Source organism: Anomalospiza imberbis, chromosome 4 (genome assembly GCF_031753505.1).
Source record: "Anomalospiza imberbis isolate Cuckoo-Finch-1a 21T00152 chromosome 4, ASM3175350v1, whole genome shotgun sequence".
NCBI lineage: Eukaryota > Metazoa > Chordata > Aves > Passeriformes > Viduidae > Anomalospiza > Anomalospiza imberbis.
In genome coordinates, this window is record NC_089684.1 from 7,708,193 (window position 1) to 7,852,371 (window position 144,179).

At 34.6% G+C, this 144,179-nt stretch overlaps 2 long non-coding RNA genes across 3 annotated transcripts; both read right to left on the minus strand.

Annotated features, from left to right (window-relative positions):
- Positions 1-8,060: 8,060 nt before the first annotated feature.
- LOC137472183 (uncharacterized) lies at positions 8,061-12,519 on the minus strand. The gene is made up of 2 exons (XR_010998054.1): positions 12,348-12,519; positions 8,061-8,475 (listed from the first exon to the last, which is right to left on the minus strand). It is a non-coding gene; the product is annotated as an uncharacterized lncRNA (long non-coding RNA).
- Positions 12,520-15,219: 2,700 nt separating this feature from the next.
- LOC137472182 (uncharacterized) lies at positions 15,220-110,810 on the minus strand. 2 transcript variants are annotated; one of them, XR_010998052.1, is made up of 3 exons: positions 110,422-110,810; positions 59,892-60,008; positions 15,220-15,341 (listed from the first exon to the last, which is right to left on the minus strand). It is a non-coding gene; the product is annotated as an uncharacterized lncRNA (long non-coding RNA). The 2 variants fall into 2 exon arrangements; XR_010998053.1 differs by lacking the exon at positions 110,422-110,810 and adding an exon at positions 103,615-103,748.
- Between the last annotated feature and the right edge of the window lie 33,369 nt (positions 110,811-144,179).

Here is a 144,179-nt window from a genome sequence, read left to right on the forward strand (position 1 = left end):
ATAAACCCTGCTCAGCAGGAAAGAAAACTAGATTTTGGCAGTTGGAAGACTATGGCAAGTAGGAGGAAAGGTGAAATGAGCATCTGACTGTGATCAATGTCATAAAGATGTAAATTATACAGAAGAAATTATTTCTACAGTGCACCTAAGATTTTAATACTGACTGGAAGAATAACAAAGTAGTGAAACGTAAAACCACCAAAAATAATGTCCTGAACTAATATCTTCAGGAAAGAGCATAAAATCAGGGAATATCACAAGGACCACCAGAAGAAAAATATGGGAAAGACTCTTTAATGGACATATATAAAGTCTGTTTAAATCTTACCTAACCAGTGTTCTGCCTTTTTGTCATGGATTGAATTTGTACAACATTCTCTTTTTCTGTGATGGGACATCTCATTCTGTATTTCCTTTGTTCTGCCATGGTAATAATAAAAAAAATCTTTGCTGTCAATTTAGGGATTCTCTTGCTTCCTTAAGAACAACTGGTGAGTCATTTGAAAGCACTCCTCTGCCACCAGTGAGGACCAACTCAGTGATGAGTGATGGTTATCCTCACTTGGTGATTCACTTTGGCACCCTACTTGGCAAGAAAACTGAGTGGAATCTGATATACTGCGTAAAAAGATCTACTTCCAACTGAAATAGCGCCATATGCTAAGAGAAATTTGCTCATGTTAACTCTGAAACAAATGAAGACTATGAATGTGGCTAAAAAAAAAAGAATAAAGGAAAGAAGAAGCAGCCACAAAAAGCTTTGGGACATTTTCTGTACCAAAAGACCATACTGCAAACTAGAACAGAAAGAAGACTACTCACTGTTTTGAGGTTATAGCATTTATTTGTTTAATTTACAGTCTGGGTAAGGAATATCTTCTGATACACTCAGTTTAGCACAAGAACTTCAGAAGCCCTAATTAATTTGGGCATATGTTTCAGCTGGTAATAATGACTTTCTAAATATATTTACTTTCATGATTTGGTTATTATTTTGCTATTATTATTTTTACTAATTCAACTGAAGGAAATAAAAAGAATGCATGAAAACTGTTGAGAAACTCAACAGTCCTTCCTTACATCAAAGAGAAAAAAAAGTTTACTTCTGGAGAAAATGTATTATAGGTACTAATGAAAATATGAATGCCAATCAGGCTGAATGAAACTCTAAGAATGATCACTGAAAGATTTTAAGAATTTAGTAAAAGACTTTTACAAACATAGACATGGTAGGAATACACAAAAGATAAAGAACAATTGAGGAAGCAACCAATAGCCTACCAGTGAAAGGGACAGATGCAATTCTTATCAGAATGGGAGGGTGTCACACAAGCACAGAGACAGTAAGGAAAACTGAGTTATCTCCCATTAGTAAATTTCTCCCTGAATTAGTAAATAAGAAAGTGACTGAATTTGGGTGATTATGGAACACAACATATCTGCTTAATGAATTCATAATCAAAAAAGAAAATACTGACTATATTGTCAATGCAATCATTAAGAAAAAGTTCACAAAGGAATACTTCTAATGATTGAATGTTTTCAGTCATTATATTGGAAGCTCTCAAAGCACTAGACACCATTACTAATAGTAGTCAATTAGAAAGAATAAGGAACCAATGATTTGTTAATCTTAATTTTTCAGAGAAAAGTAGCATCCCATCTCTGTTTTGGTTAGATTTTTATACTCACAAATAATTTCATAGAGTTCTATAACATCATGCCATAACATAATCTTATAATTCTTTCTATTGATCTTTTAAACAGTTTGAACACTTTTGATAACTCTATTTCACTGTGGTGGTTTCAGGGTTCTACTGTGGTTTTGGTTCTATACCATATTCATAAATTGGATAACTGCTACAGCCTTTATATGGAATACACTGGATTGTTTTAGATAAGGTCTGTTAACTATGTGTTTCTTTTTCCGCAAGTTCAGAGCATGTTTTTATAATCTGTCCTTTTTGTTTTAGGTATTCAGACCAGTTTTTTTTAGGTATTCAGACCAGTTTTTTCAGATTGTTATATTTTCTAAGGTATCTCTAGGTATTTCTATAAGTGATACAGTTGCATTTTTTTTCTATTGAGTGTAATAATGTTTTTCTTCATGTTCTTTGTATTCCTTTAAATACTTTCAATTCTATGTTCCTCAGTAAGAAAGGTAACTTCCAAAAGAAGGAAGCTTCAGTGGCCTCTGGGCCTGTCACTGGGCATCCATGAAAAGAGATTTACTTTATCTTTTTTGAACCCTTCCTTTCAGATATTTACATACACCAATGAGACATCTGCTGAACCATCTCTTCTCTAGGTTAAATACTCCAAAGCAGAAGAAATGTGCAATATAAATAGTATAGGCAGGAAGAAGAATGTGTAATTATTATCCTTTAATAAAACAAGAGCATAGCATTAAGATGAGAAACATTAAAAGCAAGCAGTGTTTTAGAGGCCTTTGCAAAACTGCCACAATATGTTATGGATTTAAGAAGTATAAACAGCTTTACAAGCCTAACTGTACAGAAATTCATTATTTTAAAGCCTAAAACTTATCTTGCAGAGTATCTGTACTAGCTAGAGATTATACAGGGGTTTAAAATATCTATGTAAAAAATTACCCAGATATAAATAAGGGAAGTTTGACGTTTCCCATGAACATTTGACTATAAAATGTTGTAGTCTTTGCTATGGTTACATGATTAGATTGATGTAGCTTAGCCTAGACTTGGTAAATGTTCTAAGTAAAGTCAAGATAGTACATGGAAAAATGAGAAGAAAGATGAATATTGAGCTAATGGCTAGTGTATATACTTAACTAAGCTGTATTACAAGTCAAATGTAGGATGAGTATTTTGAAAAACTGAAGGAAATTAACTTTCTAAGAACTCCAAGATTCTCATCACCTGAGGGTGGATGAGCCAGACACAAAGAAATAATGTTGTTTCAGAGCAATTATCCATGTGACTTTGATCCTGGCAGTCTTGGTTGTGGTGATGTACTTTTTCAGTTACATCAGCCCTTTTACTGGACAATCTCTCAGAAATAAAAACCTTGACATCCTGGTTGGAAGTTACAAACTACCATGTATGTTGTATAGATAAATTCCAGCTCTGGAAATCCCTCACTGATGATGGTGGAAGTGGAAGGAGACACCACAAATAAAGCAATACCATTCTCAATAAAATATTTGTTAAGTGGCTGCATTTTTGACAACTGTCTGAGATAAACATACAGAATTTAGCTAATAGAAACATGAACTTAATTACATGTTTCTTTTATTCTTGCATTATATTCTCTCGTCTGTGACATACTTTAACTCTTACACAAATGCTCAATTTTTTTTTCCCAGTACTAAACATAAAAGTTAATAAATACTTTCATAAGCAGAAAAATATTTTACAGATCAGCCATAAAAAAGGGTGGTTTAAAGACTGCCTAGGATATCATGCTTATTGCTGACCATGTATGGCAAAGCTAAATTGTTTGATAAGCAGAAAGCATAAGTCTCCAGCAAGGTTTCAGTACATAAAAATTTTAACACTCCAATCCATTAAAAGTAAACTTGAAATTACCAAGTATTGATTGAAAAAAAGCCCTATGGAATGTAAGGAATATAAAAGAACAACTTCAAATTTTTCAGAAATTCTAGCAAAATATGCTACTAAATTCTAAGAAGATTAATAAGATACTAGTATGTCAATAAAGTTCTATCAAAAACAAGTCCTGCTGTTCTATCCACTTATGCTAGGACTGAAATTGGTCCACAGTGATTAATTTGAACTAAGTAGAGTATGTTCAGTATATGGTTCAGGTATTGACCCATAGCACTCTCAGGTCCCTCTGAGAATGGTAGGTCTAGTGGTTCCAGTGCTGATGTGTGAAATGTTATAACAAACCAGAAATCAATGCAGAGTGCACAGTAAACAGTCACAGTCAATGAGCTATTCATTACCTTTTGTAAACCCCCAGTATAATTGGCATGTGGTCAATTTACAAACTGTAATCAACAGAGGCTTTATTTAATCTCTAATAAAGAAAAAGAGCAAAAAGCTTCATGCTTTATGTAATTTTAAGAACATAAATCTGCAGAGGTACGTAATTAGAAATCTAAATGCATTTTCTATTAAAAAAAAAAATCACATGTTTGATTTCTATCAGAAGCTTTTTAGCAAACACCTCAGTACTGTACCCAGCAAAGACAGTTTTTGGGTGTGGCACTTTTATTAGATTTATTTTTTCTGATCAATAATTAAAACCTAAATCCCAGATGCATTTTTTTAAATAAATTGTTGTCTTCAGAAAAGCAATTTTTCCTACCAAAAGAGGGCACAGAGGAGGCACATATTTAATAATTAATGTTTTTCCTAATTTGCTATTTTTTAGAAACCTTTTTAATATAACACTTATGAAAGTTGGTAAATGACAAAGTTAACCTTTTCATTTCAAATTGAAACCAAAAACCAAACCCCATAATCACATTATGCGATACTAAATGCTTGGATAGCTCCTAAAAAGAATCAGACTCTAAATAATGACCGCATTCAGTAGAGAGCACCAATGTAGTATTTATTTCAAAATACTGAATATAAACAACAAGTAGCAAAATAGGGAAGTTTGTACTAGAAAATTTAGATGAAATTTATTTGTTTTACCATTCACCTATTCTTTCCCATAAGCAAATGGATTATAGGCATCTAGACAACTTGTCCCTCTTTTTTTCTTTGGTTCAGTTCACCATGCTTAGTGATGCCTAGGTAGCTTTTCAATTATGGAGTCCTACACAACACCTTTTCTCCCTTCAGCAAACTTTTGAGTTCTGCATGGTCGACAGATGTGAAGGATTTAAGTATCTTATAACATAGTTCATTTAAGGGAATGTTTACACAGTTTTTCTAGTGTGTTCATTCATACGCTGTGCCAAAGGAAACCACGGAGTGTTATCACATTGCAAAGCCTAAGATATCATACTTCATTTCATTGCTGGGTTAATTGCAGCCATCTGGTTTCATGGCTCAGTGCACAAGCAGAATGGACTTCTTTCTGCCTGAAAAATTAGACAAGTGGAGTTGAAAATGTCTGTGTGGGCATTGCCTTTAAGTGACAGCTTCTCCCCATGTAAGCTCACGGGAAAGAGTGAAATAGAGGAAACTAAATGTTGTGAAAGGTAAGCCAAAGAAGGCTGAGCAACTTACACACACACAAACCCATTAAGATCTTATCTGAATTATAAAGATAAAAAATATTTATACTATTTATACTTGATACCTATCTATCACTGTCCAGGTTGAGTAGTCATATTAGTGGAATATTTCTTTTGTTATTTGAGTTGAATACCATGTTCATTTGCTCTGACACTCTATAAGACTAATCAGAAAAGAAACATAATGGGAGATGAGAGTTACCTAAACCATAGTGTATGTACAGTAGCTCTAAATCACAGTTTAGAAAAACCAGCTGCGTACACAGTTACTCTCAAACTTTTATAACTTCATGATTTGTATCTCTACACAAAATTAATAATCAATATTTCATTAAAAAAAAAATTACTTCAGCTACTGCTGACATCACTTCAGAGTAAATGTATGATATGCCAGTGTAGACTGTTAACTATGTTATAAAACAAAGATCTAATTTAATTACTGGCTGTTACATTTGGAAAATTTGTTGATTACATTGCTATATTAAGTTAATAAATGGAGTAATCTGCCTGTTACAGTCATTCACTCTATGGTTACCTATTTGTCTATTAGCCCTGGTAATTGTTACTAGCTTTCTAATTTTTAAGAAATAAAGGAATTGGCTGCACTTCCAGGTTATACAAACTGCAAATTAACATCTTTGTCATAAATAAATACATAACACATTTTCTATTACAGCTTTATTAGTGTTTTGAGCAATATTTAGTTCAGCAGTTCTTAAGTAGGAAATAAAAAGTGTACTAAATGGTGGAATATCTTCTCTCAAAAAGATTTAGGATTCAACTAAAACATGAGTCTTGCTGAATCAGTCAAAGAAGCTTTTTTTTAAATTTATTCATCTAAATTGTTAATTTCTGAAAGTAATTAGAAGACTTGAATATAATTTCATTATTTGCTAGTATGTTCAGCAAAAATCAAAAAAGATACACATTTAAGACTGGCTGGATAGCCAGATCCAGGAAGTGCTGGTGAATGGTGCTGAATCTAGTTGCTATCTGGTCATTAGTGGTGTCCTCCAGGGCTCAGCCCTGTTAATATCTTTGTCAATGAACTGGATACGGGAATCGAGCACACCCTCAAGTAAATTTGCAGACAACACCAAGCTGGGTGGGAGTGTTGATCTGCTGGAGGGTAGAAAGGCTCTAAAGAGGGATCTGGACAGGCTGAACCAATGGAACAAGACCAACAAGGCCAAGTGCCAGGTCCTGCCCTTGGGTCACAACAACCTCATTCATCAGTACACCTTACTTTTCTTTCCTAACCATCTACTGTTGAAATAAAAACTCAACTTTGATGTACTGTCCACCCTAGATCTATCATTAAATAGCACACAAAATACTCCCTGATACCAGACACAGAAGTAAAACTGGGAATGTGTCCAACACAGGAGTACAGGAATAGACAGTAAGGGAGAGAACATGAGAGCAGCTGAAGACTCTGGCACTGCCCAAATCCTCTGAAACTATAGTACCTCTTTGAAAGAGTACAAAGATTTTTATTTTCTGATGAAGGCAAGTTCAGCTGATGAGATAACAATTTGAAAGTATATATATTTTACTCAATTTTTCTGGGACATGAATCAGGCTACAAGAAGTAGCCTAATAGTCTACCACTAAGTTAAGGAAAGCAGACAAAACAACATAAAATGAAAAAAGAATACCTATAATGAATGTAAATATTGAAAATGCCACGGTGTTACATAAAAGCAGAAAAGATAGGTTTGATGTAGCACACATGTACTGATATTGATATGGTACTACCTATGTCTTCAGAAGAATCAGATGGCTATCAATTATTATTCTGACTATCCAAACACAGCATTTTTGGAGAATACTATGTAGCTATTGCAAAAAGACCAGTATTTTACTAGATATATTATTAATATTATTACACCACCACTTTCATATTTATTCACTTACCTTTTTTTCAATAAAGCATGAATTTATCCTGTGTTTCAGTCTAACAGTTTTGTGGAAATGGTATCAAAATTATTTAAACAATGCTGAAAAATATGGATTATCAAACTTAGTGATGAAACTTGATCCTTATTTGATAATATAATTTACAGGATGAGGCATTTAAAAACAGAAGCATTGCTTGTTGAAACAAGATGTTTACAATCAGGCTATCTGACTAGGCTCCATTAATGCTGATTCTATCACTATCAGAAACCTTTCTGACTACAAGAAGAAAACAAACAAACAAACAAACAAAAAATGTTGGTTACACAAATGCTACATGGATAAACCATCTTCCAGGGGAGAAAAAAAAAAAGAAGAGGAAACTTTAATTTAAAAGTTTGGACACAAAAGATAACAGTACCTCCTGAAGGTTCACCTCACTATTACAAAGGGTGGGCGGTGCTGGCATTCCTACAGTAACAGATTAGTGGACGGTGGTGTAGGCAACTAAAGACTTAAAATTTAGTGCAGAAAGAAAGTGAAAAGAACTCAAATACATACAGAAGAGGTCATGGGAACAGAAGTGAAATAGATAGTACAAGAGGAGCTTAACAGAGACGCACAAAGACCAAGTAGAAGACCACTCATGCTAAAAAATATCAGATATATCAGAAACTGAAGCGACAAAGGAGACCTACATAAAGACTACCCAATACTGTTGAATGATGTACTTTATTGAAAATTACTTTGGGAGTCTTAATTACTCTAAATTACTTGACATCCTGTTGAAGTCTAGTTAAATGGAATGACTTTTGGTAGATTCTACATTTGTTTTGAGTATGAAATTATGTTAACACCATGGGAAACAATATCCTTTTGCTCAGAATTTATTTAACCTACTTGTCCTTGTGAAAAAGATGATTTTTAACTATAAGATCAAGGTTTATTAACCATTAGCTGAGACTGCTATAACTTTATTAATTGTAATTCTTAGAATGACCATTGATTCTGAAAGGAACAATGACAAGTATTACAATTACCAAAGAAAAGACTCAGTTACAGGTAGTGTAATAAACTAAGAAAACTGCATCATAAACTTAAGCTGAGGTATTTACATAAATTTACAGAATAACATTTTGTTTAGATTCTTGTTAATGAAGTTGGCTGATGATCACCTTCTTCAAAAACTTAAAGACATTCAGAAATTTAAACTGTTTAATGCTACTAGTTTTGAACTGGAGAATCTTCAGTATAGCTGGATAAATAACCAATTCCTTCACTAAATGTTACTTCCTTCACTGTTTGGTTATTATTTTGATTGAGGTGCTTTGAATTCCTGTTGAATTTCTTTGAAAAGCTTCATGTGGATATAAAACAGTTTTCTGAAGTATAAAAATATAATCATTATATTGGCCCTACTTTCAGTTTGAAATTTCGTCTAAGGTACAGATAAAGTATACTATTTTCACAGAAAAATACTTTCTGGCAAGCATCTATATCAAAGTTCTGTAAAACATTTCAGAAGAATAAAATAATGCAAGTCATAACTTCACAATGAAGTCATGTCAACAGACTTTCAAAAGTAAATGCTCTTTGAGCAAAGAAAAAAGTTGCTTTTTGAACAAAGCTATGGTCTTTGATGGCAAAATGCAGCTTGTGTGAAACAAAACAAAACTTCTATTGTGAGATCACCATATATCCAAAAGCATGAGCCTGGAAGATCTGTTGAAGATCTGAATTCATATCAGACAGAAGAAATAACTAGATGTATCTTTCAAGACCAACGATGCAGCTCTACAGAATTCATCCTGCTAGCATAATGTATTTATCCACCATACACGGCACACAAAAAATGGGTGTAACCTTGCTTAATACATGGAATTCACAAATTAAAGTGGTAAACAGGGATTTCTACAATGGGGAACTATGTACTTGTGACAATACTTCTTCAGAAATTCTGTGTGTTCCGTCTTTGGTTTCATAACCCTAAATTAGGTTTCCTTTATTTTCTTAGAAATAATATAATAAATCCATTTTATTTGTACATATTATCAAGCAGCTAACTAAAGTAGCATAATTGATTCTGTAAGTAGTTACACCAGTCTTAAAGGGAGGTTATAATTCTGCATCATATCCAAAAATAAAAACTCCTAAAACCTTGGTACTAGCATAGGCATATTAAAATGGGCTAGCAATATGAATCTATGTGCATACATACTCAAGGCATCATCCTTTAGAAATGTATTAAGGTCCAAAATTATTTTAAGTTTATGAAGCTGGATAAAATCCACATTATCTTCCCCATTGAACAGCATTAAAAATAGCTGTAATCTCTTAGAATTGATTTTAAGTTGCAAATATACATTCACTCAGTCTGCAATGAAATCTTGCTCTATAAATCCAGAACTTGAGAATTCATTTTATTGGTTTTCCAGTTTAATTGCAAACATCTTTTTATTTTCACACATATGTATGTACATATATGTGCATGTATAGATGGATGGATGTGTACGTTCTTGTTTCAGCATTGAGAAATTTGGCTTTACATAGTGACTCAAAACAACAGAAACCTAGAATTTCACATAAATAAATAATAAATTTATTCAAAACAGCCAGAAGTAGTTTGGCACAGAAGTTAATCTGTAACTGTATTATTTTCATAGCAAATGCCAAATAGACATCTGGATAGAAGATGTTCTTGAAGATGTTCAGTTATGAAAGAAAAGACGACAATTTCAATGAGAAAAATTGCAATATTTTCTGAAGTACCTAAGTGGTATGCAAACTACCGGCCCTAGACTCTGACCCTGTTCTGCAACCTGGAGCCCATTATCCATACTTGCTTGCATGCTGCAGCAGAAACTGTGGCCACTTATGTCCTACCTTGATAAGTACCCTGTATGCAACTTTTTGCCTTCAGTGAAGTGGAAAGTTGCACAGAGTTTTAGCCCATGTTGAAGCTGACAAGTGTTGTTAAAGGTATGATGGCTTTTGAGAAAAATACCACACAGGCTTAAGTACCACAAGTAAGGTTCCAGGCAGAAGGCTCAACTCCCCAGATACAGATGGCGAGCAGAAAACTGAGGGGGTGTGACTGGCATATACCCTCTGAGTACACTCTAGGTGCATACATACTTCAGAAATAAATGTTCTGATTAGCGTGAAGAGGAAAAACTGCGAAGTTTTGCTCGGATACCCCAGACTTTAACCAGAAAAGAATTTTATGCAGAAATTACAGAACTTACATAACTTTCAACCAAAGTTCAGTCTAGGTATCTGAGACAGATAAGACAGCTCACACAAGATGAGAGAAAGTTTAACTCTATACACTAATGACCAAGGAATGCCTCTGAACTCCAAGAAACCTAACTTAAAGGCTCATTTTTCATAATGTATCTCATCATATTATGTCTTATATTTTCTTCTATTCTCAAGCATAGAATCAAAGAATTGTAGATGGTTTGCACTGGAAGGGACCTTGAAGATCCTGTAGTTCCAACCTACCTGCTATGGGCAGGGACACCTTCACAGGTTGTTTAATACCTCTCCAGCCTGGCTTTGAACACTTCCAGGTACTGGGTGTGGGAATCTTTAAAATCAGAGGGTTTTGGGAAAGTTGCAAAAGGCAGGCCTCAGAGACAGATGCTTTAAGCAAGTAATAGGCAGATATATTCTAGTAAAGCTATGAAATGCAAAGCAGTTAATAAATGACACAGTTACAAAAGTTTCTTTTTAGTTGAACCAAGAGGGGGAACTGTGGGAATCCTTAAAATCAGAGGGTTTTGGGAAAGCTGCAAAAGGCAGGTGTCAGAGACAACAGAACTGTGATTAGAGCTAAGCAGTAGCCATCAGATTTGTCAGCAGAAAAGTTATATAAGCAGTAGAAAAGTAAGGACAAATAGAACAATGGTCGGGGTATTAACGCTTGGCTAGAAGAATTCCCTAAGCTACAGAAAAGTATCTCTAGAGAGATATTAGGAAGTTCTAAGCTTAATAATAGAGCTCTATGCATTGTGTTTTAAGGTTTACAAGCAGGTACTGTATTCAAAATAAGCAAGCATTGTTTTAACTGAAGGTACATGTGCTTATAGTGGTTGGATAGAACTACTGTCAAAATGCTTTTGCTTTGTGTGATTGGTCGAAAAGCTTTTAAAGTAAGTTGTAACATTAAGTTGTCTGTCTGCTGCCGGGGATGTAAGCTGCTGGCATCTTCCCATTGTCATAATCATGTAATGACACTGATGCTGGAAAATAAACAGCTCGAGGTGCATTCCTCAGCAGCCCCATCCCGTTCATGATTTATACACAGACCCCCGGCTGGCAATACTGGGCATCCACTTTCCTGACCAACTTATTCCAGTGCCTCGCCACCCTGACAGTTTAGAATTTCTTCCTAATTCAAACCCTTCTAATTCTAAACTTCTTTCAATTTCAAGCCATTCCTCCTTGTCCTGTCACAGAACCTCAGAATTATTAATTTGGAAAAGATTTGAAAAAGACCTCCAAGATCATCTAGTTCAACCTTGGCAACTGAATCACAGAACCAGATGTCATACCCAGTCATTTCTTGAACACCTCCAGGGATGGTGACTGCCATCACCTGGTGTAAATCAAGATATTCTGTTTTCTTCAGGACTGAAATGCTCGGTCCCAGCCTCAGCTGTCAATATGACCTCAGACTGCTACAGGTTGCAGTTCTCACTAGATTTTTTGATGTCTATATGTCTCTCCCAAACCCACACTTTTCACTAAGTAGAGAATTTCCTATAGATATAGATATTTCCTAACACAGAAACATGTAAAAAAGCTGAACCACAGAGGTGACAACAACTTCCGCTCTAGTATTTTCTAATTTTGGAGTGTTTGACTTGAAGGTTTGATATTCTTTTGACTTTTCTTGGTTTTTTTCCTCTAATAACTTAATTGCATCACAAAGACCAAAATGTTATCTATAAATTATTGACCAGAGTTTTGTAATGATTTTCATTATGGTATTACATGGCAAATTATAAATATGGCTCTATAAATCACCTAAATGATGAATGCATAATATGTCTTGATACTGTAACTTCAAGAAACCGTAAAATTAACACAAAAATAAACCTAAATGAAGTTGGCATATTTGGCTAAGTAAACTATTTTAAAACCTATTTATATCACACAAATAAGGATACTTGTAAAAGTTTCAGACTGTTTAGAATAATCAGCATGCTTTGTGTTTTCTTTGTGCTATTAAGTTAGAAGGTTTATTCACCATAACTTATATGCTTTTAATACAGTACCTGAAACAATCCACCTGTTTGGAAGTGTGAAGTCAGTCCTAAAGTTTTTCTGCTTTCTGTTGGAATAGGCTTTATATTTCAGAATCCCAGATTTCAAAACCAGATGTGCTTTTTTACTCTGTTTACCTAATGCAGTAGCATGAAAATTAACACTTGACTGTGAATTACAAAAAAAAAAAAAAAAAAAAAAAAAAAAAAAAAAAAAAAAAACCAACCACAAAAAAAACCAACTGCTTTGGTTTGGTTTCTACTAGATAACTTTCTGCAGGCATCTGGATGGAAATTGAGTTTCCAGAAATGTATCAGGTATATGATTCCTTTCACTGTAACATCTTTATAAATACTAACATGAATATACACTTGCAAAGCAATGCAGGTGTTAAGGAATTTTTACAACAAAATAAACGTAAAAATTAAGCACCATTAAGCAGTTGACTGATCTTTCAGTTCTCACCTGACATTTCTTCATATCAGTACAAGTGGTTAGAAGCAGAACAGAACAGATCTAGAGCAAGTACTCTATGTAAGTCAGACAAAGAAATAGCTTGAGCTGGAATAAAGCATGCACACACACACCCTCATGACTGAAGAGCCTGTGGCATTTTATAAAATGTTTTCATAGTTGCATCAGTGAAGAGAAGAAAATTAAGTTCGATGCCCCAGTGGTTCTCTAATGGCTAAAACCCACATAATATCCTTGCTAAAATACACACAGCACATGATTTTTTTTTTTTAAGTTTTGAATTTCAGGATAGATAAGTATTATTCATTGCCTTCATGAAGTAGATTTTTAGGTACTTTATATTCCACTGGCATTTATAGCCAGAATTTTCTAAAACAAGTGCAAGACAATTCATTAGAATGCTATGTTCTGATTGAAGTAATTAAAGGGAGATAGTGGTAAAGTCACTTACATGGAAACGCAAAACCAAGAAGTCACCATATTTTTAATGCAACCTCCCACTCATAGATGAAATAGAGTGTTTCATTTCTAGCCCAAGAAAGAAAATAAAGTTCAATATTTTTAATTCAAATCATATTCTTAGCTCAAAATTTAATATACAGATAGAGTTTCTAATTAATAAAAGCTGAAGTCTAGTGATCACTTTCCAGTAAATACAATGCAACATAGGGTACAGGGGGAAAAAATAATACCCTGGTCACAGTAAGATTTCTAAGATAATTTCCCAAACAGTTTCAAAAGACTGGCAAGGTCAAATGTGAGCTGCTCAAATTGTCCTAAAGCTCCTGAGTAAATTTCTGTGTTTTCCAGGAGAAAGCAGAAACTCCATTGCATGCAACTGTCCGCTGTTTTCAATTTTGAGACTTCTCGAGTTTCAGCACTGAACTACTGGCTTTTGAGAACTGAACTATCTACATGTGATCCTAGAACACTTAATGTTAGCCCAAATCATGTGCAAGACCCAAATGTATTAAAGAAAAGAAATACAATAAGGTCCTGGTGCCTGCCCACTAGGGAGCATTTCCAAATCTTTTACAAAAAACACTTCAAAACTCTTTCACAGTATTAGCTACCTGAACAAATGAATGATCAGTGATATGTTATGAGTTTTATCAGCAGGTGCCCATGAGTGAGAAAATGATTACCACCGCGCTCTACAGTCATCTCCTCATTAAAACAGCTTGTAGTAGTAGAGATTTATTAAGTACTATTATTTCTTTTATTACTTCCTATGTTCAGGGCATATACAGTGCATTTGGTAGCTGGAGCTTAAATTTCTGAGAAACTGCCATGCAACACGAGAGCAACTAGTGACAACAGAAGGTTCACTGTGAAAAATAAAGCCAAATATAAAGTTAGGTAACGTAAAAAAGCAAATGCTATACAGTTCAATTTCATTAACTAAATTTGGAGTACGGTTTTGCATTTAATTTCCCTGTTTCTCTGCTCTTTACTTGTGAAGTAGACTATCCCTTAGCCTCATAAGTAATGAGTTTATTAATTTTATGTTTATTACAGAGTTACTAATGTTCATTAAGTACTCCAGAACTATCATGACAACAGCCACACTTCTCCTATTAAGGAATTAACCGTTTTGTATTCAGAGCATTCTTTACATAATAAACAATAAATATGACATGTTGACACAGTGTAAGCAGTGTAGGAAAGCAAAATCTGAATAATGAATACTTTTTCCTGAAGTAATCTTTTTAATTTCATACATAAATAGTGCTGTGTACCAGTTAAAAAAATAGGAATTATATTTAAAAGCTGATCTAATGCACATGCACAGGGGAGCCAAAATAAAGGTATTCATAAATTTAATTCTAGACATTTCTCAGCCTGGCTTAATTTATTTCAATAAAGCAGTTTATAGAGAGGATAGTAATATTTCTGAAGGCGTCTTTGATAAGCAGGCAGCACATTCTAACTGTCAGAACAAACAGTGGTAAATCTTGGCAGAAACTGTTTCAGATTATGCTAAAATTAACAAATGTTACTCAGCTGTACAATATTGCACACATAAGGAAAGAAAGTCTTTAGAAATCTCTATGTGAATGTATAGTCACAGCTGTCACTTAGTAATTCAAATAATTTCTTACAATATTTAAAGAAATATCTAACATATCACATAATGGCAATCATCAATAAATACTGATTTTCTTCACATTAATGATTAAAAGGAGCAGTATGAGCGTTACTAAAGATATCAATATTAATCAGAGAAAATAAAATTTCAGAAGTTTGTAGGGGAAGGGATCTCCTCCAATTTCTGACTTTTGGAATGGAGATAGATCTCTCTCTTGCATAGCTGTGGTATTCTCCAGAGATAAATGGCCTAGCACTGGGGAATCCTACAGCAGAAAAAGCAGAAACACAAATTTTCTCAGCTCATTAATTATAATGTTGCCTTTTTGCTGCTTCTCATACTGCATTTGCTTGCTGTCGGTGGTCTTTCAACACTCTGGTTTTATAAATTCTAGCATTATTGTCAAAACTGTCTCTGTGGAAAAAAACCATGAATGGACCAAAACTTGGCCTTCTGCAAGAAGAGCATTTTGATTGCTCAGATTGCTAACAGTAATTAAGGACACCGATGTACTCAGGGTCGAAAATGTGGATGAAACACTGAGTAGTCTATCCTAAGGTCTACCTAATGGATTTGTTTCAGAGTCTCATTTCCTGAGATTCTTCATCCTGTGTGTACTAATCCTGTGGGACTGAACTACTAATGCCATGACAGGATAAATATTCAGTCCAATCAATATGGATGTACTGAGTGGGTTTTGTATGCATGTAAGTAACACTGCTTAAAAATAAGATGTAATTGAAAAAAAAAAAGATCCCTAGTCAAAACCAACACATGCACTCTATCTATTTCTGGTATAAAATATCTGTATCTGTCTACATTTCCTAGCATGGCAATTTTTCCACAAATGAAAAAAATTTGGCATTTCTTTTTTGAAATTTTTTTTTTAATTATGACAGGGAAAGGACTAACTTTAATTTTCACAGTGAAAATCTGGATAAGGTTTTAATGCAAAATATTATTTTCTCAGGACTCCATGTAAATTAATAATGCCCTTATTACTGCCATTGAAAAATGACAAGAGGTTTAATTATAAAAGGACGGACAGAGCAAAATCAAGCTGGTATTTAACTACATTCCAATGAATAAGTAATAAAAAATAGAAGTCTGCACTTTCTTGTTATTACTATTAAAACACACATTTTTCTTTCTTTTCTTTTAGCAATGATCACACTAACATCTTACATATTGTAATTACAGTGGTAGGGAGGTTTATTTCAAACAAGTGCTATGAGCTACTTATGATTTGTTTAGCTAAGTACTCCCAAACCTCTCTAATAGAAGAGAACATAAGCCACATCTCTCTGAGAAAGCAGTCAGTGAACTCTGAATAAACTTCCTTAATTATTATCTCCTAACCATAGTACAAGAACATTATAAACTAACGCTGAGAATAAAGAACATTTAAAAAGCTATAGAATCATACAAATTGAATAGCTGTGAAATAAAAAGACCTTAATCCCTTATACATATGATGATAATTTGATCTTTCTCATAATATTGTCATCCACATCTTTATACTTTTATAGATAAAGCTTTCATAGACCAAATTATGTAAAATTGCACAGAATAAAAATTCAAATATTTTATTCACTGTTTCATTGATCCCAACAATTATTTTCTATAAACACATATGCATATGTCTGTGCACTTGCTGTTTTACATTAAAGTGTATTCCTTCAGTAGTTCTAACATTTAGTAAACTTTCCAAAATTATGTGAATTTTAATTGTACTTTTATGCTATCTCTTCAACTGTGCTAATCATAAAGGTATTTTATTTAAATATTTATTCTTGTCTTTTATCTGTGTATGAGATATTTTGACTTAATGCAACATTATGAGATTAAAAATAAAATCAAATTCAATATTGGTAGCAAAAATTTTAAACTTCATATCAATCTAACTGCAAAGATGCAGTACACTAAAATTTTGACAAAATATTTTTATTTGTAATGAAATTAAACTGTCAAATATGAAAAACAGAATCATCATTTTAAAGCATACCTAAAGCAGTCTAGATAATTCAAGAGCTATATATCTTAGTTCTATGATATATAGCATATGACTATATAAGCTCTACAGTCACATGTCTTAAATATAGGGTACATAATCTAATACACAGGAGTAAAGTTCAGATATTCAAAAACAGATGGAGGGACTTGGGGAGGGATTGAGTAGTAACAAAATCACATATCAAGTTCTCCCTCAAGATTTTTTGTGATTCCTACTGCTAGCAACAAAATCTAGCAGTATTTCTGTAACTGACAACAGTCAATGAGATCAAAGGTAAAGAAAAAGTAAAAACACTTTTTTAGAAAGAAGAAACTAAAACTAATTAAAACTGTACTGTAAAATCATTTTACAATGAAAATCACAGAAAATTAATTCCCCATACATTGCATCACATCTCATACCCATGTGTGGATTCTCTGCTACTGCAGAATGTCTGAAATGAAAATAGATACCTAACTTCAAAGAGTTGAAGAAACTGGATTTCTTTGTTTCATTGACATCAGTAAAAAAAGGAACTACTGCCAAGTGACTGTTCACTCAGCCACTGCTCAGACTTTGGCTAATGCAGCTCATGCTGACATATGCTGGAAGCAGTGCCATTAGGTCAAACTGAGAGAACCATGTAGGCAGGACAGGTGGCCTGAAGGAGCTAAAAAGCCATAATGCAGCCATTATCACCTGCAGATTGCTGTCACCTGCAGCCATCATTTTTGCATATTTATTGTCCGACAGTTTCCTCAGAATCTACTAATTTACAGAAATTACATAGACCGAATTTCAAAGCTGAAAGGTATGAATAACTTACTCAAAAAAGTTTTTTATGGAACAGATCTAGCAGCAGCTGGACTGCTGAATATTTCCAGCCTCCCAGTGTGAGGAGGTGCCTGCATCGTGACAAAGGAGAATGAATCAGCACTCTTAGTGTTGGCTAGGTAACAAATTTTTCTTCACACGTGCATGAAGAGCTATGGGTTATAAGTTATGAAACCTCATGAATTAACTGATATGTGAATTCATGAGAGAGATTAGTCTGGGCCATTGTTTGCTCTTGTATTTCTTAATGAGCTCATAAAATAAATCCTAAATCACCGAGTACATTGTCCTGTAAATTAGAGAGATTCAGACAGACTCTGACACTATGGTTGCAGGATCACACCTCCCAAGTGGGTAAGTTAGCAGTATGCACCTCATCAGTGGACAACAGCACGTACAGCTGTACCCATGAAACACTGAAGAATTGGTAAGCACAACTTACTGTAAAGGTGCATTAAAGGAAGGGCCAGGTTCAGCAGTGGAAAGAATTAAGGGTAGGGGCCCCACAAAACTACAGGGAAAGTGTGCCATGCCTGTCCCACTGGGGGTGAACAGCCACTCATCTATCTTATTTGCTCATCATTAGCAGTCTACGCCCATGATGCAGTTTACCAGAATTAGGAGGGCATATGAAGGACATAAATAACAACAGAAAGATCCTACACATTTTCTATAAATAGCCCACAGGGGCTTATCTGACGCAGAGGAGAACACACCAGCTGTTAGGAGAACGTGAAGACGGCTGCAAGGTATGTCAATGACTATATCCACTGTGCACACTGTACAGCCAGGAGTACCTCTTTAGCCTCTAGCTGAAAAGAATTCTCATCTTTCTCCAATTCCAAAAGCCAACTTCCCTCAACAAAAAGTTCTCGGGGATGTATAAAACCTTCCTGTTCCAGGAAAATTAAATTTTCATTTCACTGTGCCACTGGAGCAGAGGCATATCTCACAGAAACAGGTTTACAAATTGGTAAGGTTTTTCCCCCCACTCACAAGTTTGGAGTAATGATACACAATGCAGGTTTTTCTAGAGAACATTCAAATAAACTCTGATCTTCACAGAGCTCAGAAGATAATCTCTCATTCATATAGCAATGTTACCACTATTGGTAAATATAGTGATATTTGTACTAAGACTAGACCCTTGGAGCCGTAATGTTACCAAAATTAGCTTTTCTTTAAAAATACTTGCTAGCATGCTTCAAGTGTACCTCTCCTTCTCAATAGCAGAAGGCAAATTAAAATTTCCGTAAGCCACTCTGTACCTCTCAGACACATAAATACAAATATATATGTATATAGTATACACCCACACCTATACATAATACACTAAATTTCAAGATTAAAATAATTTTAGAGTGCACTCATGATTTCTGAATGTTTCATACTGGTAACACTGTATTTTTCTTAGTGTTATCTTCATCTAATTTCTAGGATATATTCAGGAAGTACAGTTATTTTAGGTACTACCTTTTTTTTTCAAAATAGCTTACCAACAGTAACTCTGCCAAGAGTATCTGTTATGTATCATTTTGTCATGGTGTTTCTTACTGTTGTTATAACCTTTCAAAATTTAAAAAATTACAGATGATAAGTATTGCTGTAGGAAATATGCCTGTAACATGAAGACACAGAGGAATACCACTTGGTATTTTTAGAGGAACAGTGGCTATTAATGTAAGGTCTTTAAGAACAGAAGAGTAAAAATCTGATAATCCTTGAAAAAAGAAATAAAGCAGTATGAGATAAACAAATTTGAGGAGATGGGGAATAGATGATAATACAAAATAGTAATAATACAATCATATGTAAGCTTGAGACCTTCATAATAGACAAGATCATTAGATAACAGAAAAATTTTTTTGAAAGAACTCTATACTGAAACTTGTTATAAATTATTTAGGGAAAGAACATTACCTGACAGCTGTTTAAATGATTATGGTAAAATAGTTGCCAACATTTGACAATTATAGTGACACTGTGCTGGTAGTGTGAGAAAGGTATAGCTGGTTTTGTGTCCTGGTTTGGCTGGGACAGAAGTAATCTTCTTGGGAGAGAGTTGTGCTTTGAATTCAGTTTGAGCATAATGCTGGTAACACACCGGTTTTGGTTGTTACTAAGCAGTACTTACCTTAAGTCAAGGATTTTTCAGTGTCTCATCTTCTGCCAGCAAGGAGGCGCACAAGAAACTGGGAGGGAGCATAACCAGGACAGCTGATCTAAACTGCACAAAGGGATAATCCATACCGTAGAATGTCATGCTCCATATATAAACATGAGGGGTTACATGAAAACGGGGCTGACTGCAGCTCAGGGACACAGTGGATATTGGTCAATTGGTGTGTCCTGGCTGTGTCTCCTCCCAAGTCCTTGTGTACTTCCAGCCTCCTTACTCTGGGATGAGGTGAGAAGCAGAAAAGACCTTGATACTGTGCAAGTGTTGCTCAGCAATAACAAAAACGTGTCTATATTATTAACACTGTTTTCAGCACAAATCCAAAACACAGCCCCAAACTAGCCATTGTGAAGAAAATTAACTCTACCCCAGCCAAAAAGCAGCAAACTTTACAAGTGTGTTATCTTGACAACAGATTGTATTTCTTCAGATGAAAAATGGTGCCCTGATGTGATTTTCTTCCCCTGTATTCTAATAAAATATTTTCTGTAATCAATCAAATTCTATGCTGTGGGATCAGTGGAGGTTAGTGAATCTTCTGTGACAGTTATTATCTGCTTTTCTTCCTTGAAGGGGAAGAAACTATTTTGAATTTGCATAAATGTAACAACTTAAAATTTAGTCAAACTCCTATAATTCCTAGATTACATATGACTGGTATTAATAGTGAAGATAGCAAAGGGACACAACCACTAGAAACTCTTCAATTTGGCACATATATAATTCAATAGGTACCATGCCTACAAAATACAATCAAAATTAGTTAATCTTGGATATTTTTATGCCTCTGTGCAATGTTCACTAAGGATTTGAATGAAAATAATAACATCTTGTTCTTCTGCTTCTATATGTTGTTTCCTCACCGAGTGACAGAAATTGCTCTGGACAGAGAAAACTTCTATTATCCTCTCACATGTTGCCAATTATGATTCATCAAAACAAAACAATTCAGGTTGTAGTTCATCCCTGTTTCTGGAGTTTCATGAACAGCAGATTTTTTAATAGTTTTGCTCAGATAAAACAGAAAATCCAACACTTACCAAAACTTTTCAACCTTACAATGTGATCATAACAAACATAGTTTTAATACAAGAATTTTGAGGCTTGCATAAAAATCTGTGGGCATTTCAATAAAGGTTTTTTTCAGACTAAGTTTTAAGGAAGTTCAGTCATTTATCTCTTGGAATAAACTGTAAACTTAAAGGAATTCAATGTCATTTTTTCACTTACTTAGGAGAAGTAATTGCTTCTCCTAAGCAATAAATGAAGCTACCCTAATTGAAAAAGAATACAATCGAGCTAATTGCAAAATCTCAAATTTAAAGCAACATAGTGTGTTCAAACAATGCAAGTGGATTTTTGGAATAAGAATTGAACTATGTAGCTAAAAAAAAAAAAAAAAAAAAAAGTACTGGACTTAAAATCCATGAATACCAATCCATGAATATCAATCCATGAAATTAAAAGCTGCATCATGTCTTCTATTTCATTAAACAGTAAAAGCCACTAACATTTATTTTAATTATGACTTTATAGGTATCTAGTTCTGGTGTTTTAAAGCTTTTCTTAACAGCCATAGTATTGGTTTATGTCATCATGATATTGGTTTTGTCATCCGCTCCAAGAGTTAGGATAACTCTAATTGCCATAGGGGTCTGATTTACATTCACCTAATCAGATATTAATGATGGTGGCACTTTACTTTGTAATAATAGATCTGAAAATCTGTAAAGAACAAACAGAAATCAGATAAATCAAGAATATAAATGAGAAATGCTAGAAAATAATCCAGGCAGGCAAACATTTACTCCATTCACACTGAATATTCTAACGAATATCAATTTAGCATCCCAGCTGTGTGATTTCTTAAATGTTAAGCAAATAGCATGATAGCACATTTGAAATTCTTGCTCCATTTCTCATTAACTTGACAGGGGACCTTTGGTCAAGAGAGGTCAACTAATTTTGGAACTAAACTTAGAATTTTTTATATTTTCAAGTATCCATTCTGATCAATTCTTCTCCAAGTTTTTATCACTGTGTCAACACAGTTAAACTGTGTGGGATAGAATATTCATTTTAAAATATAGAACAACTTTCAACTTCTGCAATGCAAAATAAATTGCACACAGCTCAGTTATTCCTGTGTGGTATAAGTTATTCAACCCATTTCCCAATACAAAAATTCAAGAATACTGCTGGCCTATTCTATTCAATATTTTTGAGTAATAGCTGAAAAAAAAATCACAACACAAGAAAAACATCTTTTATGACATGTAAATCTTACACTCTGACAAACTATAGAAGCAAAAAAAAATTAGAAATGTTTTTATTGACTAACAAATCTGTAAATGCCTAGTGAATTGCTACGATGACAAGGTTTTGCATCTGTTTGCAAAAGTACCCAGGCAAATCCAGTTATTCACCGAGATTCTCATTTCAAAAGAATCCTTTTTTTCCCCTACCAGATGTGTTATAAATAGGTTTATATCCTCACTGGACAATCAAGAAAAGGGCAAAGGGGAGGGACAAATTTATTTATTAATATTACAGATTCCATAATCCAATATGGGCAATTTCCAAGGTAGACTGGGAATGAATGTATTAAAAAAATGGGGCAGAGCTAAGAAAACTAATGCAAAAGAAAGAAAAATCACATGAAAAGTAACAAACAACAGTTTTTAAGAGGAAGAGCAGCTTCAATAATAAGGTAAATATTCAAATTCTATTCAGTACTGTCTACAATTTTTATAGTGACCGTGTATAAACAAAGCAATAGCAATTTTAATAAACATACAGCAATGCAATTGTGTGTGCATTTTTTACATAAAAAGTATCTTTTTTCACCAAAATATTTTTTTTTTAATGTCCAATATGATATCACTTTTTTTTTTGCTTTTTTAGTTATGTCAAATTTTCCTGAGATATATTCTACAGAGTAGAAAAAGGGCTGGTTTCTAAGCCACAGAAGATACTAAGGAGAGAGACAATCAGCACGGAAGTTTCTCTGCCAGGAAACACGACAACAGTTTTGATAGAGTCTGGTGGAATAATCACATTCATTGTAAAGGAGTAATTATTAGAAAAAAGTTTTCAGAGTTGAAATAAAAAATTCTGTTTTTTTAACAAGATAATCACAACTTTCTTAATTATGACTAGAGAGAAAATTGTCACTGACAGTACTTGGGGTATGTATCACTATGTAAACCCTAAAGAGAATAAAAAAAAAATACAGAGCAATAAACTCGATTGCCTGATGTAAATTTACTTCTCTTAAATTTGTGGAGCTAATTGGCCAAAACTATTGCTGCTATTAAGCTAAGAAGGAAATTGAAACATTTCTTGACTGCTGGAGAGCATCTGGAGTTAGGAAACTGAGGTCAGTTGCCTGGCTACAACTAATAGTCTCTTTAGTCTCCCATAAAATAGCTAATTTTCTGTTTCAAGTATTTTATCCATGATCTGCCAAAACTGACAAATTGCTCTTGGTTAACTAAAAATAATAAAAAATAACAATAAAGAACTAGTAATTTATTCATATATCAAAATGATTACAGAAATTATTACCATCTTAGACCTTTCTAGGGCAAAATTTGTCACTTTATATGGAAAAAAACCCATTAAATCAACACTGCCAAATTTAACTTCTGGTACATATCTGTGGTCACTGTGATTCTAAACTCTGTCTTTGAAGAAAGAGTATATTAAAAAAGAAAATTAAAGGCTCACAATTCCCTTAAAATGCTTAAAATCAAGGTGGAATTCTATAGCTTTATGATGAAAATTAATAGAATTAGTGGCATGTTTTTCTTAGCAACCTGACAGAGAGAAGAGTCATAGAATCAGATTCATGGAGTGCTTTGGATTGGAAGGGACCTTTCAAGATCATTAAGTCCAATCCCCCTGCCATAGGCAGGGACATCTTTCTCTAGATCAGGATGCTCAAAGCTCCATCCTACCTGAACAGTTCCAGGGATGGGGCATCCACAACTTCTCTCAGCAACGTAAGAATTTGTGGCTGAAGAGAGACAACAAAATTTCCACGAAATTACAGAAGTAATTAATCTTTCTCTAGCAGGTGACATCCTCTCAAAAATAGTAAAAGTGGACACTGAGAAAGTTACTTGGACACTAGTGCTACTTTTAAGAGGCAAAGGGTATGAAAACAAAATACAGGAACATACCCTGATGTTTTTCAAGAGGATAGGACAGACACCTAGAGCAATCTGATATTGAAGGTTTAGCGACCTTAAGCTATAAAACCACTGGAATTTTAAGGACAACTCTGTAATTCAATGAAGCCCAGAAGCTCTTACAAAAATTGCTGAGGAATTTGTTAAAAATGTAACAACTTTAACTGAACCTTGGAAGAGCATCAAATAAAATTAATGTTAACTGACACATCAAGGATGTTTGTTTTTCTGATTCTGTTTTGATAAATAAAATAAGAGAAAATAGCTTGATGATGGCAGCATATAACTGGACAGGCCTGTGTAGTAGATGAAAAAAATAAATAATGTTTTAATACTTCCACTTGAAGCTAACAAGTAAAATATTTAATTGCTGACTATTGCATTGATGTAATATTTAAGTCATTAAGGAACTGGAAAAAAGCAACGAGAACGAGCAAAGAATAGATTCCAGATGAAATAAGAAAAGATGAAATATAATATTTAGAAAGCCACACTACAAGGCTTCCAAGATAAAGACAGAAACTTTAGCAGTTTGTTTCAGACTATAAAATCTGAAATTATATTTTATATAATTGACTATTTATATATAGTCAAATTATAAAATTTGGAGATGCTTGGAGACCAGAGGGGTGGAGGAACTAAAGACAATTGTTTTGAAAATAAATGTTCTAATAATACATTTTCTCAAATTAAATGATTTTTAGGATACTTCCAAAAATTTGAATTTTATTCTTGGATTATTTCTTTCACTGACTAGTTTTACAAAATGAGTTTTATAACAGCTTTCTTATCTTATATTGATATACAATATATTGGAAGTATGGAGGAAGAAAGAGTTTATATTTTTACAACTATTATTAATGTCTTCACTGTAGTCAGGATTCCCTACATGTCGAATTACAGAGGATTAAGCTAATTCTTGTATTCAAGTTACAACATTCAAGTCTAGATGTGTGGGCAGCCAAGTGTTACAACCCTGGCTGGATACTCAGACTCAAAGGGCGGTGCACGAGGCCAGGTCTGCTCAGAAGGCAGTAACGAGTGGCCTCCTATTGCCGGCACCTTCGCAGGACCTGTTCTGCTTCCCACCTTCCCAACTGGAGGTGGCAACGGAGGACCTGTGCAAAAAGCTTGCAGGTAACACCAAACTAGGGGTGTAATCACTATGCTCAAGGGAAAAGCTGCCACCCAGAGGGTTCTAACCAGGCTGGAAGGAAGGGTCTACTATGACACATGATGGGATCATCAAGGATTCCATGAAGATTTCTGAGCCAATAATTTTTTCTCCATAGTCTGGCTTCATGTGCCTCTCTCCATCTCTTATGGAGAAATGGGCCCAGTCAACTTTTAAAATTGTATTTTATTTCACCTGATAGTCTCTCTCTCTATGAAGGTTCAAACCACAAGGAAAATCAACTCTATCATTTTATTTCCCTGGGAGCAAGAACTCCTATTCCTCCCTCATGTCCTTGCTTTCAGCACTTAATAAAGATACCAAAAGCGCATAGTTTTCTGTATTTTGTGGGTGAAATACCTCAAAATGCATCAATAATTTTGAATTATTTAAAACATACAGATAGTGAAAATATAGAACTTGCTATTTAAAAAAAAATTATATATACATTACAAAATACAATGCAGACAAGTAATGAGGAAATAAAAGCAAATAAAGTACAAAATTTCATACAGAGGTGGAGTAGTAAACACATGATGATACAGATGTACTTGCATAGAACTATTTCACACACTTAATTAATGTGGCTGCCCCCCTCTGGCACGTTTTGTAACTTTGATTGCTCCCAATGACCTTTGCCGGTTTTGAATCACCCAAGTTGCAAACATACCGGAACAAATTTGTTTTCCTTGTGTTTCTGAAGCTACTATGCTAATATGCTAAATACAAATAAAATGCTTGACCCATGAAGGAATCATCAGGAAACCTGAAATGAAGGCATTAGCCAGCATTTCATGCTCCTTAGTGATGCCATTTTAAATATTTTAGACAGCCTATAAATAATTAAAACCTCACCACAGCAAATTATGTCCTATTATGCAAATAAATAGCCTCCTCCCTGGTTTCATTAAAGATTCTAAAAGGCAAGCTGAGCAGTTTAAACATAGCAAAATACTGCAGTCAGGCGAGAAATCTTTCAATTTTTTTTTTAATTGTTAGTGCTAAGTTTCATGTGGATTTTTACTCTAAAACTTTAATTTGCATGAGCAAATAAACTTTTAATAAACCTTTTGTAAGTGGTGAAAATGCATCATTTAATTATATTTGATTTGTTGTGAAACTATTGTGCCTCATGAATATTTAAGTTAAACAAACTCTATAGCAGAAAATGTACAATTCTATTTTTATAGAAAGTTCTATTTACGTACTGTTGTTTCTTTTAAATCTTTATTTGTTCACATACACTATATTTATTGACAACATCAAGTTTTTACATGTAACACTCTTAAACATCTGATTTTGGTTTCCCAGTAGAATCCAGATTTTATTTCAACTGAAATGTAATACAGCTACATTCCTAGATGCCTAGAGCAAGGAGAATTACAACGTTTAAAATACTTTGATATGGGATTATATTTTTGCAGCAGTATTTTTCCAGATATCTTCACTTTTCTAGTAAATCTAGTAAGTTTATCAAAACACATGAAATTATATATTTTTGTATACAGAAACATGTACTGACCAAAGTAAAAAACTATTTAATGAATTAAATAAAAAACCTAATCAAAAGTCCAGGATTAAAAGAAATGAAAGATTATTCCCTTACATATTTTTATCTCCAAATTTGAGATTCTAATCTCATTATACCCTTAAAATATTGTAGACAAGATAAACTGCGCACATACCAAAATATACATGGTATTTCAAAATTAAAATGAAAAATAATCTAAATGTAATCAGCTCAAGGCCTTTGAAAATTCTGTGCCAATAGGTTAACATGAATTAAGTAGAAATTGTAAAAAAACTGAAAAATTAATGTGTGGATATTTTTTATATTTTAAGACTAACCAGCTGCAACTTAAATGCCAGTTACAAGTCCAGTGCAAATAAAATGAGTTTTAGAATTATTTTGCAGTGCAACTGTGTAACCCTAAAATTCATTGAATTAATTCAGTTTTGCTCTGAGTAAAACCCATGTATCTTAACCTCCAGTTCTTCAATTAAGATTAAAAATATTCATTAACATATAATATTTATCATGAAATAAGCCAATGTTCAAATATTTCTGCAGTGGTGCTGATTTACTTGCACAATAACAAACCTTTCTGAAGTTCTCAAAAGAGCAGGTTTTGGATAACACCAAAATGACCAAAATCAAGAAGTTATGGTTAGAAAATATTCATTGCATTCACTGACTCGTTTAAGATCTGAGAGTTGATTTACTCCTGTCATATTTCTGCCTGTTCTCTGCTGCAATCCTGCTTCTGACTCCCTCCCTCATTAACTCCCTCGCATTACAAAGCTGGTTTTTATTGTTCTTCAATGCCTTCCAAATGCTCTCACTCTATTTTGCACATCAACTTCATGCCAGATTGCCATTTTTTGTTACGACCTTCTAAGGACATCAGTTATTTAAGGGAAAAAATACTTTGTCTGTCCTCTTCTACAAAAAACATTCTTTACAGTCACAGTTATTCTGTTACTTGTGTTCATTGTCAGATTTTGCATTACACTTAATGGTGCAACTAGATAATTTGTTCTCTGTCTTTCCAGCAGAGATACTGGGTGCATTATAAGGACATAAATCTCTTTGTTGCTTTCTCAGTGTATATTCAGGCATGTGTACTGAGCCAAACTACTCAGAATCAAGTGCATTTTAGAGGTTTGAATACCTAAACCTGTTTAACTGGATGTGTTTTACATGGACCCCTGTTCCCATGAACAACTGAAATCAACTCCAAAGTACTATCAAGCAGAATAAATGAACTATGCAGTGTTTGGGCAAAGAATATAAGGAATACAATGCCAATAGAGTCAGTCATGAAAAGAACAGCAAATTAAGCTGAATGATGTACCTAATCTTCCATTTGGAATCAAGCTTGCTTTTCTGAAGAATATTAGCAATAAGCTTGTTGGAAAAGAAAAATCTGACATCAAAAATAGAAGAAGTTGACTGCTTGCAGTTTGGGTTTTGGGTTTTGTTTTGTTCTGTTTGTTGTTTTTTGTTTTTTTTCCCCCCAGAGAAAAAACTGCTTTGAATAATTGTGCTACACAAAGCAGATGTAATACTGAAAATTAATATTAACTGAAGCATGGAAAATATCTGTATGACATTCAATAAAGAAAACACTTGATGCAATTATGTTATACAGGTAAATATTAAATCATGTAACTTCTGGTGAATTAAAATCTGTAATTGGAGATGATCTCCAAGGAGAAAAATTTAGATGAGCAGTATTTTGACTGCAATGCAGAACAACATCTACTGTATTTGCACCAAAAAATTAGGATAAGGAGGACATCCATTCAATGAAGAGAAGAAATTAAGCATTGAATGTTAAATATTAATATTTCTATTTTAAATTAATTTTTAATTATTTTTATCATAAAGCTATGAAAACTGTCAATACCATGATGAAGTAGTAGGTATATACGTATGGTAAAAATTTGAAATATTAAAAGAATCCTTTCTACATAAAGGAAATATAAATATGTAATTTTAAAAGTTTCATCTAACCAAAATGCTTAAATGTCCAATGTTTTTGGAAGTAAAAATTTCAAGTTGAAATTCTAAATGCAAATATATGAGAATTTTTGCACAGAAACTATCAGTTATAGTACAGTACTTGTTGCTTTCAGTTATTCCATTTACCCATCATTCACTCTCTAATCTCCTTTAAGCTCATGTTTCTCCATTCCATATACAATAGAAGGATTACATACATTTTACCTCTTAACTTTCTCCAGAGGATAAAAGATTTAATTACTCTTCTTCCTTCCATGCCAGCTTTCAAGTCAGCAAATTTTGTACAGCTCTGTAGCATAGTCTTTAATACAGAAGTCTTATGTGTCTGCATTGGGGTGATAGAAGCAAAGCACATGTTCTGTCTGCAGTGTTGAATATGAATCTATTTGAGACTTTTATTTCTCATAAATTAAATTTTAAAAATGCATGGAGCCTAACAGTTTTAAAATTCTGCTTTCTATATTGACTCTGATTAGCTTTTAAAATAAAAGAAAATTGAATGTAAGTCTATTTTTAAAGTGTTACATAGTAATAATAAGATACAGGAATAAAAACATAATGTAGTGCATATACTGAGCAGTTGTCCCAAAAGCATACTTTTCCTATGGACATCCCATGCTTTGTGACATGAAAATCCTCTGTACTATAAGACCTACTCCAGGAAAAGTTGTTGTGCAAAATCAATTTGTTTCTTCAACTAAAAATAGCACTAGTTTTTTTGTTCATAACAAGCTGCTTAGCCACAAAGACAGAGGAGCATTTTTCTCTTTAGTGTAGTTTCCCTTAACCTATTGATATATATATGAAAACAGCTTTAACTGCAGCTTAGTGAAAAAATTCTCTTTGATTTTACCTTTTTTTTTTTTTTTTTTTTTTGTCTGGAATGCTTTTAGTATAGGAAAATACTTTGAATGAGTCTCAAGAGATATAAACTATTGAAAGTTTAATGTAATTTCAGCTTTACCACAATTATTTGAAAATAAAAAGATCAAGGTAACACTTAAACATCATAAGAGAAGGTGAACGACAAAGAGAACGGTACATTTCAAATTCCTTTTGATACTGAGATTTTGTATCAAAAATACTCCAGTCCAAGAAATCAAACCCAAAGTTATGTTTTCATTCATCACCTAAGGAACTGAGAGCAACAAGTAAGAAATCAGATGCATAGCAATATACAGAAGGTGCAATTCACTGCTGACTGTAGAATATTCTAAGTTTATACTATTCAGAATGAAATAAGCTATTAGCAGTAAAAAGTGAATGATGAAAAACTACAGCATTCTTCAGGTACTACTAATTTTCTCCCTAAAATTCAGAAGTCGACAATATGGGTAAAAGAAAACAGAAAACAAACAAAATTAAAAAGAACCAATGGGAACCATGTAAACAAAGAGCATGTAATTTAGTAGATTTGTGGCTTCCTAAAACCTGAGCACTGACAGAGGAAGCAAACTTAGTTTTCAAGGTTGTAGATTCATATATCCATGCTCCAACAGTCATATGAGATTTCACACATCCTTTGCATTTAGATAAGGTGAATTATTCTATTGCATTCCATGTCCTTTGAAAGCAACATAAAGCACTATCATATACTGTAACTACTTCGAAAAAAAACAGGAATCACTGTTGCACACTGGTCAGCTTCTAGCAGAGATCACCGTACTAGGCTAAATTGCTTATCATCTAGAACCCAATACATACTGTGGAGGTTTTCCCAAAGGAGAAATAAAAATACAACTCTGTAGAACAGATTTGTAGCTAAATCATCAGATATGCTTAGCAGCCTAAAGTCCAATATTCCTGTAATTTTGAGCAGTGTCTTAATACCACGTAATAACAGCAGAAGTTATTTTATCAGAAAAAAAAAAAGCTAATTATATATTCAACTATGCCCATGAGAATAATAGTGATGAAGCTAATTGAATACAAGCTTTCAGTCACAAGATACATGTCTAGGAAAATTACAAAAGGAAACAGCATCTGTAATGAAAATGCAAAAAGTAGAGGGAGAACCCTGAAGACCTGCAGCTGGAAAGGTCAGCCTGGAGCTTTCACTTTTGTTGATGCACAAAATGTATACACAAAACATATATATGATAAAAAGAGCTGCATGATGTCCTCTGTAGCTTAAATAAGTAATTTAAACGAGTAGCTTAAATTTAAAAGACATAGGCACATTTTTAATTTTAAAAAGTATGTTAGGGATATTAAATTGACGGTACTTTTAAAATGCCTTTAAAAACAGCAGAGAGTATAGTAACTAAATAAAGCCCTGTGGATAAATACTTTTCGTAAAAACTTAAAAAAGGAAGCAAAAAGTACTTGCAATTTTATTGTATATCTTCCACTTGCTATCTATTTTGTATTTTCAGATGATGTGGATTTTACTTTTATTACTATCACTATAGGAAAATCTACAGTAAAATCACAGTTAATATCTGATTTTTATATAGCACATCTATTACAATGTGAAATTTTGTCCTCCACTTCATCTTCACCAAACATTCACAGATGAATTTGTTCCTTAAACAATTATGTCATACACCAAAAACTGAGAGTATGATACACCAATCATCTCAGCCTCCCTGTATACCTACATCTTACGTACAAAGAATTAATATACAGAAACATATGTCTAAAAATAATTTAGCCTGGGTTTGGCTTGGGGTTTATTTGCTTGTTTGTTTGCTTTCATTTAGCTACCTCAATATGCACATTGCAGGTCTCTGGAGTGTAGTTTAAAGCTTGATCTCATTGGCTAAGGATGCTGAACTGACTAAAGCTGCAAATATTGCTAAATATTTTGAGTAATCAGATGATACCTGGTTTTATATTTTCTACATTTTCTGAAAATATACCTTCCATGCGGAAAAAAACTCAAAGACACTATTTGTCTAATTTAGCTACAAATTCCTCAATCAACTCTGCTGTCAAGGAATTATGGTACCACATTGCAATTTGGATTAAGCCCTCAATAAGCAAACCAAGTTCTTCATGGAGTTTGAGTATGCAAAGACTTGAGTGTGAAACATTACTGATATTTAAGAAAAACAATTTTGAAGTTGTGTTTATGGTACAAAAACCCCATCAGATCATGAGACAAAAGTAATTTTTGAGAATTTTAATATCCTACATACAAGCATGTGTTATATAGTTGGCTTTTGAATGTTTTATTTGCAATTAATATTGATTTAACCTGCATAGTATGTGGTAAATAGAGGAAAATAGTATATAGGATTATAGCTGACCTCAATCAAATTAAGTTTTGTATTTCAGTGAAAGGATTCTGCTGACAGTATTATATGAACAATGTAAGTGCAATACAAACAGTTAGTGAAGGTCAACTCCACTGGGAGGGTAAAATGAAAAGTTTGCATTGAATTATCAGACTCTGAGATGCAATGTCTATGATAAACCTAGGCACTAACCACAAAAAACTACAAGGAAATTGTACTTTAAGTCTTTCAAAGTCACAACTGATTTTTCTTCTATTCCCAATTTAAAAACTCTTCTCTCTTACAAGATGATTATCTATTGCACATTTAGCAATTTTAGCTTTACTTTCCTTTACCAAATTTCTTGGTATATTTAGAAGAATATACAAATAGAATTCTATTTAAATTATGTAAGTAAACTATGACTTTATATAATAGAGGATTTTTCTATTTCAGTACATTTTTTTTCTTATTCAATTTCAATATCAAATAACTACATTATTTTATATTACTTAAATTGAAAACATGAAGTCCAGTCCCAAAGCCTTACAAGACAAATATTAAAAATTCCCCATAATTAAAACCTATATAGAGTCTCAAAATATAAATGAAGATTTGCATCAATGCATGAAGTACAAGTGTGCACTAAAAAATGTATGCAGATCCATAACTATGATGGCTAGATAAAATAAAATCTTCTATTCTGGACTTAGCTCTTTGTCAGACACCGCCCAGGGCTATGACATTTTGTGGGTTTGTGCTGTGAATCTTCACTGTTGCTTCTATAGCTTGTTTTTCTTCCCTAGCTGTATAACCTTTCTAAGTCTTCAAGAACTACAGATGATTTAAATGGCCTGACTATATCAGTATTTGCCCAACAGCAGGGAATGTCCTCTGCTAAAGTGACCCTGTTTGGTGTTTGTAACTTGCATACAGTTTTGGATCGTGGTGGGATGAAATGCAACATGAACTAAACACATATGGAACATATATGACCATAGGGAACAATATTCTTTGCTGTGCAAAATATTTCATTTCTTCAATTCTTTATTATGTTTTCCAGTCATCACATTCCTATTAAGCTAATAATTTCTTTAAATAACAATGTAAAGCAGGAAAAATGTTGCAAGGTTTTCTCAGAACCTTCTCCTAATGGGTTGCTACAGCAGGAAGGAAAAAGTCTTGCTGTGTGTAATTCCAAAGGACTACAAACACTTTCAGCTTTCTCAAGTACCAAGCTGCAAACCCTTGCATATATGAACTGGTAAGAGTGAATATAACGTCAAAAGCATATGACTGTCCGTATGTGTTAAAATTGCATACCTACATATTTTACCACAGAAAAAATATTCACCAGTAGGAAACATCTTTAATTTTTCAGAACTGTACTTATAAATTTTATATTTTTAGTACATTAGGATTTTTCCTATAATAAAAAAATTAAATATTTTGTGAATGAAGACAGTTAAAACCATTCTGGCTTGAAATGTCACATGACAGAAAGTTAATTTCAAATAATATTGCATAGCCAGAATAATGTTTGTTTGGTGTTCTTTCTCAGTGTGGTCCCTACACACTCATTCAATTTTTTTAAAAATAAAGAATCTGAATTACTTAGAGGCAAACCTATAATTTTAATAAATGTTCCATAAAATAACTCTTATTTTTAAACAAAAAAAAAATATCAAAAACCAGTTTACAGCAAAAGCCTTCCACATGGATTTTTCTCTTTCATATGAGTTACCTAAAGACACTTGAGTGACTGCTGTCTTATTCAAGTCCCAGTTATGTTGAAGCAAATCAAATCTCATAATACATGGGAAAAGTTTACAGTACTTACTATGCTTTACATATACTACTGTTAATGTTCTTGGAAATAAATTGCCTCATAGATGGATGAAAGAGACAGACTTTAGAACACCACGGTTTGCACCCAACTGGGGCCATTATCATCCATTACAGGGTGTGGGTTTTTTTTTTCCTTTCTTTGCTAAGTAGCAATACTTTTTTCTAAACAATTAAGGCTCCTGTGTATTTTTTGCTCTTTAAATTACTTTCAGCATTAAAGGTGTCACAGGATCATTTATCCTCTCTTGAGCAATATTAATTCAGTAACAGTTAGTGCAGAAGACACAGGGATGCCTTTTTCTGATTCCTTTCAATATGAAACTCCCCAGAAGGATGAGTAACTATTGCATTGTGTACATTCACCAGGCAGTGTTGGGCACCATTCCTGAAAAGGCCTCTGAAAAACGAAGCAGAGGAAAAGGTTTAACAACAGTGCAAAACGAGTACTTGCGGCCTTGTAGTAAATTTGGTGTTGCCATTGTTTGTCACAGACTTGTGGTTTGTTGTCTATCCCTTTATTCAACAATTTCTACTATTTATTTTGCTCTAGAAATTCAACACTCAAACAAGAAAAAAATCTAAAAAAAAATTCTAGGTAAGAAAAAATTTCTAAAACTTTCATGTTATAGAAACACCAGCTTAGGTATTTTTCTTTACAAGTGAAACAATACATAATTTTGTACAAACTCAAAACTACAAACAGAAATCTAAGATAACACTAATCAGAATATGGTAGGAATTATTCAGTGGAATATGATAGGCTTGTGCCACTGTTATGCATACACTTCTTTATGTGGACCCAGAGTTCTCAATTGGGTTCAAGCTTAGAAAGGTAATTTTCCTAGATAACCAGGGCACCATTCTCTTCTCTTGCACTACAATTTTGAGCTTTTCATAATGATAACATGTTTACTTTCCATTCAGGGAAGTAAATACATCTAATGTACAAGGTGTGAAAACGACTGTATCCACATGAATTTCATATAAAATTCCATTTTACAAATATAAATTTTAATAATCACACTCTTTTTTTTTTTTTTTTTTTCTGGAGGCTAACAAAACTGTAAAATATTTGTGGTATATTATATAATCACAGAAGAGTCAATACTTAAAATTATACATTGTGCACTTGAAAATACTTGTAGCTAATTTGTAAAAATCCTTTCTTCCTGAATTTATTAGTAACCACATCCAAGGGAGCAAGCCAAAAGAAGTATTGTAAAAATTATTCATTTAAGAAGTGATATAATATTATTTCCTCCTTGCAGCTCACATTAGTTTAGCTAGCTGAGCTGTAAAACCTTTTTGCAAAGGTCATATGCTGATGCTGCATAAGGAAAGAGGCCAACTCTCAGTGACCAAAAGCAGGAATAAAATGAAATGATAACTAAGTGGCAACATCACATGAAAGTTCACTAATAATAGTAGAGAAAGACAATATCCCCAGATTAAATATCTCAGGCAGTATGAATAAGCATTTAATGTTCCTGTGACATATCCAAGTGCATATATACATACTAAAAAATGCTGCTTCATCATCAAAGTCTTCCAAAGAAGGTCACCATTATCACAACCTGGACTGAAACAGTATTCTTAAAATTATAACTATCATGAAAACCATTACTATGACAAGTAATATTTTGCATGAGTAGTTATTCTCTTTGCTATATTTTCTTTAGTTTTTCTAGAATATCTTCAAAGTGTACTGTCTAGAGGGTGGTCTTTTTTAGGTCATTTTAACTTACAAATCCTGAAACCTACACATTTGGCAATGCAATATTAAGTAAGAGAAATAGGATATACTGAAATTTCATTAAAAAGGAATTCTAATGCATTCCAAAATGTACTTTCAAGGTTTTTACATTTATAATATATATATTGAATTTATTCTAATGTACTTTTCTAATAGTATCTCTCACAAGATTGACAGAAAAAACATGTGATTAAAAATCCATTTCGAGCTTTCTGCATTTTGATTCTATGTCACAGATGTATCAAAAAGGTAAAAGAGTTTCTATTTAATATGTTGTGTAAACAATATATCTGTTACCTTTTGACACTATAAAATTTAATTTTTAGAAGTTTTAATAATTAAATAAGCTGTGCCACATATTTCCCACTGGTTGGTCTGAGTGCATTAGGACCCACCTTCTGGCATTTGGGAGACCAACATGGACACACTGGTCCAGATGCAGCCTCACAAGTGATAAATCAATGAGAAAAATCACTTCCCTCCACCTTTTGGTTACAGTCTCCCAAAGGAGACTGGTATGGCACTGCCCAAAAAGGTGCACTGCTGACTCCCACTTTGTCCTCCAGGATTCTCAGGTCTATTTCTGCACATCTTTTACTCCAACCCCAGGCTGTGCTGCTGCAGAGACAGCTCATTTCTCCAGTTTGATGAGATTGCTTTGAATGGCAGTCCCCCACAGTTTGGTGTCATCTGTCACCACTGCTCTGGTTGTAGTCCATCCCATTTTTCTCATTGTTGATGAAGGTGTTAAATAACAATGGTTGCAGTAGAGAGCTCTGAGCAATACCTCAAGAAAACCACACACCTTGCACCAACACCTTGGCACAACCATTCCACTTCTTGTCCATTTGCCTAAAAGGGTACCACAGCTATGGGATATCATGTCAAGGGCCCTAGTTAAATCAAGAAAAATTACATCCATTGGTCCCTCCTCATTCACTCAATCATCTAATCAGAAAATTTCACGAAGATGAAATCTTTGCCCTTGCTGAATCTTTGCAAGTTGCTTCCAGTCATGTTCTTGTCTTTGACATTTCTGGAGATTTCTTCTAAGGGAATTTGTGAGCATCCTGGGAATTATTCATGATCTTCTTGGGAATCAAGGTGAGGCTGACCAGCCTATGCCTCTTCAATACCTTTCCTGCCCTTTAGGAGAATAGTCATGACATGTGCCTTTTTCTACTCACTGGGAAACTTTTAAAATTTGTTTCTGCTGATAAGTATTGACATCCTTCCCTTCCTTCTGTTTATCAAAAGCTATATTCATAACGATGATTTTAAAAAGTGTACTCAAGACACCTGGGAAGAAAGCTGCCTAAAAAATACTGATTTTTTAAAGACTTGCATTCTTCTTAATATTATATTGAAACTGAACATATGTTATCTAGTTGATCTCATGGGAGGTAACTTTCTTTTCACTATTATTTTATTGCTAGCTTAAGAAAACTGTGGTTTAGGATTGAATTTGATCATCTTTTCCCAGAACACCCTGAAGACCTTCAAACCTTTAATTACAGAAGAGATATGGAAATGATGTCTGAATTTGTTGTCTTACTGAGGAACATTGATCAAAGGAATACTGATAAAGATGGCTTTAGCTGAGAGGATTTGAGTACGAAATTACAGATTAACAAAACAGAATAAATATGATCATAGAAAAGTATGTCTAAAACAATTTTTTTTTAGAAATTTTATTTAGTAGATTTAGAATTTTCTCTAGTAAAAAATTAATCTTGTCCACACACCCAGTACTCAACTTATACTTTCTAACTCATTTAGCTCACTTCAAGGTTTATCTACATGAGATTTCTCAAAGTAAATAAAGAAAAAAGTATTTTTCCCTGCACAGATCAATGAGGATGTTACTTTGTATCCCCTGGAAGTGTGCACTTAGTAATTGGATAATTTGTCTTCCCTTTCACAATTAAAGTGAATAGAATTAGTACCCTTTCCATCGAGACCTACAGATAGGGAAACTGTCTGATTCAAACTATCAGAGCAATCACTATTTTCAGTATGCTACAGCCTGCAACAGAATTCTGATGTGAACCCTCTGTTGGGCCAACCAGTTGATTCCATTTCCTACACTCACATAGCAACACATGCATGGCCATGACTAACACTGTCGCACTACTAAATTGTGCTTTAGACATGCAGAAACAAAATGTACAAATTAAACCTCATGCTTCAGTTTTTCAAACCATTCCAACTTTGCAAGGAGATTCTGAGACTGTGACTTGGCTTCCAAGTCAGCAATTCTCCTTGTGCAGGGAAATCCCCATGGAGCTGAGTGCTAAACAGTGACTGTTGTTCCATACTACTGACCAACAATCTGAGTGATATAGAAAATCAATTCCTTTCTGTTATTGTTAAAGCCCTGGCTATTGCCAAATTAGCAGCCATCCTACAGATTCACAATAGCCACGAAAGCAGGTAGCAGTTCTCAGCAATTATGTCACTTCATAGCAATTTACCATCTCTGTTAGAAAACAGCTTGCCCTCAAGCTCAAAACAATATCTACTTTAATTTTCAAAAATCCTACGTTAATAATTAAAAAAAAAAAATCACCAAACCCCAATTTTCCCTTTTTATCATTTTGATACAGTACGTGCCTGTGTGATACATCTTCATTTCCAAAAGTCGTAAAGAAAATGAAAGCCAGTAAGTGACTTTCAATGCAAATCAATTATTTTTTCCAAGGACACGTGAGTGTATAATATTCACTTTGTTGCCACAGGTGCAGCATCTACTCTGATACCACAATATCTCAGATATAAAAAAACGTAATCACTGATTTTTCTCTCCCTCAGATGGCTAGCTTCCACCTCTTTGACATCTGCAAGAAATACCAAGATGAACTGTCATTAGGCATTGTCTTCATAATTTGGGTTTGGTTTTGTGACGAAAATATTACACACTTCCAGAAAATTGGAATTTCACTCACTTTGCCCAGTAGAAACACCACATCCATGAAACCTCCCTGCAGGGAATTTTTTTAGAGAACTTCAACATCCACGCATTCAAAATGACCAGACTAAATGGACATATGTTGTTTATTAATTGTAATGAGGCTCTTGGAGATACATTTGATCTTCTTCTCAGTGTTCAATATTCCCAATGAGTATAAGGAGTTCAATCTCTTCTAGGCTTACAGTATCTTGCTCACATTGGAGTACCTTAAAATTATATTACAAAATTCTTTTAACTACTACGCCCAAATCTTCTTTGTTAAGTATTTCCTCTCACCCCATAAACACTTAATTAGAAAAAAATTGATTTATTCTACCCAATTGAAAAAAAATATGGAAAACTGGAGCTTTCTATATTAAATGTCAAAACTACATAAATTTTAGTAAGTATATTTATCAACAAGACGAAAACTCTTGAGGATAACATGAAGAAACCTTGCTGAAATACACTGTTGATAAAAATATTTCCTTAAAAAATCATGTTTCAATGTTTTTTTTTTAAACAAATAAAATAAAAATGGCAAGATGGCATTTATAGGGAGGATAATCTCAGTATGGCTTGGGGATGGTGAAATTTTACCTTCCTCTTCTGGCTCATGTGAAGAAGGTAAGGAAAATGAGAAAAGGACAAAACGGTGCCTGCCACTACGCCCTTCTCCTAGTCACCCACCACAACATCTACAACACCTCGGCTGCCTTAACCTCATATACCAGCCCTGGTATATCTGTCCTGCTGTATTTACCGTTGAGACTTTAGTAATCCAGTAGGCTAACCCATAAACATGAAAAAGTTCTTAATTGTCTCGTTTTGTTATAAAACTTATGAATAAGAACATCAAGATAGGAAATTCTTGCAAGTATTAACCATGTATCATTTATCTTATTGACTTGGACTCAATATTTTGACTGACTTGATCTATCCCAATATGCAATATATCTGTTTTATCATTGCGTTCTTCCATAAAACTAAATGCTGGAATCTTAATGTTTAGAATCTGATGATTTAGAATCTATAGGATGTACAGCCTTTCAGTGTAATTTTTCGGTTTCCCAAATATTTTATAGATAAATATTTGAAAATAGTTTTCCCCTATGTTGTATTTTTTTTCAATAAAAGCTTAAAAATAAGGGCTGCAAGTGCCCCCTAGTTTAAGCTGTATAATTATTTAGAACACTTACAGTAAATTCTTTGAAGTTTTGTTAAAATCACACATGTAAGTTTGAAAAAATCATTATTCGTTCCTGATTCAAATATATTTTCAATTCAGTGTTGCCCAACTGTCTTTCTTACCTAGGGGTCTCAGGGTTAATCTAACTGTGGCTTAGTTTTTTGTCATCTAGACTGGTCTAGAACATCATAATCTCACAATTCTCAGGCTTTAATGACAGAAGGACCATCATTTCAGCAGGACTTTTATCTTCATCACAGAGCTAAAGAGAAGCAGGAATAACCTTTATGAATAGCTCAGGACTGTCCAATTACTTTTAAAAGTAAAAATTCAAAACTAAATTATATTGATGAATAATAGATTTTGTTCCTTAATTTTTGTTTCAAAATATATTTAATGCCAAGTTTCAACAAGTGCAACCATTATTGTCGCTCTGGAGGAAATTAGTAAGGAAAGAAAGTGAAAAACTAAACCATCAAGCATGGAATTTAATTATTACACTTTAGTAGAAACAGCAAATATCTGAAATTGGATTAAAATACTTTGTATTCCATACCAAATATTCATTAAAATCTTACAAACTAAGCAACAAAAATATCTTTATTTTCTTCAAAGCAATTTCCCAAAGACTAGAAGAAAAATGTGACATTTATTATGATGACATATGGTCAATTTTACATGAGTAAGACAGGTTATGCTTTACATCAGTGCCTCCAGGAATGCAGAGTACTAATACTTGGTTATTACCAAGCAATTTAAATCATGGTATAATTATACAGACAGATGGATTGCAAAAGCATTCTAGCTTCCTTTAAGCATTTAAAATGGAAAAAGGATAACTTGAGACATTTAAGTTATAAAATGCCTAAAAAGCAATAGATGAAACAACAAAATCTGCAAACTAAGCTTACCAGAGAGGGCTTAAGAAAATCAAATACAGTATTTTTTTCATGGTACAAGTTAGCCTTAGCATAACATTCACGGAAGTAATTAACACATTAAAAAATTGGGAGGAAAAAACGTGCTATCTTAAAGATATCACTTCATCTTTGTGGCTTGCCATTTATTTATTTACTTATTTTCATTTATTTGTTTGTTATTTTTATTTATTTACTACACATGTGTAAATACTATTTTCAAACACTGCAGGTTAATAAAACTCTTTTCCCTAAAACTTTATTTTTTACTTTCTGTAAAGTATAACACGTTCACAGAGTACTTGGAAACTACATTCTTGAAAATATACGTGGAGAAGGCTAGAGAATCCATAAGTGAAAAAAACCAACCCTTTAATTGTTCTTGGGTAGTATAAGGGAATTTCATTACAATCTGACCAGACAGTTGTTCTAGAACACCAACTAGAATACAGCTAAATTCAACACCTTAGTAAGAAGCAATTGCACAGTCAGCATTGTTTCCTTTCCTTTTTATGATGTGTCATTTCCATGACATTTGTTTTTTGCAAATATCTTCTTTTTGAAAAATATTTGTAACTAGGTCTAGCAAAAATGTTTTGTCTTTCTTTTGACTTGATACTTCTTAGAAAGGTTTGAGAGCCCGATTGCTCTGGCTATTTCCCTGGTTTTTGCTAGAGATCCCTTTTTACTCTCTGCTGAATTTCAAAAAAAATTGAAAGAAAGAAATTGCAAAGAGATTAAGTTTCTTGAAACTTTACAGGTCTGTGTTTAGCCTTTTGATGTCTAGATTTAATTTTACTAAGATATATTTTTCCCATTTCAATCAAAACTACAGACAGTTTATTAATTCATGTATACTTAACTGTTATTAGAAAATAGTTACTAAAATACATAGTCAAAATATTGTAGCTATATTCTCATGTACTGATAAAACAGTTCTGTGCTAACAGAACTTTACTGAACACACAAGAATCTTATGATCCTAATCTAAGCTATATCAGAGTGTTTCTCAGATCATTTTTCTGAACAAATCAGTAGTCACCTACTTGTAACATTCTGCATACTCCAATACTATTTCTGCAAGCTTTATATCCTCAAAACACCCTCCACAAGGCTTATGTCAAGTGATACAAATTTTTGGCAGCGCACCACGAAGAATGATATTGATAAACTATGGTGCAATCGGATGCGGTCAATACACTCTTGAGAATATTGAGCAGCATGGCTCACTTTTTCTTTCCTAAGGGCCAGAAGTCATCTGTGATGAAAAACTTACGCAATGTGCTTACAGCCCCATGCCAAGTTCTGTCTGCAGCAAACTTCACCACCTTGGTCCAAAACCAAACCTGCTGGGAGTGAGGCAGGTTTGGTTTTGGTGTGATGTCAGGGAAAGATCAAGAAAGGCAAAGAAAACGGTACACCCTCAGATCTTTGCACCAATATGGGACCGGGACCTTTCAACAGATGTACTCCAACATTCCTTAATGTTAATCTATGCGTAACTGCACGCAAATCGTGTCTAAATCCATAAGATGCAAGTGATTTTGTGCTTTTCTTCAAAGAGAAGCACACTACGCCTGGATGTGAAAATGCAAACATGGAAAAAAACTTTAGATACAGCCTGAGGACTAATCGCCTTAGGACTGTGACAACATGCAGAAAAGTTGATTTGTCTTGTTGATCTACAGATAAATGACTGTCTAGAACTGTAGCAGAAATCAGCACTGTCTCCATGGAAACATACTTGCATGAATAAATGAACAGGAAAATCTGTGTTGAATGTGTTTCAAAAAGTACTCACAACTCTTTTGGGAAAGAAAAAAAAGAAAGATAATCACATCCGTTTAAAAAAAAACACCTTGTAATGTGGCATAAAAGATTGAGATCTACAAGTCACCATGGCTGCAAAAGATCATGACTATATTATTGTATCTTGACAATAATTCAATATTGGGTCAAAGCTAAAGCATTCGCCTACTAGTAATGTATCTTAAAACCTGTTCCTCAACTCAGTAGCAATAGTCACTGCCACCAACAAATCAGCAAAGTTATGCCTCCACTAATCACTAAATCCACATTGACAAGAAATTTACAGATTTGGAAAGTCACATGCTTTATTTGACAAAATTGAAAGGTTAATTAGAAATTACTTCTTACACAAAAGCTTACAGTATATATACTCATTTGTACCTCTATTTTGAAACAAACAAGCTGGGAATCTGCATAAATAGGCCACCACACATTCCCTCATTTAGAGTTAATAAAAGCAGGAAAGACAGGTCAAAAGATTTAGAAATCATTTGATGACGGTATGATAATTTTCAGACTTATAGGAAAATATAATGAAAATAAAAATTTTCATTAAATATAATTTTCATTACATTTTAAAAAAAATTCATTAAATATAATGAAAATAAATTTTTCTAATGCTGATGTTTGACATTGCTTTCGAATGCCTGAAGGTATATACAATTCTCTTAAATATTAGTAGAATTTGAACATACAGAAGTAATTAACATCATAAAAATCTATTAATTTTTAAAAAGCATACTTTTCCTTTCTTTTTCACAGAATGTTAACTACGACAAATTTACTGCATGTTACACGCAGAATCAATACAATATCTAGAGTTCAATTTCACCAGTATTTTCCAAAATAAAATTTGAAAGTTTTTCAAACACTGCCTATAACTAAAACCAGGAAAGAACTTCTGCAATTCCTGCTTCTTCTGTACTGTGCAGTTGCCACAGAGTGTTCACAATAGCTAGAAAGAAAGGCCATATTCAAGTTCAGTCTTCTGCATGACAATAAGAAGACTGGGGCATCATCCCATAACAGATGAAACACTGACAGACAGAATGAACACACATAAAAAGTAAACCCGTGGCCACCCAGGATAGCAGGAAGTGAGCATGACTGACATGGCCAAAGAGACTACAGACGGTTTGGGAGACTGCCCTATGAACAGCTTACTCTATGAATTCCTGTGCTCCAGGCATCCTTTCCTTGTCACTTAGTACTCTGTCCTTTCCTTCAGATTGTGCACAAAGTACTCAGGGGTCCTTCATATCTTTTTGCTACCCCTGAATCTGTTTTTACTGCTTATGACTCACATCTCACTATACCCCAGGCCTTCAGTATCTCACACATGCAAGTAAATTGCCTCATAATAATCTAACACGTGAAACATGCATCCACACTGGCATTTTAATTTTGATTGGGAGAGGATTTTTGAAGTTTGCCGCCCTCTCATAGTTAATTCTTACACTTTGCTTTCCTTGACAGAAAAGTCTTGGTGCATTCAAATCCTTTAGGATGAAAATAAACTAGTAAGTGTGCTGGAGAAAAGCACTAAACACATTCCAAATGCTACCAGCCGTGTCCAGGCTGGTCTGAAGTAAAACTGGACTGTAGGTGTTGTGAATGCCAGATTCAGGTGTCCGGCCAAACTTTCTATTCAGCCATTAGTTTTCTGAAATCTAAAGGAACATAACAATTGCAAGAAATCTATTTCATTATGAGAGATTTTTGAACAGGTTCAAAAATTATTAGATGGAATGGGAAGAGCATTTGTTAAATCCCACTTCCTTAAAAATCAGTCTAAAATTCCTGGGGTTATGTATTTCTTGAAGGTTTACAAAAACAGATTCACTTGACCTTTTTGTTTTAACTCAAAACTGATGAGCTCAGGTTACTCCTTTCTCTCCTGCTGATGGCTGCTTTCCCACTCAGCTGTAAACTGTGGATGGTCATCAGCACCAGATAATCAAGCACAACTCCTAATAACGTCAGTTACTTCATTGTCATATGGTATTTATTAAGCATACAGGTATGACCCACCACCTTGGCTGGGACAGAATTTTGACCTCAACAAATGTCTGAAAGGACTGCAATAAGATTAGAATTTTAAGCAGTTTGAACCATCTAAATTCTTGAGCCACTCTGATAAAGAGATAATGAAAAGCCAAAATAACAGAACCACAAATAACATCAGATTCATGTACTAAATTTAAAAGAATTTTTATGAAAAAAATTAAATTACCTAGATAGCTTGAAATAGATTTGGGAATTAATTTTTAGCTAATCCACTTTTAAATTCAAATGTGTTTCCTATATATTTGAGCAAGTTTTTAAAAAGAAGAGAGGCACAGTAAGACTTTAAACATTATAGGAGTGGTTTATAAGTCTGATATGATGAATTATACTTAGAAAATTAATACTTTTCATTGATTGTTTCAGCATAAACCCCACAATTTTAATATCACAAGTGAAATCATCTGAAATGTGTAAAGCCAGGAAAGTATTTTAACAATGCTGAGAACAATTCAATATTAAAGAGAGACACAGCTTTTCCATATTCTTTGTGAGTGGAAATTTGTCAGCATATTCTGGATTACACGGCACTGTATCATGCAAAAGAAAGGTCAGAAGACTCAACATATATAAACCAGAAGGGAGGGTGCAAAGAGGACAGTCTCTCCTCAGTGGTGCTCAGTGGCAGGAGAAAAAAAAAAAGGCACAAATTAGAGCACAGGGGAGTTCCTCTGAACAAGAGCAAACGTTTCCACACTGTGAGGGTGATCAAGCACAGAAACAGGCTGCCCACAATCTCCATCCTTTGAGATATTCAAAAGTCATCTGGCCACATCCCTGGGTATCCAAGCTCTGTGGGCCTCTGCTTGAACAGGGGTGTTGGATCAGAAGACCTCAAAAAGGTCCCTCAACCCATTCTCAGCAAGTATCTAAAATTGAGAAACATGGTACCTAAAGGTAACATACTTCTATGTGACTAAAGCAAGTATTTGGCTAGAACTAAAAAACCCATAAAATTACCTAAAGAGATATGCTGATATAATTACTTTACTCAGTCCAACTAAAAATACACTATTAAAAATACTCTGAGTTATACCAAACTTCTGGAAATGAAGACCAAATATAAATATCCACTGATCCTTAGAATAGATTAGTTCACATTAATATTTGAGGATGATAGATACTTATTTAAAAATTTTTTGGCAACAGGTTTTTAGCTAGCTAAAATTTAGATTACCTCATTTTTATTATTTACTGTTTATCCTTGGAGCTACAGGAATTTTCTATCTTAAAAAATTATTTTTAAACCAGAACTTCAGTAATCATTACAAAATAAAATGTAGTTCTGAATTTTAATTATTATATGTAAAAATCTGGATAATTATGCAAATTTTAGGTATTCTTTGCATGTAATCATGTAGGGTTTTTTTTAATATAATCTGTATTTGCAACAGTAAAGCTTTATAATCCAGTATATGTACATAATTTATAAATGTATTAATGAGTCAACTGACTCAGGACCTTCATTTTCATGTTTCACATTTTTGAGGGGCACTTATGAGTCTCTCCTTGATGCATTTGGATTACTATTTAGATATTTCTGTGCACTAGAAAACTCATTTTTATTGGAAATACTAAATACAAAATACTAATTATAGATATGTATGCATATATATACATATATATTCTAAGAAGCTATTGGTTTAATATCCTGCAATGTTCACTATGAAGTATTGTTTGAAGCCAAGAACAGAATACACATGTTAAGTGTATCCATAATATTTTCTGTTCCAAGCACCATTTATTAAATTTTCCTGAGTATTAACTCTGAACAACTTTCATGGCACTACAATAAAAATGCGTTGTTAGCTCTTCTATTTTATAATTATTTTGGGCAATTAAAACCATTTATATATATATATACACACACATATAAACCAAAAGTAGTATTGAGATATCTCAGTTACCTTTAAACTTTCTTGAATTTAATTTCCTGAAATTAATCCATCTATTTTCTGGATATAGCTCCCTGGGCTAACTAACGGTACATTAGAAACACATTCTTTGACTAATAAAGAAAGGACTGAATTGCAGTCCGAATCTTCCAGGTGAAGAATAACTGCTACATGCTGAACCATGAAATGCAAAATCCTACCCTGCATCTAAGCATCAGGGAAAGTGTACATTCTTCCTGAGAATGAGCAGGAAAGCCCTCCAGCTACATGGGCAGTGGGGGTGGTCACTACTAAGACCTCAGAACTCTTGGTCATTCTATAACCAGCACTGCAAACTGCCATGTCCAGAGAGACAACCAGTGTTGGCAGCAGGTGCATAACCAGAGCATGAAAACGATCAGCAAACTTCCCTCTGCCTACAAAAGATGCACTGGGGTTTTGATGGTCAACCACATGAATGTTGCTGTGCACTCCTTAAAGCTCCACATTCCAAGAATTATTATTCCAAGTGGAGTAACATCTGTTTCCATCCTAGCCACAGGTATTATTTACGGAATAGCTGCAAGATGTGGCATTAGGTTAAATTAGCTTATACTTAGTTATATTTTGTTTTAAGATTACAGATTCATAATGGTAGGAAATACAAAAATATACATGAAAAACTGTATTTATACTAAAACTTACAGTTTTAAAAACAAGAAACCAATACACAATTTCTTTAGAGACCAGATGAGAGGTCAACTCCCCTGATCAAGCAACCGAGGCTCAGCAAAGATGCATGTAGGCCAGCCAGCATATCTAAAAGATCCTTTAGTAGCTAATTTCCTAATTACTTACGCCTAGTGAGGTCAACTATGGTTCTGCTTTTTAAGCAGCAGTGTCTAGACTTTAAAATCGTATTTCTCATTCTGCCTGTGGAAAACAGGCAGACATCCAATTATACAAACTGCCTATGCACCTACAAATCATATGTAATTATAATGTGCTTTGCATGATTAAAATGGCATCCACTGAATAAAAATACTTGTTTTAAGATGCTAAAATTCTGCTCTTTTGCCTCTTGTTTAATTAACCCCTAATAGTATAGACAAAAAGTTATGAACATTCTCACATTTTATTTCTCTACTCTATCAGCTTGTAAACAAGCATAACCAATGTTTACTTAAGATATTAGATAAATACATAATAAGAAAAAAATTCTCTTTTTTTCATCTCAGAAGTTCAAAAGAATGATTTTTTTTTATTGAACATAGTATCAAAGACTGGGTCACCTCACTTGAAAGTCACACAAGCTCTAAGAAAAAAGGTGCTGGAGAATTTTTCTTTGATTATTCAAGTATCAAACATGTTCTTCAAGAAACTCGTTCAAAAATAGAGTAACAGCACGGCACCTAAACTGTCATCATTTAATATGAAGTGACAAGAAAGTGACAGATAATAAAGAACAGCCTGAAGATGGAATTGCTTGTCATTAATCCTTTATTTCCTCCTCAGGCACACTGAGCAGATCACAAGACTCCATTGTGCTGGAAGAAGTTCCCTAAAGAGTTACCTGAACTTATTCACATAAGGAGACGTGATATATTTCAACTAGAAAATGAAGTCTGAGCAATCAAGTAACAGAAGCTCCCTTTAGAAGATGGGCAGGGTTTAAGGAGGTGTGTTGACTTTCTCAGGAAGGGTAATGCACTTTATTTTATTTTCCCTTAATTCCTGTATTGAGGATCATCAAGGATGGGCCACAGAATCTGACTTCTAAGTACCACATCATCAGAAATAAAGTATCAGTTATAGGAAAGTCTATAAATTCTAACAGTGTTAAAAACATTTCCTGCAGGTGGTAGTTAACCATCAACATACAGATTCAAAACTATCATGATGTTCCTAATTTTGAAATTAGAAATATCTGGGTTCCTTATAATAGACTAGTAGTTAGGACTGACTTTAACTACTGCCTCTTCCAGCCACTGTCTGTTCTACTAAACTAATGTGCATCATGATTGCAATGACTCACATCCCAAACAAATATTTTAATGCATGCTGCTTGCAAACATAGGAAAATTCAAATCTTTCAATATAGGTACTTACAGGGAAAGTTTTTGAAAAGGACAAACTTCTTGGTCTATACCAAGCATTTAATTTTTTCTTTTTCCTGCTTAATTCTAGAGGCGCTTCCAATTTTCTCCAAAGAGTAGACTCCTTGGTTTAACCCTGCCAGTTTAGAAAATATAACCTATTTCAGCCCATTGTGTCTTCAAGGCTAGCTTTATGGAAGTATAATGAAAAATTTTATTTTATGAAATTTTGCTAACACTTGTAATCTGATTCATTTAGTATCTCATTCTCAAAGTATCTGAAATATCTGAAATATTATTCTTAGTAATAAATTATTTTCAGCATTTAAATGAAGACATCCAGGTTTGTTTTTTTGGTTTTTTTTTTTTTTTTTTTTTATTTTAACTCTTTGTTCAAAGAAAATTTAATGTTAGGCAGAAAATAGAAAGGAAGTATTTGAAAAACTCAAGAAAGGAAACAAACTAGAAATTTCAGCTCAGGGAAAAATAAAAATGGTAAATCTGGTAAATAAAATTTGACTTTAGTTCTATTATCTGCAAGCAGACAAAAACCAATAGGCCAACCACTGCTATTATCACACTCTTGGTCTTGTATACCAAAATGTCCTGCCTGATGATTAATTTGTAAAACTCTGATTCCACACACACTGTGGGATTTTCGATAAATCTGAATCCTTAAGATGTCAGGAAAATAAATTACAAAATCTATGTATTATTTTACACATTTTAACTAGGGTTAATTTCTGTCAAAAAGGAATCACTGTAAATAATTGATAACGTCCCTTTTTACCTGAAATTTTCTAAGGGCTACAAGCACAGAAACTGGGTTTTCAGATCTGTTCTGTTAACATTCATTGCAGCTCTGAGTGCGGGCAAGGCTGTGTTTGACTTATTTTGACAAAATATGAGCAAGAAAAATGTGAAATCTTTTAACTATGCTAAAGGAGTAGAAATTCATTACATGGAAGTTAAAATTATATATAGTTCTTCCAATCTCCTACTTTGAAAAGTTGCATCTGTGTTACCAGATTAATAATTAATGCTGACAAATGAACAGATATCACTTGCTATTACTAAAATACCTTACAATTAATATCAAAGCAAAATAAATTTTTGAAAGTATTTGAGTAAGTGGTGTTTGAATACAATTGTTAAACCATTGAATTAATCACTTCCAGTAGGATCTTAGCACGTGCTTACCCCTTATAAACATTCTAATCCTATTACTCTTCAGGTTATAACATTACCAAACCATTAAGACAAAAAACCCTGTTTCTAAGAGGTCCAATAGGACCTTGAAATTCCTGTTATTTTTGATTTGATTCATATATCCTGTGTAATAATATATATAATATAAAGTTAATTTCATTGCAACAGCATTTATTCCCTAATAAAATGCAAATGCTTGATCCATCTATATTAAATTCAACCATTTTTAAAATCAGAAAGTACCACTTAGTTGCAAAAATCTAAAACTTAACGGTTATATTATTGCCTGAAAAGAATATGAAAAATGAACCATAGAAAATAAGCCTAGAGGGAATCTCAGTAATTAATTTGGTCCATTCTCCTGCCCACACAATCATCAAGCAGAAAAGAAAGCTACATTCTGGTAGGGCATCACTAGCCAGAGAATTCTGCAGTGCAACTGCAGTGAAGTTTTTATATTTAAATAAAATTGGTAACTGTTCAAAGATTCTGCATTTATTTGACATTTTCTGTTACAATTTATAATATGTAGCATTTGGAGGCATATTAACAATTTAATAATTTAGATTTCTAAAGAAGAATAGCTTTAGATTAAATCCTTCAAAATAATGGAAAAAACCTAAAATTCAAAGTGCATAGCAAAGAGAGCAGAAAAAAAGAACTAAGAAACCACTGTCTATAAGTGGTAAATTTTGGCATGGACTTCAAGATCAGTTTTTCCAAGTGTTTTACTCAAGGGAAAACAATGAAAGTGATGTAGACTGGAATCTTTAAACACACCATTGTAGAGTAACAGAACTTATAAAAATTTTATGGATGTGCTAAGGCAAATGGAATGAGTAGTTGTATTGTTATCTCCCTTAATGATCTAATGTGTGATATATGTTGCATAGCTCTGTTATTGGATTATTGTTCAAGAGAACAGTCCTACTGAATTCTAAGAAAATGTTATGTAATCATGTACATATAAAGCAGTTACATTTTCAAGTGAACAGGTCCTAATGAAATTAGAATTACATTTTAATTAGATTTGGTAAAAAAATTTAGTAAAATAAAAAACCAAACAGATACAATAAAAACATTATTCCACCAGTAATCTCATTATTAGCTGGAGATGTAACAATTTTGTATTTGTGTGTTCTTTCTCTTCTCTATTTATGTTTTAAACATAAAAACATAAAAAACATAAATGGTATCTACATGTACATGTCTTCATATCCACACTATCATATCTCACTGTGTGTATACATATATGTGTGTGCATATGTTCATCCTTACTGAGGTCACCAGAAAGTAACGTGAATATGATAATTATCCTTCTAGAGAGACAGACAGGACTAGGCCAAGGGATTGCTTAGGTCCTTTATTAAAAATCTTAGCATTAACATAAGATGACAGCTTCCATCTTGCTGCAATAAACTGAAAAAATTGCTTGAGAAGATGGGAAGTGTCAGAGTTATCAAAGTAGCTTACAAAAACCAGCTATGATCCAAGACAAAATAAAAAATATTCATAGTTTCCACATTGATACATGCTTGTGGGACTGAAGCTAAGTTTAATGAAGATGACAGGCAGAGGATGTAGAAATGTAGAAAAAAGTAGCCAAGATGTTTTTATTTAATGTGAAATTTTGAATAATTATTTTTCAAATTTTTTTATCTTCCAGAAATCAAAACAAATACAGATGCTTGTCTGGTTGAATTATTCTTGGGTTATTTGTTATAACAGTAATGCAACTCCCTACCTCATTATTTTCTTGCATGATTGTGTTATTTCCTACTCACAAAACAAATCTCAACACAGAGAAGTTAATTTTAAATCTATATAGACACACAAACATGCATATGCACAGTATGAAACCTATATTTATGTTAGTGTTTAATATAGAGCACACTAAAAAAAATGCCTTATCCAGTTTAAAATCTGTAAAATTTCATGGTCTTAACAGCTTCTGTATGTTTGGTTACTCTATAAACTTCAAGTTATTAGTTCTTATTCTTATGGTCTTGCTTCTTTTACACAAAATATGTTTCAACTCGGCCAAAAAATAATTTTGCTCTTAAGATCAGTTATGAAAATGTTACTCCTTTTATCCGGCTTTCCGTCTTGTTGTGGTTTAACCCCAGCCAGCAACCAAGTTCTCACCCCCCAGCAGCCCTCACTCACACCCCAGCAGCGGGATTGCGGAGGGAATCGGAGGGTAAAGGCAAGAAAACTTGGGTGGAGATAAAGACAGATTAATAGGAAAATCAGGAAAAGGTGCTGTTGGTTAAATATAGAATCAAATCCTCTCAAAATAAGAGATAAGCCTGTTTTCTTCAGTCAAATACGATAGAAATATATCTACTAAAAATGAAATGCCTATCAGCAAGACCAGGTAAAACACTCACTCCAGACGCTTGTGAACCTAAAACTGCTTTTCCTTAGAGAGGTTATGCAATTTCTTTCACGTTGCAACAAGTAGAAAAAAATTTATTCCTTTCAGAAATTAAAATGTCCTATTTTTTATTTTGATCTGAGATACCTTTTGTCCTTCTTGTCTAACTCTCAAATTAATTTCAAAAAACTAAAACACTATGTATTTATTAAACATAGCTTGGTCTGGTGCAGCTGATAAGAAGGGGAAAATGCAATGTATTTTGGGCTACAGTGCAAGCACTTCCATTGCAATGGAGGAAGAATGAAGGAAACCTAGTGCAGGTTTATCACTCAAATATATTGATAAAATGCAATTGTGAAGTGAAAAACGTGATTAAAGTTCACCAGAAAATGAAGGTAGGTAATAAAACTCAGTTACTAATGATGTGTGCATACAAAACAATGAAAATGATGTGTATAGAGATACATATAAAAGAATGCAAAATATATACATCTATATATTTAATTCTATTTCAAGATATTTTTAGAGAACTAGTATTTACATTTGTTTTACTACTACCAAGTGATGCATCTCATCTAGATTTGCTAGATATTAAATACACACTTGCTAGTACAGCATTCCTATGCCAGTTTTTTTCATCTTTTCATTTCCTAATTTCCATTCCTTTCAGGTGAAAATCGCTTCAGTAAAACAGATAATTGCTTCTGCTTTGCAATGTCAAACAGTTTCCCTCAGGTTATGGCAGTGTCTGAAATTAAGATGGGAAAGAAAGTTCTCATTATCTTTCTCCGTTTCGAGCAACCTTTCATCTCATCCTCTTCACTGCTGTCCAAAGTCACACTCTCCCTATTGTTTATTCTTTTCTACTTTTTTCTTGCATTTATTTACAATTTTAGTTCTTCTCTTCCCCACAATTGTTCACCTTCAGTCTCAGTTATGAATGTCAACATTTTACAATGGCTAAAGAGGAAACCTAGAATACGTGCAATCCAGTTGCTCAGTCCACACCATTTTCAGTACTACTCATAAATCTTCATGTCTCTCTACTTAATTGTTATGCTAAAAATTCTTCCACGTCTTGAAACAGAAAAACAAAAGACTCCTTTAAGACTGTTTATATATACGCACTCTATTCTTGAAATCTTGAAAAGTCTTAAGATAAACTGTCACTCATTTCCATATGCGTATTTTTTCATAGTCTTGCCTTAACTGTCATCTCTTGGCAATGAAGTTCTAAAACTGTGTCCTGATTGTTAAAAAGACAAAGTACAGACTGACAAATGTGAGGCAATGATAACATACAGTGGCTCCTGCTGCTGGGCTAACAAATATTAAAAACACCAGTGAAGGAACCAATCATTGAGTCTCCTTCCATTGTTACCATGAAACTATGGTTTTATTTTGGAAGGACAGAAGAACAGTTTTCAATTTTCTATTCTAGGAAAACTAGAGCATGGTGCTGATAATGCCAAGGTTGTGGGTTTGATCCCTGTATGGGCCATTCACTTAAAGCTGGACTAGATGATCCATGTGGGTCCCTCCCAGCTCAGATTTTTTGGTGGTTCTGCTGTGTATCCTTCAGCTGGATAGCATGGTATGACTGGGATCTTTTGCTGAATATGTATTTGTGGGTTTTTTCAGTTTAACCCAAAAAACTTGATTTTAAAGCCCCAATAAGACATTATGTTTGAGCTTATCCTTACATAGATTTCTATTTTCTGTATTTGTGGAATTTAGCAATATTTAAAGTAAAAAAAAAAAAGTTATCTGATGTTACAGGTTGCCTAAATATATGCTTTCCTTTTCCCAGATGAGCACTAACAGTCTTTATTTTGACACCAGTTGTGAAGAATGACTTTTTGGTCCAGTCAGAATGTTCTCTTACAAGTGAAATTCCAAATGGTTTCTGTAAAAGCTGTAGAGACCAAGCCTCAAGGAATGGGCTCAGAAGACTTTTTTTAACAAATCCACATGCATCTTGTTTGCAGATGTTCAGTTATCCCAAAATATTACTTGTTTTAAAATACTTCCACTAGAATTCTTCACAAATTTAATTGTCTGATTACTTGAAATAGGTATTAATGAAATATTATTACATCATGGGTTTATATTTTAATTTTGTACTCCCCTGGCACAGTTACACAGCAGAACTCAGCTCATACAACTGTCATTCAATATAATTTAAACATATTATTCAGTTCTAATAAGTTCTAATATTATTCAGTTCTAAAAAAAAGAAATAGCTGAAATAGTTGGACAAGAATCTTAACACTTCTTTATTACATTCTGTAAAGGGATTTATTTGAGTAAAAGACAAACAACAACTAAGCGATTTCAACCCTCTTGCAATTAGTAAAGTCATAAATTCCAATAAATACAACTGACAAAAGTATTAGATTTAAAATTATATTTCTATTTATAGATTGCCACTCAGATTTAACTGATATATAAAGAAATAATGCTAGCGATATCTAATGCTAATCTCAGTCAAAAATTATTCAAGTACCCTAGTAGAAGTACTAGAAGCAAATTGAAGTGCATGTAGACAAGTGGAAGAGAAGCAAATTGATTTGAAAATGCAATGACAGTGCAATAAAACTCTCAACATATACACATGTATTTTCAAATTAGTTTTCAGTGATATGGATTTTCTTTGGTGAGTTGACATAGTATGTAATGAAAAATGCATCATTCCTCAGCAGTTTACATAGATGTCATTGTACTAAATTTATTATTTATTTTAGTCTAAACAGAAGTAATGAGACCATGAAACACATTTCAGTATGCTTTCTTATTAGTTAAAAAAAGTTTGGTGAGACATTTCAAAGTAATTTTTTCAAACTACTGGAAGCAATTACATTATACAGTACATTTTTAACCTGTAGTTGTTTTCCTAAATGTAAAAATGTATTACAAATTAATTTATATATTGCATATTTAGTCAACATTTACAAGACTACATACACTGTGTATAATTTGCATATATTTAGGGACTATATTTATATAAAGTCTACAATCATATATGCATATTAAATGTATTCTTAAAGCTAGTGAATAACTTGTAAGCCTTGGCTCATCATATAAGTGCAGTTATCAGAAACACCATAAAAGACCCACTTCTAGTGATTTAAATCCATCATATAGAAGCATACTGGATCATATAGAACTAACCTCAGAGGAACAGATAGAATTTAATTTCAGATGTAGTAATCTCTGATCTCAGTTACTTTGCTTGGCAACATGGAAGCTCTAAAGGGTTGAAGAAAAAAAGGCTGGCTTGGTTCTTATACTTTTGGATATAAAATGTTCAAACAGATACAATTTTAGGAGATTTCTATAGAACACATATTGCTGTCTTTGTTTTTTTTAAGACACAGCACACAGCCCAGTTTTGTTATCTGTCATGTGAGGGTACATGTTAGATGTTTTCACTTTTTTCGAAATGCTTCAGAGATTGGTTCAACGAGATAGTCAAGACAGTTTTTAAAATTCTTGTGGCATCTGACATAAGAGGGATTATTACACAGCTGAGAACAGAAGAAGCAAAGAAAAGGGAGCAAAGCTTAAACCAGGAAAAGAATAGAAAGCTCTTCTTTTAATATAAATGTTTGCAACTCTGTGTTGAAAAGAGAAGGAGATAAATGCCAGCAATAGTTTTAAGCCCTTCATCATTTAATGAATATAGGTTAACAGGATCATAATGCATTTCATAGACTTAAGAACTCCTCCTTACTTCCAAATTCTGGCTATATGAGAAGTCTGTTGCAGTCATGGGTCATTGCTTAAATTCTCTCATAAAATGTATTTACTCTCCTTTCCCCACTGAGATGATATTCACATTTGACATTCTTGAAACCGAGCTGTTTGACGTGAACATACACCAATATCTATCTACATGAAGAAAATAATCTAGATTTAATTGGTGACAGCAAGAACTAAGAACAAAAAGTACAAAAGACTAAACTTTAGCTATTCCTATAAGAACTCAGGAAAGAGAGGGAGATTATTGCCTAATTCAAGACAAAGCAATAAAGAAACAAATTAGCAAGCACAGTAGCCTGGGAACAATAAATATGTCCACTAAGTTAGACACAATGCATATGTGGCCAATAATTTAACACCATGAAAGGGGATTACAAATCTGCAGTGGTGCAGTGAAACACTGAATTCCAAAAAGATTTAGTGCAAGGAACACAAGGTAGCATTAAACAGCTGACAAAAGATAACAAGGAAAAAGCACACATAATGTCAGAGATTTCATAATACTAAAAGACATAAGGCCATCTAAACACGTAGACATTGCATCACTCTTAGTGTTGGCTTAATCTCTACCCTTTCAAGCAGCAGCTTGGCTGGCAGCTAGAAAAAAATATTCATTAGGGACAGGCTATCTCAAAAAATAAAAAGCTTTAAAGTAAGCTTTGACAATTTGAGAGATCAATTCATGTGGCTAGATGCATACTTTAAAGAAATATAAATCCCTAACCTAATCTATTACAAAGTAGGATTAGAAATAAATCAAGTGGTTTTGATAGTTTCTTGAACTACTTTAATGCTTATCTCTGTTGAAAAGTTGTATTATTGTGAATCTCACACAGATTAATATTTTATACTTCCAGGAGTAGTATTTCAGGCTAGGACTGAGACAAATAGCCTGGAAATGAAATCATAAGATGTCCTAAAACTATTTTCTATTGCTAACCATGTTTCATTACCTACTTCTGGTCTTTTTCCTTTAAAATGACAAATCTGAAAGACTAGAGTTTTCTATTTTATCATAGGAGAAGAAAAAGCAAGAAAACAACAATTAAAACTAATCTGATAAAGTCAGAAAATATACACAGTACTGAAATTTATCACATAATGATTCAACAAATATTTACAAAATAACATTTTAAAATAAGTGTGTTGATGAAAGGCCACGTTCATAGATTTTCCATTGTTATAATACTGAGTGAATTTTCTTAAGTACTTCAAATTGCAATTTTCTAAATTCCAAAATGTTCTACTACCTACCTAGACTTTCTCAATAAAAATCAAACAAAAACCCAAACTTCCAGACTATAACATAGTGGCAATAAAGCTTCATAAGAACTAAGTTATTTAAATAGCATTATCTGCTATTTATCTTATTCTATATTGCCATTTTTTCCCCACTGAGTGCTAATAAGTGCTTGCTGTTAAGAGGTTTACATTTAACATCTGTCAGTTGTATCCAGAAGTAGCACCTACAGGGAACTGTCTAATAGATTGCTATTCTCCTCTGTAGCACCAGCAAATCTGTCTCACATCATTTACATACAGATAGTTATGTGCATTCATCATTTCATTATGCTGACTGCCTCACTATTCTAATGTATAATGTCTCTTTAATGAGCCTCAAAAATACAATATTCCTTGATTTATGACTGCTTAACTGAAAAATTATACAGATTGACAAAAACTCATCATAAAGCTTTTTTTTTTTGTGTTCCTGCTACCTGCACTTTAAATTTAACAATTACTCTCGAGTAAATCTCATTATTTGCTTCTTTGACAAAAGAAAATATCAAATTTTAGTATACTAGGCTTCACAGTCATTGCTGTTTTAATAAATATACTTTCACTTCCATGAGAAAGAAGTACAGAATTCGACAAATTAAAATTGATCAGTTTTTGTCGAAGAAATACAATGTATTGGGCAATCTGTTTCAATATTTTTACATGCCGATTACTGTATACTTCCTAAATTATCATGTGAAATACTGCTGTACTAGCCATGCAAGAGTGACTCATAAATGAGCCAATTTACATGTTCAAGTAAATTGAAATATGGTGAATAGTATGAACTTCAATTATTTTATAAACAAATGCTTAGCACTGAAAAACAACTCTTCCATTAAAAGCACACTGAAGTAATACAAACATACCTAAAACACCAAGCAGAAAGCTGAGAACAAGAGGGAAACACTTCGTTCATTTGACTGCACCCAGGCATTTCAGCTCCCACAACTGCATCTCCCTATGTTTATAGATATGGCAGCATTCCTCTGGTTTTGAATACCGAAACTGAAAAGGTTTACAAACTGCTCATGGTGGCCATTAGAAGCACCAATTTCCATGAAGTATGAGAAACCATATTATACTTTGTCTCTGATATGTCTACAACTTACAATGTTTTTAGCTTGTGAGAAAGTGTTGAGCTATGACAGAAGTTTCTCCCATAACAGAGATAGCTGCAATTTTTACTCCCTCATCTACTACAGTTTAAGCTTACCCTATAGACAGCCAGTCAGTTTACAACTCCCTCCCCTCTGCTCAGCCTTTCTTTTCTATAGAAGTTTTAGAAACACCATAGTGAGAACCTTTCCCTTATCAAATGCCACTCCTTACAGAGGGCTCAAATGTAATGAGTGCAGATAAACAAGTGGGCACTAATGTAACCTTGTACTGCCTTATCTCAAAGCATCACTTCCTATTTCCAAATCAAGAAACCAGGCAACAAAGGCTATCCATTGAACGCAGAAGAGATGTACAAATATTTAAGCAACAGATGGCAAGCTACATTCCCTAGATCCCTGCAAAAAAGTCAACTTTAAGTGAAAAACCACACAAACCAACACAATACTACTAAATATTCAAGAGCTGTTTCAGTCGATGCAAATATGTTATGATACAACAGAAAATAAAGTGCACAAATGACACTGATATGTTTGACAATGACAAGTTAAATGCTCAATATAGTAAAATTTTTTTTTCATCATTTTGGATCTCTATTTTAGTTCCTTTGAACTGAATATTCCAGTAACATCAACATCTGAATTTCAGAGTCAACTTCTAAAGAATTCTGGTATGTCATAGGAATACAGGTATATCATTCCCTAATCAGCACCATGTCTTTTTATCATCTAGGAAAATTCACATATCTACACATTTCAACAATATAAAATGGCAGTCTATCAAATAAGGCAATATAACATTTTTTTAGAATTTTTAAAAAAATGAATAAATAATTCCAAAATGTATTGCATTTTATAACTTATAACTCTGAATCCAGAAAACTGGTATGTCAATCTAAACACCTGTTTCAATAGAAGGCCTTAATTTATAAAACTGAATGTTTCATGTATTCAAAATATCTCAAAATATCCATTCTTTCCCATAACAATAAAGAGATTTATATCTCAGCTTGTAGTAGTGATAAAATCCAATTTAAGAAACAGTCAATATTTACTAGTCACAACGTATCCTTAGACTGTCATTTTGACGATCTCAGAACTAAATTTCTGTGTCCCTTGACAATAACCATGAGGCACAGAGCCAAGGGCGGCCATGGACAATGTTGATGCTGTCTGTTAGTGTTCACAGTGTGTATCTCTAGCTGGAAGAGACTATGACGACTCGTTAGCTTAGTGACACACAGAGAAGTTGATAAGATCAAATACAGATATCCCTATAATCCCTTCATGTTACAATTATATTTCTCGCTTTATAACTTCATTATTTCATCTCCTACAGTACAGAGAGTTACCATTTCCAAAAACTGGCTAATAATGCCTATGACTCATGATTTTCCTTCCTCAATCTAAATTTCAGAAAAGGCAGTGGAGGAACATCAGAACAAGCTTTAAGCCTTCACATTGTTCTTTCTTATGTGCGCATATAAATATTTGTAACTGTTTCTCTGGTAGAATACTAAATTAGCCATTTTCCTTGTAGAGTACTGAATTACACAGAAACCCAACAAAATTCTGTTTACCCCTGATTGAGCCTACTTACAGGAAGGTGGTGTTGCAAAAAGATTCAATACTTCAATCAGTGAAGTCTGCACATCAGAAAAAAATCCAGAGTGTGTTCTGTTCCTGTGATCAATTTTCTATCTTTCTGTAGCTACACCTAGGAAATAACCAGTAGAGAGTCAGTACAACTAAATACAGAAAATAACATAAACCAAATGATTAGAAATTAAAAAATGAGAATACATTGAACAATAATTTATGGCAAAGTCCATATGATTATTCATCAATATGGAATTATGGAAGACAGAAGTTTAAATTTTGTCTTCATTTAATTCTGTAGTACCCAAGTGATTCCAGAGTTCTATAATCTCAAGACTGCCAAGTAGAATCAAACAGATGTTATCATTACACCTAAACAGCCATGTGGTACCCTGAGAGGAGAAACATAATGACCACAGAGGGAACTGGCCCAGCCGTCCAAAACAGCACAACTGCATTTCTGTTCAGCATGTAGAACTACTGGAGTACATAGAATATATGAAGTAAACAGTCACATTAACTTAACAGTAGAGTTAATTCATAATTTTTTAATTTCAGTAGAAATAGAAGAAGCAGCTTCTCTTCCTTCTGATTCTTATTTACATACTTGGCAGAGTTTTACAGAAAGCAGAAGACCCGGGAATAAGGCATTAAAGATGACCTGTTTTGGTATTTCTTGAAGGGGGCAGGGTTCAGATGTATCTTCACATCCAAAGCAATACTGACAAGGGCTGGTACTAATCCCTTTAAGTAACTGAAATCAAAGCTGAAACACCCTCCAAATAAAAATTAAAAAAAAAAAAAAAACTACCCCAGGAGATAACCATTCTTAGTTTATCTTTTATATCTAGGCTTTAATCCCTTCTAATTCTTGTCATCTAAGTCAGTTTATGCTGATATCCTTTATCAAAAATTTTATATATTGCAACCCTCATTATTCCCATTTTTTAGGTTGAATAAACTTGGTTCAGTCTTCTTTTGATATCTTTAATATTTAATTTTATGAATTATCAATAACCAGGTAGACTTTGTTTGCACATTTAGAAACTTGGACAACTTGAGCCTCCAAGTTATTTTACTGGATCCTTACACATTATGCTCTGAAAGATCTGTAGAAATCAAGTGGATCTTGTTTCAGCAATTTCTATCCCTTGTGCCTTTGCCACAGACTATCAACCCAGTAAACAGAAATGTTTGTCATGCCTCCAATTCATAAAGGGTGATAGAGGAATGAAGTGTTTTCAGATTTGTCAAAAGATGTCTGCCAGGCATTTTAGCACATCTTGAGTTCTGTATTGCTGAAAGGAAGGAAAACACTTGTGTAAGAAAACAAAAAATCTGGAACTGGCCACACATGTAACAGTATGGCATGGTAAATATGCTGTCCCCATATTCTTCCCTGAAGCATTAGAGGGAATTCCTCATTTTCCATTTGTGCTGTTAATTATTCCTACTTAGGGCTTCTGCTTGTTCTCACCAAATTGAATGTCTATTATTTTCGGGCATTTCTACAATTTATTTGGATTGTTTTAAGCCTGGGACAGCAGCAATATTAGTATCTACTCTATTTCCAAAACGACCAACAATACCATAGAATAATATTACACACAATACAGAATTTTACAGAATTACACTCCTCCCCCACAACCCCAGTTACTGTGGAAAAGAGTGACTGCAAATAAATATTACATCCTTTTAACCCAAAAAACTTGATTAATACTTATAATCTAATCTTATCTAGATCACAGTTCCCTGGCTTGCTTAAAAGAACGCCATGCATAATTATCAAAACTGCAGCTTATTTACTAAATTAAAGTCATGTCTCCTTACCCTTAAGGCTTGTTGCAGTTTTTGAAGAGACAAACTAAGATTGACTTATTCCTGAGAAATCTATGCTGTTCAATTGCACTATCTCTTGCACATGCATATAAAGAACAGTTGGATATTTTCAGGTCCCTCAGGGACCTTCCCTCAGGGAAATTCAGGTAAGACAATGGTGCACAATTTTTGGATATTTATTCAGGTCTTACTTTTAGCCTTTTTATGAGCCTTTGAAATTTCACCATCCTTAAGTTCTTAAATATGATGCTACTATACATCATGTAAAGGTTTGTTTATTCTTTTATGCATACCTTATGGCTTTATAAATAAAATAATCTTTGCACCTAAAACCCAAATAAAATACAGTTCTTTCTTTCTAGTTGAGCTTAGCCTTGCAGTTAGATAATTTGTATTTAGTTTTATAAGAGAAGTTTGTCATTTTTTTTGTGCAATTAATTTTTATATTTACTAAAATCATTGGATTCTAACATCAGCCATCAGAAATTCCAATACTGACCCCTCAATCTTCCACTGCTTTCTACACAGAATTAACTAGGTTGGAAAAGACACTTCTTACCTCACACAAAGAGGCTAATAGTATGTGAGATAATTTATGTTTAATTTGTAAGATTTTACATAATTATGTGTAGATTTGTCCCACCAGCTCCTTGGATTTTTCAGTGAAGATTTCTTTTTAAAGGATTTTAGCTGTTTAGCTTGCACTAATTTTCATGCACAGAAAGAATTTTCCAAATTTCTGAGTATGTTTAAAAATGAAAATGCAGTCTGTTATGTTTTTAAATATAACTGATTTTCAAAATGGATGCTTGTGTTTTGGGACATCTATATTGGATTGCAGGGTGAAGCTCTTTAAATAGAGAAGTATGTACATCAGAGTACAGAAAGTATTTTAATAACAGGAAAGAACACAGAAGACAAAACCAGATAAATCTAAGACCACTCAAAACAAGTGTCTCATTAGTCCAGCTTCACCTATGCCATCTGACAGGAAAGATAATACTGGGAGCTCTCAGTTAACCACATAGGTACACATGTGCATGAAGACCTCCACAACATAGCCTATTCCTCAGCTGATTTTCCTAACAAGCTGAACTTAATAGCAAGTTGTCCAGTGCTCCTTTATGCTGTCACAGAAGCTGGTGGAACTGCTGTTCCTCTTGAATAAATGAATGAACTACATGTTCCCTGCAGCAAAGGATTTTATATGCCTTTGTTGCCCATATTTTTCAGCTTCTCTGCTACTCCAGCGCAGTTGTGCCAACCTTCTTCTCAACACTTCATCCTCTCTGATCTATAAGTTTAAGCTGCTTTCTTTAACATCAGGATGGAAATTAGGGATTAAAACTTTCCACAAGCCATAGTGGGCATCATATAGTTTTAGAGGATTATTAACAAAAATATAGTCCACTGTCTAAGAAAAGTTTAAAACAGGACAAGAAGTCTAAAACAAATGTGCTGCTTACACAAAGCCTTGGAATAGTTGTCCCTTTGGCATATGAAAGCAATGAGAAATATCAGCTATCCCTGGAGAGAAGACTATGTTAACATCTCCATCTCATTTTAAGTACTAGATTAATTTTTTTCATAAGACTTTCTCTGGCTTCTCAGCTCTGTAATATCCCACCCTTAACATATAAAATGACCCTAAGAAAAGCAGTTAAGCCCTGTAATTCTACTACTTCCATGATAATAGCATCCAAGATAAGGAATATCTATCAAATGTGTCAGAACACTATCTATTCACTCCAGTCTCCTTTTTTGCCTTATTTTTCTTATCTTCCAGCAGCACATGCCTTGGCTTCTACTCAACATCACTCACAAAGCTCATAGATAAATAAATCAAACAAATAAATAAAACCTTAAAAAATAAAATAAAAAAAAAACCAACACCAAACACACCCTCACACACTCTTTTTCCAAGTCTGGACTTTTTAAAACTCTATTATTTCCTTTTCCATGCCAAAACTCAACCTGCCTAGAAAACTTGACAATCTTCTAAAAGCCTTGCAGTGAGAAAGGGAGGTAGGGCAGTATGGGACAGGGCAGGGCAGGGCAGGACAAGGTGTTCTGGCTCTGGCTTTGCCGGGATTAGCTGTGTGCCCTCAGCGGGCGCAGGAGGGAGAGGCCCCAGGGAGCAGCTGCGCACCAAGGGCAGGGAGGCAGCCCCGGGAGGTGGCTGCCACTGCCCCATGGGACAGCAGGTCTAGAGACAAGCCATATGCAAAGAGCAGTGGTATTCCATGCCTTTCTTCCACTGATAAGGCTTCTCCTCAAGCCTCCAGGGTCCCTAAGCTTCTGAAGAGACTCTCCAGCCATGAAGCAGCAGCTGTGGGAGATGAAAGAGGAGTGGATCACTTACTTAACCTGCTTAGATTGATTTAAGCTCATGACCTTGGCACATGGCACCCCCAGAGGTGTTCATGGAGCTGGCAGGTGTCTCTGTGAGACTGCCTGTCCTTTTTGAAATGTTTCTGATGACGTGAAGGCAGTTGCTGTCAGTTGCTCCTCTTTATGACAAGCAAAAAGCAAGATCCAAGGAACTACAGGCTGGTCAGCCTTAACTGTGTCCCCAGAAAGGTTGTGGATCAGGTATTTGTAGAAGCCATTTCTTCTCGGCTGAGCAGATCATGCCTGACCAACCTCAGTGCCCTATAAACTATGTAGTACGGCTATTACATATTAAAAATAGATGGAAAGCTAAATTCCTTGCAAATAGGTATTGCTCCCTGAAATGGACACACACAGATTATGGATTGCATTGTATAAAAAATAGATGCCAAATCTGAGAAAATGCATTACTTAAAATTTGAAAATAGTTGCTATTTATTTTAGCAAAATGCTAAAAAAATTAAATTTGCATAGATTTCTTAGAAATACCTACTTTGATGATTTCTTACAATTGTTTTCAATTGTCTTCCATGCAGATAATTAGGGAAACCTTCAGACACATTTCATTTGGTTACAGATGTATCATTTACATTTTCAGAGTTTTATAAAATCATATTTATTTTTGCTATCATTTTTTGCCTTTTAAAATATGAAAGATATTATTTCATTTTCTGATCACTTATTTGTACAGTGTATGTTATAGAAAACATGGCATTTCTAGAAAAATTATGTCCAATGACTGGTAAAAATATGAAGCTCATTTCCAATAAGATCTATGAGAAAATGCTTTGAAGAAGCATGAGCCTGAAAAAAATTGTCATCTTAAGGTGAAAAGCAAATTCACCTTAACTGCTTGAAAATATCAAATATTCTATTTATGAAAAATCTAATAATAATTCTTTTACAATTGCACAGCTAAACTTCTTTCTGAAGTTCTGAATTCACTTTCTGAATCCTTCACATGTCATATGTGGTCTCTGGAAGCCCACATACCTCGCACATGGATACTATAAAAATATACAGAAAAGCTTTTAAACAATATGCATGTTGTAAGAGACATGGATATGTATGCTGAGATGACACCATAAAGAGCTCATGACCTTAGAGCTCTTTTCCAGCCTTAATGATTCTATGATTTTATGATGCAGTAATGCTGCTTGGGAAGAGAGTTAAAGCAATTTAATCAATATCTTATTATAAGCATAATATGAGAACTTGTGAAAAAGGCTTTCTAAACAACATCCACAAAAATATGAACAATACTTACTTCTAAACCTGTAGAGCTTATTAGAACTAAATATGTTTCTCTAAATTAAACCTTTTATCAAAAACAGGAGGAAAGTTTCTAGCTGTTTCTCTCCCTTGTAGATTTTTAATAAAATCCAGGTATGATTGAATGAATCCAGAATATTCTGTCTACCATGGACAAGATATTTCAAGTACAGTGCTGAGAGCTGGCTTTTAGCTACTGAATTGAAAAGATGCATTAAAATAAAACAAAGTTTTATTTTTTTCAAAGTTAAATTCTTGATTATTGCAAATTGCAAAGAATAACACGGTGAAAAGCAATTTAAAACATACTTGAAACTAATAGCACATTCAAATTATGAAGTAAGACTTTGCTTTGATCTAAATTTACAATTTAGACTGTTTTTATCATGTATAGCAAGAACTCTGGCAGAAGGAGAAAATATGCCTTAATATATAGGAAAAAAGGAGTACTGGAAATGACGGTAACAATGACTTATTTTTTAGGTTCAAATGCCTTATAAAAACTGGCTTAATGTGTAGCTTTCATGTTTCAATATTTACTGTATCATGTCAATTTAATGTAATTTACACTTTCAATATACTTCTTTTATCTGAACTGAACAACCACTTCAATACAGTGATCCTGTGTTTCTCTAACTTTTCTTTTCCTCTAAAGATTTTAGGGTGAATTAATTACAGCCAAGACAACAAATAGAAACATCCTGATCTCACTAACACTGCAGTGATTTTATCTTTATTACTGACGACCTTTGCCTACATGCAACAGTACATCATGATTCAGTTCACCAAGACTGACAGGCCACTCTTTACAATTTGACAGGATGTCACTCTAGTAGGTATGTTGACTATTTAATGGCTTTGGAAAGTCTCTTATGGCCTTCAGTAACTCATAAAATTAACTTTCATTGTCCTCTTGCATGAGTACTGATGACAAAGTATAATCTTTTTACAAGAAAGAAAATGTCTAATAGTTTCTTAAGTAAAATATTTTTCTTCAGTGATTTGGTGTATAAAGTTTTGCCTTTCATGAATTATATTCAGTGCTGCAAAGCACATAGCAACCTTTCATTATTTCAATGATCCTCTTTTGGTGTACTGTACAAACCCTCAGAAGTGACACTGTCAAACTGTTACGAATCTACTTGAGGCATGTCAAAGCCTCACGATTCAGAACTGGTGACTAGACACCTGAGCAGTAAAAAAAAAAAAAAAAACCACAGTGAATTTTACTCTATCTTCACTACAATGTGTCCATGTATGACTACTTCAGCAAAGTAGTATTAGCTCTTGGCAAAAAGCATTCATCTGGGCTGAAAGGCTGTCAGCAGCAATATGGTAGACGTCAATTAGAATAAAGTATGCGATGCAAACACATTTGCCAATTACATGCATTAGACCTCATAATGGCTGATGTCACAAATGTAGTTTGGTGATAAATTATCTTAAGGACAGTAATTACATTTTTCCATCAGTTGAATACATCCACTTTGAAGTTACAAAACAAGATCTACAGAGAAAATCTCTCTTCAGACAAGAGAAACAACCAAAATGTTGGGGTGTGTGATTACTTGCTGTATGATTTTTTTGAATTTAGACCCAGCTTTGGCTTCTAAGTATTCAGAATTATGTTGAAGAGATTGAAGAATAAATAAGCAACCAAAAATAGCAACTAAAAAAAAAAAAATTACATGGACCAGATCATTTGGATCCAGTCCAACTCCCCATCCAATATGGGGAGGTTGGCATCTAACATAAGAGATGAGAACAATGATGGAGACAGTGGCAGCTGCATATAAAGCTACCTGGCAGAATATCCAGTATTGGCTATTTTTAAATCATTAGTTAGCTCAAGATGGGGAGTTGGACTCAATGATCCTTATGTGTCCCTTTCAACTTGAGATAGTCTAAAATTCTATGATTTAATACTTTCTTTAACATTTAAATGATAATACACACAGCTTAGTTTAAATAGAACTCAGAAAGATTCTATAATCTGTGTCATCTAAATTATCAGAACTGTACTTTTTTGCCTAAATGTATATATTATATTTCATTTTTTAAATTAAAGATATTGTGCAATACAATACCAGACAACTGTAAAAAGGTTTCTGTCATGAATACAAAAAGGGTAAAACTTGCAGTAATGATAAAAAGCACGCTGCTGGCTGTTGGGGAAACTTCCCAGTCTCACAAGACTCTCTCGGTCACATTCCTATCACCAGAGACTTCCACAGCTGGGGCCGATCCCCCTCCACAGCGGCAGCTACAGTGACCCGAGGGGTTCCGTCACATCCCACCCCTTCCCAGAGTCAGAGCAGGTTTCTCACTGGATCCATCCCAGGTTTGCCATGGCATTGGCTCAGGTGTTTCGTTCAATAGAGCCATTTGCTCACGGCGCAGTAGCCCAGGAGCAGCCCAAGCTGGTGCCCTCCGAGGAGGGATGCCAAACAAAGGATCCCCTGGGCTTTTAAACCTTCCCAGCCCAAGGACACGAAGGTCTCGCTGTCCCTGCCGAGCCCTCGGCTCCTGCCGTGTGTGCCGGGCCCACCTGGCAGTGCCAGAGGTGCCCGGCCCTTTGTGCTGCCAGGGGCCGGCGGTGCACGGCCTCTTGGCTCTGCTCTGACTGCCCTCAGCCTGGGCTGTGGCTGCACCCCGACATACCTGCAATGGAGCCCTCAACACCTGCCCCTCAGCCAACAGACCTGATAGTGCAAATGATGGGGATGTACTGGCCAAAGAAAGCAAAATTCTAAGAGCTCAAGGGAACTAATTCCTTACTAATCATAGTGATTATAAAGAGAGTCATTTTCACAGTGAGACCTTTAGCCTTTTATAAATCTGAATACCTCCCAAAATTTCAAAAATCATTACCTTCTATTGGCAGCAGAGTCTCAAAGAAGGACACATGGAAAATCATGCTATGAAAAGCCAGTGTCTCTAAAGGAGACAGAGGAATCTTGCAATTTCATTCAAATAGAGTCCACTGGGGCACACGCCCACGGGGTTTCCTCTCTCCACGTTTTGGAGGATGCAGCCTCCTTTGATCCTACTCTCCCAGCCACACATTGCCCTCTTCCTTTCCGCACTGGCTAAGGTACTGGGAAGGTCCAGCCTTCCCAAACCACCTAGCACATGTCTCCCCTTGAACCTGCCATTTTACCTCAAAGCTCAGGAACTCAGGCTGGTGCAGACGCACTTGCACATTTCAGGATCCAAGCTGTCTGGGCTCTGTAACAAACCTGCTGCTTCAAGTTAGTAGAGACATTAAGACCCATTCCAATGATGTTAACACCCACACCTTCACCCGTGGAATTGTTTGTAGACTTTAGCACACATCTTCCCTATCAAGAACTTAAGCTCTAGATCTGCCTGCTTTCAGTGGTTCAGCAGAAAAGACATACAGGAGGAGTGTCTCCTTACCCTCTGAATTCTGCTCAGCTATACTTCATAGCTATCTCATCCTGGGTGAAAGTATATCCCTAGGTAAAACTTAGTAATAAGACTAGGACACATGTTGGCTTTAGAAAAGAATAACACTGATTTAATTGTAACTGAGTATGAGAAGTCTGGCTAGCCAAAATTCAAACTATGTAAAAATCACCATTTTTAGAAAAGAGCTATTGAAAGCTATGCAATAGCATTTTAGTGAAGATGTAGTAATTGCATGCACAGACATATGGTAATTAAGGCATTTGTAAAGATAATGTGCTAAAGTAATGTAGTTTTTCATGAACACTTTGTCATATATGGCAGGAGTGTGACCTTTGCAGGGGAATATAAATATGTATGCACACACACATACGCATTTACACACATCTACACAACAAAACCAGGGTTTAGGGTCTAACAATGACAACTGCTGCCACAACAAGTGAAATCCAGCAGGTACTAAAATTAGCTGTTGGCAAAAAAATGGAGTTTAATTATTTCACTGATGAACTGCATCCTTCAAAAATGGAAATAACTGTATTCAGAAAATAATGAAAAAAAGTTCTTATCTACCATAAAAATGGAGTGCATAAAAAACTGAATTTAGGCCTAAAACTTCCAAACAAGTGGTTAAACAGAAATGAGGCAGAAAATACTTGTATTATACAGTATACAGTAATACTACTGGTAATATCTGAGGGAGTGTAAATTGAGCATCTAAATTCCCTATACCATGAAATGGAAAGAGAGTACCTTTAGAAGACATTGAAGTTTAGGACTCTTAAAATAGGTGCCTCAATTTTGGACAGTGTGGCTAGATCTCAATGTATCTGATGTTCATTTATTGGCATAATCTGATCAAACTATTTAAAAACAGGAAAAGTCTTCCACCAAGAGCTGAACAACTAATGAGTTCAGAAAAATACTTAGGTAGTTAAAAAAATAACCAGAAGTTATTAGAATAAGATTCAAAAATCAAAGCTAAAAATACTTATTTTGTGGGTTTTAATAGGTACTAGATCTGTGTTAGTTAAGGAAGCAGAGAGACAAACAAGTATAAACTGGGGACCACTGTTCAGAACAAAAATAACCAAAATATTAATTCTGAGTAAACTACTGCAATTCATATATTGCATTTGGAAAAAATCCAAATGAAAGAGCAAGTATCACATAGCAGAGCTAACATACGTACAGGAAAAAGCTAAAGCCAATTTTAAAATACTGCCAGGTAATAACCTTTCGTAAAAAACTTGAAATTTCCACAGAGTTTCTTTCTGTATTCATGTTCTCCCAAACTATTTTACCCAATCCAGGTCTTGGTCACTTGTCTCCTCTATCTCCAGCATTCCCTTACTGATCTTTCTGCAATTATTTTTTCAGTCTTTCTGTATCATCATAAGCTTATTACAAAGTAAATGGCAATTTCTTCACTTACTTTTAGTTTTAATAAATGTAATGTGCATTATATTGATTACATGCTAATTCAGGATTGTTTTCTTCTAGGTTATCCTAAACTTTGATGTAATTTCATTTGTACACTAAAGAAAATGTTAATTTTTTTGAAGAAAGTAGTCTCAGGAAGGCTTGCAAAATGCTTATTCTGAACTTCTTTTTGGCAGCAATGGCTAGTTTCTAAATCTAACTCATGAAAACATTCTGTTATGTTTTTGGTTTTTAAGAACGAGAACAGGATAAAAGGATAAAATTGGATAAAAGAATAACCTCCTTCTGTACAAGTCTTGTACAGAAGATTCCTGCACCTGTTGTAGAATTCAGCCTGGAAAGACAACAGTGATTCCATGTTCAGTTTCCAGTTCCTACCAGATTTATATTCATACATTTTTAATAGGAGTACAAGGACAGACCTGCTCCCCTTCTTTCCATCCTTAAGAGTGACTGTAAGAACCTGATGAGGGCTATTCCCTCGATGGATTTAAATCACACAGCTAAGGGGGATTTTCCTACACATTGTTCAACTTAGAATGTAATCAAGTCAAGTCAAAGTCAGGTGATGTTTTACAGAGCTTAATTCAAAAATGTGACATTTTATGCACGAGAACATTATAGCAAGGCAGAGTAGTTGAACAGTAGTTCAACTTTTGGAGAATGAAATCCAGGTATTTCCTTTAAATTTAAAAAGGGTAGTAAGATTATGAGGGAAGACAGCAAGCAATTGAGTTAGCAGCCTTCCACCACTTGAATAACATATAAATGGGTAGGTCTAGCTTCCTGAATGTAAAATATGTTATCCCAGCTCTATTTAAAATACAGCATTGATTATTTCAATCACACTTTATCATTCTCAACATGAACTTAGGTAAACTCTTTGCCACTGATTTGACTATTGTCCTCCAAAGAATACACCAATAATAATCTAACATATTTTCTTCTAATTCCTGCTATATTTCTCCTTGATACCACTTCTTTTTACTAGCATATAAAAGAAAGATTTTATTAAAATACAGCCAAAAAAGACTGCTATGTTAGTATTGACATAACCTGCTTGATCTCCCTTCTATAAACTGAGTCTAGAGAATGAAGCAGGGACAGAATATACCTGACATTCCTGAGTGAGAAATAACATTACTCCAAAAGCACATACTACCAAATTTTATCTGTCTTATAAATTAGTGACATAGGTAATTTTGGAGAAACAGACCAGTGGGTTAGGTGACGGCTCTTTCTAGGTACTTATCTTAATATCTCAGGGTTTTTAAACACATTTAAAACACAAAACAAAATAGTGCAAAATAATCAACCCCTCCCACAAGTAACCCTCCCCAAAACCCCCAAACCAAACACCAAAAACCTCCGCCACCACAGATGCATTGTGCTGAAAGTTGAAACTGTGCTAAGAGGAAAGGTCAGATGATTTAAATCTAAATTAGGAGATATTATGGTGAGAAGAGCATTGAAAGGCTGGTCACTAGAATGTGGTTATCACCTAAACTTGCTTTGAACACACCTGTTAACTTCACAAACGAAAGAAAACATACCCGTGGTTTCAGTTTACTCATGTTTTAGTATTCAAAATAATCTGTTTAAGCTAATGAAACCTATGGAGAGTAAATTATGTTATATAGCTGAAGTGATGTATCTGTTCAACACTTCCATTGTACTGTGTGATTTCTTTTATCACAGGGGGCATTTCTAACTCATGGACATTTGACTCTCACTGTGCATTTTGCCTTCTTAGACTGCAGAGTCACATATATCACAGTTTGTAGGTAAAGAAATCCATTTTAGACACCTTTCTAACTCCTTTATCATACTTTTTCAGAATGCCATTAAGATATAGTCTGCTGATGGCTATAAAAATGAGACATCTGAAAATGACTGTATGTGTTATGTCTTGAAGCTATACTAAAAGTCATTAAAATTATCCAATAAAGAATGAAGTTAATCATTAGTTTCAAGTTTGATATATTAGTGGAATGCTCTGTCATCACAAGAATCTTTGTTCTTTTTATAATCTATCCCTATGAAGTTTTTACATTAGCTGCAAAATTGGTTGTCTCAATGACAGGTACAGTCTTCTTTAAGGACAGGCAGTTTTTGCTCTTAAAATATACTTGCCTAATCAGGATTCTGCAGGGAACACATGAACACTGGGCTATATATAGCCACAAAAAAAGTTTGAGTAAGCACAATCGTTGTAAAATTAAAAGTATTCTTTCAATTAATGTTTAAACTATGAGAAATTCCTTATCTTTGCTCAAGGTATTACATTCTTGCCTAAAATGTTATGATTTGTTAAGTCATATCCTACATGTGTTGTATTTATATGTCAATTTCCCATTAATCTGAGGAAGAATACATGTACAGGAATACTTCAAAGAAAATAAAAATACAAAAAACAATGAATTAATCTATAAGTTGTATTCTGAAGTAACTAAGAGTGCCCTTGGTATTTTTATTCATTTAGTTTTCACTTTCTAAGAAGTAGATGTATCCAGGTTCAATTAATTCTACATTAGAGAATCAATTGGCTTGTATAAAAGAAGTCTGCAACAACACAACTCTGTGGAAATATTTAAGCAGAAACTGTTTTCATAAAGTATTGTCTTCTAGAGGGCCAACTAACTTTGAATACTACTGAGGTGAAAAAACTTGATGCCAAAAAACTGAACCTTCATTGCCAGAGGAAAAATAAATAGTCCAATAGACACAAATATAGCAAACTGTATTTATAAACAAGGATCCCACGTGTCCTAGCATAAACGTCTTAAAACATTTCATAGATTGACCCACAGAATTTGGACAGTTGTGACTATTTCCAAACAGTTCTATGTGTAGGTAATTGACATAAAAAGCAACACTAAACATTTAGTACCATATTATTTTGCCAACAGTGTTCTCAAATCAGGTTCATCATTCAAGAAAAAAAAATATTTTTAAATAGGGTTGTTATTTACTCTAAGGTTGTTATTTACTTTAAAATTTAAATCAATTTCATCACAGCATATGAAAGACAAGCATGTACTTGGCAAGACCTATAGAGTACTTCTTTAAAAAAGGTAATTCTTCACCTTTTGCCTTTTTTTGATGAGATATTGGTTTCCTTAGATATTATTTAAAATGTTTGATACACAGCTTTACAGCACATAAGGATCAGAGAGGCCAACATGTTGTATTTCAAAATTTCCCCAAAACTGATCATGTTAGTTCAGTCTATTTTGTGACAAAAATCATAGATGATACAGTCAATTGAAAATTAATGGAGAAAAAGTTTAGATCACTAACACCCTTCAAAGTCATCTAAATTAACTGACTAGAAACACCATAGATTTTTTTTGTTAATTTTCCTGTGTTTGAGCACGATGAAGAAAGCGATGAGCTTATTAAAATGCATGCAGAATGACTTGAAAAATTACTCAGGAAATGTCATCATGGCACACTCAGAGATCATAGGTACAATCCTCTCCGGAACTGGCTACACAATATCGATTACCTCCTCTAAAATACCTCAGCATTTGCAACAGTCCAGAGAGGAGAAATTACAAGTGTATTTATGCAATCTGTAGAATTTGCAGGTAGTCTTGAGGCAAAGAATATTCAACATCAGAATTTGACATTTGTGTGGATAATAAAAAAATTAAAAAAAAAAAATCAGCCTCAAAATTTTGAAAGAGACAAACATGAAACTCTGATAACCAGTTTTGACATGAAAACTAGATTTGAGGCAACTTTATAGCAAAGAAAAAAAAGTGGCAACCCTGGAAATATGTGCAGACTGGGAAACGAGATTCTGGAAAGCAGTGCCATGGAAAGGGACCTGGGAGTCTCAGTTAACACAAAGTTGAACCTGAGTCAGCAGTGCCCTGGCAGCCACGAGGGTGTGACTGTGTCCTGGGGGGCATCAGGCACAGCACAGCCAGCCAGGCAAGGGAGGGGATTGTCCTCTCTGCTCTGCACTGGGGTGACCTCACCAAGTGCTTGGGTGCCACAATATAAAGAAGATATTAAGCTACTAGTGAGTGCCTGAAGGAGGACAACAAGGATGGTGAAGGCCCTTGAAGAAAAGCTGTATGAGGAGGGGCTGAGGTCACTTGATCTCTTCATCCTGGAGAAGAGGAGACTGAAGGGAGACCTCATTGGAGTCTGCACCTGCATGGTCACATCACCAAGCCTGAGTATATTCCAGAAGTATTTGCCAATACTCTTGGGCACATGGTGTGATTGTTGGGGCTGTTGTGTGCATTTCAACTTTATGATCCCTGTGGGATCACATTTTTCACAGTCTAGTTCTGGTCTATTTGCTCTATGATTTCAACAGTCATTTCTTCACAGTGACAGATCTTCTACTTTAAGTAGGAGTTAAATCACAGAACCATTTAGACTGGAAAAGACCCTTCAGATCATCAAGCCCAACTGTTAAGCTAATGCTTAAACAAGCCCACTGCTAAGCCATGTTCTTAGTGCCATGTCTACCCATCTTTTAAATACCTGCAGTGATGGTGACTCAACCACTTCCCTGGGCAGTCTATTCCCTGTTCTGTCACCCTTTCAGTAATGAAAGTTTTCATAAAATCCAATCTAAACCTATCATGGTGGGAGTTAAGGGTAAAATGCTGTATAGGAAAAGAGAATTTGAAGTGAAGAAACATAACTAAAATAAATACTGAGGGTATAAAGAATATTTTTATGTGAAAAATGTAACACCTCTTGATTCTAATTTTAATCCCTTAGTGTTTAGAGCCACCAGTACAGCAGGGCATATGACACAAACTTCTGCCCATGACTAGTAACCACACAGTCCTCTATGACAAAGCTAGTAACAGTACCCATGCATAAATACCAAAAGGTGATATGTAAGAGCTATAGAGAAGTTATTACAACTGAATCTTACTTCAACCAATGTAAACAGATTGCTTAACTATTCTTCAAAAATATTCCCCCTCTTTATTGGCTTCAATTAAAGAGAAATCAGTGAGACAGAGATAAAGATTCCAAGAAGTTGAATGAAGAACTCCCACAGAGTGAGAGAGTTTATCTTTTCAGTCTAAAATACTAAAAGGATGAGCACTGGAGGAAATATAAAATCGATTTGTTTGAAAACTACTTTAAGGTTCTTTAAGCATTTTTTGTACCAAGGCAAATAGTGTTACAATAAACTATTTTCTTTAGCAGTACAGTGCCTTGAATTCTCCTCTACCTTGTGACAGCAACACATTGTTCACATTAGTTTCTGCAAAACAGAAGTATTCAAAATATTGGTGTAGAAAACCACACTTCAAACACCCTACTTGTAACTGAAAATCCAATAGACTGTTAGGAGGAATTGTAGAAAAAAGCTTCATAGACCAACTACTTCACATGAACGGTAAAGTCTAAGTATTCTTGTCAGTACAGAGTGTGAGTATTAAAATCTGTACAGTAAATTAAGCCACATACAGAAAATTGTATAATCACAGCATGATACAATTTTTAGCCTCAAATTACTATACCTAAAATGAAATTAAGCTTTGATGAAATTATATTATTCTTTCATTGTACTTTCAATTTATTTTCATCCAAAAATGAATTATTCTACATTTATTTAGGAAATGCTTAAAAATATTTAGCAGGAATGTGAGGCATTTTTCTCTTATTTTTTTCCTCATCTACATACAATAATTTCCTATTTACATATATATATATATATATATATCAGCTAAGGTAAGCTACCTGAGATACATGCTAGAGGCTCTTTTCTTAGCAACAAATAGGCCAAACTAAAAAGCCAGTAATTTGCTCAAAATTAAAAAAAAATATTTAAAGAGTGTAAACATACTGATATGCACATTTTATTAGAGATTTTCACTGGCATTAAATATAAAACAAAATTTTTAAAATTTGAATTGTGACAAATTATTTTAAAAGAAAAACTACAGCTTCAAATCTCAAATTCTAAACCACAAAAAATTCTTAGTTACAGTCATAAATTGCTACAGAGATACAGTTGCCTGACACGTGTTTTTTTTAGTGATTTTAAAGTGCTGGATGGCATCTGTGTGAATCCTACTTCTATGCTGAAAAACAAAATACCCACACATAGTAAAAATTACAATTTTGTGTAAAGAGGCTTAACATTGTATGGAAATTATAATATTTAAAATTACAACATTAGGAAAATTGACTGTAATCTTTCAAAAACCATCTAATGACTTATGGAAGAAGTAATTTTTGGTATATTTAATTTTACTCCAGCACATTTATTTCTCCTTGACTGGACTATAAAAAAATGAAAATCTAAATATTAAACATTCAAACATAAATATTACCCTGTGTTAATGATCATGTTATTTTTACTAATCTAAACATTAAATTAACAGGTCATGTTTACTTGTGTTTCCTATTTACATGCTGAAGATATAAATTATAAATTTTACCTATATTGATGTTTACTTATCCAGTATTAGTTAATTGTGTGCAGTTGCAGTAGATCAATGCACCCAAAATAAAACTACTTCAATCTCTAGAGAAAACATTAAATCTCTAATTGATGTTTGAAGCCAGAGAACCTGCTGTACATAATAGGTATTTCATCTATTCTGAAGTAATTTCCTGGGCTTCTACCTTTGAACCTGCAATAAATCTCTCTTCCCTCAGTCCCTCTTTCAGCACCTAAAATAGACCACATACTTTTGGTCAGACCAATGCTGAGCTAAGAAGGCACCATAAATAACCTGAGAAGAGATGTGATTTGCATTAGCACAGAAAATGAGTTACTAGGAGATTTCACATTTCTAGTATTACCAAATCTTTATGAAAGAGGGAATTTTTTTTTTTTTTTTAGAGTTGGCAAGAGATCTTGCAAAATGAGAAAGGAGATTATAAATAGGATGTTCTTTACATCAAAGTGCTTTCCCTCTGACATCATCAAGTAGTTTCTGCAGTATGTAGAAAAGTAGGAAAGAACTTTTTGCACACCATTTGTCTAACTTTTCTGATGGAAAAGTAATGAACGTATGGTTTTGGGAGAAACAATACTACCCTGTCTGGGATTTTTATATTCTTCAGAGCATACAAACTACCCAGGAGTCCTTTCAGGAGGGATTTTTTTCCTGCAATGGTTACAGAGATGAAAATGAGTTTTATGGAGTGGTATAACCCAGGGTAATCTACAATCTTCATAACCCTTACAATGGTTTTATATACTTAATTGCATCCCATTCCCTTTTTTCATTTTTTCATTTGGCCAGTAAATTCTACCGTGATTTTTTTTGTCATTGCTATTTTGTACAACCAATAACGATTAAGCCAAGAACAGCAGAACCTTTTTCAATGTCACCCAGAAAGTATTGCATTATATTAATTTTCCATGTTCAGAAAGATTCAGTCCCTAAATGAAAAATTGTCCAAATTAAGCTACAAGACCAAGTCAGTTGTATATATTTAGGGTGGAATATTTTGTTTCATGGATATGGTGCTAGTTCAGATCTGTCCACATTATTACTGAGACAGTATTCCTATTAAAAAGCATTTTGGCTGTTTTTAATATATTACTGTGGCAAATTCAGCAAATGGCTTTCCTCAAATAATGAGGGATTTAGGAAGACAATCATTTATACTCAAGGATGTAGGAAATACATTCTACTATGAATTCGTAATTTTAATTAGCTATTGTGGATTTCACAATTATTTTTTAGGGTCTCGTCACTAACACAATATAGTGAAATCAATATGAGTATGTTTCTGTACTGTAGTATGAACTACCAATAGATGATGCAATGCCACTGGTCATTTATCAAGCATGGCACTAAATTACTACTTCAAGTATTTACCCAGATTTTTCTGGTGTCAGAAAAATCGGCTCCGTCTAAAGGTTCATGTGCAGTGTGTTCTGCAGGCAAGTTTCACAAGTGTCCAAAATTAAGTGTGTTCTCCATATGAGAACTTGTTTCAGAATGTGCAAATCAGCATCTATCAAATTCCTTCTGATGAACGACTGGGAATGAAGGAGATACCACAATCCGTTTCTAAGGATTTTGCTATGAACTTGAAAGATAATAGGATACCAGCATGAACAAGGCAACATTCTCTTCTGTATTGCTTTTACCCAAATGAATTTATTCCTAGTACTCTCCTTGCTGTGTTGTGACCACAAAGATATGAAGTACATACAGTTAGTCTATAGTTGGAAAAATACTTTACACATGTGTACATAGTACAAAGGTTTCAGGATTAAAGCTATAAAGGAAATTTGATCAATTTATGAAGAGTATCAGAGGACAGGATGCTCATTACAATGAAGCTTTAGATTAGGTGACTTACAATCCCTTTTCAATAGCATATCTTGAAAATTAAGGTAAGAGCTTCCACGTTTCTAAAACACTATTTTCAGCTGAAGTTAACATCGCAAGCGCAAACAGACTCTCACTGTGTTTTTCAGCACATTTATTCTCACTCCATACTGCGATTCATCACAGTCTGGGTGCAGTGATTTGAAAGTCCTATAATGCACTAATGCATTACTGATAGCTATTTTCATTTATTAAAAGCAGTACCAGAATTCTTAGAGCATTTCAAAGCCTTGTTCCTCTATAGCAACTTTGGCAGAAACCCTGACATAGCTGAAAGTAGCTGAAACACTTTCACAAAAAAAAAAAAAAAAAAAAGTAAAAAAAAAGAAAAAGGCATCCACATGAAATGATAAAATGGACTCTTTCTGTTCTCAAGATACTGTATATAGAAAGTATTGTCTGTTCTCACTAATTAACAGGAACAGGCCTCCTCCTTCCTTAGATAAATATACAATAGACAGAAATGAAAGCGCTCTGCTACACAGCGCCCTCATAAGGGAAGTTAACCACACCAGACATCCATCCTTTATCCTGCAGTGTGAGAAAGAACAATTGTACTGAAGGAAAAAGGATATTGAGGACCTGTGGTTGCTAACTGCCCATGGCTACAGAAAGAAAGTGTATGTCAGTGCTTAAGATACGGAAAGTATTTTACAATTTTTTTTCATTTAAGAACCTGACAAATACTAGTAAGCTGAAAGCTCTTGTACGTTGCACATCCAGGCTTTGTGGGGTTCAGTGTGTATTGTTGTTGCTGGTTTGGTTCTTTCTTACACAAACCTCGATACTAGCATTAGTCCTTCAGTATCACAAAACCAAAAAAAGAAGTGTTATAGTGAGCCATAATTATACTCTGCACTAAAGACATGAGGCCAAATTAAATTTTAATAGAAACCAATTATTTTCGTGTCCATTAATGAGGTACATACTTGTAAATAAGAAAATATTTACCAAATAGACATTTGTATACCATGAACCCAAACTGAAAGAAGTCAGGGTAAAAATCTTAGCTCTGTGATCACTAGACTAATCCACACAGATGAGGCACATCTAACATCAGGTTAGTGAGGTGATGGTAGGACCAGTAAAGCAAAGCAAAGGCCAAGGTAGAGTCCTACAACACACATTAGGGAAAAACCAAGGGGCTGAGCTCACAGCTGAGTCTTACAACACAGCTGTTTCACAGTGCCTAACCCAGGCCAGCTCTGCCAGCTCCTGAGCAGCTGTACCCACGCTGCAGCTGGACACAGTTTGGCCCTGGACCTCAGGGCATGTGGGCACGATGGTGTAGACCTTGGGGGAGAATTTGGAGTGCTGACAACAGCTTTAACAGTCCACAGTACTTCTAATGCTTCCTATTTGTTAACATTTTCTTTATTTTAGATCATAAAATCATTGCAAAATATTGCAGAAGTCTCAGTGTCTTAGCTAAGGATCACCAAATACCAAATGCAATCTTCTCAATGTAACATATATTACCATGCTTTAATGAAAGAATCAATAATAACACAACAAAATATAAGGAGAAGCCATCACATTACCTTTTTCAGTCTGTAATTTAACTAGGAACCTAAAAATAATTCCTCTTTCAAAAAGAACTTCAAGCTAGTAGTATTGCTAGTAAATAACTTCAGCTACATTTAGGTACATCTGCACTCAAAATGCGGTACTGAATTAAATATTTATTTAGATTTTTACACCTTTTATCCATTTTGATTTAGAATCCACATCTCATTCCAAATTTGAGAAGCATTACTAAACTTAATCAAGATATAAGTCAGTAAAAAATTCTGCCTACACCCAAACTGTATTGTGAACCTTTAAGTCTGTTGGATTTTTTCTTAATTTTAGGCATGATCCTGGTTTCTAAAACTGATTATTGATTTTGGTATTTCAAGCTGAAATAACACAGACCACCAAATTTTCAGGAAGCAGACTGTAGGAGGTCTGCACTGCAAATCAGTTTAGAATTCTCTAATTTTTTATTGGTAGAATTTTTTTCTAGGCTCTTGGTCATGAGACTCAGAAATACAGCAAAACCCTTATTAGAATCCTTTCCACTGTACTGTTATGGTCACTGACCAGTGAATCAGGAAATGTCTTTTGAAATCTGTTTTGTTTGTTTAGACAATCCCTCAGAGGAAGATGATGTATTTAAGAATACAGCTTAAAGCATGTAATTCAAACTTAATGATATTTATTTCTTAATATTCTATGCTTTCTTTTTAACTGTAGGACACAGCTTTAGGCAGATTTCATTCATTTAAAAATAAATTTTTAGTTGTTTTAAGAAGCTGAATAAACTCTACAAAGCATGCTAACTGGCAGGCACAGATGCCCACAATACACACACCAGTATTTATAAAGCACTTCACAAATAGTCACAAAAAAACCCAAAAACTACCAAAAGACGACCTCCAAAAATTCCACCAAGCAAGCTGAAAATACATATTTAATTTTAATTAATGATCAGTGATATTTTCAAAATAACATAAAAGAAAGTTTTTTTTTTTTTTACCTGCAGATTAAATGTGGCAAAGGAGAGCATACTAATGCAATTTAGATACAGGATAAAAAAAATTCGAAAGCACTCGAAATGTAACCTCACATTTTATATTATAGAGTGCATTGCCATTACTTCTAACAACTCTAAGTATTTAGTTTCAAAAAGACAGTATATTTTGTTTGTGTCATGCAATCAGTTCCCACATTCACAAAAACATGGCAGTACAGCAATGGCTGAAGCCATTTTAATCCACCATGAAAGACAAATGTTCTTCCCCAGGCTTCAACATTTGTATCCAAGTTCCTAATTGCTTTTCATGCCCTAACAGTTTTTCGTTCTACACTGATGTACTTTCCTGGACTTCTCATCTCTCCCCTAGGCCCAAAAATCATTATGGAGTTTTACATATTCCATCCAAAATATTTCTTTTCCCACTAATTATTTCCCTACCTCATTATTTGCACTGTTTCTACAGCTGAAATGAAATAAACTTGCAATATTATCAGGAAATGATAATCATATGATATGTTTGGGCAAGATACTTTCAAGATGGTACACAGGCAGTATATTACAACAGCAAGTTTCAGGTAATATATTTCAGTGTGTAGGTATTTATGCATCCTAGACACTGGATAAACTGGGTCTATAGTGAATAAAGTGTCCTTGTATCTTTAAGATCAACACTTAATGAAGTTTATATTTGATGGAACCAAAAGGTCAGAAAAACCCAAAATGCAGCTCTTTGTTCTCACATCTGTTTAACTAAACATTTAGGCTGAATGCATAACTCTTTTACTGAAGGTGAGCTAGCAACCTATAGAAATACTGAGAATAAATAAGATAAAAATATAAATTATCACAAGTATTAAACAAAAGCCAAAGAGATAATTACCATATATCAACTATTAGCACAATAGCCTTGAATTATATTATGAAACAAAAACAATTGCAATAGCAGCTGTTTACCAAATAATACATTTTCGAAAACAATTTATTCCAAATAATAAATACCTAGTGGAATCAATAGTAGGCTTTCATTGATATCTATTAATTTTCTCAGAGGTCTCAAATGATCAAAGTTTCCTACGTACTCTTTTATTATTAGTTCATATGAACTTTTCTGACTTCTTTGGCTTATAGTATTTGTAAGCAAGAAACACATTCAACATTGGTATATAGCAGTGGTCAAAATCCTACTTGCTAGCACTCAAAGTAAACCAACTCTTCACCACCACTCTTAAAACTAAAACCTCAAAACACAGGCTTGCATTTTCTCTGTAGCATATTATGCTCCTCAAAAGATGTTAACTTCTCTAAGAGTTTTATTTTCTTCAAAAAAATTCAACCTAAATTCAGATCTATGAAAACCAGATATATGAAGAACTAGAATGTTTATAAAATAACATGGGAATTATTTAAAAACAGAAGACATAATGTGCTTTTAAGTCTACACTGGAAGACTTTTTTTGAGCAACTTAATGAAGATTGTATTACAAAGCCTGAACAGACTCTTAAGTTGGATCAACTCCCTTACCACATTCCTAAGAGTCTGATCACAGGATATATCCCACTGTGGTTCAAGAATATCAACACATTCTCACCTCCTTTTAAGACTGCATTGTACATGTCATTAGTTAGACATAACTTGCCCTAAGGATTATCACCAGTCAAATAATAAAGAAATAAATAACTTTGGATGATGCTAAATGTATAGAAGTGAAAGATTGTACACAGTACACAACATTATAGTTATGAAATTTAGCAGCATATAATTTGACAGTAAATCATTTTTATGTTTGTTTTATTCTGTACAGGCTAAAGACAAATAGAGATGTATTTTACAGAGATGTGTTTTGGGTGCATTAAGTCTCCTCCACAGACAGCAGAATGAGTATTGTGGGGTTATTCACTTAATTTTGTATTACCTAAAGTGCCAGTTTTGCTACAGATTGATGTCTTGGCAGAGTTCAAGATCACACTGGTAAACCTCAATTCTGTCTGATTTTTTTAGTTTGTTTTAAAACAACAGTAAGAAGCCTATTTTTGCTACTGAGTTCTAGATTGCTAACAGTGTGCAACTACTGCTAGATTTCTGACAAGTATGAAATTCAGCTTGTGTAGCAGCTACTGTTTTTTGCCACATTAATATCACAAAGAAGTTTAAGGTAAGAATCTGACTCTTATGTGAGCCTCTTCTCTCCTATAGATTTTAGTGCATGGGAATTGCAGATTAATGGGCTTGGAACCTGCTGTTTGAGACAGTTATCAGTTTTACTGTACCAAAATCCTGGCTACTGCAGTAATATTAAGCATGTGAAGGATGACCTTTTTGTTTCATCCCCTACTGTACTGTGTGTCCTCCTGCCTCATTTCCAGGTCACTGTCTCTGTTCAATCTTAATAATTATGTTTAGCTATTATAAAACCTTAACATGCAAAAGGTTAAAAATGTTTCAGTGCAATTACAAAGTCTCTGGGATCATTCTGCCTTCTAAAATAAACAGATAAGAAAGTTTTCCATTATTTGTAAACATATTTTCAAATGCTTAATTCTCTGTAAACATATTTTTAAGCAAGCCTAATTTTCTTCTGATTATTAAGTACAGAAAACTACATAGCTTCCCGTCTCTTCCCATTTTTTTAGTCTAAAACTATAATGCATTATATGAGGTTTGTTGATTACTTATTGGAATGAGAGTAAAGCAAGCTGTGGCCAAAGGAAGAGCTACCGATGTCATCTAACTGGAATTCTGTAAGGTATTCGACATGGCCTCCCACAACACCCTTCTCTGTAAATTGAGAGATCTGTGTTTGATGGATGGACATTGGTCAGCCTGCAGGGTGACCTTAATGGGGCCTTTCAGTATTTAAAAGGAGCCTATGAATGAGCTAGAGAGGCACACAGTGACAGAACAAGGCTTTAAACTGAAAGAGGGTAGGTTTAGGTCAGATATTAGAAAGAAATTCTTTACTGTGACAGTGGTAAGACATAGGAACAGGTTGCCCAGAGCAGACATAAATGTTCCATCCCTGGAAATGTCAATCCAGGTTGGATGGGGTTCTGAGCAACCTGGCCTTGTAAAAGGTGTCCTTGCGCATGCCACAGGGTTTGAAACTGGATTATCTCTAAGAACCCTCCAACCCAAAGCATTCTATGATTTTGTGACTATTTAGTGGATAAGAAACCGGCTGGATGGTTACATCCAGAAAGCAGTAGTGGAAGGGCTCAGCGTCCAGATGAAGATCAGTAATGGCTTGCGTCCCTCAGGGGGCCCAGTAGTGTTTAATGTCTTCATCAGTGTGGGATTAAATCAATTATTCATTCCATGGCATTAAGAGTTCCATCTGCATGTTTGCAGACAACACCAGGCTCAGGGGTAGAGCTGACAGGCCTGAGTAATATCCAAATGGATCTGCACAAGCTTGAAGAGTGGTCCCAAGGCAATCTCACGAGGTTCAACAAGACCAACTGCAAGATGCTGCAGATTCTTAAATACAGTACAGCAGATGCTTCACTAAACTATTTTATTGCCTTAACACTAATATGCAATACTAATTTTAAACATTTTTGAATTTTAAAGGAACCCAATGGCTTCCAGACTCTTCCAAAATTAATTTATTTTATTGGTTGCATCAGTCCACAATAACCTTATAGAATGGTGAATGCATCTTTTGCTACTTAAGTGTAGCAAAGTTGTCTCCTAAGTGCATTAAGTATCATGTTTATACAGTTCAAATTTTATCTGTGAAAGAAGAAAATTGCCTTAACAAATTTGGATCACTACCAGACAGTCAAAAATTTTCATTACATTCCTCTGTGACTGATATAACAGTGCCTGCAACTGGTGCCTTATTCTCAGACCTGAAGCATTTAAAGACTATGAATATTTGAAAAGACAATCAGTCTACAGAATCAGCAAGCTTTGGAGTCCTTGGGCATGTCAACATGTGACAAAGCAATCATTAGTCTTTTAAAAATTTCTCTCCCTCCTTCCTCCCCATTCCAAAAAACCCAATTTAAATTATATGGGAAGTCATTGTTACTTTTACACTATAAAATATCACCAGACTCAATCCTCTTAATTTAAGAAAAAAAATCCCAAGTTTCTACCACTTCAAGAAATATAAGTCTTTAAGAATATATAGTTTTAAACTATTCAGAGGTTCTAGTTTAAAAAATTACATCCTACTGTATCAGAATATATCACACTGAATTTTTTTTAAGTACATGCTCAAAAATAACATCACTTTCCATTTTCACCAGTTCTTAGGCATAGTTGGAAAGAAGGACAGAGAGAGAGAAAGACCAAATATGACTCACAAAATGTAAGCAGCATGTAACAGTGAGCAGTTCGTCTGCTGGACAGCAATGTAGCACAGCCAGACTTCCCTTTTGTACTACAGAATGTGGCAAGGCCAAACCTTACTTGCTTTTCCTCCATCGCAATCTTAACTTAAATCCTTCTAGCTCTCCTCTTAAGGAACTGCAGAGGTATCTGCCCCAGACTGGCATAAAGACTGACAGTCACCTACAAAGTCAGCAAATGAGCAAACATTGTTTGTTCTTACATAATTTCTATGGCCGTGCAGCTGTGCTAGGTACTTCCTCAACACAGATATTTTAGAGATGAAAATCAGGGGATGAGACCTATGTGATACAGACTGAACCAGTACAAGTCTATTACTTTTCTTGGAAGTTGCATCCAAGTGTGCAAGTGCAGGATGTGCTACTGAAATTGGTAACAGAGCTCTAATATTGTGAACACTATTACATATTTGATTCTGTGCTGAATGGGTTAGACTATGCCATACCTGTAAAATGCCACAGTAAGAAAGGATCCTTTTGGCGTAAGAAAAAAAAAATCATAAAATGTTAACTGATACACACTGAAGCTGCAAATACAAAAGATCATAACTGATTCACATGGGTCTCATTATTTATCTAATATTGGGATGTCAAATTAATGTCTCTAGAGACACATGATAGGGAACAATAAAAGTAACAGGCATGGACCCACTATGACAATGTCTACTTGCCAAGGAGAAAGCATACAGCAAAGAAAATACTGGCATGATAACAGTTTTGTTACTTGGTATATTTATTGATTCACTATCTCCAATTCTTCAGATTTCTTGGCCACAGTGTTACAGAGTCCCTGGCTCAGATGTATCCTTTTACTTGCCAAAGCCAAAAGACCCAGGAGAGGAGGTACAGATACTGGCTAAAAAGGCCTTTTTGTTTCTATGTAACTGCCAGTGAAAAACTGAGTTTTACAGGAGCATGCAGAGAAAATGAATATTCCCTCAAGCATTTAATCAAAAATCTTTCAGCTCAATTTGAGCAGTTCAGGCTGCTTATTTTTCTACAGTGCACCTTTTCTCTTACTTTGTGTATTATCATAAATTGTTTAAAATAAGAGGAAAAGTGTTAATGCAAATATATTATGTAAATTATATTCCTACACATCCTATCCACCAACTCTGTTAAAAAAAAATCTTAGATTTATAAGCACATAATAGAAGCAACTAGTAATAAAACTGGTTTCTGAAGTCCAGCAGAAGAGGGCTCACTTCAAATCTTAAAAAAACATTTTCTACTCAGACTTTTGAATATGTGATAATTTGAGATTCATTCACAATTATCATTACAGGTGTCTGGAATTTACCTCATGCTTCTAAGTCCAGGATCCAAAAATCAGAAAAGAAACAGAAAATCCAAAACAGATTTCTCAAGGAAGTGCCTTGAGCTTCAGTCACAGTCACACTCTCTTTACTTATTTTCAAGAATTGTAAAGAGACAATGCTCCAGAGAGTTGTTGCCCCTTTTGAAGATGAAGTACTACAGTGTAACTTACTTTGACAGGAAAATTAACTGTTGAATATCAGGTTTCCTCCATTAGTGCTAACTCCTGGCAAATATTCAATAAAAACTTAAAGCATTTATTTGAATTTTCTGTAAGTTATGTTACTCAAAAATTATCTCGATATTACATCATTTAGCTTAAAAAGTCTCTGTGAGGATGTTTACTGAGAGTACTCCTCCTATTACCATACTTCAGTTGGTGAATATTCATCCCGACATGAGATGTACTTCATTTCAAAGATCCCAGTCAAAATTAGAACACAATACTACAGTCATTTATGTGACAAGCCTTATCTTTGTCTTCCATAATTAGCTCTCACTTTTATTCTTCTCTTCACCTTTCACATAAAGTTTAAATCCCCCTTTTTAAAAGATAAAAGCAATCATAATCCTAGTTAACTTCCATATTAATAATCCATCTATCTTTCCAAGCTAAAATTATTAAAATTTTGCAGTTACTATAGACAGGACTTTTTTATTCTGGTCCTCAGATACTTCCAATTTTACTTCTGGCACACACACTTCATTGAAAATACTTTATTTAGCATCTTCAGTAATCTATTTACTATGAAATCTTAAAAAGAGACACTACTCATATGTGTTTATTATTAGGTTACTTCAAATATATCAACATACTTTTTCTGGAATGTAGTCCTCTTTCAAGACTAAAACTCTCTAATCTGCTCACTATTGCTTTCCATTTGATTATGGTTACTCCCTCAATGCTCCCACCATGTTCTCTAGTGCAACTAATAAAATTTATTTTCATAAGTAACCTACATTTCTGTATATTGATAAGGTAAGTCACACCTTGCATTGGCTAGGTATCCAAGCTTTCCAGGCTGCCCTTTTCATTTGAATTTCCAAAGATTAACAGAAACTGTTCCATTTTCTCATTTAAAGTTCTTCTTAAAGTGGGCACAAATTCCAGCTGACAGAGCTATACAGTTTTAGGCCTAAACCACTTTTCCAAGCCCCATTAGAGCCCTTACAAGTGGGCTTGCAAAACTGCAGTAATTTTCAAGGTACCTATAAATATATAATTGCTTGGAGTTTAGAGTATGTATTACATACCTGTAAGCAAACAAATACTTTAAAGTAAAAAAAGGTAACATGATTTAATAATCACTGGCAGAATGCAAAGACATTTTTACTTTATTTTTTTTACTTTATCATCCTAATTACTGTCAAGTAACACAGCAAGCAGTGCATATTGGATTTGATAGAATACTCTTTGAAGGACTGATACAACAAATTTTAACTGATCTCTCCTGTACCTGCATGAAGAGAAAACTTATTTTCCCAGATATCATAGCCCTTTTAGACATTATAAAACTGTGCTTAATACCCAGAAAGTTGCCTCTACATTCTGTACACATTACCACGTGGAAACTAGCAAACGTACCAGTTTTTAAACAAAGAAAACACGATCCGCATAAAGTTTACAGATAGCCTCCCTACTTTTTATGAGCATTCCCTGCACCTTCTCTGGTACAGATTTTTGTTTCACAGCTTGCTACCAATAAAAATGTTAACCTTTTGACTCTGCTTTAGATGTTGCTGTTTCTTCCTTCAAAAAATTTTCAAGTGCTTGACTGCAATCCAGTAATAACTTTTAGGGGTTTTTTTAGTTTTAAATAGTCAGGCACCAATTCAGTTTTCCCCTCTACTGTTGAAAAACATATCAAAAATACTGAGAGCAAAAAAGACTTCTGAACATAGTAACTGAAGAAAAAAACCCTGCCATGTTCAACAATTTCTGGACAGTGATTGCACTTTCATATATTTATTATGCTGCAGTGCAAATCTGGAAATTACTAATGCTGGCATTGTCTATATAAGCTTTCAGAGATAAATGATTGCAGGTCAGAGAAATAAGTGAAAACTGCAGCAGAAGAAGGACTTTGCATCTCTGAAAATTTAAGACTGTGGAACACTGCTTAGGTGGTGTATTTAACAGAGGCTGGCTATAGATCAACATGGATATCTAGAGACACAAATCTTTTGATTTGAAGAGCAAAATAAACCAACTTATATGTAAATGCATAAAAGGAGACTCCACAAAGAATAAGATGTGAAAGTTGCTTGCTAGTCCATGGATCTAGATTATAGAAATAATTTATTACAAACACCATTGCTCACAAATGCCAATGAGTCCTTTTCATTTTACTTGTCATGATTCCTACACTACTGAAACTTTTGCTTTTAATTCATCACCTAGAGTTACAAAATAAAACAAGAGGGACACTTGATTGGGACAGAAGGTGCAGATAATCCTGAACCACTGTGGATATACCCACTGTTACAGTTTCCAGGAATATGTACCTGGCTCTTACTTCTACAGAAATTCTACTTAACTCTGGCAGTGTAACCACACACATCTGAAAAGAAGCCGAGTCAAAACTTCAAACTGGTTTTAATGTTTTCTTCACATTTACAAGGGGAAGAATGGCATTTTAATTGAAATGACAATTCCAAGGATTGAACTGCAGATCATTTAAAGAAGCTACCATCAATCAACTTAAAGATCGGAGTCCTAAGTAGGAACTTTTATTCTTATAGCATAGCAGTAAAGTGACAAAAACAAGAAAATACATAAATCTATTTTAGGATAGGTAACTAAAAATTAGTTAGTCACTGATAAACTTCAGTCAATTTAAATATCTTGAACATACTATTTCTTCCCATGCTTTTGTCTTTAAGTTAAGACTCTGCTGCTTTATTCTATTTAGCTATGTGTCAAGAAAAAACAGCCTTTAGGACAAGAAAAGGTAAGACATTAAACCTAGACTGAAGTGATCTTGAGAATTCTTCTCTCATTCTAGAAATATCTCTACCTGAAAATGAGACTAAATATTTTACATAGAGAGCAGACTAGTATCCCCATAGTTTCTATTTAGGATTTTTACATACAAAGAAACACACAAGCTTAATATAGCTGTAATGAGAATTTCTTCATTTCCAGGGTAGCAAAAAGAAAAAGTAACACTCAGTGACTGTCTGGTGCTGAAAGAGTAGGAAAATGTTTTCAATATCAGAAAATAGGTTTCTCTTCCTCAGATTTTAATGTATTAAATCCTAGCTGTTTACATTTCAACCAGTACTTACTAGACCACATTCAGATTTCTTCTAATGAATTCTTATTCAGTAAATGTTTTATTTATTCTCTTCATCTTCTTTCCTCTTATGCTTTGCTGTTCTTTTTTTGAGCAGTTGCCAGAGATTTACAGTAAATATTATAAATATTATTTTGTCACCAAACTTTGAAAAGCAGAATACAGTTTCTCCTCATTTTATTCAACCCCCCTAAAAAACCAAACCAAAACACACACAAAAAACCCCCAAACCCAACCAAATAAAACAAAACCAATCCCACCTTACAACAATAACAGTTCTCTATTTTGAAGTGTTTTCGCTTCACAGAGAATAGATAAAGAAATTGAAAGAAATATTTTAAAGCAAAAACATTATGCAGCTATTATCTTGTAAAAGAGAAAAGTTTTCTCTAATACCTTAATAAATACTTGCTGAAAATAAAACCCAGTTGCTGAAGACCTGGTATAAAGCCTGATGCCACTGAGGTAAATCTAACTGTTGGAATGTTTTTCCCCCTAAAACCAAGCATTTTTTAAACAGGGGATGCTATTCTAATGAGCCAACATGATCTATGATATCAAAGATAAAAAAATGCTTGTAAAATTTATGTAAAATTGATTCTTTTTTTTGTTTGTCTCAGCTATCGTAAAAAAAGTAATCAAGTGCACTGGTTTCTAAGACAATCAGATTTGATTACATAGTTTACACATGTCCAATCATGTGACAGTCATTGGAATTCCTTAAGTTGCAAATTAAATTATTTATGAAAGCATTTATAAGATATATTACCTACTTATTATCAGATATGTGTTATAACAAACAGTATTTGCAACTTAAACAATGCTTCCTTGTCCTTCCCACTTACATGATCCCTTACATTTGGACAATAATTAAGATAATACTGAAACATTAACTGAAATTTCAACTTGTCTTTCAATTCTTAATAAAGCCTGCCTATAGGATAGTTTAAGCACATTAAAAAAAATACCAAAGATGATAGAATATCTTCAGTCAAAATTTTCTTTGGTCTCAATTCATTTTAATAGAAAACAGGCAGCCTATTCTAGGTACAAAAAAAAAAAATATTACCATGTAGCAGTTACACTGAAATCACAATGAACTTAGTTAAGTTCAAACAACAAATCTCTTAGAGTACTAATTCTATTCACTGTTATAATACAGTCATAACTGTGCATTAAAAAAGTCAAAATTGCTTTCCTCTTTAAAGAAAAACAAAATGTCCTTTGAAAGCAAACACATTTTCTAAAGACATCAGCCAGTTCACTGGGAGAGCTTTGCAACCTAAGCACTTGTACCCAAGAGAGTGCTGCCAGTCTGCAGTCTGATGCCACTACAGAATTACAGCTCACAGTACATTATCAAGGCCTGCTATGTCCTCTGAGAAAGGATGCTCTGCTGGTTGAACTTCCCAATTTACTCCCAAAGGCAGAAGAACAAAACTTCCAAGACTATATAGCACATGTTTTTAAAATGATCTATAGAGACAAGATTATATTTACTAGCAATGTTATCTTGAACTTATTTAGATTAGAATGAATACTAAGCAAAGTTCCTTTGTGCATAATTAATACCCCAACCAAAAATACCCAAACACTAAGAAACCTATCAAAATAATGGGCAATACATTCAAGAAAAACAGTTTAAAAACAGAGCTGCCCACAAGCAATTCAGACTTGAAAGTCACAAAAAATCTTGTGAGCAGGACTAGATATTGTATCAACCACACTGCATACAGACAACATGAAAGGGTGTCATTGCTGCCAAAATGTCATTTAACCATCGCCATTCCCCTTGAAACTGCACATTTTAACCATCTCTAATCCTGTTGACATTGACTAAAAAGATATAGCTATATTTATGAGTTTAAAATTATTTGTTTAACTACAAAAATAATTCCATCTTTACTCTCAGAAAGATAAATACAAGGAATTTTTCTTCTCTGTTTTGTTAAAAGCCTTAATCTCAAAAGATTTGCAAGACTGTAAACCAGAGAGAATAAAAATTTATTTTTTCATCACTTGCTGACATTTTGAGTGAGTGAAAAAGGGTACTTGGTATGTCTTTTTGAATAAATACTGTTGTGATCAGAATCTATAATCATAATTAAGTTCCACTTTTCCTTCTTATTTCCTGAATTTAGATGCAGGTGGGTGGGAAGATGAGGTGTAAGAAAGGTGAATAAAGCAGAAGGGCATAGTGAGAAAGCGGGACTGTTACTGGTACATGATTAGCATTCCATCTGCTCGGCAAGCCTGGCTTTACCTACAAGCAATACAGGCTTAAAGACAGTCCTCTCAATCAATTAAGTATTTTGCTTTCTAGAGTAGCTTTATGAGAAACATTTTGTTTTTTCAGTTGCTTCTCATATTGCATGTTTTTGCATTCTTCAGTTTTCTTTCTTTAGATAGACTGACCTTTCATAGGAGTTGAATCTTGATTTTGTATCAGGCAGGTCTAGGATGAATAATTGCAAGAGCCATGTCAATTCACAACTCAACCCTCTTTGGATCAAAATCTGAAAACATTAGGCATTTCCCATTCTTTTTTACAGAAAAAAAGAGGTACAAAAGACTGATCAAATTTGTCACCCGTCTTTCTCTTTCAAGGAGACAAGTCTTACTCCTGCAAGGTATACTAAAAAAAAAACAAAACAAAAAAAAAAAAAAAAAAAAAAAAAACTAAACCAAAAAAAAAAAAACTTCAGTAGGCTTCCTAAACCTTTTTACTTTACAAAAATATCCATCATCTGTCATAAGTGTCATCTCTTCCTTAATGGATAAACCAGTAAGTCTTCTTCCTACTCAGTTAACTTATTAAAAAAAATAAAAACTAGGCAAACACACTCTTCTCTGAAAAAATATATATTTTACCAAGTTCCCAGGAAACTTTTAATGGCATTCCAGACACTTCATTTCTTCATACAAAGAAAATAATAACACAATATACATTTGTGGTTTTAGCAGAATAGAATCTGGAGGGGAAACAACACTATGGCAGCAAAAACTGGCAATTGCTGATTGATCCTTCTGCCTGAATGCATGAAAAATAATCCTGTATGTCTGGATTGACACTTTCTAATGAACAGACAGTATTATTTCCTCTGATTTTTCTAACTTTACTGTCATTTGTTTGAGCAAACCAAACCTGGTGAAGAAAGAGGAATGAAGGAAAGGAGGAACTGGAGAAGATGAAGGGAAATAGCTAAGAGGGAAGAGAGTGACACATTATTCACTGGAACTGCCACTTAGTTTACCACACTCAAACATCCTACAGTTACAGCAGCCTGCTGTAACTTTAATATGAATAGATCAAAACAGTTCAGCTTCGCTCCATATTAAGTAACTGTATAGGGATTTCAATAATGTATTGATAATTCCTTGTGAGAACATGAGAGGAGAGAAACAATCATTAGTCCAGCTTTAAAGGAGTTAGGTCTTTAGTGGGGCTAGAATTTTTTCCATACTCTTGTTCATTTCTTCTGAAATCCTGACACATGACATTAGCAGCAGGAATAACAAAAAAGGTCTTAGATGCTGCTAATGACTAAACTGATACACGAGGTCAGTACAGACATGTCCTTGGCAATTTCTGAGTTAGTGAAACAGAAGCACTGTTAGCAGATGCTGAAGTTTCAACTGATTTTTCCAGTGCAGGCTACCAGACACCTGAGCAGCTTAAATGGACTACAAGTTTTAGAGTTCTCAGAGAATTGAGAACTCAAGTTGGCCTCATGTAAGAGTAAGGCAATAATCAAACAGCTTTTGTACAAATGTCTGATTATTCTGTAATAATTCATGTTCTGCTTTTAGCTACGATGTGAGAAGTCACCACTATATTCAGTGGGACAAACTACAGGCACTAGTCCTAACAAGACTTCTGTGTGTCTGATTGGTAAAGCAGTAATTCCAGAGACAGCTCTCTGGAAGAATCCAGTTAGCAGTTCTCAAGAATTACTATATTGTCGCAGTACACGCCGCAGTAGAGACAGCCACGATACACAGAGCATCACCATACAACTCCAGAAGGCTTTAAGCACTCGCCCATACAGAGTAACACCATACCTCATGCAAAGGCTTCAGGTGTCTGCCTGAGTAACATCAGAGTAACATCCTTCCATTTCAGAAGGCTGCAAGCATCTGCCCTTCTTGTTCTTCAGCCCAACCTTTTATACCCTCACGTTCATGCACTGCACCCGTGTGCCCTCTGTTCCCTTTGGTGGTTGGTCAGTGCCCCTGGGCACTCCATGGCTCATTGCTGTCAGTGCTGCTCACCTGCTTTCCACAGCTGTGCCCACTGGGGATGAGGCTGGGCTGCAGCCCCACTCCCAATGACCACTGTGTATCTACACTATAATCACTGAGTATTCTATTCAGCATTGTTGTAAATATTTTTTAAGTTATATAAATAACTTCTTTATATTTAACTACAGAGCTATGCAGAAGTTTCCCTATATTTTTAATTTCAAGACTTCAGACAGATATCTATCTATAAGTCTTATCCTCCAGAGTATGTAGTGTTTAAATCAAGTAGCCCTTAAAATCTGCCTACCAGTGTAGCTTGCTCCTGGTGTATTTATAGCATTCCTCCTGTTCACTTAAAAAATAAAAGCAGTAACAATCATCCTCAAAAGAAAGAACACTTCACTTTTTCTAATTTCTACCTTTAAAAGGAAAACATAACCAAGCAGGTAAGCCTTTCAGAATGCCAACTAAAATCAACAAAATTACTGAGGTAAGTCACATATACATTTGCCAAGGTGTGTTCTTGTTTTGCATTCCAAACAGTATTGTTTAAACAAATTTTCAATTAATTTTCATTTCCAAATAAATCAATGCATTTCCATACTTAATTGTGTCAAATTCCTTTCTCTTTTTGTATGATATTTCCTTCTTGAAAAATGTAAAACTTACCTCTTTCAGAAGGATAGTTTCAATTTTTTCTCTGGGGTTTCAGGGTTACTTGTTTTTAAAAAATACTTTTCCTATATAATTAACATTTTTGGCTTTCTATCTCACTTAAAATAAGCAACTCTTCCTATAAACCAACTTCCTCTACAAGTTGTAACAGTGCCACTAAACAGCAGAAGTTTTACAGCTGTGACTTTTAATAACTAGCTGAGACATTATCATTAATTTGGATCCCACCACAGCTAAGCAATTACCTCAGTTTTTTAAGAATAGGGATTTTTTTTTCCTTTTTAATTGTTAATTGGATAAGCAAGGTATCTTTTTCAAGCTTTCCTCTAATGACCCTAATACGCAGCTAGGTCAAAAATCTGACACCTACATTCCTGAAGACCTACAAAAGGAGGAACTGAGGGACATTATTCTAGTCCATACTGATTATAATCTCTTAGAAAAGAGCTGCTCCAGTTTCTCACAGCAATGGATTAAGTGTGCACACTCTGGATGTTTCTGACAGAAAGAAGTTACAGTATCTTCCTCCTGAACTTGTCCAGCAAAGCTGTATGGTATCAGGAAAAAGACATTGGATCACTCCACTCTGCTATACAGATTCACAACAATAAATTGTAGGAGGCAGTAGCAGCAAACTGATTTCTGATAGAGGTACATACAGTGGTAGCTTTTCATAGGAAACATTCAAGTTGGCTTTATGCAAGGATCACTCAGTGCCCATTGACTATACAGTCAGAACTACTGAATTTCTAGAAAACTTCCCCCACCAAAAAAAAAAAAAAAAAAAAAAAAACAAAAAAAAAAAAAAAAAAAAAACAAAAAAAAAAAAAAACTTTGAGAGCTAGTGGAAACAGTGGTAGCCAGCAAGGATTTTCTTCTCTTTTTCAGTTTTCATGACTTTTCAACATCACCAGCTCCTAAAGGACAGTGTGCTCCTCTAGTTCAGTTGTATTAGCAGGCTAAGGTATACTTTTAGTACCAATTTATCTTGTTTTGAAGTTCTTCAGTATTCACTCAAGCTCACCACTAATGCACAAAGAAGCCAAAAAAAAGTAACAAGTAAACCTGCAGTCCTTCCTTTGCCCCTAGCCTTTAAATTCCTTGTGCTCTGCTGAGCTGTCGACTTCTGTACTGAGGAGCATCCCAAAATGACTACAGACATGATGCTAGGTGGAACAAGTTTTTGTAATACACCACTTTTCAGATGTAGTTTGAACAGCTTTCATTCAAACAGCAAAACTATATGCACGAACAAAAATTGTAGATTCTGCTAATAATTTCGAGATCCATTAAAACTGCTATAAGGATATTCAGATAAAATGAAAAAACAGATTGACAGTTAAGTGGCATGCCAGAATTCAAACCTAACATACATTAAAGTTCTAGAAAAAAAAAATCTACCCATGTTTAAGAGTTAATGATTTCCAATAACCTATCTTTATGTATTTCAAGTGCAAAATGCCAATTACATAATTTGTGTCATTATTAACACTTTGTATTATTGTATATTAATAAATTAATATATTTAGGCATTTGAACAGCAGACATGAAACAGCTCTTGTAAAATAGTAGCTATTTGCAGGTGAAGCAACAAACCTGTTTGCTCTAGTTCCTCATGCCCTTGGTGTTATTTACTACAAATACTACCATACTATGTACAAATTTATATCAAAGATAAATATAGAAAAAATAACAGCTGATTTTTGTCTCACACACACTTTGGCTATTCCAAAGTCAGTGATGATACATATATCAGAATTTCCCATAATTGTAGGTTTATTACTGAATTCTTCTTTACTACAAACTCAACGTTTTCCTCTCATAATGTAACAGAACTTCACTTACATTCTCTGCTGATTGAATCTTTCATCTAGCCTGTGAAAGAGACCTTGGGAGCACTTTTGAAATTCTTCTGAAAAAAACCACCCTTCAAAGTGCAGCAGGGAGATCTGGGTAGTAACCAGTCTCTCTGATATCCAGGATAGATCTTTATATTGATTATAGGCAATAATCACTATTCTATCTCTTCAGTTCTTACTTATCATTTGTGAGACATTTATACTGCCTTCTAGTAAACTGGCTGGCACACTTCCAGAGGTAACATTTTAAGACTTTTTGCATTTCAAGGTGTTTTTTTTCCTTGCCTATACCCTTCTGAAAAGAGTAATTTTCGTGTAGGAAAAGTGCTTAATCTGAATCACAAAGAGGAAACCCTTTTTTAGACTTCCAAATTTGATTCTTTAAAATTCTTTACTACTGTGCTTACATATAGTTATTATTCTGGTTATAGCATAATAATGCCTCAGAAACCTCCTTTAATACCTCCTCCCTACAAAAAGCAAGTCATAATTTTACTTCACACATATTCACCCATAGTAAGACAGATGAATTTTACAAAGACTATGCTCATTCATCTCAAAAACCACAGTTCAGCCCCTTATTGTTAAAAAGAGAAATAAAGAGTACTTAGCATTTTTGTTATGACTTATAAACTGAACCTCTTTCTTCATCCGGTAATTAAGCAAAAATCCTGTTTTATATTTGAAGCTGAAGTACACAGAAATGTAACAGAGCAAATGATCATATTAAATCAGATAAAATACTTCACTATATGTGCTATGACTAAGAACTGATTCGAGATATATTTTTATCCCCACATACACATTTTTGAAATACAGAAGGCATTTATTACTTGCTGTGTGAGTATGAGGGACACACATTAGCACCACAGAGTTTAGATTTACACCTTTTCAGTATCTTTCTTTAATGCAATTGAGGTGATTGCTTAGAGGTCTTTGGTAGGACTGCTAGTATACAGATTCCCACCATAGTCTTAATTTTCTTTCTTTTACTAGCAGATTGCAAAACATTATCATTTGACAATAAAGCAATACAGAAACCTTTCCACAATGTTTTTCCTACTGAGATAGAGTTGTTTGAACCCTAGAACTCCTGTCAAGTTTCTGACAAAGTCTCTGCCAGTCAAATTATAACCATGAGTGTCCCTGACACATTAAGTAAAAAAAAAACATTCTGGTTTTGTAACTCATGTTAGAATATTGTGATAATAGAAAGGTGGCTTATACACTTCACTACACTTATTTTTGAAGCTATCATTCTTCAAGTACAATAGTTGACATTTACTAACAATGCCTAAATGCTAGAGCTTTTATATCCAGCTCTGACATTGAATGCCTGTGTGTCTACAACCTCAGCAAGCAACAGCTTTAAACTTTACTGAGTTGAAACCTAGATTCTAGTTCCTGCTCATAGAATTTATCCACTAACTATATAATGAAAAAAAACAAAAGCAATCCAGTGGTGAGACATCCTCTCATATTCACTGCATTTTAGAGTGATTATTTCTTGGTTATTTCTCTCTCAAAATTACTTGTTGCACTGTAAAAGCACTAACCTGCTGTTTCTGTAGGATACAGGAGTTATTAATTAAAGATGGCAGACTGAGGCACCAGTGTTTCTCTGTCTGCACAACCCTAAGCACTAAGAAGTGCCTGTAATCACTCTTATTGCCCTTTTAAGGAGAACAAGCATCTCACATAGGTGTTTACTCCTATAAGAACAACATGAGATTTCTGGCTGTTGAATGAAAAGACAATTCAAATGTACAGCCCTGAGTCAGTCTTCCAAACCCTAAAGAGATGTGACATTTCAGACTAGACACTGTACACCTGACATTTTCTGTTCACCAGCTTGCTGCAGCCACTCAAGGAGCAGCTAGTCTTCTGACCAGACCTCAAAAAACAGTTTCTCCATGAAGCAGAGAGAGCTGAAATGCTTTAACCTGGCAGACTAGATTGGACTGCTTAATTTCCCAGAATTAAAATGCATGCTCGACCATACTTGGTATATCCAGAAAAATCCCAACCATGCACAACAAAAGTAGTCAGTGACAAATATACATTTATTAAAGAGCATCTTCAGCTCATTTGGACAGTGGCTTCAGCACACTATTCAATGAGGAGAGCAAGGACAGTCAGGAAGGAAAATATCATGTAAATCGGCATTAAAAATGACATTATAATAAAGCAATACAGGGTACCTGATAAAAAAAGAGAAAAAGCTATTCAGATTGCAAAGCAGATTCAATTAGCTTCCCAAACCTGTCTAGTAACAAGTTTACAATTAATCCATAGAGAAAATAACAATGACAGACTGAGAGGACTATAGAGCCAGTCATCACCTGTCTACATATATACCAAGAAATTGATTCACCACATTGCTGGATATCAACCAAATAACTGGCCAACCTAAGAAAATTCTTCACAATAATGCACCTTTATATGATAATTTAGCTACAAGGTAAGATATATGTCTATTACATAAAGTGATTATTGACTACGAGAAGCTTTCAATTTATCAGAAAATTACTTTGTATGAGAGCTCTCCAGAGCTAGTGACAAAGGTTACATTTTCCTCTTTTAATGCACAGTAAAAGAGAATGAGGCTTCCACTGGCCTATTCTATATTAAATCATCAAAAAATGGAAAGAAAGTTAAGTAAGGATAAAATTATTCTCACAGATTTTCACATTCTGTCCAAAAGTTAATTCCCTCCACTCTCCCCTTGCCCCCTAAAGGAGTGCACTGTAAATAAAATTACTTGAATCTGAAATCCACTAACAGTATTTTTCTCACCAGCTACACATATACTTGAGCCATGAAGACTTCATGTTAATGAAGATGCAAAATTCACTGAAGTAATAAGAAATTAACATAACAAATTTTAACTGTAAATCAAAAATAAACTATTTTAAAACATTAAAAATTATATTCCTTACCCATTTAAATGAATTATAAATTATTTGAGTTTTTTACCAACTGGACAATAAGTGAGTCTGATAATTGAATTTAAAACTTGTTACCTGGAAACATTAACAAAGGTTTGAAAATTTAAATCCACTTACAATAAAAAAAGTCCACTTAAAGAACATCTTTATGTGTTTTAATTATTAATATTTTAATAACTTTAGGGAAAATGTGGGGAAAAAAACAAATCAAAACTTTCACAAGATTAAAATAATGAAAAAAAATTACTGGTCCAGGAGAAAACTAAAACTATAGCTTCTAGTCTGACGTAGTTTTGCATTCAGCATTTTCATAGTGGATTTCAGGTTCAATGTGCTAAGAAAACATGTGCATATAAATAACTTTTTTCTTTTTAAAGAGGCTTTTTTATGTACTGGATATGATGTGGTTTAATCATGAGATACTCTTAGAAGTGAAGGATTACATATCCAAAGTAAACATGGCATTTCTTTTAACTACATTTGGCTTAAAGAAGAAAACTCCTGAGAAAGAAACTGAAAAGAGTAAGGCATTTGAAAACTATGTAAAATGTGAAGAAAAGGATATTTTCAACAGTTTTTCATCAGCAGTCCTAGCCAAAATACATGTTGTACACAGTCAGACTTCAAATCCTGTAAACCCTTACCTAATCAATTAAAATTAATTTCTAATTAAAACCTACTTGTGTTTAGCCACTTTCACCACAGTTACAATAATAAAATATTAACGAGGACCCACCACTGTAATATCTACAATATGCAGTATATTTGATAGCTTTCGTTAGTTCTAAATCACACAAAAGTACATGCCATTTTTACTTTGCACTGTTACACCATCCTTGTACTTCCTTGCAAAAAATTATTATAATGGAAAAAGACTGATTATTGATTTTGAGGAACTGGCAGTATAATACAATATATTAATTCTGCACATTACATAGCATAACCCCTTAGAAGACAGTAAATGAAGAATTTAGACAGGTTTGGTATTCTTCACAGAGGATGGCACAAAGATGAAAGCTTTTGTTTTGTAAAAGTTCATTATAGTGGTTTGAATGTCTAATTCCTGAAATACCTTGCTTATGACATATTTTTTTCCCATTTAGCAGTGTTTCTACTGTGGTTATTGAGGGCTTTCAAACAAAAAACATTACTACTGACATTTAGACTTCTATTGTGATTCCCTTCAGCATTCAGACTTGGCAAGCTTTAAACATGTAAAGACATTTATTCACCTTCTTAGAGTACAGAAGGAACATCAGGAAAATGCAGAATAACTTCAGGAAGTTTTTTTTTTGTTGTTGTCAGCTTCGTTTGTTTCTCCTTTGAAACTACTGGATGGAGGTTCAGTATGCAATATTATTTTCTGCAGCTTACATTTTACTGTGAATGCTTTGTCACTGTAGATATTTTACAAACATGATAGGCATTTCAAAAATGCTGTCATATAATAAACAAGGATATCTTCACTGCAGTGAAAAAATAGAAACAAGGAATTCACTGAAATGCAAATTGACATTAAACCTAGAAGTGGCCTCCCAAAAGTAAGATTGAGATGAATTACCATGACAGTGATGAAATAGAGGCTTATACCTATGTACCCAGTGTGCATCTTTCCTAGGTAAGTTGACAAGTATTTCATGTGGCTAACACTCTTTACTGGCTTCAAACTGGCTTTCAGGAAAAAAAAAAAATTAAAAAGAGGAATATGCTTGTGTTATTCTGAGCAAGTGTAACTGCTGAACACATCTCTTAAATAGATCATACTTTGTATACTAATGAAGAAACAATTTTGGTCAATAAGCAGTATTTTAATCTGAAAAACACCTTCTAGTTTCCTCATCTTTTCCTTGTGATTTATTCGTTCTGTGAGAAACTTAAGAAAGAAGAGCTGGTACGCAGGTTTCACAATAAATCTTTTTCCAGACTTACAGGTTATTCACAAAAAAGATTGCCTGAGACTCAGATTTGGCTCCTGAAATACCAATTGAGGAGTATTTCTATGGGGGAGGAAAAGGGCAATGACACAGTCAGACAAAGGCTCCCAAAAAAAGACAGCCACTCAACTCACAAAGATCAGGATACAGTACTCAGGGCTGACCACAGTGAATTCAATTACAAGTTGTAAATGCAGATAGCTGCAATAATAGCAGGAATACAGTCACACCTGAGAAACAGGTATGACCAAAACAGAAGACCGAGAGGAAAGACCTGTTGGCTGGCTGGAAAAAGTCATTGTAGTACAGAAAATCAGCAGTAAATAATTTCTGTAGCAAAAAAATCACAATATCTAGCTGCACACTCATTACACCACACTAAGTTTTTTATACATAAATAGCAAATAAGACCCTCAGTACGTGATCTGAAAGCCATGGAATTCCCCATATGAAACAGGTGGTAGAATGGTACATAGGTGAGTGAAAAAAAAGAAAAAAAAACCACCCAAACCCAAGATAAAAGTGAGAAAGCTTAAAGATTAGCTACGTTGTCTAAAGTTCCAAATAGCAAAAAATATTGTTACATGTTTCATTAGTTCACTGCTTACATAAATGCATACATTTTGACAAGACAGGGGAATATTATGTCCAATACAAGGATATAGCAGAGTCTATACTCATTAAATGCACATGCCATGGAGCACAAGAGCCCTGTCCTGCTCTCAGACTAGGTCTCTAGGTCTTATGAAAAAAGACAGCAGATAAAAATAAAAATGAAACCATCTCAAAACTTTCTGATTACAGAATATAAACAATACTAACCATGAGGCAGAAGTTCCACAAATCTTTCTTCTAATGACAATGGTGGCTAGAGCAGATTCCATCTCCACCCCTACTTTGCACCAGCAAAACTAACTGCAGGCATTGAGGTAATTCAATGTGGTTGAAAATGTTTTGGGGTTTTTTTCTATTTTTTTTTGGTTTTTTGCACCTCAGAATTACTAATTTTAGATCAGTTGGTTGTGTATATAGTTCTCTAAATCAATTGAAATGGTTGTTAGAGAATAGAAATAAACAGCCAAAGAATTTGAAGAACTTAACTTTTCCATCAAGAAAAATATGTATAGAATAAAGGTTTCAAACGTCATGTACAGTTTTTGAAAATCAGCATCCAATATTCAATCAGGAAAAGAAAATATTATATGTGAAAGTTTCATAATGAGGAAAAAAAAAGCTTTGGAAAAATACCAGTTTTCCTTTCACTAATAAATTTATCATTCACTGCCCAAAGATAGATACTCTCTCTGGAACTCTACCATTATGACAACTAGTAGCTGAACCAAAAGTTGACAGAATTATTCACAATATTATTCTACATGACACTAGCAGCAGTGTGAAATTGAGTGTGATCACAGCACCAGTCAATTCTACTGGTTCAGAGAGTTTTCAGTTTAGGTCAGTTTTATCTTCTGATCCTCATGTTCTTCAGTCCCAGGGTAAAGAAAAGAGACAGAGAAAAAGACAGTAGAATGAAAGACTTTAAAAAAAGAAACAAGGGCAAAAAATTATAGAAATTACTAAAAGCTCTTCCAGTTCTCTAAAAACACAAAGCCCACACAGCATAAGGTAAATTCTGTGCATATAAAGAGTAGCTCTTCCTCACCTAGCTTAAACTGAAAGAGGCCTCATATTGTTTAGGACATTCACTGCATGTCCTCTAGGAGGTCATGACAAGGTCTTCAAGAGACAAACTTCATACCCAATTTATGTCTTACTCCAAAAAAAGTAATAGGATTTTTTAACAAAATTAATACTAATAAGAAAAAAAGAAATCCAGACTTTCCACCCCTTCCCTTATTGACTAACCTCTTTGCCCCAAGAACTTCTGACAAGGTGGTATTTTAAAGCCTTCTCTGCTCTCTTCTTACCACCCCTTCTTCTCTTCTTTATGTTAAATCCAATCCTCACTCCTTCACTTCCTACTAAACAGTAACTACTTGTCTTCTCCCTTGATTGTTTTAACAGCTAGTGCTGGTTTGCCAATCAGTCTCCTGCAATCTCTTCTCAGTCTTTCTCTAGTTTCTTCCCCACTATTTTGCACGACAAACCAGAAAGCATACCTGAAAAAATACTGTTACAACTATTCACTAGTGAATCTAAGGAAGGGTGGTAACGCCTGACCCTTATTCTAGCTTCAGTGTAGCTAATCCTAGCTATTGCTGAAGTCAACCCTAAATAGTCAGTCTTTAAGAAAAATAAAAAGTAAAATCTTCATTCTTGAGCACTTTACAACAATCTACAATTCTTTTTCCCAGGGCCACATAAGCCACAGTAAATCTTTTGCAAAGTGAAGTAAAATTAATTAGTTTTGCAGCTGCAAATTAACATATTTTAGTTCCTACTGAAATGGAATAGAAATACATTTGCTGTTTAGTCTGAAAGGCAGCTAAAAATCCAATTAAATTAGCAGTAACTTTTAAGTGAATGGACAGTACCTTCTTACACATGGTACCTAATTCACAGGCTATCCTGTACCTGCACCCTAAATGAGCAGATTTGCTGAAATTAAAAAATATAGTATGAATCTCAACTGACTACTGCCTCTTAACTTCAAAGCTTGATTTCCCCTTAGACCATCAGCTAGTCCATTTTGATTCTCATCCATGTACTTTATCCCTTTCACTGTAGGAAATACTTAAAATAGAAAGACTTAAAAAAATAGAAATACTTAAAAATTATGGTGGTAAGACTTGTATGTTCTTTGAATATAGACTTTTATTTCAGTCTAAAATTAGGGTTAGTGATCTCTGCTCTCCAAGAACAAGCTATACCCCAAAGATTTACAGAGGTTAGCATGTGACTGAAACAGTATTTTATACAGCTGCTGAGATGGGACTTATTGCAGACATCCACCAAAATGAAAACAGTATTTTTTCCAAAAAGAAAAGCACGAAACATACTTTGCTTCCACTAAGATTATGCTTCATATCTCCTGTTATATCAAGTTGTAATCCTAAAAATAGAAGCAGGAGTCATCATCAGATTAAACATGCATGTAGCATCTGCAGGAACAAGTTTTGAATGGATTTTTTCACTCATAAATCAATTTCTGATAATTTTGCTAGCAGTTCAAATTATTTCATCTGAAATCATACAGATAATGGTCAGTCTACCACAAAGTGGAATAATGTCTTTCAGAGCTGAGTTGGTGGTGTTTCAGTCCAAACTTCCACAAGCTTCATTCCTGCTGTGACCCATGGGCAATATCCACTGTCATCACCACACACTTCATCCTTTCTTCCTCACCCATCTTGCTCTAAAGTGGATAAATACAACCTCAATCCCTTCCAGCTGACTGTCTTCTCCTGGCTGTGCCCTGCTCCCTGCCCTTGGAAACAGGTGAACTTCTTTTGAACATCACTAAGGCTACATCTCAGTGCTACCCTGTCCTAAGGAGAACAGACTTACAACACAATGGTAGAACAGGTGTGGGAGCAGTACCTCAGCCAGAATGATGTGCCACCACATATTTCTTCAGAGATTAAATCAATTTGATTTTTAACACCGATTTAAAGATGGGATGACTCCTAAATGCACAGAACTGTCAATGCATAGGTGTCTATCTGAAGGGAAGAGCAACTTGACCACTTCCCCCGTGTTCAAAATGCTCCTACTCCAGCTATTCCACAGAGCTCCAGATCACATACAGTGAGATGGCTGCCAATCTACCCTCTGCAGATCTGCACTGTCTAAAAGTCACAATGCCATATTCTGGAACACAGCTCCTGTTCTTGCTTTCTTTTACCCTTGGAGGAAGTAAAAGCTTCAGCTGCCAGAAGGTAGGTCTGTTCTTCGGTATTGGTACAGACCAGGATGGCAGCAGAGAGCCACCATGTGTGTGATTCCACAGATTTCTGTAAACTGTCCTTGCATTCATTCCATGAAGGGAAAGAGATGCTGCTCTCATTAGATTGCTAAAATAGAAATATGATGACCAGATTTCTCTGGGCAACATATAGGGCACTATTTAGGACTTCTGCTGAAACACTTCCCATTGAACAGGCAAAATTAAAATATTCTTGTCTGCTGAAAGTATGTTTGCTTAGACATAGAACTTCTAATCAACAGGAGAACATTATGCTGTTGTAACATTTGATTCAATTTACATTATTGCCTAATTAACACTGGAACATTTAGCAGGTATTAGAAGAGACATTCTCAAGAGTTCCAGATTTCACCAGAGTTCCCAAGCAGAGTTTCTTTCATGCAAGACTTCACAGTTAAAATTTGAATCAACAAAACTAAATTATCTTTGACTTCGTTTGTGTTTCTAGATAAAAAGTACTTGCAAATCTTCTGTGCTGATTTTTCCACATGCTACAACAAAAGACACCTGCTGTACTTTAAAAGAATCTTTGCAAAATCTGTCTTACTTTTTAAATAGATGGAGTCAAAGTTACTTGGGGTAGAAGGTGCTAGATAAATTAAATCTTTAAAGAAGTTTGTAAATCAGATAGTGTCTCTTGCTAAGATAATCAAATAAGACTAGTTTCCACACAGGAAGCATATATAAGCATACTCAGGTATGTAACAGTGCATGTGTGCATTAAACAAACAACAGTTTCCTCTGTTTGATAAAATGTTAGTCTTCAAAAAACCTAGTTCTTGGTATCCATCATTAAATTCCTGAATTCATAGTCCAGAATTAATGGGTCCACATGTAAGGCTTGGTTTCTTTACAGACCTGAATAAAAGAATACCATTTCAGAAGTGAGAATATATTCATGACTTAACAGAGCTGCAAGTTAAGTTTTGTATGAAATTATCTTTATTGCACAAATAAAAGCATAATTTAATGCTTTAGTCATTCTGATAACTTGCAAACTGTGACTCGCCTAAGCCTACAGAATGTTTTAGTTTGTAACTTCAATTGCTGTCTTTAATGAAGTAAAATGCTGTTATAACAGGAAAAAAAATCTCAGCATATGTAAAGCAAACATATTTTAAAAATCCCCATAAGTATTGGCTTCCAGAACTTTTATTCCAGTATCCATCACAGGTAATTATTATTATTATTATTATTATTAACTACACTAGAAATATTCTCAGATACTGAATTTCACAGACCCTTCACCTCAATGCATTAACAAACATCTTGCTTGTTTCTTAAATACGTGGTTTACCTGGTATGAGTTGCAGCTGTAGCTTTCAAGTCAACCATTGAGTATTTTACTGTTATGACAGAGGCATGCCCAGAAGCTGACATTCCCTCATTTAACAAGCAATGTATGGTAACTAGACAGGATATAAGGACTTATTTCCCTTTCCCTCTATATTAAAATTTCATTTTCTAGAATTAAAATTTTCAGGTTTATCAATCTGGAATTGTCAGTTTAGTAAATACAACATTTCTAGAAACTGTGTATAAAACTCTGGTATGCGTTTTTTAGATAGTGTCAGAAGAGCAGAAAGGAACTTTCATTCTAGCAAGGACAGTAAATTTAACATTAGTATAACAAATGATAGGGTGAAAGAAAGATTTCAAGTGCTACAAATTGGAAGCAATACAAAAGAATATGCTTAATAGTGCTAGGGAACCTTCTTGCATATATTTGCAGAAAGAGAACTGGAAAAGATCAGGGAGAAAGTATCTACATGTTATACAGAAGAAACGTGTCTGTTTCACTAAAAGGATTTTAAAGGCACAGTTAATTTTCTTGTAAAACATATGCTGGTATCATTTTAATATAATATATGGAAAATATACAAATAACTTCCCCCCCCCACCCAGCATTATACTACCCAGTATGTCATGGAGAATACTTTTTAATATTCCTTTAGTTTCAGAGTTGTGGGGTTTTCCCCCTCAAATAAAAAGCTCTACAGCATTTTCTCAAACTCCGTGTTTTGTTAAAGACACATAATAAATTCAGATGTCAAGACATCAGTGTTTTGTAAATCTCTGATAACACATTCAGCTATTTATCAGCTGTGTGGAAAGTCATACTTTTGTTCTGGGGGAAATCCAATCTTAACATTAAACACCATGTTCATTTAAACTAATATTTTTACAGGAACTGAAGAAAAATCCAGAAGTTCTATTGTTCTGATTTTTTAGAAACACTCATTTGGACAGCAGAGACTGGAATTCAGGTTCAGAAGTCAACAGCAATGCTCCTAAGAAATGTTTGAATACTTTGGTGTACAAGAATAAAGGAAGTCTTTGAGAAATGTAACTATAATAGTGAAAAGAGCAAGGTTGGGATACAACACAGAAAGATTTCTAAGTGACAGCTATAGCACCCAAGACAAGAAGAAAATAAATTAGTTTCACAGTTATGAATATAACTTCTGTGAAGCTCACCATTTTCACCGACTTGGGAGACACACACTCCAAGCCCTTTCAGTATTTAGGCCAGCATTTCAGGAGCTTCTTTATGCATTTTTATACCTCAAAGGAGGCACAAATCTATACTGGTGACAAAAACTCATGATTGACTGAATAAAGCATTGGCATATAAAAGTCCAGACATACTTTACAATTTCAATTTTGTGCTATTCTCTACAGTACCTCCTAATTTAGAATATCCTATTTAATTTCTGAAGTTAATCTCTTATTAAATTCAATTTCTGGTACTTTCCTTAAGTATATATCTTTGATTAAGATAATGGAAAACAATTTGTCTCCGGAAAAAAAAATACTGCAAACATAAGATTACATTGTGTTGCTTCTTATTATGCCAACTTTATTACATTAAGAAAACTTTTACAACAAAATGCAACAAGTTTATGCAGTCATTGTAGGAGTTTCTCATAGAACATTTTCAAGTTTTGCAAGAAACATGAGGAATGTGAAGAACCAAGAGTTCTGAAAATACAGTTTAGCTGCACTGTTGATTTACTTATCACTTTATTACTGAAGTAACATGTTTAACCTGGAATGTTTTTCTTCAAAAAAAACCAAAACACCTTAGTTGCTTAGTTATAAAAGGATAACAAGAAAAGTCTTGTTACACCATCCCATATCCAGTCTCCACAATATTAAATAACAAGTTTTTTCTGATGAGTGAAAGTGGCACAAAGAGACAGAATTCAGGTATTAAGTGGTTAGTAGCATAAAATTCAAGTTCAATTATCAATTCAGTCAAATTATGTCAGTTGAAGATGGAAGAAGATTTCACTAGAAAATATGTAAAATATTGCCACCCCTTTGTTTCACACATATTTCTACACCATTTAGCTATATCTACCTATTAAAGGAAAAGTGATGAAAATCCAGCCTTCTCTTAACCAATGCTCTAAAATTGGGCAAAGGCTGTCCCAGTGCTGCTGGCCAAGCTAACACCTTAAGCTCTTGCAGAAGTGTTACCATCACTGTAATATAATTATTTAACATTCTAACACTTTGTTCAGCTCCCTAGAAGAGTAAAGCTTCCTATTTTAAGAAAACCTGCCCATTTAATGTCATTAACTATCCAATTAGTACAGTCTGTTCCTTGCTAGTTGCAGAGTACTGGGATAATCTTTTAATTGTTAACCACTACTGAATAATTTTAGCAATTATGCTTTTATACATTTTGTGATAATTAAGACAGAACACCCCTGGAATCTGATAATTTTTCAGTACTCAGTGACAAGCAGAACGACGATCAATGGTAGAAAAAATGTGCGTGTGACCAGGGGTAACGCTAACACCGCAGGGCACCGTGTCCACCTGCAGCGCCCGCAGGAAGGCGCGCACAGCCCGGCGCACCCCGCTCACGGCATCCACCTGAAGGACCCATTCCGCCCGCAGTGCAGCGGCTTCGGGGGTACCGGGCCGCTTCGCACAGCGCCTACGGGCTCCGCTCGCCACACTGCCTAAACCGAGCTAAACCATCACCGCCGCCGCTCCCCACGGCTCCACCTGCCGGGCGCCCGCGCCCCGCCGCACCCGCTCGCTGCCTTCCCCGCGGCGCCGCCACCGCGGGGCGGGCAAAGCCGCCCGGTGCCCCGATGCGCATCTTCCGCGCAGCCACCGGGTGCAAGCATCGTATCCGTCCCTCCTGAGCATCGGCAACTTTCTCTCCTTCCTAAGAGGAGGCGTGCCTCCGGGGGCTGCTGCCAAGCGCTCACAAGCAGCCGCATGGCACAGGCTCCCCGCAAGGAAAACCCCTGGAGGTGCTGGAAACAAAGCGGGATTACCTAAAAGGGCACAGGTCTGCTCGCGGCCGCCAGGAGCCCCACGGCGGCAGGAGAGCCGCCCTCCGCCCTCCCTCCGCAGGACGCTGCCTGTTGCACGGGCCCCGCGGGCTCCCTGCAGGGCAAAAACCAACTTCGCTCCGCCGGCCGCCCGCGCCGCCTCCGCGCCTCGAACTCGCGTGGGGAGAGGGACCCCGGGCTGCGGCCCCGAGCGGCAGCAGAGGCGAGTGGCTCGGACAAACCCCCTCTCCCGACAAGGCTGAGCCGTGCTCTGCAGAGTGGGACCCCCCTTTTCCGCCCCCCGCGGCTTCCCTATGCGCAAAACCAATTAACCCCGAGCGCTCGCCCTCCCGCAAAAGGCAAGAGAGGGGATGCGGGTGCAGACAGGAGGCAAAGTTTGATAAATGAGCATCTCCTGCAGTGACAGGTGACTACGGAGCGGAGGCACCCTCCGCGCCGGGCTAGGCAGAAGTGCGGCAAAGAAGCACTCACCTGTCCGTTGCCCTCCGGTAGGCGCGGAGGGGAAGGCGGGCAGGCGAGGGACACAGCCCCGCGCTCCTCTGCCGTCCGTCGGCCCCAGCGGCGGGCAGGATGCCGGGCAGAGGGCCCGCAGAGCAGCGGAGCCGCCCCGGGCAGGCACCCGTCAGCGGAGCAGGTGAAGCGGGGCGGTCGCCGCCGCCGGAAAGCAACACGTTTGGTTCTGAACTTTGCAGCTCCAGTCACAAACAAACAAATAGAGCCCAAGAAGGACCTCTCCCATCCGATCCCAGCCTTCTCGGCAGCCGCTGCCTCTCTTATTGGTGCGGAGGTTATTTATTTATTTGATTTCTCCCCCCTCCTTCCCCTCCTCCCCTTCCACACACCCCCCCTCTCCTTCCCTTTCACTTCCCCTATCCCTCCCCCCTCCCCGGCCTTCCCTCCCCTCCCTCACGCCGCGCAGACAGCCCCGGTCCCAGCGCGTCGCAAGCGCGGCCGGGCTGCTCTGCGGCCGGCGGCAGCGCCGGGTGCCGGGCGAGGGGCGGGCGCGCCGCGGGGAGGCGGGAGCGGAGGCGGGCGGGAGCGGGGCAGCCGCCGCGCCGCTGCCGGGCGATAGCGGAGAGCGGGCGGGAGCTGCTCCCGGATGCCCCGTCCTCCGCACCGGGCAGCGGGCAGCGGGAGGGCGATCCTGCTGGTCACCGCAGGGACAGGGCAGCCGGGCAGGGGATGACTGGTGATCGGGGCAGGGGAAGAGGGTAGCCGACATGTACCGGGCTGCTGCCGCGAGCAGCCGGGGGACCCCTACGGCGCTGTTTTGCAGCCCTCGCCCGTAGGGAGCTCCGGCGGCCGCGGTGCAGCGGGAGTGGCTCGGCCGCGGTGCGGCAGCGGCGGCGCCGGGAACGTGCGCCCGGCGGCCCCGGGCGAGAGCTGGGGCGCAGGAGAGGATGCCGCGCTCGCGGTGTGCGCATACTGGCAGAGCCGGGGGTTGTAAGTGCCTCTGTATGTGTGTTTACATACGTGTGTCTCTGGTAACGTTGCACGCAGCTTGCTTTCAAGGAGACCCTAGACTCGCTATCCGCAGTGTACTTTGTGTGCAGTGCTTTTTCGTTTTCCTTAAGCTTACGCGTGACCAGTGCAGCGGAAGCTTTATTTTGCCTCTGTCTTATCAGATGCTGAACCTTTGTTTGCTGGTTTGTTGCCCTTTTTCTCCCCCGTCTCCTAAATCCACGTGCAACTCGAGCAACACAGTAGGTCTCACCTGTCCATTCCTTAGGGCCAAGTACACCACTCTGATTATTGTAAGGAAAGGGAACGTAAGTTAAAAGCTGGGAAGGTAAGACTCCATGAAGGATTCCTTTCACTGCTCCTGCAGTATCTGTCCTAGCTCAGTTTCTCGTTGCAGCTGTCATTGGAAAAAATATTACTGTCCCACAGTGGCTGTTTTTATACTGCTATGCACACACGTGACAGACAGAATATTGACATTCTTGTCTTCGCTTCCATCTCTCCCTTTTAGAAAGTAGGGTTCAAATTAGATATCCCAGCGGAAGACGACAGAAGTGTAAAATCTGTGAAGTTGGTACAAACTCTTCAAAATATTTGGGAAGGGTATGTGGGGGTGTGTGTGTGTGTTATCTGGTTGGTTGTTTTTTTCTGGCTAAAATTGCCACCCTGCTCTCCTGGCAGTAATCAGGCATTCTGGATGTTCTTTTTCACTTCCAGGGGAAAAAAACAAAAACAAAAACAAACAAACAAACAAACAAACAAAAACATCACTACAATCAACAAATAAGGAAATAAAAAATGTGCTTAGAAAATAAACAGTTATTTAATAATATTACTAGGAAAGAAATCATAAATTATACCCCTATTTCTGTTCAGGTGACAAGATATAGAGATGTAAAGATTGCTTTTAAGTCAGTCAATGAATTTATGTAGATTCGTCATTTCAAACAGACGGTACACATCTTTCTTTGTGCTGCAACTCTGTAATTCTACCTTTGTCAGCTGAAGACAATGAGCTAGAAAGATTAATGTACATTTTGTCTTCAGTAGTAAATGCTATGGTCAAATGGGGAGAACTTCTTATTCAAAGAATTGGATCAATAGTTGACTTTGTTTTGAAGCATTTATTTAAGAAGCTACTTAAAAAGAGTGAAGTTCATGCTCTTAACATCCTTAAAGAAATCTCTCAAAGGCAATTATTCTATTTGCCAATCTAGCAGTCACTGCCATGTAGCAACAAAAAGCATGAAAGCTAGATGTGGAAATCCCTTTGGGTTCAGACAGTGCTTTCTCAATGGAAGAAGAACAGTAGGAAATTTAAAAGTGAAATGCACTTTTAAAAAATCTATTTGAATATTTTACACAGGTTGCTTTGAATAGGTGAAGTTTCATCTGTAATCAGTAAGCTTCAAGGTCAATGAAATGCAAATGACAAATGCTGTCCATGCCCAAAAGAATGCCACCCACTTTATGTAACATTTAGTGAGCAGTATTTAAAATGTTGACCGCCTGTTATTTTAATCTTTAAACTCTCTGTTCCACAAGTATTTGTTCAGAAGAGTGCAGAGTGTCTTTGACTGGAATAAACTTCTACATTTTCAAAATATGGGAGGTTAATGAAGATACTATTTTATTAATGAAGGACCTGTAACGACAGTTGTGCACATCAGTGAGAAGACACTGAGTGATGTCAGTTAAATTTAGTCTGACACACTGTAATACACTATGAAATTTCAACTCTTTCACAGATCTTTAAAAAAAATTTCATTATATGTAAACCAAGACTCTTTTTGTTTTTACAGAGATTCTAAGTAAAAGAAGCACTATGTAAAGCCCATAACAAAATTGATCCTATACTAGCATATTATATCTGCTTCCATGGAATTTAATTCATTAGGCTCCTGGATGTACCATAAAAGAACTTTGATTTGACTAAGTCAAACTAAAAACCAGTTTTGCTGGCTACTTAATATATTGACCTTTCACTGGAATTATGGAAGCAGAATATTATTCTGTGTTCTGGAAACTGAAAAATATGTAAGATGGATAGGAAGGAACAACTAAAGTTAAGAAAAGCAGGCATAAAAAAATAATAAAAACAGAAAGGAAAAAAGGAAGACAAAGCTATAAAGTTTTAGTTTCCTAAAATTTCATCTTGTGATGTTTGCTTGTCTTCATTGACTTCTTTCATCACTTAAATCCCTGTGATCTCACATTTGGCATTTTGGAGTTTTAAAGGGCTTCGAATTGCCGCTGCTAAAAAAAAATAAATTAAACACCCCCCACTGCCACCCACACACACTGATAAAACCTTAAAAATAGCTTTCTTTATTTTCTCTTATGGTGGCTTGGGTTTTGTTTGGACTCTTTAAATTGCACTTCTAAGGGTTTAAAGAGCTACTAACATTGCATGTGGCTACTGATACACATCCCATGAAGTCTCTTGTTTTTCAGAAATCCATCTGATGATCTCAGCAGAAAATTAAATGTATGTGTTAATATTTTCAAATTGTTAAATCTGAGCAAGTTCTGGTTAAATATCAAGAGAGACAGCTAGTCAGTAAGAAGTTTCTACAAAACAAGTATTTTTTTGCCCTTGGCCATGTTATCTGTGTAGGAGTCTTTTTACCAAAAAAGATGGATTTTTCTTCCACATCTGAACAAGCAAGTTTCCACTCCTTTTTCAATTTCTTTTCAGGTAGCTGAAATGCTTTTGATCACAATTTATAAATATGTCAGGAAAAACTGTGAGTAAACTAGCAAGAATATATTGGGCAGTTTGAGCTTGAAAATTGTGTCAAAAGTCACATGTCATGTTACAAAGACTCAAGAATTCTGCATGACTGCATGTTAAATTTATGGATAGATAAAATTTAATATGTTATGAAATCTTAATTATTACAGTCTTATAAAGATTTAATGAATAGGTTTTTCAGCTAGCTAGAATTTGAAATATTTTACTACTATGAGCATTTCAAACTCATGAATAGGTATGAATTCTCCCTTTTTCAGACCTAATAATCAGTGCATGGTATTTACCTTACCCTGTGCAAGGGTTACAAGAGAATTCAGTCTTTGGACTATTCTCCAGTTTATGTAAACAAAGCTGAATATATAAAAGCGATAGTGGTGTGCTGATGTTTTGTATTTTAAAGAAAATTGATACCAATAAACAGGTATGTAATAGAGAAAAAACACCATATGACAAGATAAAAGAAAGAAAATCTGTAGCCTTTTAAGAAAAGGCTGCTTTGTTGGAAGATCATAATTTGCTTCCCTGTGAATTAAACCTTTAAGTTGAGATGATATGAATATATTTGTATAATGAGTTCAGGGTCTGACAACTTCTTGCTTTCCCTGATTGGCTGGGGGAAAATTATTTCTTCTAAGGAAAAATATAGCCAGAGGGCCAATGGCTTCTAGTTAAAAAAGAGCAGCTGCCTTTGGTGGTGGGAACTGTCTGTTTTTGTTCTGGTGACTATGAAGATCTTCAACTTGTGACCTCATCACAGACTACAACTTCCTAAAGGGGCACAGTGGAGAGGCAGGTGCTGATCTCTCTCTGTTGACAAGCAATGGGGCACAAGCAAATGGAATGAAGCTGTGTCAGGGGAAGTTCAGCTCGGACATTAGGAAAAGGTTTTTTGCTGAGACTGTGGTCATCACTGGAACAAGCTTCCCCGGGAAGTGGTTACAGCACCAACTGTGTCAGAGTTCAAGGAGCATCTTGATGCCGCTCCGAAGTTGTATAGTTTCCGTTTTAGTTTTAGTTTAGGAACAGAGAATTGAACTTGATGATCCTGATGGATCCCTTCTAACTTGATATATTCTATGATTCTATTGTATAAAAGATATGGATATCACATGTTCCGTTATTATTATTGTAATTCTAAAACAGTTGTGTGTGGCCCCAGGTGTCCATCACCAGTGTCTGTCAGCAGCCAGGAAGAGCGTTTTATCTGTGTCAGATGCACTGGTAAATTTTTGTGTACATCACAAAGGAAGCTGAAAAGAGTACTTTTTTTGTATATTTTGAGGATACTTGAATACCATTCACTGCAATATATTGTAATTGTCAAAATCCTCGGGCATTTATCCACAGGATAATGCTGCCCAGGTCAGAGCTGGCTTTTTTGAATCAAAAAGGCTTCCAAACTGGTGAGTTTATGAGCATGTAGATGGGTGGCCTACTGCTGCAAAACATGTCTGAAGCTGAAACTGATATGCATTGCATTATAAATGTTCTGCTGATCCTGTTTGAGGTATCATAGAATCATGGAATGGTTTGAGTTGAGTTGGAATTTAGTTCCATCTCCACCCTTGCCACAGGCAGGGACACCTTCCATTAGACCAGGTTGCTCAAAGCCCCATTTAGTCTGGACTTGAGCACTTTCAGGAGTGAGACAGTTACAACTTGTATGGGCAACCTGTTCCAGTGCCTTATCATCTTCACAGTAAAGAATATCTTCCTAATGTCTAATCTAAACCTGCCCTCTTTCTGTTTAAAGCCATTCTCTCTTGTCCTAAAACTATATGCCCTTGTAAAAAGTCCCTATCCCTCTCCCTTGCAAGCTGTCTTTCGGTACTGGAAGGCTTCCCTGGAACCTTCTCTTCTCCAGGCTGAACAACCCCAGCTATCTCAGGCTTTCCTCATAGGAGAGGCGCTCCATTCCTCTAATCATCTTGGTAGCCTCCTCTGGACTCACTCGAACAGGTCCATGTCTTTCTTATGTGGGATCCCAGACAGCTGGATGGATTCCAAGTGGTGTCTCATGAAAGCAAAGTAGAGGGGCAGAATCCCCTTCCTTGCTTTGCCGGCCCTGCTGCTTTTGATGCAGCCCAGGACATGTTTGGCTTTCTGGGCTGCAAGCACACATTTTTTGGCTCACATCAATCTTCTCATCCACTCACACCCCCAAGTCCTTCTCCTCAGGGCTGGTCCCCATCCATTCCCTGCCCAGCCTGTATTTGTGCCTGGGATTGCCCACACAGCCACACACACAGCCTTGCACTTGGCTTTGTTGAACTTCATGAGGTTTGCACAGTCCCACGTCTTGAGCCTGTCCAGGTGCCCCTAGTGCCTCCCTTCCCTGCACCACAGAGTTTGGTGTTGTCAGGTAACTTGCTGAGGGTGCCCTCAATCCTACTGTCCTACGTGTCATTGACAAAGGCATAAAAGGAGTCACACCCTATATGTGTAAGTATAGACACTGTTAAGCAGGGAACCTCAGAAGATTAACTGATGTAAACATCTAGAAAAAGATGAAGACAACCTTTCTAACTCTCTGGAATAGGGAGATAATTGAAAGTGATAGACATAAGTTACAATTTGAATATATATATTCAAATATATATATAAAATAAATGCTGACAGTTTAACTGTGCTTAAATTTTCTTAGGAAAGAATACAATGAAGGATATGAAGACACAGACAACACCTTTGACCCAAACTCTGTTTTTACTCTTGTTGTGCCAGATGTTGAGTTTTCAAGCAAATACTCATTATATGCTTGTCTACGCTTAAACTTCACCTTACAACAGCTTTTTGACAAGGAGGGGTGTTGAGTGAGAGTTGTTGATTTGGTCTAGTCTGTCTGCTGTTATGTGGTTTTGGAACGTCTTCTACAACTCCTACTGGAATTGCAATGTCCCTACTGAGTGCCACTTCAGGAAAAAAACACACTCTTAGAAAAAGTCATCAGCAACACTTCAAAGGATTATGAATGTATGAAATCCAGAAGTTACAATGGAAATTATCTGTCACTGTAATAGCGAGGACTTATGCTAACAAGCAAAATTTAAAGATGTAAGCTCATCTATAACAGAGGTGTATGAAAGAGGACTTAAATATTAAGATTACTTGTCTGAAGTAATACATTTCACCACTGGAATTTTGATACAATTATAGTAATTAGACATTTATAAATAGAAAAGAAAATGTTTGAATTTCTACCACATATCAAATAGATGTTATAATTTTCATTTTATTTTCTTTTGGTTATTTTTCTGAAATTAGTGTACCTGTTGGCTTCATATAAAGGGATGAAATCACACTTTTGTTACATTCAGAACTGTTGGATCTGAAACTAATATGTTTTTCAGACATATGGTCGGTATTTCTCCAGTGTGCACGGACAAATAGCTTCTAAAATGAACTGTTTGCAGAATTATTTATATACACATGACATATATATATAGTGAAGTTACTAGGTTGCCACATGGAAGAATAAAATTCTATCATATTTTAATAGAGATATTCAAAACAACTTTCTTTTTGAAATCCTAGAAATCCCTTCTTTGGTCATGGACTGAGTGAAGTTACTAGGTTGCCACATGGAAGAATAAAATTCTATCATATTTTAATAGAGATATTCAAAACAACTTTCTTTTTGAAATCCTAGAAATCCCTTCTTTGGTCATGGACTGCCTAGTCTACAAATATTTCTGCATGTGCTCATTTTTGTTAACTGAAATTTGGTATATAGCCAATTTGTTTATAGCTAGGGGGGGAAAAAAGCCTGGTTAGACTATTTCTCTTCTAAATCTAAAATATTTGATTTCTTTTTTTTTTTTTTTTAATTATCTTCTTTCATTCTTAAAAATTGAATTACTATTTGGGTATTAAATTTAGGAGATGTATAAGGAGATACTCTATATGCACTCATTTCACTTTGTACCTTTTTGGGCCAGATAAATTAATCATTGTAATGAAAGTTTACAGTTACCATTGGACCACTGTTTTTAAGTTGCTCATACTTACTGCTGGTAAAGAGTGGAAGGTCCTTAACATTAATGTGGAGAGCTGATTCTTGACAGAGGCTAATTTTTCAAAGTTAAACATGTTCTGAGTTATGTTCTTTGGAGATTAAGTGTAAATAGATATGAGATTGTGACTGAAAGGGAAATTAAAGAAGAGGAAGCTTAGTAGCCAGCCAAATAGCAACTGTACTATGATTAAGGAATGCAGCTTCTAAAGCCCAGCTTTATTGAGCGATACTACAAGGACACCAGTTGGAAAAAACACATATATAATATCAGTGTAAAATGTAGGCAGGAAAATATATTTGATTCAATCTTGAAGATATGAAGTACAGTGGAAGTCAGGCCAAGGAACAATCTCTGGCTTAGTTAAGGACATAACATATATATTGCCTTATATTAGGCAGGACAAAAAAGGGTATCTCCTTATATATATATAAATGATACTATTAAAATTTTAAGAAAACTAAATTGCTAGTAGTGACAGAAAAGAAAGAAAGTGTTCAATATCTATTTCATTTCTGTTTCTGGAAAGAAGTAAGAGAGTGCATTGTACTTCACAATGATGGTGAAATATTTTCCAAGCAATTAGTTTCTAAGGAAAGAATCAAGTGGTATTTTTATGATGAATTTTGAAAGCAGCTGATTCAGATGAACTGAATTCAGAAGTAGACATATACTGTATTCATTTTAGAGGAATCTTGCAATACTCTAGAAACTCCTAGAAGAAGTGGATGTAATATTAAAGCTTAAAAAAAAAAAAAAAAAGAAAGAAACTTAAACAACGTGACCGGAGTTTTAAAAGAGAAGTTAATAGAATGGTGAGGTGGGTTTCTATACATAACAGTTCAAAAGCTTTGAGTGCAAAGCATTACTGCTAGAATTCAAAGCAGAAGGTTTTTGGAAGATAAAGTCTTGTCAAACAAATATGAATTCTTTCTTTGAGAATGTTAAAGTTTGTCTGATAAAAGTAAGTGCTTTTGTACATCTGCCTCAGTGGTTGTATGCTTGGAAATTAGATACATAAAGAACACTTTCAAAACTGGAATTGTACCCTTGAGAATATTTATTTTCAAAATAATTAAAAGGTCATAAAATAGATAAGTCACTATCACACATAAACACAGCACCACATTGCATTTAAAAGGCTTTTTCTCTTTATTTGTTATATGTAGAAATAAGTAGTGGTTAGGAGGACAGAGATGAAATTGTTCACATGTATAGTATAGATAAAAATGCTAAAAGAATATTGTATCACCTCTTTAGGCCTAGAGAAAAAAATTAAGCCAAAAAGTATAAAACTTATTGAAAAGAGCCCAAAGTGCTTGGAAACTGGAGAAAATGTCTAATTTTCATTCTAGTGGAGAAACACTTCATAGCCTTTCTGAAGACTGCCACTACAACCCCTTACAGTGTAAATACAGTAGGTTTTTTTCATTATGAGATCAACTCTAGAAGAAGCTGCAAGAAACAGTGATAAATTCTGCACCCCTTCAGGTTCTCAAAGAAACTCTCGATCTGTCTTTTAATTTTAACCAAATAAAGCAGTTCGATTTAAGTCTGAGGCAAATACAAGGGCCTATGATACATCTGATTCTTTCTGTCCTTGAATCTCTGTTCCATGTCATCCATGTGATTTTTAAATAAACAATTTTAATTTCCTTGAAATAAGTCTGTATGAGTCAGGTTTATGGAACAACATGCTAACTCACATTATTTAGCACCAAATTTGCATGTAACACACTTTTCTTATACTGATATGTCTAAAACTAATGTTTTCTCCTCATGCTTTCCTTTCACCGTCTAATATTTCCTTACTTATTTTTAAAAAGATTACAGAAGATTCTAAACCTGGAACATGTATAAAACTGGTCACAGTTATGCCCATATATTCTAATATTGAATTAAAATAGGTACTAAATATTCTAACATTGCATTAGAATGGATACTAAATTATTTTATAGATATGTTAATGCTTTAAATAGAGAAGTAGTTACTGCATTTTAAAATTTTTGAACAAGGGCTTGTATTAGACAATTATATTTCCCTTTGAATAATGTGAAAGTAAAATATACAGTATTAAATCATATCATCCTCATAAGATTTTTTTTCATTCTCACTTTCCATCAGCAAGAAATATCATACTGGGTAGTTGCAAAATAAGTTCCCCATAAAGGATGTTTTTTGTTCTGCTGATACCTCACCCTCACTAATGAACAGTCAAGCATACCCAACAGCTACATGTAAAATCATGGTTTGCTTTGCCTTATTTTTATTTCTTTCTTACTCCCATCAAGGTATCTTTGTTCTGCATTTTCTAAATTTCTCTGCTTTGTCTCTCTCCAATTAACCATGGCTTAATCAATGACAAAACTCTTCCTCTTCTCTCTTGAGCAGTTGCAGGTCCTACTGTCAAAAACATTTGAAAAAATATTTATGATTATATTAGTATGCATTTTTTATATAATATAATGTCAAAATATATATTTTAGCCCTCCTTAGAAGAAGATATTCCTACTGCACTTTCAGTGTATAAATTAGGCAGAAATTACTAATTGGTTTTTAATGTTTTCTTACATCATACCGTTTTAAAAAAGCAATCATTTTTGACTGCTGTTATTCATGATTTTGGGGTCATAGCTAGCCTAGGATAAGTAGATTTGCTACCCTGAAGCCTTTTTCATTTTCTCTTAACTACTGCTTTAGAACACACAGTTCAGCCAGATAACTCCAAGGCTCCAGTAGACTTTGTGAATAACTAGACCTAGACGTAATGAAGCACAGCTCTCAATTTATCTGTTTGTTCCAGTATTTTCTTCTTGCTAATGTTCAGAAGATTTGGACATGATTTATTCCATCCTTTGGAGAAAAGTGACAAAATAGTTTTTACTTTTTTTTTTCCATATTGCATATTAAAATCCAGCCATTCCACCAGTCCTTTCTTAACTTTCCTTTCTCTTTTATTTACACTTTCAAGAATTGTTTATGTCTTTATTTACTTGTTTTTTCATGGTCTGCTGTGGAGTCCTCCTAATTTACATGTTACATTTTAACCTGCCAGAAATTATGCTCCTTTCTACGGAAGAAGGATTGAATTATACAAAGGAAAGGTTGTATCTGTCAATGGCAGAGGAAAATAATATATTTATGGCTTATAACATATGGATCAGTATATTTATTCATTGATTTATAGTACTTAAGTATTCTTAACAAAAATTCAATAACTTTCTAGACTTTCCTTAGACTGAGGGAAGGAGGAGTATCTGGCTGGGGAACATCCTTTGTAATATGAATTTTCCAGGAGACATCAGATGAACTTTTATTTCAAATTCCACTCGATTAATTCAGCTCCACTTTGGGATTTTCTATAGAATGAAAAGTAAAATTGTGGTAAATTAATCTCTAGTTGCATTCAGAAAGTGATATTTTCTATATAGAATCTTTATGCAAAAATTCATGCGGTACCATGACAGATTGTGTACAAATCTAATCCTTCCATGTTTGTCCATAGATCATATGGACTGACATTTGAAAGCTTTTTTGGAAGACTAAAAAAAAAAAAAAAAAAAAGGAAAAATGTCTGACTGTAGTGTAAAAACCTTGTGTGATATTTGCTATTTCAATGGCAAATGGAATTTAAGGGAAGTCTTTGTGGAAGTTTGTGGGGAGTGGCACCTGTAAGTCAGTAATATCATTTCTTCTCCTTATTTGTGGGATATACCTAATTTCTGTTTCATCTCCTCTTCATCATTCTCTTTATAATCCCGTGCACAGATTTTTTTTCATTGAGCTGTTCTCCATCTGTAGGACAGTGCTTGACATACAGATATATAGGGATTAAAGTATATTTTAGTATAGTTTAGAGGAAAGCAGAGATTCTGCTGGTAATTATGTTAGTGTTAGAAAATATCAATATAATATTGTCCATACTTAATGGTTATGCCTTGTAGACCTCAAAAAACTGTTAGGGTGTGATATATTCTTTAGAATCAAGGAACATAAGTATAAAATAGAATAGAATAAACTGAATTAGTAAAATTCTTCAAATATATCATTTTAGACACAGATAATGATTTTCTGTATTCACAGAAAAGTGCAATAAAATGACAGTATTTATGTATATTATTTATGTATAATTACTTGTACTGCCTTTTGCAGTTCAAAACTTGTTTATACAAATTGCATGTTCTAGCTACATACTAGCATTTTTCTGCTGGAATGATTGTACTGATATAATAAGATATGAGTGTGAGGCATATTTAAGGTCTTCTAAAATGTATGCTTGTATTTTTATATCTGTAGAGATGCTTACGTATATGTATATTTATAGTTCTTGCAATTTTTAGACAATTTTTTCTCACAGAGAACTTCAAATGAAAACAGAAAATTAATTAAGATATACCTAAGCTTTTGGCTGAATCCAATGCCATTGTATTGCTACTGAAAACAGCCATATCAGATAAAAGTATGTTAACATGGAAATAAATACTTTAGGTCTCTAAATCCAAATTACATTTTCCAGTGTCACTGCCACCAGACAAACATGTAATATTAAAATTGTGGAAGTGTCATGTGCATGGCATCCACAACGTTGTTAGACTGTTCCCCTATAAATGTTCATACCAGCTGTTGAGATCAACCTAGTCAAAGGTTTTGATCCTGGTACTTCTGTTGATTTGCATTGTTCTACAGAGCAGGCTCTGTGGTAACTCTTATATATATAGTGCAATGAGAAATAAAGAAATCATGGTAGTAATGGAAATTAAAGAGCTGGTTCAGAATTAGGGCTAATGACAATGGCTGTAGTTGTTCTACACCTAGTACTACTATCAGATCAGGAGTTTATATATAAACTCTGAGAGATCTCTTTTCATGTGTCTGCCCTGGTTGCTCTACACTGTTCCATATGACTGCTTTGTATCCACAGAGCATGAAGCATCTGGGACACATCTTTAATACAACCTCTGTTTTGGCAGAGTGGCAACAGATAGCTTAGAAGTTCCTCACTCAGGTACTGGTGATGCCATAGCTGTATAAGAAATCCCTTACTGCTTGGTATGAAGTTGATTATTTTATTTCAGTAAGGTAATTGCTTTTATCCCCTTCTGTCCTTTCCACCTTTCCACTGTGTCGAAGTCTGAAAAAATCTGTCATGAACAAGAGGAGCAAAAAATTAAATTTGAAAAGCTTAGATGTGCTCTGAGACAATGGGAGAATTGGAGTGCCAAGTGCTGCATTGGTTATTGTTCATCTAATTCTTAAATGTATTAAAAAACAAATACTGAAAACAATCTACTATAGCCAATGATTATGTAGAGTATAATGAAACAATCTCACTTAACAATTATTTTTTTAGATTGTGATCTGATTTAAATTAGATAGTCATTTTCAAGCTACTGCATTCAGTAGTAGTTGGTCATTGTCCTCCTACACACTGGTCCTTCAACTTACTGCTTTTCCTCATATGCTCTTCTTTCTTTACTCTTCCTTTTGTTTTTTTTCAAGAAGGTAATAAAGAAGTGTGAATCCTTTCAAAACCTGTCACATGTTGATTGATCCTGTCTATTTACCAATTCAAAACATATTTTTAACACTTCCAAGATACTGAAAAAAGAGGTTTATATTAAATCTATATATTGATACCCAGCTCTGTGTTTTTTTGGGTTTTTTTTTTTTTTGTAAAGAGACAAAGCTGTCACTACCTGACTGTGCTAAAGAAATGAGAATTTGAGGGAAGAGCCACTTCAAGCTTAACCCAGGCCAATGAAGTTATGTGAGTTGAAAAGAGATGCAATTCAACAAATTGCCAGAGACCATTACTGTTCCTCATATCAAGGTTATTTGTGTTCTGACTTTCAGAGCACTGCGTGTTGCCTCAAAGACCCACTGTCTGCCTCCCAGGAATTTTCCTGTGTCTGTCCAAGGCTGAGATAGATTACAGAAATAAGATAATTTATCTTTATGTCAAAACAAGTGTACATAGTTAACATATTGCATTTTCCATTTTAAAAGTGGCTAAAGGGCAAAGTCATATAAAAAATCAAAATCAATAGATAAAGTGGTATTGACTAAAACCTTTTTAATTTACTTTTAAATAAAATTGTAGATTCAATTTTGTAGCACTTACAAAAATATCAAAGCATCAGTAATTAAGAACATTTAGAACCTTAAGAACATTTAAGAATTTAGAAATTATGCTTAGGATTTCTGGGAAAGATTTCTTTATCTTCTCACTGGAATTTATGTTTTTCAGAGTATTTCTTTCTTCTTTCACAGAACAGGAAATGTTACACAATCTATCACATATTGAGGAGAAAAAAAATGTTGATTTAAAACCAGTACTTACAGATGTTAAGACACTTTAATCTCCCTTCTCTGCTTTTTACTCCTCCTGCAGGCAAAGCTACAGATATGCATGTGAAGTCACTAGAAAAACAGTTTTTCTTAATCTTTAATTAATACATTATTTTTCAATTCTGTTTTTTGGTGAGCCTTTTTTTTTTTCCTTAATGACTAAAAGAAAAAAAATAATATTTTTAACTATTTGATTAAAACAGGAAAAAATGAAAAAAGACATTTTTATGGTTTAAATTTTGTAACACATACAGAATATTGAAGAGTTTTTACAGTAACTTGTGAAGAAAAAAATATAGAAAAATATACAAACATACATAGATTAAAAAGTACAGCACTTACTATATTTGTTTGTATTTTAGATGCAAATAACTTTTGAGTCAAATATTTGTGGATTGACTTCCTGTTCACTTTAGATGTTTGCAACACAACATGAAGGAGAATGTTTCTTTCACAATTTGATTTCTGATGTTATCACTCCAGGGATTGTAAGAAATACTTTATTAGTTTCTAGTTTTCTGTTTTAATAGGATTATTTTTAATGCTTTTTTTAATGTAGTGGGATTGGTTTGCTGGTTTGTTTGTTATTTCTCTAAGTGTCAAGTCTCTGCTTGAAAACTCCTTGCACTGACAGTTTCATTTCCTTCCTTCCTTTCTGGAAAACATCAAAGAATCAGAAAGACATTTTTCTCTGAATGTCTATCGGCAGCAGTAGTACATTCTCAAACACTATGTATTGAACCTGAGTTTTCTTTCCTTCTTACCTTTTGAAAAGAGGGCCTCACAAAGATTTAAACAGTCATTAATTTAAATTAAATATTAAAAAAATCCTCTGAGAATCTGTCTGACAGTCCTCCAGAAAGAAATGTGTATTCCATGTTCCAATGCTAGGAAGCCATCTTCAATAAAGTTAGAGGGGAAAAACCCTCTAACTTTTGAGATGGAACTGCTTTCTTCCTGATATGAAACTAGCAGGTAATAATTCTGTTTCTGGATTTTCTATTGATTTCCTGCATGGTTTGTCATGAATAATGCTTAAGTTCTGCAGAGGGAAGCTCTGCTCCTTACATGCTCCTCACCTGCTTGTATTGGCTATTTGTGAAGTGCAAACTCCAGTTTCTCTTACATCTGAAAGCTGTAGAAGATATAAATTCTGCCGCTTATTGTATTTTATTTACTGTAGTGTAAAACAGTACTGCAAAACAGTATTCAAAGACAATATGATGACTCTTAAGAAGTATGTAGCAAGTATTGGATCTGAATGTCTGAATAAATAGGCATGGACGAGATAGATAATACTAAATGTAGTAATAATAATGTTCAGAATCTTAACATACCTACGTCTTTGTGTTGAGGAATTTTCAAGCACCTGAAATTTCCATATAAAGGAACAGTGCTTTCTTAAGTGGCCTCATTCCACTGAAAATAATGGGTCAAATTATAATTTAAAGTACTGTCACACAAACTGATTCCTTGAAAGAAAAATGTACATTTGCAGTCATTCACTAAGTTGATGTAGAAATTCATACAATAAAAGGGATCTTATTTAAAACAAACAAACAAAAAAGAAGCAGGAGAGCCATTAAACATCAATATTATTGTATCACTCAGAAAAGAGTTAGGAAATAAACTTGGATAAAAATTATTTTTCAGGAGGTATCAGTGGTCTAATCTTAGAAAACAGTGACTTCATTCATTTAGACTATAGAACTTCTTTCACTCAGAAGAATGTGTGTGGATTTTAGCCAAGTTAATCCAGAGCAAATGGAATCTTTAACCTTTTAAAAGTTTGTAATGGTCCTTCTTGCTTTGTAGTCACTAATATCAGGAGACACATGAAGCTGATGGACATATGGTGTAGCAAAGCTCATTAGCTCTGTTGTCTTCAGCAGAAAGTTTTATTACTTAGGGGTTGATCTGTGGAAAGAGAAAAGCTGCAAGAAAAGTACTGAACATTGTGTTGTGTTTTGTATGATTTTAAGCTTCTTTCACATATGATTGGGCATTTGGATCATGATAACTAAGAACCCTTGGGCTATCCCAGCTGTTCCAAAAGAAACCCCATTACTCAGTCTGTAAGTCACATCGATGTCACAGAAAATATATTATAGCAGAAGAGAGGAGGACAGTCCAAACTTCTGTGCAGCTCTTTTCCTTTGGAGGGACTACAAGTCTTTATACAAGGCTAACTGAAAGCTTACCAATATATTTTCTTGCTCTGATCAGCCCACTGAATGCAGGAGAGTTCATTCATTTCCATTTGAGGAACAGGGAAGCCTGTGGCAGTGTGGTGCAAAATATAATTATGAAACTTTAGAAAGGCATCATAAGTTAAACAGAATTAGCCACAAATACTGAGTCTGCTATGCTGTAAACTGCCTTGTGCTCAGATTTGCATAGTATACCTGTATCATGTTGCAATGGATAGGACAGTGCTCCTTGACTATATTGGCAGGAGGCACCAAAAGATAATCATAACTATCTGTGAGTTGGACCATATTGTCTAATCATTGTTACAGCCATGTTTTTGGGATCAGGACATGAGTATAAATAATAACATTTGTTGTTATTAAGGGATTGTGCTGTTAGGAACAGGTATAGTCAGAAGGTATATGTTCCAGGTATAGTTAGAAGCATTGCCTATGCAACTGAATTTCCCATGTGGAGAGAATGACTTGTGTCTCGTGAGCACATTGCAGTGTTGTGAGAGAAAGTGCTCAGTGCATCTCTGGGGGCTGGCACTGAAGCTACGTGGTTTATATTCTAATATATCAAATTAGCATTTATGCAGTGTGGCAGCATTTTCACAGTGTGTCTCTATCTGAACAATGACAAACTAGAAAAGCATACCATAGGCTTGAGAAAAATTTCCCAAGTGCAAAAATGCGAGTACATGTGCTTGTGTCACTGTGTTGGTTGGTTTGGTGCATCCATTGTTTTACCTTCACAGGAAAAGTAGAGAGAGAGTGTGCCCAAGGAAAGTCATCAATAGTAAATTGAATGTTATTGACTGAGTGAGCTACCAATTCATAGTCATCAGCAAAAAGAAGCTCCCTAATGAAGAAATCAGCCACACGTGTCTGCAGACTGAACAACTTGCATCAGTAAGAAACAGAATAAATATAGCTCTGCCGGTGGCACAAAGTGCTTCTATCTGCACAATAGAGAGAAGGTGTAAAAGATTACAGAAACTCTTTATGATATTAAAGATTTATTTCAGTTTTCTACCTATCTAACCACCATGTTATTACTGAGACTTAGATACGTCAGAAATAAAATTTGTAAGGCATTCATGGGTCTGCAAAAGCTTCAAGAATCCCCTATAATTCACATTGCAAAAGTGTTTAGTTAGGTCAATGGTCAGCAAGCAAAGACAGTAATTTGAACTGATGCTATTTGAAAAGGATCGTGTATAGTGCTACTTTCTTAATAACTTTACATGCAAGTTTGGGAAAGACATTGCACACAACAGAACTTGATTCCATCACTTTAGGTATTTCCCTAGCATTGGAGAAAAGAAATGCCACAATAATTATCACAGTTTGCATCATTATAATTTGTAATAAATACTGCTGGTGTCTTTTGAATTGCCGTGAAATTGCCTCCTGCTTTCAGATGAGGTGAGAAGACCATGTGGTGTTTGTGTTGCTTTTTCAAAAGTAATTTGCCATCATGCCTTTTCCAAACCTGTATTGTACAAAGTCTCTGAGTGTACTGGTTCAATGTCAAGACTTTGTAAAAGAAAGAACGTTTTTGATTGAAAATTTTGACAAGTCTACTTGGCATTTTGAGCACAGGAGTCTAATAATTTTAAGTCTATGACAAATTTCTGTCATTCACAGAACTGTGACTAAGGATATTTTACTCTACACTTTTACTGCACAGTATGGTATTAAGTTTGTTGAGGTTACATCCTGTTACAGGTGAAAAGATATGTGTGCTGTCACTCTCCTACCTATACAAGAAATATATACTACAGGTACAGAAACTGCATTGAGTAGGTTGATATTGACAAATACAGATTGGGTTTTGTGCATCTTTTCTCTAATAAATGGTATTGATTTCTCTAGATTCAATGTTACTCCAGAGTGCTTTCAGGAACTATGTTGTTTTTATGTTAATTTAGAGTGTATTTATACCATTTTGTCACTACATTGTGTGTTAATGAATACCTACTTCCATCATGACCAACACGGTCTTGGGCATCTGTCCTGTATGTAATTTGGGCTACTGTCAAATCTTATTACCTGCAACTGCTGGTTTGTTGTTTGTATTTTCAGCTGACAATCCAAAATAGCTTGAAGACAGAGGTATAGTTTCTAAAAATTGACAAGAGCTCAGGATAAGTTAGAGGAATTGAAGAGGAAAATAATAACAAGCAGTGTATTGGTTTTTAGAGTTTTAGTTTGAGAAAGTATTCTGGTATTTTTTACCACAACTATCTAAACAAAAACAGAAAGAAGGTTCATCTTTTGAAGTTTCCAAAAATAAAGCAAAATGGAATTTTAATTCAGAATGAAAGATTTAAACAAAATAATCAGTGTATATCTAGCACAACTTAAATAAAAAGATGTATCATCCATATACGATGGATGATATTTTAAACAGTTCAAAACTAAGTGATTAATAAGGATTTTCTGACAGTTTTTTTTAAAGCAAGTGGAGAGCTATTGTAAAGCTTTTCTTACATCAGTTTGGCAAGTAAAAATGCATGTATGTTTTATATCAGAGTTGTCTGGTCTCTATAATTTTCCCCAAAAAGGTGTGAAGCAATGTGTCCATCTTTGTGCATCTTCAGAAGAAGATTGAAGCAGCCTTCCAATCTTGTTACTCTGTTGCTGGTGAGTTACTGATGCCGTCTCTTCCAGGTGCAGTAGAGTAACACACTATGGTAATAATATACGGATAAAATACAGTAAAGACACTTGCACTGTGCAAGTAATGGATAATATGCATATGTACACCATATTTAAAATTATATCCTATCATCTTTTTGTACAACATCCTTTCTATTGAAACAACAAATTAAACACTTAGGTTAACTTGGTGCCATATCCAGACACTGAGATATCAGTCCTCTCTTCATTTACTCCTTATAATTTTTATCATTTCCATTTCCCCTCCTCATTCTTTTAGATTATTTCAGCAAACAAAACGTCCTCACTGGAAATCAATTTCCCTTCCTTCTTTCTCTTCTTTCATTTCCCCTTCCTCTATTTTTCTCTCTTCTTCTCCTCCTCCTTATTCTTTTCCTCCTCTTTCTCATTTTTTGCAGAAATAATAAACTGTGTGGACAAAATCTCAGAGGCACTGACTGGCAAGTTGTTTTTAAAACAAAATGGAAGGAAAACCACCAGGCAAAGATAAAGCAAAACATCCTTTGATGCATTTCAGAATAAACACTTGTTAAGACAAGTTGTTCTTATTACTAGGAGAGATAAGACCATACCTTGATCCTGTATAGCTAACAAGTGGGATTTCACTTCTGCAGCACACCTGAAATGGGTAATATAATATACAAATGGTACACAAGATGACATTCATATTATTGTTTTGTGTATTATTATGTATTTAAATAACTGATCATGTGTGTTAGCAGTTCTCAAATTGTGCTCTGTAGTTCTTAGGAAGCCTCTTGTTCACTTAGGACTGTTTTCCTCCTCTCCTCCTCCAATGTTACCCCGAAGATGGAGGAAATACATTAGATACCTCTTCAGTAATACTTTACCAGACAGCCAATTATTATATTTATTCTATTGTCCAACTCTTGATTGAACTGAGTTGGCATACACTATTAGTAATGGAGAGAAAGGAAGGGAGGGACATTTTACTAAGAAAAACTATTTTGAGGAAGTGAGTATGCTTTCCATACAGGGTCACTGTCACCACAACAGCTGCAGGAACTGGACTTCACTTCTTCCTTTAGACTCTTTGACTTTCATTAAAGTTTCAGTTCATGGCTCTGCTGGGTGATACCGACATGGGCATGTGCTTATTTCTGGGTTTCATGCTACTGCCATTTGGAAAGAACTATTTTGGAGCTTTGCAGGGGTACCTTTTCTCCTTGTCTTTCGATGGGGGCAGTTTTCTCCACCATCTTTGCTTCATTCCTCTCCCTTCCCACTAGGAAAGTAGAAGCAATGACAGTACCATGATGAAGTGCTTGGCTGGGCCAGCAGCAATTAGCTGCTCAAATAGTTGCTTCTCTTCCCTAGAGAAAAGGTAGTAAAGCAGAGGAAAGCATCCTGTGGGCTGGACTTGATCCATGAACTACCTGTAGAACCTGCAGAATTCATTAGCATCTTCTCTATTGCTTATATTCTGCTAGGTGTAAAGGCATATCTAATTTAATTCTAAATTTTATATCCCTTTAATGAGACAGAGTGTGTTTCATAAGGACATTACTTGCAATACAGAGAGCAGTTTTGTCAGGGTAAAATGAGGTGTGTCTTGGACATAAAGTGCTTGCTAGAGGGCTTAGTGGAATAAATATTTCTACTGCTAGAGAAAAAGAAAGCTACAAGAATGTCTACCAGTAAAAAATCAAAGAATATGCCAAGTAAAATCTTTAACAAGGCTGTATTCAAAAATAATAAAGTTTCATTACTTAATTTACAAGCTGCAAAGAAAGCAAGGACACCATGGTTGAGTAAAGATTCTCCTTACCTATGATTTAGTATTTTTGAAGACTGAAAGGGCAAATCCCAAGAACATCAGTAGAAGTTACATGCAGCATTCTGGCAGAATTATACTCCAAGACAGTAGTTAACTACCTTCTAAGGTGTTATAAAATATATTAGAGGGTTAAATGTTCAGCTTGTAGCTGTAGCATTTAAACTTGAGCTTGGGAAATTTACATTCAATAAACATCCTTGCTAAGTTCTTTTCAGAAAACAAGTCTCATGCATTTTTATGTGCTTCTGTATTATTTAATATGCTACACCTTACTTAGACTTAGTCAAGGTTCTGAAAGAAAATAAAAAATACAAGTGGGATAGTTCTTAGATGTAGTTTGCCAAATATTATTTTGCCCAGGTCATGTGTAGTGTGCTATCATTAGTGTTCTGTGCTGGAAATTTTGTTGTTGTTGGGGTTTTTTTGTTTGGTTGGTTGGTGTCCTCTGTTATGACCTTGGGTCTCAATCAGCTCATTAAAAATTAAATTGCTTATTATAACCTGGGTTCATTTTCCACTTTGATCAGAAAGCACAATAGGTTCGTTAAGTGGATTTACCCATAAAATATTCTGGTAATGAGAATAGAAGAGGCAAGTTTAGTAACTTTAATATCAAAACAAAAGCTACAGAAATACCACCCAGAGGATAATAACAAACATTTTTTCTAACAAAGAGATAAAACTCCTTGAAATATAAAAATTCTGTTTTCTAGCTTGAAATAGGTCTAATTTCCAATTCTTCCATGGCTAGTGCTCATCTCCATCAGCCTGTCAACATTATGACATTATTTAATTTGTACTTCAAAAATTTGAATTCAAAGAAAGAGATAAAACTGTTTGAAATCATAGAAAAAAATTGCTGAATGGTGTTAATTATCCATTTTTAAGAGTTTTGCACTTTTACTGTGTTTACTTATTACTTGCTATGCAGGAATACTTTGATATTTTATTTCATTGGTGTTTCTTCCCACAAATATTTGGGAATGGGTAGTGGTAGAAACATAATAAAAATCTTTGTAATGTGAAAGCACAGCTCCACTTAGTCTAATCTCACAAGTCCACTGACTCTAGTTTCTCACAGGCAGTAGGGGAAAGTATGAGAGTAGAAAAAAAAATAAAATTATACTTGTCCAGCATCTTAACTGAACTTTCTGTGACTCTTTGGCACCAGTAATCTTCGTGTTGCCTATATAAACAACAAGGATCCTAGAGCAGAATATTCCCATGTAAATATGAGTGTTTGATTTTTTTAATAGTATTGTCTTTTCTTTAGGTTTTTTTGGGGTTTTGGGTTTGTTTTCTTTTTTTGGTTTTTTTCATTATTCCCTTTTCATTAGTCTCCTTTTCAAAGGTTTCAGTAATTCTGAAATGACATCAAATGCCTGCAACTAAAGTGATCAGTTGCAAGCCATAGAGGCTGAATAGTTCAGCTGTGGTTCTGACTTGAAAACACACTGGAAATATTTGCAGCAAGAGGTGGAAAAGAATTCATAATTGAGGGAATTGATCAACAATGAATACAAAAACCTAAAACCAGTCTATCAAATGTAACTTGCACTTGCTAGTTCTAAATGAATAAGGATCCAAACCAAATAATTAAGAATAACTTTAGGAAGAAACATAAAATAAATTTTCTTACCAGCAAGACACCTTCTGAAAATTGAATTATTATTAAAATTAGTACTAGTTTTAAATAAATACAGAAAGATGAAACATTTATTTTAGGATGTCATCATAACATTACATCTACCAGGAAAGGGTTGGCAAGCTTAACATTTGACAAGGGTAGCTGTTTGAAGACTGGTCTACCACACCCTGAGAAAATAAAAAGGTTTCAAAGTCTGTCTGCCCCAAGTGATGCCTTGAAATGAGATAGAGAAAGTAAATGCTGATTTGTCAGCTCCACCTAAAATCCTTGAGCATGCCCACATGTGGCAAAGGGCTGAGAAAGAACATTTTCTTGCTATTACAATTTGTGTTTTAGTCAAGAAGCAAGTAGGATTTTTCCTTCTTTAGCACACTTGCATAGTTACCTTCCTTTTATTTTCTTTTGTAAGCACAAATTGAATATATAAATGTAAAGACTGAGTATGAAATACTTTTCAAGAAGTTTATACTGTCTTCAGATTTCTGGAAATGTAAAAGGTGAGAATTTACTTACTGTCATTTAAACCTTTTACAGATTTGAAACTTTAGAATTTCAGAACTTTAAGGAACCTTCTTTTAGAATTTTGTGGGAAAAGTTCAAGAGAGAAGCAAAATATTTTACATATCTGTTTTCCCATTTGTAAATCTCCTTGCTACCATCTGGAAAATTATTAAAATGTGATTGTTTTCTTCAATGTATATTGTATCGTAAAGAGTCTTTTCATTATACCTATATATGATAAAGAGGCCTTTTATTAAAAAATTGATTTTAATAAATTATTTAAGTTGAAAAACAAAGCTGTTTTGTGGATGGAGTTTATTAAGAGTCATCAGCCATCTGATAATATAGCAAATTTCGTGAGCTCTGAAAATGTCTCTTGGTATTATTTCTCGACTGAATTATTCACTTTTGCCATCTGCTATTCATATATATATATTTAAATGAAGACATTTTCCTTGGAAAAATCATCATAGCCTAAATAGAACTCTGATTTCTGTAAATAGCTTGAATATATTTCCCCACATGATGTGTATACTGCATGCAGAACAATTTTTACAATAAATCTATTAGAATCTTTCATGTGTGCAAATACAGAAAATGGCAAGATTTTTTTATATGTTCATGTTATGTATGGTCACAGTTTATTTTATGGGTTATTTGCTATATAGTAGTAGTTATGAACACGTCAGTATTTTTCAGTCTTGGGCTGAACAGTGTATTCAATAATTCCTATTCAGAACATAATCCTGATTCAGGTCAATGATTTGAAATAAACTTTGATCAATCATTAATAAACTGTACTTCATATATATTTTATCTAGTGTAATGCTTTTGGCTGTGTTCTGTATTCATTGTGAGTAGATTGCTCATTAAGGGAAAATTATTCTGTTCTCAAATTCTCCAGTCACTGTCATTCACAAGTGATTAGATTAAACTAGTTTTAAAATTAGGAAACAATATCAGTAACTTAAGGAGAAGTAATAAGGGAAAGACTGCTAAAACCCAGATGATTCAAAATTAAGATGTACATGAATGTATAATAAAATTGATAAGCCACATATGCATATGCATTTCTATATTTACACATATGAAATTATATATATTTACATTTACATGCATGCTTCTAGGGACAAAGTAGAGATATTCTTTAAATACATAAACAAATGAATAAAGGGCATATATAGTTTTCAATATTAAAAAAAATAGGCTAATTCCTAAAGTAAGACTTTCTTTCCTTGTCATGGGAAATATCTAGAATTCTCTTTATGGTTTGTTCCATATATCCAATATCCTGTAATAAGTGTGTTGCTTTGTTGGCTGCATTGGTTTTTCTTTTCATTGTTTAGGTTTTATAAATAAAACCAAAGGGTTTTTGATATATTGCAAAGCATTAACAGTATCTGGCAGTACTTGGATTGATTATTTCTCACACAGAATAATAGTACTTGTGTTAACTTCCAGTAAAATATAACACTCCATAATGTCTCTGTTTCATCTGAAATTAAGGTGTATGCTCACATGTAAGCATGTGTGCAGTCCACCCCAAAACAAGCTCTGTAATTTACATTTAGTATCTGAAAAGTTAGTTTTGCTAAGGTGCTTGCACCTTTCCCATAGTTTTCAGTTATATAATGATTAGACCTTTGCTTTTAATTTAGCAGGAAGAAAATAGGAGTTCAGAAATATTTAGTTGCTAGATAGTGCCTAGTGTTTAATAGGATTCTTGTCTGAGTTTATAGAAGTCACATTACCTTTTTTTCACTATTTATAAACTAATCAGCTATTTTGCCTTCCTTCCCACCCCTCAGCTTGTGCAAGACCGAATTTCTTCATCTCTTTTCATCCAGGAAGAGAAAATCATCTCAAATTCTCTCTCCTGGTGAAACAAAACTCTACTCTTTTGTCATGAGGTTTTTACTTCATTATTTTTAAGATAAACCTTTGAAAATTCTTTCTGCGGGTAGACCATGTTCACCTGACAGAGGGAATGTGCATTCCTAGTGTATCAGGTTGTTCTGAAACTACGAGCGGTTTAAAGTAACATGAGGGAAGGATTTGGTCCATTGAGTCAAATCAGTTTCTGATTACTTTTCTTCTTGTGGAGACTACCCTGTTTTGTCGAAATACGTCCCTGCAATGCCATTCTGATAATCGACACACTGAAGTACCACTGGCTTGTTAAAGGGCAGACAGCTGAAGGACCAATCACTTTTTTGCTCTTTCTCTTCCTCCATCTACCATCCAAATAATTGCCATTAGGCATCAAGATTCTGTATATGGAAGTGCCTTTATTATTGAAGCAACAATAGCTGCTTTCAGCTAGTCTAACATCTGAAACTGGGGTTCACAGTTGCCTGACTTTACTATGATTGTTATCTAGATTGTTGTGCTTTTTGAAATTATTTCCTCTGCTCCTTTCTCCCCATTTTGACACTTTTATTCTAAATCTCCAGTGAGGCTGCATGACATTCTGCCATTTCCTGTTGCTGTATAGAAAACGTAAACATAGCTATGGCTTTCAGCTTTCCCTATTATCCACAAAATCATACAACAGAATTTAATGTTTGGTGTTTTTTTGCCATGTCCCTTATGTGCTATTTTTGAACTTATCTATAATCATCATCTACACTTTGTGGAAAAATGTATCCAGAGAGATGCTACATGTTTGAAAGACAAATGTTACCATTCTGTAGAATCAATATATCCTTTGGCAGAAAATAATAGATTATACAAGATTTATACATTGTATTGGATGGATTAGAATTTTCATGACAGCCTTTTAACGTAACACAACATACATTGATAGCTAAGGTTATGGAGAATGTAGTCTCTTTTTTTTCATTTTTCCTTTTATAATAAGAAAAATACTGGCTTTGATACTTTTCAAGGTCAAAAACTTTTCAAGTGACCTATAAGGAAAAAATCATTAGGAGAGATTTCAAGCTCTTGGAAAAAATTTCTCTTATTCTAGGGAGAAAATTTCATTTGGAGTAAGAAGCAGAACTGGGTTCTTTTACAGTGCAATTACTTAATCAGTACTTCTGAAGATTAACCTGAAATACTGCATAACTGAATGAAGCTCATTTTTTTCTTACAGAAATGAAGCTCCATTAATTTAAACTTTAAAATAAAGTATATCACTTTAGCTACAATGCAGTACTCTGCAGTGTCTAATTTCAATCAGTAAAAATCCTAATATAATTTTAAAATATTTTAAATTACATCCGAAAAAACACCTAATTATCAAAGGATATACTTTCAAGTTCATGTTTTTAGTCACATTATTTAATCTTTGAGGATATTTTTGGTATGTGTTTCACTTACTCAGAAATTAAGATGTTTGTTGTCCCTTGTGCCATTTCACTTAACAGTTCAAATGATTTCCACTTCAGTTTAAGTAAAGAAAAACATTTTTCACAGTGTAAGACATTTTCTGCAGCTTTTTATTTATTTCACTACAAAAAGAACTTGGAGTTGAAAGCTGATATTTTTCAAATTGTAAACCTCAGTGAGCTTTTAATGTTTTTGTAAGGTACCAAAAGTTATACTCTATGTATTAAAAGTGTACAGTTATTTTGTAAAATCACATTTAACTATGAAAAATAACTAATGTTGTCCACTCTGTGATGTAAATGCCTGCCAAGAGACCTGGTCTTATAAAATAATGGTACCAAGGTTTTTATGACTGATCTGCAAAGTTTGTGCCTACTCAGAGATGCATTGGGTGTTCCAAAGTGGCTGGAATTAATAGAAGATCTGAGGTTTTAACTGCCACGGTAGAGGAATCTTGAGGCACCCTATTAATTTATTTCCCAGTTTCCCAGAAGTTTGCAGGATTACACAGGAAAATCCCATGGGAAATATACAGGGGTATTCTTTTTGTTGTTCATTGATCAGTTTTCAATTAGTTTGACAAATGAATTCCATATTCTTTTTTCATTTTTTATTTTTCTCCGCACTGCTGAGTCAATTTATTAAAATTAAGAATATCTACACCTTTTAGATAATTTGGTAAGAATTTTTTTCATAGTTTATGCATAATTGTGCTTGTGTATTTTAGTAACAGAAAAAATAAAGAGTTTTTTTCAGTTTGATGTACTGCTTGATTTATACCTAAATTTAAATGATGCTTTCTATTTAAGATCTATATTGATAGAAAGATGAGTGTGAAGTAGGGAAGTGGGAAGTTAAGGTGCATATTACTTTCTTCCTCACTTATAATATCAGACAATTTTCAGCTTTATGATCAAATATTTTATCTCAATTTATAGTAGTACTACATTTTTGCTTACTAACCACATAAGACAAGCAATCCTAGTACATGTAATGAAATGTGTGAAAAAATAAATCATACCTTAAAAATACATTGATAAATGTATTTTCCCTAAAGCATTTTTATACTAGACATTGTTGATATAATATAAAATTTACAGAGCTAGTTGGTAACAGTTTTCCACTTTCTCTTTTCCTCCTTCCTTTTTCCCTCTTCCCCCTTCCTGTCCTTTCTGCACTGCCTTTCTTTTTGTGAAATCCCCTCAGGCTAGTGCTAATCCTGGAAAGAATTAAAGGCTTGAAATCAGGCAGAGAACTGATTTGCTTAAAGTTTAACCTGCACTGAAAGTTGTTGACACATGCAATAGAGCTGGTGAGATTTTTCTCCTTTATTTCCTGTGAATAGAGACAGAATTTGTTATTAGGAACATAGACAATTTCCTAAGATTCTGAGTTCAATGAGGTCACAGATGTAAAGTTTTTGAGCACTTACTGAAATTTTATGTCAGCTTCTCGACTGGCTGGCTTCAGTCGTGAAATGGCTGAAAAAGTTGGTATTAAACTTTAACACCTAAGCACTCCTCACTACTGGATAAGGATTTCTGACTCTGACAAATATTAGCAGTGCTTTTCTAACAGGATCCTTCAGTCCAGCAGGACCACCACTGCTTGTTAAATTGTGGTTTGGGATAATGAAACTCATTCTATAATGGGATTAATCACATTATTACCATTTTATTTAAATAGAATAGAACATTCCAGTGAGTAATTTGTTATAAGTGAATACTAATTAAAAATATTTCAGAGGATAATAAATATTTATGTATTACTTTATTGTTCCCTACATGACACATAATAAGTGATGCAACTGCTGCCTACAGTATCAGCTCCAGTGACCTACTCTTTCTCTATGGAAATTAGAAGTAGGTCCCTTTATATGACATTCAAAGTTTGTCCTATATTTTTGTGCAAATATTCAAGATACAAGTTAATGTAGTTGCACACTTAGAATACCCTGAAAGTATTTTGGCCACTGAATTAGAAAATAATTCACATTCAGTGAATAGAAATACCTTCATATACACACACTAAAGAGTAGTACATCTTAAGTAATGGGAACAGCTTTTCCCACAGAAAACCTTTGTGTTATAGGAGACTTTTTATAACATTTTCTTGAATTAATGTGCCTTATGATGGTAATTCAAATATTAGAACATCTGCTTTTCAGATGTAAAGTAGTATTATGACTGCAAGCAGTTGCTTAAAGTTTTCTTTGCTTTTTTATTTTTCATAGAAATCATAAAAAAATACAATGTGTAGGGACATCAAGTGACTATTCAGTCAAGGCTGCTCTCATTCTCTGCCAAATCAAGGTCAGTCATACCAAATTAATTTCAGGCAGATGTCTGTCTTACCCATGTTTCTTTTAGTTTTTAAAAAATAGCGGTTTACATTATTTCTATTTTACAGGTGACATACTCTAGTGCTTTTTTGAAAGAACAAGAACTAAATCAGAGTAAAAGTTTAAAATCATAGTACTCTAAAAAAATGCCTGCATATCCATTCATTCTTCAGCTGTGTCACCTATTTCTGATTTCATGTTCTCCTTAAAAATGGTGGTTTAAAAATCCCGATATAACATGATTTCAGGAGACAAAGCTGCTACATTTGAATGAGAGGTGGTTAACTTTCACTGGATACCCTAGTGCTTTTCTTTTACTTAGATGGAGTAGATTTTTGGAAAAAAAATCCCTAAGATTTTACTGAAGTAATGATTTAACTCTGAGGACCTGAGGCAAACTGCGTACTTAAATTCTTCATTTTTATTGGTCTTCATTGGATTTAGACTCCTGCTGAAGGATAGGTTCTATGCAAATATGTGCTGTATTTCTCACTTCTATACCTCACATACTGAACACTTCAAAATATTCAAGATGGTGCATCTGGGTTCACAAGGGGATTGATCTGGAATGCTGTACAGTTTAACTGAGCTGGGGCTACAGTTACCAAAGAAGATGGAGAGAGGAAAGCACCAAACTCAAGTGCACAAATGTTCCCTTCCTGTAGAGGTCGGGGTCTCCCCGCTATGGAAGGAGATTCAAAGTCTAGCTGGGAATGTGGCAGTACTGATCAGGAGCGACTGGAAGTGAATTGGAGCTCTATTTGCAAGAATATAAGCTGTAACCTTAAAAAAATTCCCAAAATGTCAGCTTTGTAACAGGTGTTTATAATGTCTTTCTAAACATATGGATGTTTTTAAGGATTTCTCCTGAAGGAGCTATCTATATGAATTACTCCCATTGCACAAGACATTTCCTAAAGATTCTTGAGTTACTGGGTTCATCTCCATCTCTTTTCTTAAGGGATCATTTTCTCTATGAAAATTGCATCTGTCAAAAGACAAAAAGGAAGAATCAAACATTCTAATGGACTTTTATGTACCACGTAAATTTTTTTTTTTTTAATAGGATGGTATCTTTTGCCACTGCTGACTTTTCTTGTGGAAATTGTAGCATATCTCCTCATAAATTGGAATTTCATATTTCAGTTTCTACGTTCAGCTCTTATGAACAGCGAAAAAACATATCTCTATTATCCCAATAGAGTGAGAGTGCTGCTACTCAGAAGAACACAAAGCTCAATATTTGAAAGGGACACAAAAACTCCTGTATTCCTTTGCAAGGATGGATTGTGCTCAGTACACATGAATTGTCCAAAGCAGCAAGTAAGAATGAATCATCAGTTTCCTACCATGAAGCACAAGAGACCAGGAAATGGGAGCGTTTTTATCACTTCCAAATACAGAGATCATTTTAAAAAAAGTGTTATTTCACCCTAAAATACTTAAATGTGAAGCTTTTATTCTGTGTTTAGCTGTCATCAACTCTAATGATACTTTTTGATGGCATTTTTTTTATTAGTAAATATAAAGTTCCACTGCTAAAAATAGTCAAAGCAGCCTGAATGAAGAGGTTTTATAAAGTTTATTACTACAAAGAGACATTCCTCTGAAAGCAAAATCTTTAAGTAGTTTCTGTAGGTTTTATTGCATGAATAAAAGGTAAATTCTGTGTACACTGCAGTTCCAGAGAATAATTTTTATGAATTAAATAATATTAATTTTCACTAGAATGAAGTTTTGCATTCTCCAAGTCTAGGAAAAAACAGAAATTGATAAAAAGCAGCTATGCCCTTTTTTAATATTTAAGAAATTTATAGATTTAATATTTGATGATCAAATTTTATATACTCTATGCCTATCTTCATTACATATCTTATACATAGTTCAAGGACAGGTTGGGTGGGGACTTCAGTGACCTGATATAGTGGAAGTTGTCCCTGCACAGGATATTTGGAACAGGGTGATGTTTAAGGCACCTTCCAATTCAAGCCATTCTACGATTCTATGATATTTTTCTAAAGTAAGAGGTATAATGGAATGCTCTTGCAAATATTAGTGGACTGTCATGGGTTTACCTTACAGAAATACCTCATCAGAAAATACAATGTTATGTCCGCATGAAAAAATCTAGAACTTCACAGGATATAACTTTAAATATGCAGTCACTGTGTGTGATGAAGACTTTGAATCATTAACAATTATTCTGCTGTAACTTATAGAGTTACTGAATGAAATATATTTCCAGTAGCACACTAATTATGAAGATGATACCATGCATTCATGGGTAAATCCATTTTTTACTGGTTGCCTGTAGGTACATTTTTACACTTTATAACTTCGTGCTTTGTAAATTAGACTTTTTAGAATGAAAGTTCAAAACTTTTTCAAAGACAGTAGTGATTAAAGCAGTACAATAGAAATAATCTGTAAGCGGTATTATAGGTGTCTTAGTAGTGTTAGAGCACATAAATGCATTCTTCCAAATTCCCCTGGAGACCTTGGAAACATCAAGCTTTTGGCTTGGGTGTGTTAGAAACTTCACCCGCTCACTCAGTTTGGACTGTGGCTGAGGGTGGGCAGCTGAGATTTGGGCACTAGAGTACATGGACTTATGCGTGGCCATCTGCCTTTTCTTTTCCAATAATATGGTCACTGTTTTCTCTTATGAAGACAGATACAAGTCACAATCACACTCTGCTAATTCAAGTAATTCTGCAAACACAAATGTCATTCATGTGTAGGGAACTGATGCAAAAAGGTTCCAAGATATAGATTGTTTTCACAAAACTACTATTCAAAAATTTCTTCACCATGGGAGAGGAATTAATTTATGCACATTTTACTGACAACAGGGGAACATTGTTTTTATACATGACAGCGTATAACTATGTTGAAGATGGCTTGTATTCCTAGAAAAAAAAGAAATTGTATCCTTGTACTGAGTTCCCTGTGACCTTGTGGTTCCCAGGTACATAAAGAATCAATCAACATATGAAGTTAGTGTGGGTTTCTGTAGGGAAATGAGATATTTGAATAATAAATAAAGAACATGAACCCCACATGAATTCCACATGAATGTCTAGTTTACCATTTTTTTTTTTAAATTCCAATTATTTTCTGAGTCAGACTCAAAATTTTAGTGGCTTGAATGCTTGGAGTTCTGGCAGCAGAGCTTTATATTTGCTAGTCTCATGTAGCCTAACATTCAGTCCATGAGGCAGAGGAGTTCTGAAGCTGAGCCAGGAAGATTACTGTGCAAATTAATCAGACTTGTTCAACAACATTTTTTCTAATGGGGAACACTAAGAAGCTTTTCTCCATTAATCTCACCCTTTTAATTTTGGAACCATTTTGCCTTTTCTTTTGCCTGTTTATATAGAGTAATAACATTTAACTCTATTTCTTTTTCTTGTGTGAATCAAGTCACAGGACCATATTTTCTCCTTACAACTCACCTACCAGATGTGAGACTGCCCAAGTCTATGCAGTCAGTGACCAGTAACTCATTGCAGGATGGTGTTTTCTCAACTTGACCACACAGTTAACAGAGCCAGAGATATATAGGAGAGGTTTTAAGAGCTTTAGAGCCAGTTGATACATAGTCTTCTGAGCACAAGCTGGACTGTCAGCTGGAGGCAATAGCCTTGAGGGCCCTATGAAGGATTCACTCAGAGTTCTCAAGAGCTTTAGCTAGATATTTTGTGCTCAATACCAGCTGTTGTTGCTTTCATCCATTGTCTTTAGTTCCCCTCCACACAGATAATATACTGCAGATTCATCCTTCAACTTGATAATTTATTCTCCTCCCTCCTCAACTTAACTTCTCCTTTTCTTCCTTAAATGGACTCATGCAAAAAACCCTCATGTAAGTATTTTAATATTGGTATTATCGTGATGATTTAACCATATGCAGAAGTCACATTATGACCTCTTTATATGTTACCCCTGTGTGTGGTTTAGATTTTTGAATTTTCAAGTGCTACAGGGTGAGTCTTTCTGTTCTTATTTCTACTACATCATTTTATATGAATCAAATATATTTGTTACGGTATATCAAATTCTAAGTAATTTAGGGATTGAGATATTATGTGCTGATCTTTGATTATTAAACCTTGCAAAGCTGGCAAGACTTCCAGCTTAAGTGGGCTCATTACACCATAATAAAAGGATATGTCATGAGGCCAAAGATTAACTGAAGTAGGGATATTGGCATAATTTTTGTGGCAAAATCTTTGATATCAAGAGTGTGTGATCACAGTATGTTTGTTTATCAGCCAGGAAGAAAAAGTACTCTTCAAAACAAGAAACCCTACCAGTTGTAGCTAGAATACTTGGAAAGTAGTTGCTGGTATAAATAGAATTTTAATATGCTTTCTCAAATTTGCTTCTTGATGAAACCTTCCTTTTAGGTTGTTTCATCTGAATTTCCAATGTTTTTTGAGCTAGAATAGCAGTAGAAGACATCTTTATTTTTATGTCTGAAGTTCTGCAGGTTTGAAACTAACATGTTAAACACTCAAACATGATGTACCTTTAGCTACAATTCCTGAACCTGTTGGTCTATACGCCTCAGACAGATGTTTCTACTGTGCTGCCTAATATGCTGGTTATAAATAGGACATTATTTCTTAAACATTTAACACTTCTTAGAAAAATGGTGAAATATGTTTCATCAAAATATTTTATGAGTCATAGGTAAATGTGTAACCTGAATAATCTTATATGGATGAAATCTGTCAAGATTTTGATCAAATGTAGGAGAAAAAACAGAAAACTGTTGCATTTGACTTCAGATAAATGCATTCCTTCTTACATATTACTCTAACAGCAAAGTCATGAACATTCCTTCTGTCTTCAGATTAATTCTCTTATCTGTAATTGATTTATTTAATTCATTGATATTTTCCTACATTGAGATAAACAGAGTGAGATACATGGTGTTGATCAGAAGCAGAAAAGTATACCACTGCAGTAATTTGGGAACAGATCCCTTTTTCCCCCTAAAGTCCAGTGCCATCAGTGTTACTAAGTCAACAATGAGTTAAATTTCTTTCATTTAAGTTGATTATTGTCTTGTATGTAAAATCTGAAAAAATTGTATTCATACTTGCAATTATTGACAATGAAACAATCTCAGTCTTTGAGATCTGTTTAATA